Source organism: Oryzias latipes, chromosome 21, assembly GCF_053564925.1.
Source record: "Oryzias latipes strain Hd-rR chromosome 21, Olatipes_Hd-rR_3.1".
Classification (NCBI taxonomy): Eukaryota; Metazoa; Chordata; class Actinopteri; order Beloniformes; family Adrianichthyidae; genus Oryzias; species Oryzias latipes.
In genome coordinates, this window is record NC_136257.1 from 29,832,222 (window position 1) to 29,952,037 (window position 119,816).

At 38.8% G+C, this 119,816-nt stretch overlaps 1 protein-coding gene and 2 long non-coding RNA genes across 3 annotated transcripts; 2 read left to right on the forward strand and 1 right to left on the reverse strand.

The window, feature by feature from the left end:
- The first annotated feature begins 1,931 nt into the window (after positions 1 to 1,931).
- pth2ra (parathyroid hormone 2 receptor a) lies at positions 1,932 to 89,736 on the forward strand. The gene is made up of 13 exons (XM_004082021.5): positions 1,932 to 2,547; positions 5,968 to 6,073; positions 20,431 to 20,541; positions 22,800 to 22,924; positions 31,437 to 31,534; positions 42,935 to 43,118; positions 46,951 to 47,104; positions 57,675 to 57,735; positions 61,451 to 61,517; positions 71,164 to 71,258; positions 76,231 to 76,369; positions 87,730 to 87,771; positions 88,356 to 89,736. The coding sequence occupies exons 1-13, from the start codon at positions 2,443 to 2,445 to the stop codon at positions 88,755 to 88,757; spliced, it is 1,689 nt and encodes a 562-aa protein (XP_004082069.2). The 5' UTR covers positions 1,932 to 2,442; the 3' UTR covers positions 88,758 to 89,736.
- LOC144988778 (uncharacterized) lies at positions 53,973 to 55,340 on the reverse strand. Its single transcript, XR_013652806.1, has 3 exons — positions 55,257 to 55,340; positions 54,817 to 54,878; positions 53,973 to 54,173 (listed from the first exon to the last, which is right to left on the reverse strand). It is a non-coding gene; the product is annotated as an uncharacterized LOC144988778 (long non-coding RNA).
- Positions 54,929 to 55,929, forward strand: LOC144988779 (uncharacterized). The gene is made up of 2 exons (XR_013652807.1): positions 54,929 to 55,033; positions 55,734 to 55,929. It is a non-coding gene; the product is annotated as an uncharacterized LOC144988779 (long non-coding RNA).
- Positions 89,737 to 119,816: the final 30,080 nt, after the last annotated feature.

The window sequence follows — 119,816 nt, forward strand, 5'->3', positions numbered from 1 at the left end:
CAGTTTCTTGACAAAGTTCTCTTAAAAAAGGCCATGACACTGCAACAATGAGACAAAGAAACCCGTTTAATTGAGGTTGGATAAATGCAGGCTCATCAAAACTGTTTTTAACGTGACACACATTGCTTCTCATTGTTTTCCTGACAACGTCATAAACACTTATTAGCGTACTTTCTTAGACCTCTTCTTGTCAGTAATCGCCCTGCAGCTTGATGCCTCCACCGGACCAAAAGAGCGAGTAAAAAGAGTTGATACTGAAGTTCAAAATTTTTGAGCAAAATATAAAGTTTGAAGGAACATTATGCGCTGGCCTTCCATAGTTTCTTCTTCTAGTTGCTTTGCCCCGCCCTCATATTTCCTGACCAATGAGTGAAGAAATTTTTAGTCACATGGTTTTGTTTGCAAGCTTTAGTTCGGAACAGGAAAGTCCCCTTGACAGCAGTCTGAATACAAACAATCTGCAAATCAGCATTTTAACCCTTGTGCTATCTTAGATGACCCCACCCTTACATTGACGTGTTCTCCCTACCATGACAAAGGTGGATAAAGGTGGAAAGATTTCATGTAATCCATGGACACCAGTGAAGATCACAAATCATTGAAGAAAAAAGGTTCAGAGCACTGTCTAGTGGGTCTAGATGACCCAACTACCAATGATAAAGTGCCTAGGATAGCACAAGGGTTAAAGTCATGGCTAAAATAAACTCCACATGTACAGACTTTATAAGGTCAAATGATAACAAGAGGCCTAAAATATCTTTTTCCTTGTTTTCTGGAGTAACTGTAGGGTCACAATGCAACCCAGTCCCACTTAAACTGGTGGAGAGTCTTTCTTATCGGACAGTGAAGATCAAAAACCGATAAATACCACCACTGTCACATTTTATTAAAATTTAACTTTATGACATTTACATCTTAGCTTTTTTTAAAATGTAATAATGTTGAATTGAAACTTAATCTTACAGGGTCGTTTAATAGATTAGAGACCTGCAGCAGATCCAGAGCAGTCTGGAGTGGAAACTGTTTAACAAAACCTGTTTTGCTCAAACTGCACCCTCTGTGAACAACACATTCTGTGTATTCCACAACATTGCACCTTGAAATAGTGTGCATAATATAGGCCAAACACTGTTTTTGCGTGCATAATATGCATTCTGCTTCAATGGTTGCAGGAATACATACACATTTGACAGACTGAGTTGCTGTGAAACGAGTGAGACTCTAGAATTGACTTCCCACTGATTTGAAGTCTGGGACCAGTTAAAAAACAAACCAAAAACCAAATCTTGGTTGTACCAGCAGCATCAGCAAAGTTTACAGTAACAGGTTGATATGGTGTGTGGTTTTTATCATTTTGATGTATCTCTGTTTTTAATTTGTTTAATGCAAATTTTTCCCCACTCATTCTTTGTCACTCATTTTTATTAAAAAAAACAAAAAAACAAACAAAACAAAAGTCCATCCAGGGACAAATTCTGCAAATTAAATTCTGTTAAAAGCATTAAATGGGGATGGGACTGAAGTTTCATGTCGGTCCCTGTTCCATTTCAGTAATACTGAAGATCCAGCACTGGAACTGATTACGTTTTTGTAAAGCATGACAAACATTTCAGACCACCTTTGGGGCTTTGGACAGAAGACAATTAGATGTGGCAGAGGACAAAAGAAAGCCACGACTGCCGTTCAGATGCTTTCCACACCAGAGCCTCCTGCCTCCCCACTTTTCCATCAGCTGATCCTTCTTTTTTTAAATCATGAGACTCTTAATGGAAGTAACTCATCCTTTCAGCCACCTGATTTCCCACGTGGAAATCAAGACGTCCGTCGTGGTGGGTTTAATCTGGCACAGTGGTCTATTAGTGAGAGAAACAAAAGTGGAGAAAGACAAGGCAGAGAGTGGAGAAACCTGCTGTGGGGGCATCAAGGAGACTGCTGCCATCGCCTGGTGGTATGCAGGTGAAATCCTTGGAACAGCGCGCAACTGTGGACGGAAACATTTTCAAATAGTGGATAAGACCATAATAAGGGGGTCAATGTGTGCGTGAAGAGGGCATTTACGCCTCCAGTGGAGGTTGCGCACAGACTGATTGGGCTATTGAAACACAGGCATGTGATGGCACTTGAACGTCACACCTCCCTCGTCGTCTAAAGAGCGGCTCGGCAGCTGTTTGGATCCACTGCTGGTCACGGCAAAGCAGGAGCAGCTGCGGCAGCGCGACAGAGACTCATCCTCCTCCTCTTCCTCTTCTTCCTCCTCCTCCGCAGCAGCGATGGCAAGAAGAACAGAAGCGCGCGTCCACGGAGGCGTCCTAAAGTGGGGATTTGGGATTTGATGAACCGGATTTGGATCGGGGGGTGTTGGAACAAGCTGGGAAGCAAACTTTGTGACAAGTGATGCTCCGCTTTAACAGATGATCCAACTGATGGAACAAACTATCTGACATGAAAACGTGCTCAGCGGTGAGAATGAGAGAGAGCCGCGGAAGTGCGAACTTTCTGACGTGGATCTTAAACTTTTTTCTCTACTGGCAGTGGATTGACGCACAGGTGAGAGATGCTCTTGTTGTGGTGCTGACACGTTAGTGGTTTTTCCCTCCACGCTTCTCGCCTTCAGCGCTCGTTTTATGCGTAAATTACAGATGCTTGGACTGTGTTACAGGCAGACTGGCATCTTCAGAGTAATAGAAACGGTGACACACATAGAACGGATGTCCATCATGTTCCAAAAGCTTTTGCAGAGTCAGCACCCTGGGACTAAATGAGTCATTTACTCCCAATTGTCATGGCCCAGCCTGAAAGACTCCAGTCTGAGTGTATAACATCACTGTCTCCTCTGAGAAATGGATTTTCATGAACATGATGAGAGCACCTCCTTTCTCAGCTTTTTTTTTCTTCTGGATTTAGGGCATTTCCCGCCCTAAAAGCCCTCCTTCCAAGTAGATTTGTGACTTGCACGTTTTTATTATTTTCCCTAGTCAAATGATTAAAACAGTTAAGCTTAGGCTTGTTTGAGGGAGAAATGGATTAAGGAAAGGGTGGAAGCACCTGACGGGCATATTGGATTTGTTGCCTAATCGGTCATTGAGCGGTGAGGGTTCAAGTTGCTTAAAGTTGAGTGTGAGGAGCTCCATGATAAGTTTGTAAGCTAAATAATTTGCCTCCATTGAAAAAACCACAGACTTCAGCAGCATCACCAAAAACGCAGACTGCCAACCATTTTTCCTGTGATAAATTCAAATTTTACATCATTTTAAAATGCATTACCAATATTTTGAGCATATCATTTAAACCAAACAATAGAAATGACCCAAGATACGTTTTCATCGTCTTTATCAAGGTATAATAAACACACAAACTATACCTTTTCTGATTGGATCCACGTGTGGCCGTTTAGAGTGAACAACACATCTCACAACAACACTGTCACTTAAGTCACTGTTAAGGATTAATAAATGTCATCCACACATTCCGGGCATGGACGAATTACAGATTCAAGTTAGGGGTTCCTGTTTTTTTCTCTCCACTTTGCTTTGGAATGGAACCTGCAAATCTAAACTTCTTTAACACCAGAAGAAGCAGTGAAGAGTTCCTCACTCTACCTCTCCAAACCAGCTACGAAAAAGAAATGCAAAGTCGGGGGTTTTAACGTGCTCTTGTAGAATTTTTCTTATGTAGGACATATAAAAAGGAAAACTAAGCTAAAAATTACATTTCTGAGTATTTCTTTATGCAAATCATTGTGACACCAGACCAGACCAAACAATGATCTTAAAAAATGACTTTAGATGTGATGTGGATTCTATAACGGTGAGCCAGGAGCTCCCTTATACGCATCATCCTGATGCATCAAGTTGCAGACGAATAGACCCATTTTTGTTGCACCGGTGAAGTTAGGTTGGGGTTGTGAGGGGCTGTAAGCTAGTGGGGGATTGTGTAAACAAAGTTGTGATGGGAAATGGGGCAGGCTTACTCTGTGCCAACAGTCCTGCCCATAACTCAGGTGAATTTCTGATGAACAACAGCCGCTCTGCATAAACTGTCCCAGAAAACAACAGATTATTGGATTTTGGCTAAAAAAAAAGGCATAATCATTAAACCACCACAGGGAACGCTTTCAGAATTGATCAAAAGATGATCGGAGAGGGACTTTAAATCTTTTGAAACTAAAATGCTGCAGTGATCTGTCCACTTTAAATACTTATTGGTTGTTATAATTTTTTTCAAAGGGTGCCCAACATGTTTATTTTGGAAAAGAAAAATTTTGAAATTAATCTTGAAACCTTGATGCATTATTACATTTCAAGCCTCTTGGTGGTAGAGCACCTATATATTAGAAGCCAATGTGTTGCAATGGCTTGGTCCAGCTTTTTTATTCAAGTCTATACAGGAGTGCCTCAAGGCTCATTTAGGTCCCATTTTATTTTTTATTTAAAATAATAGTTTATGCACCAATTAGTCAAACGTAACGTTTCCCTTGTATGCCGATGATACAATCTTTTTTGCTGTTGCTCCTCTTCAGTCACCCATTCAATCCTTGCAGTCTACCTTCTCAGTAAATTTGATTTGCAAGATAAAGGTGAAGCTTCATTCTATTGCAAAAATAAGTAATGCTTTTCCCCCTTGGAGCTCATAAATTCCTGGTATCTGCAACTTATTTACCCATGCTGGACTGTGGGGATGTTTTACATGTGAATGCCTCTGAGACACACATCCGGCTTTAGTCGTCTCAGGGTAAACTGTACACCAGAGCAGAGAGACTTTAATTTAGCTTTGGAAGGTGTTTTTTACTGAATGAATCTTGTCTACAAAACTCTTCTTGGGGTTTTTTCAACCTAATTAAGCTCTCTTCTATAAAAAGGTCAAGAAGTTATTATGCTGTTCATTCAAGTGACTCATTTGCTTGTTCCCCATGTCAGGATCAATTTTGGAAAACAAGTCTCCTTCTGGGGCTGCTTGTTGGTGTAGTTGCTGGCTCTTTTGGCTTACAGCAAGAAGGTCCTGTTTCCAATTCCATCTGGGTCCTTTCCGTGTGGAGATAGTGTCATGTGTGAGTTTTCTACGGACTCTCCAGTTTCCTCCCAAAGTCCAAAAACATGCCTCGTAGGTTAATTGGGGATTCTAAATTGTCCTTAGTTGTGCATGTGGCCGTGCAACAGACTAGCAACCTGTTCAGGGTGTACCCCACCTTTGCCCAACTGTAGCAGGGATAGGCTCCAGCAACGCCGTGGAACCTTCGGCTGCATCTTCTTTCTGGAACTCAAACTGAGATGGAGATGTCTAATTTCTTTTAGTATTTTTTACTAACTAACAAGAATTCTACTCCTTTATGTATGTTTTATTTTTCTTCTATAATTTTACTTTTAATTGTCTTTTCGTCTATTGTTTCATTGTTTTATGACAGCTTTGTACAGTTTTGTTTTCTTCAGACAGCAAAATTCTTGTTAGCTTTTGTGGTCACAGAAGGATCTGATCTCAATTTTCTTTTGAGATTAAAATCTCTTCTCAGAAATCTTTGGTAGAAGTTGTTGTACTAGAGCCTAAACCTCACTTAGGACTGAATGCTGAGCTCTGGATAATTCTTCCTAATTATCAATGAGGGAGCCGGTACGTACACATTGAAGTTGTAAATCCTCAAGTACTGGAAATCTGTCAAGACATTAGGGCCTCATCTAAATCTAAATTTGCTTTAAAACTAAAGACATACAAATCTTTGGTTATTTAAAAAAAATCCCAAGTATGTATGAACAAAAATAAGTTTTGTTTATAAATTATTCAAGATTTGTGAAATAACTCATTTGTTTTTTTGTTGTTGTTGTTGAATCTTTTCTTGCTTCCTGTTTTCCATCTGTCCAGAGCAGATGGACGACTCCAAGTTGGCCCAAATGTGTTTTGACGTTTGAAGTGATGGGTGATTTATTTCCAAACTGTTAGCGGGGTCACAGATCTGCTTTCTGTTGTCCATCACAGATGGGGTTCGATGGTCCCCTCTCTGCGCAGGAGCAGATGCTCATCCTGTATGAAGTCAAAATCCAGTGTTACCAGAACCTTTCCAGCATGGAACCAACAACCACAGGTACATGGTTCTTCTTTTAAAGTACATTAAATAAAGACAATGACTGAAACATTTAAACACATTTTTTCCTTCTAAATTGAAGAACAAATGAAAGACTCAGATTTCAAGATTTTTTTTTGTTTGGCCAAAAGATTCTTGCTCAGTGGCTGGGATAGGCTCCAGCGTCCCCATTATCACAAGGGGGGATTAGGTGGGTTTGGAAAGTAAACTGATTGATTTAATAACCTCATTATAAAAGACTGGCTATAACAAAAATAAAGTTTGATTTAAATATTCTCTGTGTTACTTGTGGCTTTAACACTTCTCAAAAGCTCTAAATTATAACTAACTTTTATGAAATAAAAATTACAGCTGTGTCACAGAAATGACCTCTGACCACTAAACTGTTCCAGGCGCACATAATGTGGTAAAATTATGTGTGGGCACTTCTGAAAGCAACAAGTGTCTCATCTATTGGCTCCAGAAAATAAAGAAGTCACGCTCATTTTGTATGTGTTTCCAAGGTAATGAGTCCTGTCCCAGAAGCTGAGATATTACGGCTTCTGTGAAAAGGCTGGAGACCCATTTATTAAGAAAAATCAAATTCTGCTTTGATTTCCAGGTAAACAGGCTGTGCAAACCATGTCGGGGGCATCTATTCAGTGTTTTGCCAGACCACTACACCTGAAAAACAGAAAAACAGAATGATCGCTACTAAAAATACAATTTTAAAAAGAGTACATGACTGGAAAATGTAAAAAATACCTTGTGCAAATAATTAAAGCAATGTCTAATTTTTTAAATGTCCCCTTAATATTTGTCCCATAGCAGTCCTGAACTGCAAGGAGAAGATCGTTTTCACAATTCTTCTTTCTTGCTGGACCTTTGAGTGAAAATTTCACCCCTACCACTAACCTAGAAACTTAGTGAGCGAGTGAATGAGTACGCAGTCCACTCTAGCAACTTCTGTGAAGACGACACCAGTGTGGTGGGGCTGATCATTTAGTTGATCGCGATCAAAGGACATCTGGGTAGAACGCGGGTCATCAAAGAAAAAGAACCAAAAAAAAAAAAAGAAAATCCGTCAACGAATCATCTTCTTCACCAAGAAGAACATGACTTGGTGGACATGCAGAACGGTCAATCAAACATCCTCTGAGATATATGTCGCTGCACAATGCATGTTTAAATAGACTGAGCACACATTTCTGCAATCGGAAACCCGCTACTGGCCCCGCGGCGCGCCAAGTCCCCAGAGTCAGAGGAGCACTCTGAGTTGCAGGATGTGTTTGAGGCCCGAGTCGCCCCGCATGCCTCTTTGATCCCCGTCTGACCCAGCAGTCCTGCCACGGCGCCTGCTGCCGGTTCCCGCCTCGGGATCCAAACCCACTCAGGCAGAAGTGTTGTTCTGAAGCACAAGCTTCTCGAGCGTTGTCCACGGAGAAGGGGGCTCCGTTTGCTCAGTTGGGGTTTAGTCAGCTGCACTTTTAAAATTCAGCGGATCTGTCCTGACTCCCAAACATCCAGGCCATCTACAACAACACACATCAGCACTTGTAATTTTTGAGGGGACTTAAAGTAGAACTAAGTAAGTCAGGAGCTTCTGGTGACCGTCTACTGCTGCATTGAGAGGAATCTTTCGTAGTGAATCAGTGTGGTTCTCCCAGTGCACTGAGGCAGAACCGCAGAGGCTGTGTCCCCTGCCCTCCCTGAAGGACTTCTACCTGTCACGCTCCCTGAACACAGGAAAGGCATCGTAAAAGATTGCACCCATTCTGCCTTCTCACTCTTCAACATGCTGCCCTCTGGTCAGAGCTACAGGTCTATCATGACCAGGACCAACAGACTCAGGAACAGTTTCCATCTTCAGGGTGTGGCAATTTAAAAACATACACACACACTCATTCACTCCCCACTACACATTCAGCCATACTTGCCTCTATTCTGCTTTTTTTGTTGCCACTTTGTTGTTTTTGAACTTTGAGTGCCAATCCGATGCGGCTATAATTTCAATGTACTTAAGACGTGCATCTGTGATGTGTCACCCACTCGTGAAAGTCACGCTTGCGTGGTTTTACCTCAAAGTCACCAACATTTCACTCACACATTGTATGTCAAGAACCACAAATACTGAGTCACACGCATGGGAAATGTGTCCTGACTGCACACTTAGACAAAACAGATTTTGAATTTGCATTTTTTAAAAAAGGCCTTCGTTTGAGGGAATAACATCCCCAAATGCAGTGTATTTAGCAACACACACACACATACCTCTAACTAAAGATTATAGAGTTACATGTGTAGAAAAGCACTGGACTCAATATCATGCAACTCTAAAAAAGAGCAGCTGTCACCATCAAATGAAACTGCACAGGTGCCCTGTTATAATGCAGCTTTGGTAAGTCTTGTTTCTGTTGAAGAAAAAGCATCTGGAATATTCTTTTACAACTAGGGAAACACCACGATGAACAATTTTATGAAAATGAAATGAATTTTAACCATAAAATCCACCTTGAAAAAGAAACTCACATAAACCCACTCAAAGGCCACATTTACACTGCGTGGTTCAAGTGACCCAATTCCGATTTTTTTCCTCTCATGTGGCACAGATCGGATACGACCGGTGAACGTGTAAGCAGGAAAAAAGCGCATGCATTCCGATTTTCTCAGATCAGAATCAGGCCTCATTCATATGTGGAAATAAATCAGATACGTGCATTTGCGTGTGCCATGTAAGCAGAAAATCTGATATTCCGCAGTAAATGTGAGTCGTGACATCAACTCAGGACACCACCAACTGAGATCACATGACTTATTATAGGTGTTTTTGTGCGCTGATTTTGCTGTTCGAGGACAGATGGAGCCCCATCAGCGTGTTACCTTTCAGCCTCAGGCTTCAGACCCTAGTCGGAAACCGCTGTTATTTCTGGTCCGGTCCCAGGCGGGACGCAAACGGTAACTAATTAAGCGGGACACCGTTGCTCTGGAACAGGCTAGAAGCCGTTAATTTCTTTGCTTGGATCAGACTGTTAGTACAGCACAACGTCTGCAAACGCTTCCTCACTGACAACGAGAGCACATAAGCCGGCCGAGCAGCCCTCCTTTTTCCTCTCCCGCGCATCCCCTCTCGTTCGCCTGCCTCATCCAGGAGCGCCCAAGGCAACGCCTCCTTCCGTCGCAGCGTTGCCTCCATGACAACCGCAGTCACACAAAAGTCAGAAGGAGGTCCGTGGAAGGCGAAAATGCTGCTACCCAGTCCTCAGAACGTCTATGTTTGATAGTTTCAGCATTGTATAGTGTAAATGCAAAAAATCGGAAGCGGGTCACTTTTAAAAGATGATGTAAGCGGGTCGTCAAAAAAAATCGGATATAGTCAGAAAATCCGATTTGGGCATCAAGACCTGCAGTGTAAATGAAGCCAAAGTTTCCTTCCGGCTTAGCCTCAACAAGAAATGTCAAATGTGTTTTTTAATCCTGAAATGTACTTTTATGTTGTCGTGAGCATGAATAAGTTAAATTTCAGTACATTAACAATTGATAAAATGACCCACAAAAAGACACTGTTGCACTGTAACCCACATTTTAGAAAGAATTTAGTTTTTTACTGGTATTGGGATTACATTTTAAAGTCCCACTCTGATCATCTTGTGATCTATTTTAAAAGTGTTACCAGTGGTCTTTTAGTCACCCTTATGCTGTTTTTTTGGGATTGTCAGCGGTTATTTTAGACTAAACCAAGCAAGCAGTAGAAATCTTTGAGTTGTGTGGGAGGTCAACCTCGTTGCATCAAAGCAAAAAGCTAATCAGGTCTAAGACATTTACACTTAACCCTTGTTTTCTATTACTTTGCATTGGATAAACTGAAAAACCTCCAGGCATGTGGCTTCTGTTTAAATAATCAAAATAAACTAGAAGTCAAACAATTTTTAGGGTGGCACCGATGATTCTAGTTCTTGCCTTCATTTCTATACTGCCTCAGTTCCTGACCCATCCGCACTAAAAAGACCAGTGAGTTCAGACGCCTCCGTTTGTTTCATCTGTAGAGGTTTCATCAGTGAAAATGTGCAGATAGATCTAGGTCTCTATATTTATAACAGCAACTCTTTAAATAACACTGGCAGATCGGTTGGAGATTTATTGAGCTGAAGTTCCTTTATTCTCCAAGATCTAGCATCGTATAGTATCCCCTTTTCTTTGTCTAATAGAGTCACAATGTATTGCACCATGGTTTTTATAACATTGATTAGGGAAATTAGTCTAATTTCTTAAAATATAATTTAAGACTTTCCTTTGATTGGACTTCAGTGCTTTTTTTCATTCAGCTTTTAAAGATTTGAATGGATAACGTTAAATACACAATTGATAGCCATGTTTTATGTCAAGTAAATCATCTTTCAGTTGACATTTTTACTTAAAACAACAGTTGAAGGAATCTGAAAGAGCTTTTTTTAAAAAAAAAAAACTTGCAGAATATTCATTAGAAATTTAAAGAGTTTATGACAAACACAATGATGAAAGACCCAAAAATCCAGAAGAGAGGGCTTATTAATAAATTTAATAGGAACTGAACACTAAAAAATAGACATGAACAAACAATGAGGCAAAACAAGAGGATGACAAAGCAGATGAGCTGACAAAATCCAGATACTTATATCATATATATATATATACATATAACCTTATACCGTTATCGCAATATTTGGTTGAATGCTGTAAAGCATTCAACCCTTTGTTTTCCTGTTTCTCTTTATTTATTATTCTTTACGCCTATCTTCCGCCGTTTTTCGCCGCTTAACTCCTTCTACAATTTTTAACCGATTGTAACCATTCAACTTTTAAAATGTTCAGCTCTTTCTGCTTATTTCTGCTATGACTTTTGGTTTTTCAAATCCTTTTACTTTTTAAGATATTCCAGGTTTTCCGGGAATTTTTGCTCCATTGAAATACATGGAGAATTTTTCGTGCAGAAGTTCACAGTTAAACTCCTTCTACAATTTTTCACCTATTTTAACCGTTCGACTATGAAAATGTTCAGCTCTTTCATCTTATTCTAGCTATGACATTTTGGTCCTTCAAATCTTTGAACTTTTCCAGATATTCCCGGATATTCCCAGATTTTCCAATGTTTTTGCTCCATTGGCCACACCTTTGCTTCTTTAAACAATTGTAACTTTAACATTATTTTGGCTATAGACACCGTTCAAATATTGAAATGTTCACAAGGTTTTGGACTTCAACATAAGGCTCAAAATTATTATGGGATGGCAACACCACCTACAGTTTGGCGGCCATTTTGTGCCAAAATGTGAGGCAATTTTAAACTTCTTCAAACTTTCACCTATTTTTACCATTCTACTATTACAATGTTCAACCCTTTCATCTTATTCCTTTCAGCTATGACTTTTGGTCCTTGAAATCTTTGAACTTTTCCAGATATTCCCGGATATTCCCAGATTTTCCAATGTTTTTGCTCCATTGGCCACACCTTTGCTTCTTTAAACAATTGTAACTTTAACATTCTTTTGGCTAGAGACACCGTTCAAATATTGAAATGTTCACAAGGTTTTGGATTTCAACATAAGGTTCAAAATTATTATGGGATGGCAACACCACCTACAGTTTGGCGGCCATTTTGTGCCAAAATGTGAGGCAATTTTAAACTTCTTCAAACTTTCACGTATTTTAATCCTTCTACTATTACAATGTTCAACCCTTTCAGCTTATTCCTTTCAGCTACGACTTTTAGTCTTTATAATCTTTGAACTTTTCAAGATATTCCAAGATTTTCCAGGATTTTCCAAGATTTTTGCTTCATTTAAATACATGGAGAATCCTTGAAAACCTTTGTTGCTTTCAAGCATTATAACTTTAATAAGCTTTCAGCTAGAGGCACCGTTCAAACATTGAAATGCTCACAAGGCTTTGGACTTCAACATACGTTTTGAAATTATTATGGGATGGCAACACAACCTACTGTTTGGTGGGCATTTTTTGACAAAATCTGAAGCAAATGTTGCAATAAACTTCATCCATGGCTGTACCTGAACATATTGAAATTCACTGGATCTGGACATATAAGGAATGTGGGCGTGGTTAGCAAACAAAGCTCGTTGCTAAGGACGTCCAAAAGTTTACTTTTTCCGATTCATCTGAAACCGACGTTGATTTGTTCCTCATCTCCAGGCGACCCAAACATAAAATGGTTGCTATGGAGATAAAATCAATAGAAAAGCCGCCATTTTGAAAAGAGTGGATTTTCTATCAACTTAGAACATGTAGCTTTTACCAATATAATACTCTCAAACAACGTGTTTTTGGGAGTCAGTTGATGATGCTGATTACAATGCTAGTACTTTTAGCCATTTTAGCAACATCTTCAAATTTTCAACAATTCAGCCATTTTTTCAACAATTTCAGCTTTCATGCTTAAGTCCTACAAATTTTGACCTATTTCAGCCATTCTACTATTACAATGTTCAACTTTTTCAGCTTATTCCTGCTAGGACTTTTGCACATTTAACTTTTCAAGGTTTTCCCAGTACAGTTAAGCCATTTCTTCAGCTAATTCAGCTTTCATTCAGCAGTACAGCATTCAACCCTGCATTTTCTTCTGGAAATGCAGCTCCTTCTAGTAATCTTAAATATCGCATATCGCGAGTTTTCCTCATATCGTGCAGCCCTAATATATATATATATATTAGTGCTTCAAGGTATGAGGAAAACATGCGATATGCGATATTAGACATTAATATTGTGATTACGATATATGTGCGGTATATAAACAAATAGAAAAATAACAAAAAACATCATTCCCATTTCATTGCAACAGTTTAAAAAAATTATACTCCAGATGACCGTCATCAACATAGGTGACAAACATCTAACAAAATAGGCCTCCATCTGATTGGTGAACAATGGGAAGGCGTCCATCTGATTGGTCAAAGCATAAAGGGATTTATTTGCTTAGTTAAATGCTTCAAGCTGCCATAAGATTGTTTTAACACATTTTGGGTTAACAATTTATTGCGATATGCATATTGCAGAGCTGGACATTGTGATCACTATAAATTTGCGGTATGTTGTGCAGGCCTAATATATATATCTATATATATCTATACAGAAATCTATATAGATATATACACTGTATATAAAAATAAACAGTATATATATATATATATATATATATATATATATATATATATATATATATATATATATATATATATATATGACAGATAATATTTAGTTCCTCTCAATAGACCTTTTTCGCAAAAACCGGAACTACGTCATCAACGTGTAAACCTAGTTCCGGTTTATGCTTCGCTGGCGGAGGAATGGCAGAGCCTAGAGTGTTTTCGAAGAGCCTGAGTTGTGTTCCGAAGTTCACCAGCACCGATGTGATGAAGAGTGTGAAGATGCATTCGTCCACTAAAGGAAACAAATTGGATAAGCGATATAAATTCGTCCACAAAGAGTTTATCCACCATTACCAAGGTAAGCTTCAGCTAGCTTTAGCCATAGCCGCATGACCGGTAACTCTGTGTGTTTACGTCAACTGTAAATCCTGGTGTTATTAATTTGTAATATAAGGCATAACACATCGAAGTGAAGGTGTTGTTTGCATGTTTAAGTGAAAAGGCATGAGATTAACATAACACCCAAAAATTTGGTGAATCCATCCTGAACCGGTTAGTGAGCTGGTGGTGCAATGGCCCAAAACAGTTGGCAGGGACGGTCGGAGGTCCACACTGTACAAGGCATATACAGGTGATTAACTTTTTGTTGCTTTGTGAGCAAGTTACGTTTTTTTTTTTTCTAATCTTATGACTAACCTAATTATGGTTACAGCAGATATAATGAATTAAATTTAAATGTAGTTATACACTTATGTCTAACTTTTGTGTGTTGTATTTCTCTTGTGTAGGACCACAGCCAGATTCACATATGATGGCATCTGGAAGCAGATTATGCCAGGTGCAGCCCCAACCTCTCAAGGCTGTGTTAGATGGGGTTTCTGAGATGGAATGAAAGAGAACTTGGAGATATATTATGGCAAATGTATGAATGCATACCTTAAATTACACTTATCTTGTCTTTAACAATCAGTTCAGCCTTCTGTCTTACTGTTGATCTGTAATGTTATTTTTTATTGTAAATGTTTGATGTTATTTGAGTTGTGATTAATCAGTTGTTACGCATACCAAAAAATTAAATGAGGCACAATTTTGACCAAAATTGTTTTATTTGTTCATCTAATTTTTTTGTGTAGTCAAAGACACATTTCAACAGAAAAATATTACGAATATAACAATTATATTTAATTAGATTTTAAGATTATGTGGAAACACTAAATTTTTCCATACTATTTGCACATTATACATTATTTACATACCAAACATTAATTCACTCTTCAAAACAAAAAAGTCCATGACAATTTGCCAAAACACGGCAGTTAAGCCAGATCTGATTCACACCGCCCATCAGTGTGAGTGGCACGGGAGAGTCCCAGATGTGAAAGGACTTTATCCTACTGATCACTCTTTCCTCTATAATTCTGAGGCGGGTGATGGCTGCGGTTTGTTCTGTTTCCTCCTTGCTGAATTGAGCTGAAAGCTTAAAAGGTGGAATGATGATCTTCGATTCAATGTCAGTAAGGAAATCTTGAACGAGGAACTCTTTGTCCGCCATGACATTGTCTCCTGGCTGCAGCAAAGGAACTTGGCTTCTAAGTCATGGATGTAATCCAAAGCCTCATCCAGAGCACCTGTGAAGATAAAGAAATAAAAAATCAGTCTTAATATATTTATGCTACCTTTCAACACAACACAGTTATCATGTTTTGAAAAGTATGTCAAGTATTTAATTACAAATACATTTCATTTGAGAGGGTTGTGTCAGGAAGGGCATCCGGCGTAAAACATTGCCAAGTTTACCATGCGACTCGTTCGCTGTGGCGACCCCTTACGGGAAAAGCCGAAAGAGTAACAACAACATTTCATTTATTTTTGTTAAGGAAAATACAAAATGACAAAATACTCAAAAGTGATTAAATTAAATACATGTAATTAAAATAGGTGAGAGCATGAACAGCTTTTATTATAAATATTAATTTGTTCAGGTAGAAATGCATTTATCCAATAACGGTACACATAGTTGACTAACGTTAACCAAACAGATTATGAACAACCTTACCTGCAGGTGGGTGTGTCACGTAGTCGTGATCCATCTTTACTGCCTTAGCTTAGCCACCGTGTCGCTATCTTCACAGCACAGCTGCATAGCCTGACGTTTGAGGTTCTGTCATATACTGACTCCCTTCTCAAAGGATCAGTAAAGTTGTTCCAAGGGAAAATACTCGGGGCAACACCACTCTTCAGGCGATGAACGACGCAGCCGCACCACAATCCGGAGCGAAGTGCCGGCAGCAGACGGTGCTACCTGTGTTTACATTAAAACTATGCCCTTCATCTCTTCGGATCGCCTATATCCATTTGGGTTTCAGGTTTGGATCCACAGGAAAATAATGAAATGAAAGGTAGGGCTGTTTTTGGTTGGAAGACGAACAGCCTGGAACACAACAGAGACTGCAACTCTTCGACTCTGCCATTCTTCACATCTGCTGCTATGCTAACAGGAAGTTGTTTTACACGTCATTGACGTATTTCCGGTCGAAAAATGCGGAAGTGTGAAAAAGGTCTATATTCCTCTTCCTCTTAGTTAAAGGGCCAATATCATGCAAAACCAACTTTTTGTGCTTTTAACTGTACTATCTTAATTTCTTACAAAAACAATCCCAAAGCGGTATTTTGATTTATCTACTTATTTCTGAGCATTCATTTTAAAAACCTGCTCTCTGAGCACCAGCCCCTCCCAATCCATGAAAACTAGTGGGTTCTCACATTGTGATGTCACAAAGTGAGGAACAGTCTCTTCCAGTAAGAGTCTTCGCTGCCATCAATGCCCCCAGGTTTACAGGTACCCACTTTCTCCACGGAGCTAGTGGTGATCGGCAAACCTTTTGCATTTTATGTGTACACTATGTACATCCATCTTTGGAAAAGTTTGGATGTTGGCAAAAGCCGGTGCCTCACAGATCAAGTCGTCTTACTTCCAGGTAGGACAATGTTTTGCAACAATAACAAACATTTCATTTAAAAAATTGTTCTTTAGTGTACCAAAGTTATCATATATATGGATATAGCTTACTCTGAAAGGTTTAAGAAAAGCATGATAAAGCCAAGTTAGCTCATTCCTGGTCCTTGAGATCTACCACCCTGACTGTTTTTCAGATCTTCAAGCCCTGCAAGCTGCTGATAAGCTCAATCAGATAACTCCAAATTCTGATTGAATGAGCACACCTGGTCCTGGTAATCAGAAGCAAGAAGTGCAGGGAGAGCTGGAACACATGCAGTGTGGTTCATCTCAAGGACCAGGAATGAGCAGCCCCGATATAGACCCTTTAATTACTACACAATAATGTGTACTGCTTTAGTTTCACATCTTTGTAGAATTGGTTTTTATTCACAAATTGACCATGTATGAGCAGTTTTTATCTAACCCAGCAAATAAAAAATAAACATACAAACACAAATGTTTATGAAAATGACATTTAGCATGTTTTCTTATTTTAATGCCACATGAACCTGGTCACTTTTGCTAATGAAAGCATTTCATTACGTAACCTCCGTGTATACCAATATATCCGTCTTGCTTTTTAATGCTACGTACACACCGAGCATGTGATGGACATTCAAGAACGTACTATCTAGTGCACTAATCTGGTGAATCTTTCCCCAGGCTTTTCTTTCACTGCTCTATTCTGATAAATGAAAACCTTGGCTTTATCATTCTGATCAGGCACAACTGAAAACAATTTCTATTTCATGATCAACTTTCAAATGGTTGGTTCTTCCGTGTTTTGAAAAGGACGCTGCCCATACGTCCCTACCAAGTCAGAGACTTTGATTGGTCAAAGTTCAACTGGTTTAACTTTTGACACATGTTCAATAGTCAAAACTTGACTTAAAAACTGGCGTAGTGACCCGAGAATGCGAGAGTTTTGAATGTGGAAGCCCCAAAACGAGCATAAACGTTAGTTTACAAAAACTTTTCATTGGTCACTTGAACACGCATTTCCAAACTTTAAACTGAGTTTTAACTCTGCGTAAAGATCCGGTTTAGCTTTCATGTAAGTTAAAATACTCAAGATTTTAAAAAGTTGACACTGAACTGACACTTCACTTTAAATCTATGCTGTTATGTAAAGCTGAACCAGACGTCATTGGTAAGCAGTGATTGCTCTGAGTCGGTCAGTGTCTCTATGGGAAGCGCTCTCGCAAATCAGGAGTAAGCTTGTTGGAGTTCCACACCTCTTGTTGAAAGTGGGCTACAAGACATCTGTCAGCCAAACGTTTTGAACGTTGGACGTGGGGGCCAGCAGGCTCCATCTATTTTAATCGCATCTGATTGCATCTGATTGGTCAGATTATAACTTGTGTGTTTGCGACCGTAGCATATTGCATAAATGGTCAGTTATGGTAGTTCAAAGAGCTTGTGTTATGTAGGTATTGGCAATGACATATTGACATATTAAAGCGTTAAAGCAAGGTAGAAAAGAGCCACATAAGTATACAACATTTACCATTTCATAAAAATTTTTGTTTGGATAAAAAAATTAGTAAAGAACCCTTCATCTGATAGCTTTATCAGAACAGTATACATAGAGTTTCAGTGTGTGTGTGTTTGTGTGTCTGTGTGCGAATAGGATCCTGACTGGCAATGACTCAATCACACATCCGATGCTCACTGTTATCTTGGTTCAGTATATCAGAACAGAGGAAAGCCGTTGTGGTGGATGTGGCATTGCCAAGCGATGGGAACATCAGGAAGAAGGACTATAGGAACTGGAGAAATACCAGGGACTCAGAGAAGAACTGGATAAATCATGGAAAGTGAAGGTGACAGTGGTGCCTGTGGTAATTGGAGCACTCGGGGCAGTAACCCCCAAGCTGGAGGAGTGGCTACAACAGATACCCGGAAAGACCTCAGACCTCTCAGTCCAGAAAAGCGCAGTGCTAGGAACAGCTAAGATACTTCGCAGTACCCTCAAGCTCCCAGGCCTCTGGTAGAGGACCCGAGCTTGGAGGAGAAACCACCCGCGGAGGGTAAGAGGGGCGCGTTTTTTTTTAGATCTCATTTTATGCTTAGTTCTCCCTCCTGGAAGTTGCCAAACATTCAAAGTTTTTCCTTCACACCTTTTGGATCCTAGCATGATATTTTTGATCACAGTTATAGATGGTGAGCCTGTAGAGTGAAAAGGTTCATGCTCATTTTCTATGGGCATGCTGCAGGTGACAGGTCATACCAAGCACTTATACAGCATGCAATAAATAAGAATTAAATAGGTGAGATGTGAGATGCAGCCACATTGACACGTATGATTTTTTTCTTTTTTCTGCGCCCATAGCCCAGTAGTGCTGTTCATGTAGACCTTCAGTGCACCCTGATCCATTATCCAGTTATTCACGATACACTTTCCACACGCAACACAATGGTACGTTCCATTTTCATGACATCATTAAGGTGGCTGTAGGAGCCTGAAGGGAACTGGAAGACACATCTGCGCACTCCTAAAATTTGGCCACACCTCTTAATGACCCTCCACGAACCGGACCACTGCAACACCCGAACGGGTCATCCCTTCGCATGGGTTCATTTGACTAAGGATTTAGTCATTCCAGCTGTGTTATTTAACCTTGTTAAGGTTAACTTTTCAGGTTTATGTTCTTTTGACCTGCTTTTGCACAAATAGGTACATTTACACTGCCCTCAGCAACAGCCACTTCCAGTGAGAAGCCTATGTAAATGTGTGTGTATGCGTTTTTTTAGCTTTTTTGTTCAAAACTCTTGTGTTCACGGAAGGTTCTTCTACAGTTTTCGTGCTCTATGTATAAAACCTGCTGCCATTGAAAGTTAAACCAGGTTAAACTTTGACCAATGAGGTATTCACATTTGGATGACTTCTCCTTTAATTCAAGAAAAAGGTCATAAAGGAGAAATTAGTAAGTGTGGTTTATTCCTGGCCAGAATTTTATGACACAACATATTTCATATATTGGAATATAGCTGTGAAAGAAAAAGCATGCAGCAAGATTTGCACCGCTTTGACACTTCACACCAAGCCTCTTACAACTGTAGATGGTGAACTGTAGTGCCAGCAAACAGTAGAAAACGACAAAGAAGAAGCCCCTCCCTACTTGTCCAGTGTGAACACTATGGGCTAAATGTGCATTTAAGAAAGATTCTTGAATGCATGTCACATGCCCGTGTCAACTTTAAGCCTCTCCTGCGTGTTGTCTCTTTGACAACATGAATCCGACTGGTCAAGCCGCTCAAACAAACCAGCAAAAGTTAATTTGATTAGTTTCTTTTCTTTAACAGTTTTAACAGTCTTAGACCTTGTCACATCAATTACAGTGTTTATCCTCCCTTTAACAACACAATTGGAAAAAATACGTCACTGCTGTCTGTATTCTTTGAGTTTATCTTTGATTTTCTTTTACTCTTACTTTTTTTGTCTGATGCTTTTGTATGAAATCCTTTTAATATTTAATCCATAACACTGCTGCAGCTGCTATATTTTCTTTGAAAGCAGATATGTTTCACGAATCCTCCACATTTAAAAAGATAAATAACTCAAAGTGAACAAAAAAATCCCATAATCCCACTTACACATTAATACACAAACAATAAAACACAATAAAATAATTAAAAGATTAGGTTTAAGAAAAATGAACTGAATGTCAGAAGGGCTTTGTCCATCGTTAAGGTTTGTTTGCTCATGAGTCATTGCTGTCTTTAAACTCTGCATTGTGGCTTTGCTTTAGTTTTCAGCAGTTCATCCTCCTGCTTTCAAGGTAAAGTCTAAACATTATGATTGAAAGGAAAGGCTACATGATTGTCCATAATGCACCTGTAAATCCAAGGAAGCCAGTTGATGGTTTTAAATCAAAGTGTATCCGAATAAAGTATAAAGTATAAAGTCTGAATCTTTCTTATTTGTCTCGGTTCAGGTACTTAAAAACCTTTTATCAGGAAGAGAATGCGTGTCTAGAATTTTTCTGCCACTAGTTTTTAGACTACTATCAAAACTTTAATTCTTTGTTACATGATGATGGAAATACAGAATTCCACATTATTATCTTACTCTGAATATAATCATTGCAGATATTTGTTTTTTTCTTTTTATGTATCTTTCTTTTAATATATGTAATAATAATAATAATCCAGATTGTTCATCATCAAGGGTTTTTCTTCTGGATACATAAATAAGATCAATCATTTTTCATGAATGTAACTCTATGTTCCTTCTCCTGCAGATGAAGTGTGCCCTCCAGACTGGGATGGTCTTATTTGTTGGCCTCACGGCTCCCCTGGACAGGTGACAGAGGTTCCCTGTCCATCTTACATCTACGACTTCAATCACAAAGGTTAACTACTGCCTTTTTCTTCTGTCAATCCTCCAATGTTAAAATTTCAAGCAAGATTTAAGCTTGCTTGAACTTTAACATTCAAGCTAAATTGATCTGAAGAGTAGGGATAGGGAGTAGGGTTGGGCGATGTCCCCTAAATTGGCCGTTGACGATGTTTGCTGTCAACCATCGGGATGGACGATGACATTGTCGGGGGGGGGGCTATTTTTACATTTTTCGTTCTTATATAATTGCTATTCGTTCTTTTACTTTTTTTATTTTATTTCCCAACTAATGACTAATCCGCGATGATCCAGTATAAACTGAGGGAAGTGACTTTGACAAAAAAAAGTAACAAACAAAATAGAAAAGAAGTAGTCCGCTCCTGCACTTAACTAGTGAAGTGGACCGGCGGAGCGCGGACTTCCAGCTTTGTGTTTGATTGGACGGGAGGGGGGGTGCTTTGTTACATGAGCGGTATGTGTGGGAGATTTAAGACTGCGATCCGTCCCGCAGCTCTAGGGGTACGAGCTACCGAACTCAGAACCGGGTCTAAAAGTGTGTGTCTGAGCACAGCTCGGATCGTCAGCACACACAGCGGTTTGTGCTTCAAAGCAGAAATGTCGCTCAGTCCTTAGAAACAGTTCAAACAATCAGGTGGATTTGTGTTTCCAGTTGTGTCCCGACTAAATAAAGGCTGATGTTATTCCCACATGTTTACGTGCAGCCAGCAAGCAGCGCCACCCAAAGCTAATTTTGTTTGCCCGTGTTAGCATACTGCTAATCCTGGCTTCTGTCCGGCTCCGTTCAGAAAAAGCACTGACCACACGGATTAAAATTCAAATGATGAGCGAACAGGTGTTTCATAATAACCGTAACATTATTAAAAGCACGTTTAGAAGATTGTCTCGTATATTACCGAGCTGACATGTCAATGTATGTAGCCGCTCGGCGCTGTTTAACATCGTTTTGTATTGAATTGTTACATTCAATAAATTTTGAAAAAAAAAAGCAGCTCGGCGGAATTTACATCCCCTTCCGGTTTTCAAACCCTACTGCGCATGTGCGAATGATTTATTCCGACCGAAAGTGTGACCTTAGTGAACGTTTTTATATTCTGAAAACATTTTTCTGGGCCCAGGTACACGGTTGGATTCTAATCCGACCATTGATCCCATCAAGATATTTTGTACATGTAACCGCGGCTTATGGTGTCGACTCGCAGCGTGGCGGGGGCGTGGCATCACGATGGTGTCTTTCCATCGGGATGTCAGTCACCCATCACGATGGACGATGATATCGTCCATCGGCACAACCCTAATAGGGAGAAGACAGGGGAAGAACTTGGACTCACTCGTTCGCTCACTATAACACAACTCAAGATGCTCAAAGATACTAAGAATTTGGGTGGTAATAAATGCGCATTTAACTGACTGAGGTCAAGCAAATCAATCAGGTGTTCCTTTGTAATACCTTCACAGACACATCTAATCATGACTGACAGATTCTACACATTGCATACGTCTCACAGCAAGAGTCCCGGCTGGGGACCTGAAACAGAGCATCATTGGGGGACCTTTCTGTGTGGAGTTTGCATGTTTTCCCTGTTCTTGCGTTTTCTCTCCTGGGACTCCAGCATCCTCTCACCGTCCAAAAACATGCTTTGTAGGTTAACTGGTTACTCTAAATTGCCCATAGGTGTGAATGTGTGTGATTGTGGCCCTGTGACAGACTGGCAACCTGGTCAGGATGCTCCCAGCCTTCGCCCACAAGTGGCCGGGATAGGCTCCAGCAGCCCCGTGACCCGGAAAGGCAGAGTTAGAAGATGAATGAAAATGATAGTTTGCATTGCTGATAATTAGGAGGTTATGGAATTGCGCATTCATGAATATGACTGCAGCGGCAAAAAAAAAGCGATATATATGCTGATCGTCACAAAAGGTTAAATAAAGCATCAGTTCAGAGAGAAAGTTCACCTCTTACTGCTTGTTTTTGTCCAGATGATGAAGCAAAAGTTTGTTTCAAAGAAGCCACTGCAGTGATACAGATCATTTAAGCTATGTGACCAGAACTTCTTTTAATGGTGTGCATTATCACTGCGGATTATCACTTTTTAATTCACACTCAGCAGCCAATCAGAATCGAGTATTCACCCGGCCCATGGTATAGAATGTTATCAGTGAGTTGAACCCTGGAGTGTTCCTTTTTGTTTCTCTGAAACCTTGTTTGTTTATAAAGTTTTGTTCAAAACTCTAAATGAAAGTGTTTGTTTACAGGACACGCTTACAGGAAGTGCGATGTCAACGGGTCCTGGGTTTTTGTGGAACAGTGGAACAAAACATGGACAAACTACTCAGAGTGTCTCAGCTTTCTCCAGCCTTTCAAAGATGAGGAGGCAAGAGTAAGTTTTACTGTTGAAAAGTACTTACAGAAGCAGATACTGTTATAGCTTTACTCAGACTCAGACGCACACACAAGTCTACAAGTGCACTCCTGTTGCTTCATGCAGCTGAGGGTCTTTGACTGGCAAACCAAATGACATGTTTTTGTTATGCAATTTTATATAGAAAGTCTTTTCAAGTCTAACTTTGGAGCATCAAGACATATTTAAGGAAATAAAAAGGAAAAATACAATATACAACACAGCCTGAGATGGAAAAGTTTTTACTTTTGAAAGAAAAAAATCAAGTCAAGAGCTAGAATGTGTAAAACTACCTCTGTTTCCCCTATGATGCCATAAGCCTTTCAAATTAGATCACCAATTTGTCGCAGCTCTGTTAACTTTTTTTTATTAACTTTTAGAAAACACAAAGATATTTTTTTGGTAAATACATCTCAAACTTGCCAACTGTCACCTTCTGTTAACAAACAATTGTCTTGTTTTGTTGAATGATCCAGCTTTCTCCACTTCTTGTGGTTAAAATGCAAGCCCAAACCACTCCCCCTCCACCACCGTGCTTTAAGCTTTGCTAACATGCTGTGTCAGGATTTTGGTTAGAATAGGGTTGTGGAAAATATATCATAAAGAGAAGCAGTGAAACGTTTAAAAGAGATAAAATAAGTCCAGTTGACCTACTATGATCAATCTGGATAAATGAGGATCTGATTGATTAATTAGTTTATCTCAATTATAAAAATATATATATATATCAAATTTACATGATATATTGATGCATAAAATAATTAGAAAATGAAAAAAGGAAAACAATACTATCTTTTTGTCTTGACATGGTAATTGCTCCAAATTATAGACATATCTGCACTTATACATACAGCACAAAGATGACATATTAAGTCTATATAATAAAATAATTGTAATATAGAGTTTGATTTACTCATCAAAGTTTGGCTCATTGCTTGAATTGACCAAACTTGTATGTAATCCTACCCCTAGAATCTACACAGACAGCACTTAAATTATGATGTGAATTAAAAGTTCCATTTAGAATATTATGAAAATGTGGTACTATTGTTAAATGGCAGTATACAATTTTAAAAAGCTTAATCTGGGAGTCTGAGATGTGGAAAAAATGTTTGCAAATCGAAAAACACGGTCCAGCTTACTTTTTTCAGTCACGAAACCATCCTGAATAAATGCACGTCTACACAGATAAATTACTGTTACGACAATTTACTCAAAAAATACTTTTTTACACTGATTTAAGTTAGATTAAAAATAAGCTTCACAGGAACCATCTGTTCAGATATTCTTTTCTGCTCTCAGAAGCTCCCCATCAGCCGCAGAATGAAAGGAGAAAATTGAATGTTATGACCCAATCAAGAATCAACAGATTTAGGATGGAAAAGAAATAAGTATATTCACACTAAGAAACTGTTGTTCCAGGCAGAAAAACAGCCCTCACAGCTTGACCGAGAAACCACTGCGTTAAACGTGCTGAATATCTGAAAATCAAACCATGATATTTTGATCACCTAAGATGAGCCAACACATCCTGTTTTACACCAAGATGTTGGACAGTTTAAAAATTGTATTTTTTTCGCTTTTCCTCCATTTCTTTCTTCTCTGATCCAGTTCATTTCTGTTTAGCTCTTTTTATCTTCTTAATTTGTACATTAAAAAAAGAACCCTTCTCACGTCAGAGGAAGTTTATTCTAGCTAGTGTTAAAATAGTAAAAGTTATTCATAAATTGAGACCCTTAATCAAATAATCATTCAAGACTATTCATTAACTTTTCAAAAACCCAAAGTGCTTCACATACCACAAAAAGGACTATAGGACCAAAATCACATCAATTACACAATAATAAACACAAACACAAAATTCAACACAGACACAAAATATTAAGAAGATTAAAATGAAGACAAGTGGACAGAATATCAATAAAAAAAAATACTAATATAAGGGGAAGACATAAAAAAAAATCACAGGTGAGTGAATTTGTATTAGAATTGACACTTTTGGATTTCCTTGGCAAACGAGGTTTATTTGTTAACCACGCCCACATTCCTAATATGGTCATATTGTGTCGCATCGTTTTGTTCATCTTTAGCCATGCATTAAATTTACACAAGATTCTGGGAAATAAATGCGTGAACAATAGAAAACTCCACTTTTGTGATATTGCCCTTCAAAATCTATAAACTGTAAAGCCAAAATAATTTAATAGTTTCCCAATGAGGCTCCAGTAGTTAGGCTTTGAGGCCAGAACAGTCTCATAATTCAGAATTGCCCACTGTCATTAGGGGACAGTAGGTGGAAATCCCCAGGAGGAGTTAAAATTAGTAGTTGGTGCTACGGGTAACTTTTTTGTTTGTTTATTTATTTATTTATTTTAGATTTTATGCCTCTTTCCAAAGTCAAAGGTCAAAAAAACTTTGGTTGCAATTGTAGATTTTACCAGTTTGTGAAACTTTGTGAACATCGCACGGACAAAAGTTTTCTTTTTTGAAAAATGATTCATACTTTGCCACAAAATGACTGTCAAGCCAGTTGCTGTGGCCATCCCATAATGATTTTAAAACTTCCTTTGGATATCCCTGACATGTGTGTTTTGTTAGCGGATTTAAACCATTATTTTTTTGAGTATCGTAAAAGATTTTGGCCCCATTCATTTTTTTGGGGGGGTTTTGGTCTCTGATGTCGTCATTTTTTGGGAGGGGTTTATTCAATATGCCCAAAATTTATTTTCACCGGGTACTTGATGGGAATCTTTTTGTCAAAGGCACATTATGAAAGAAGAATTGGAGTCTGCTGCGGGTCAAAATAATAATTTAAATTGTGAAGAGGTTTTTTGAGCTTGAGTTGGACCATTTCTTTGGAGGCAGAGGCCTCCAGTTCCTCCGGTGAGAACCAGAAATAGATGGGAAAGACGCAGGGTGCGTTCTAATTTTTTAACACCTGAGAACCTGACAGGTGAGGATCTGTAAGGTAGGAGGAAACGTGATAATGAAGAAAGGCCAAGCTCATTAAGACACTTAGTATTTAACTGTGAGGTTTCTGCGGTCTAGTTTAGTCTTTAAGTGGTGTTTTGGTGGTGCATGGAGTTGTTTCCTGTCAGTCACTCCAGGTCTGTGTTTATCATCCACAGCTGTTTTCATTTCTGGTAATTGTCCTCAGAGTTTATAAGTGTCTGGTTTTCAGTTTTTCATTGCCATTTCATCTCCTTTTTCACTCTTGAGTTGCATTGAATATTTTAGTTTCTGGTCTTCTTCATTTTGGGTCCTTCCTCACCTGTTTCTGACATTAAACTTTAGTTGAAAATAGAAACCCCAAATTAGGTCCATAGCACTTCAATTTTTAAACTATTGCACTGTTTTGATGTTTTTTGTCAAAAGCAGGAATACTACCCATAGAGTTAACAACAGTGAATTACAAAGTGAATGACTGGCAGGTTCTGCATCTAATTTCTGTGTGAAAACACCGGTATTGCTTCAGCTGGTCTCACTTTTTTGTCCTTATGTTGCACATAGGCTACAAAGCATTTGATGAGGGAGTCATTTCACTGTCAAGGACAGCAGATGTCTTTCTTTAGATGCTCTTCATCATTTGAATATTTCTTTTTTTAAACTCTTTTTCACTGTTTGGATGTTCAAAGTGCAGCTTTTGATGTAGTTTTTTTTCAGTTTCACAGTTACTGTTGCCTCACCAGCAGGAGTTTCTGTTCAAAACTTTCCTCCTGTGGGCACCTTTGTGCTTCAATGTGCTTTGAAATCCCTGTGTTAGACTGATTTTAAATGGGCATAGAAGTATAAGTTTGATATGACTTTGGGTTTTTGTGTTGTCCTGTTGTGAATGAGTAGAGTAAAGGCTGTTGCCTGATGTTTGCTTGATGTTTCCAGGCTCAGCAGGCCCAGATTTATCCAGCCCCAGTATGGGGTGCAGGTAGAATATCGATTGACCACTATGGTTTATTTATTTCAGTGTGGGTTTGGGGTTCACGCAGATGTTTAAAGTAAAAAATAATGGAGACTTATCCTAAAATGTAGACATTTTTAAAGTTTTAATAATAATAATATTACAAAGTATTAGAACACTCTACCACACTGTATGGTCACCTCTTTTCAAAATTCACAGTGTTTCCTTACATTGGACTGTAATGTTTTCCGGTTCCGGGGTACTGAGCGGACGAACGTTGCCGTCGGCTGCTCTCACAACAATCTTCGAGCGACTTAAAAGTGACTTAAAAGTTGATTATCTCCAAAAAAAGAGAGCTGACCGAACAAAAAAAAATCAAGTGACAACGATGACATAAAAAAATCCGCCGTGCACATATTTACAATACTTGATCAGTATATGCTCTGAAGATTGCTGAAACAGAGTTATGTCTATTTTTTTCTGATATAGTGTTATTTTTAATCATAGTCATGATTTTTCTTATGAAAAATAATCTGCACATATTATAGATAATGTTAATTTCGGAAAAGTTGCATCTATTTTTACATAATTATTAAGTAATTGTCATGTGATTCTTAATTCTTTCTAATAAAAAGTTATGAAGCGGATAATGATAAATATTGTAATGAAAAAGGTTATGGTAGAAAAGGGATGGGAATATATAAGTTTGCTTCCTCGAACTCCCTTTCAAGCAATCTTTTATTTAATGTCTAATTTTTTCAAATTTGATGACTTCTTTGTATGACTTTATAACCGCTGATGGTTTGGCTTTGTGCATTATTCTTCCTTTGATTGCTTGAAATAAACCATTTCAAATCAAATCAAATCAAATGATAGCTTAATCGGTTTTTACTGCATCACGTGTGTTGTCCGCTGTGATGCACTTGGTCGTTTACACATTATAGTAAAATAAAACTACCATGTTTCAACCCAAATAATATTTTCCTATACAGATTATCCATTTATCACATTTTTATATAATTTAATAGTTTTGGTGGAATCGATAAATATCTTGCCTCCCAAAAATCGATCTGTTGGATCATAGGAATAAAAATCAATTCATCGTCACACCCCTATTCTTTGAAATCTTGAACTGACGTCACACAGGTGATCACACTCATTAATGCTGAATGTCTTGCATGTCCATGATGGAATTTAAACAATCCTTGATTCCTGAAACAGTTCAGAATGCTGCTTTTTCCCTCGTCTGTTTGTATTGTGGATAATCTTGCACTGGATTATGTCTGGTGTTGTTCTTTTGATTTTTTTTTCCTGTTAAACAGCTACGGAGACCTTTTTGATGTTGGACTTCCTTTAGTCCTGAAAGAGGCTGTTTTTCCACTAACTGTAGTTTCTCACATGGCGCCTTTGATCTGTGAATTTCCATTGATTTAGACCTGAAGTGTTCAGTTCCACAAGCTTTTGGGCTTGTCTCTTTTGCTGATTTCCAGTTTTATTTTTAGAGGTGTGCTTCTTTCAAGTTATGTCACATCCAGGCAGGTAAACATGTCAAGAAATGTTTGAGCATTTTAGAGTAGATGAATGAATCAAATACAAACTTGCTGGGATTTTTTAGAAGTGGGTTGCCTGTCATTTTTACATAACTCAACCTTTCGTTTCTTTTTAACACTGCTTGTGTGGTCACCTCCCAAAACATCACAACTCTTTTAGTAAACTTGATCATAGGGTGATCAAGGGCTCTTTTACTTGGCTGCGATGGACTGGGTCCAGGTTGTAGCCCACCTTTTTTTCCTGTTGAAAGTATGAACCAAATTATTGCATATGAAGATCTAATGGATGTTTTTCTGTTTTGCTTGATCGATAACTATTTGGTAATCCATACTGATGTAGATCCTAGAACCATGAAAAAGATATTTGTGCACTGTGTGAAATTGTCTCCACATAGGCTGTAATGTGGCCCATATTAGAAAAATAGTACACTGAATACAATAAAAAATAGCTGTGTTTCCTTTGTTATAAATGACAAAAATCTGCCAAAGAACTAGTTCAATTTGTCTTGGTGAGTTTTAAAAAAAAAAAAGTTGTGATGTTCTGCTCTTTTGGGACTAAATTTGATCTTAAAATAATAGACAATAGACACTCATAGATATGATGCTCTGGTAATTGGAAATATTGTGTCTTGAAACAAATGTGTATAGGTCATTAAAAAAAAAAAAAGGTTCTTATCCCCCCCAAAATTTTCTTTTTTCAAACACAATAGCCAACTATGCTTATTTCTAGACCAATTAAACGAAGGCTAGAAATTACAATTTTAAGATAAAGTCGTCAAGATTAAGTAAAAAAGTTTTATTAATTGTTTTATTTTTTTCATTTTAAAATGTCATGTTTTTAAGATCAAACCACTCAAGATATTCAGGATTTATCGACTTAACCCTTAGTGGTTTGGAGTGTTTTTGAGCATTTTTTATCCTAACTATTTTACAATTTCCACTTATAATTGACTTTAAAACTGTTTTTTTGTGGCAATGCTAAAAGTATAACCCCAGCTTCTGTCTTTACAGACGACTTTTCACTATATTACACAATAATCCCACAATAACTATTGAAAATGTGCAAAAACCTCAATTCAGAGTAACAAGTTATTTTCTTACTGCAAAAATTACAAAAAATAGGATAATACTCTTTTTTTTTTCAAAGCAGAAATGCCGCTCAGTATTTAGAAACCGTTCAAACAATCACGTGGATTTGTGTTTCCAGTCGTGTCCTGACTAAATAAAGGCTGATGTTATTCCCACAGTACGTGCAGCCAAGATGCATATTGCATCTTGGCTGCACGTACTGAAAAGTACGTGCAGTAGTAGTAGTAGTAGTAAAAGTGCAGTAGTAGTAGTAAAAGTACGTGTACTGAAAAGTTTCAAGTAACCTAGTGTAAAAAGATAATATATAATCAAACTAGACAAAAATACTTAGTTTATATTTGTGTTTTTCCTATGTATGGCAGTGGTTTTGAACTCCTTTTTCGCTGATTTGAGTTCCAGTGTAGGTACCAAAACTCTTCAATAAGTGTGTCAAGTGTGTCATCATTAGTGTAAGTGCCTAACACTAATGATGACGTCACACTATTTGATTGGCTGTACTTTGGTCCGATGACATTTAAGCTAGTGATTGGTCCGGACAAATTACTGTACGATCGTAGAAGAAGAAATTATGAGATGCGTTGTAAACAAACAAAGCTCCAACATAGAGATGGTCTTCTAAACAGGCTTTAATTTTTGTTAAGATTATTACTAAGTCCATATACGCTTTTAATTTTTTTATCAGTGCCTTATTATTGCCGGAATGGACCCGGAAGAAGGGTCCATAATAAGCTAACAACATTTAGCCTTGGATGAATTTACACTGGAATAACATCAGCCTTCGTTTTGTCTGGACCTGACTGGAAACACAAATTCACATGATTGTTTGCACAGTTTCTCAGGACTGTTCATTCAAAAGCTACCTCCGCTAGCACACACACACCCTCTCAAAACTCCCGGGAGACACAGTTCTCCTGAGTCCGACAGCTCGCTCACTCAGAGCAGCAGGACGGACTGCGGTCCAAAGCCTCATCCGGACTGCACACTTTAACAAAGCATCCTCCCCTGCCTGCAAACACGAAGCTACGAGTCCGGCTGCACTGATTAGAGACATGTTGGAGAAGCAGGTTTATTCTAACAGCCACAGATCTTTTTATAACGTGGGTTGTGGCAAAATCTCTCTATAAACATTACAAAGAATAATGTCAGACACAACTTATGAACAAAAAGAACTTTAGGTTACAAAAGGAAACGTGAAATGAAAATATGTAGAGCCAGAGAAAAACTTGATGCTATGTAGTTTGTCCAAGTGGGGCTACCGTAATGTGACGTCATCATTAGTTTCAGGCCCCCGAACACGTATTGCGGGCCGAACAATTTTGGTACATACACCGGTCTGCATGTGACAAATACTTTTTCTCCATCAATATTTAAAATGCAGGCTTACAGTTCATGAACAATTTCTGCAAGATTTCTGAGATAGATACTCTGCTTCGAAATAATGTGGTTGGACTCGTGCATGAACACACAGCTGCAAAACATGCCCCCATTATCAGTTGGTAGTTTTATTGTTTTAGTTTGTTTGTGTACTTATTAAAATGAACAGAAAGCAAATTGGGCATATGGCTTTTATGTTACACTAGATGTGCTGATAGTGTAATAAAACGTCACAATGAAATCAACACAAATTGTAATTTTCCTCTTCATTATGTTTAGCAGAACCATAGCACCTATAGGACACAGTTTGATCCATTAGGTGTGTGTGTTTGTGTAGGAAATGAGCTTCACACAAACTCTTTTCTTGAAGCAAACATGCTTTCTCATTCTATCACTAAATCTCCTGAAAGAACTGTCATTTCTTTGGACATTTTTCTTTTGAGTTCAAAAATATGACAGAAACATCTTGTCCTCTGCAGCATCCAGTGCAGACAGGCCATTCTGACTAATGCACGTGTACATTCTGCGTCTGTGTCAGGCAGAGAAAACTCTAAAGCCAATCTATATTTGTGTGTGTTCACAGCAAGACTTCTTTGAGAGGCTGTATGTCATGTACACTACCGGCTACGCTGTGTCCTTCAGCTCTCTGCTAGTGGCCATCATGATCATTGGATACTTCAGGTAAGACTTGCTTTGCTCTGAGTCACAACCCCAGGAGAACATCCTGGAAATCAGCAGAACAAAGACAGACAGGAACTCTTTCCAGCAGAATATCTGCAGAGGCTGCTGACTTACACAAGCTAAACTAAAAACGACTCCTCTGTGGCATCTGCTGTTGTTTCTCTGAGCGACTTTATGCCACCTGCCTTCATTCCCAGAATCCAATCTGAGCAATAAGATTACATTGGTTTTTGTTATTTTTAAGTCTCTTTATGTGGGAAACTTGAGGTTCTTCTTGATAATAAATAAATGTGTATATTAAAAAACAAAACAAACAAAAAAAGAAAATGGAAATCTGAGATTAAGCTGTATTTTTTGGGGGTTTAAATTGTACCAAAGCAAGCTTTAAAGTCATCTGAATTTTTTCAATACTAGTGTGAAATGTGAGTTTTTTTTTATCCATCATCCTCCAACAATCCTCCTGGCCTTTACATCATCTTTTTCTCCGACACAATCAGAAGGACGGCTATTATACTCATTTATTTTTTATTAACTTCAGTAAAATGGAGATTAATCCCTTTTATTACACCAAATTCCCAGGTTAACTAGATTTTTAAACATATTTATATTTATATTTTAAACATATTTATTTCCTAAAAAATACTGAGAAATACTTTAAATGAAGCCAATCTAACTTAAAGTCCCTCTCCAATCATGTTTTGATCTATTGTGAAAGCGTTTCCATTGGTTTAAGTATGATTATGCCAGTTTAAGTCGAAAAATAACTAATTTAGTTTCTCCAGCAGAGCAGCAGGAGTTTATCAGAAATTCACCTCTGAGTTGTGGGGCATTTTTAACAATATAGTTTACTGCACAATTCAAATATTCCAACCAAATTGTCTTAAATTGTCATGTAAATTGTAAATAAGTCATAACACAGGGAGCTTGTGGCCCGCCCAGCTTATTTTCGACGTCACAAATCGTCTCTTTTTCTAACGGCTTTCTTCCCTCTGCTTTTGATTGACAATGGTTTGAATAAAGATTTACTCAGAAATGCAATTTTAAGCTCAATTTGCTTCATGTCCTCTATCAGAAAAATGCAAAAAAATAAAATAAAATAAAAACAAAATTGTCTTTGCAGTAGATCTTATGGCCAACATAAAAATTAATTGACATTCAACATTGGACCAATTCTCCAGTGAAGGAGCATAATTGCCAATTGCCCACAAAAAAAAGAATGGTTCAACATTTTCCTCATTTTCTTCTGTGCAAGCTTCAATTCCCTTTAAAACCTCAAGGCTTTTAATTACCGAAAGCATTATTAAGTAAACATGGGCTGTAATAGTAAGGATTATTTGCTTTGTGTTGGCCAGCATCACAGACTCTTTTTACCAGAACAGAACCACATTCAACTCGTTTGTCCCTCCACTGTGGGTCTCAAGGTTTAAAGAAAAATGCTAACAATTTCAAAGAAAATACTGGTTTTGTGCTTTTGGTAACTTGTTTCAGTTGATAAAGTTTTATCATTATGGTTAGATTTTTAACATGTCAGATTACTGAGCAAAAAACTGGTAAAAAGTTAAATCTGCTCAGAATGGTTTACTTATTAGAGCAAAGTTCTAATGTGTTAGTTGCTGTTCAGACACAAAATAGATATAATTTCCTTTACATGTATAGATTTTTTTTTTTTTGGAACACTGAAGTCAAAATGATGGAAAATGCCGTGTTTGGCTTTCTTGAAGTTAATCTGCTGCAGCAGGAGGATCTTATTTAACACTGGGTGTATTTTGTTTTGAAAGGAACTTGTATTTGCTGCTGTCAAAATGAAAGAAGTTAAAATTAGAAATGGATAACATTATTTTGAAAGCTACATTTAATAATCTAATGGCCATCCCCATACACATAAAATGTATTTTTCTTAAAGACCTCCTTGAATGAATTTGTGTTTTGTAACATGTTCTTGTAGCAATTTTCTCTCTTTTGCCTAAAAACAACACAGTCCTAATTAAAAGACCACTGAGAATCCTTTGAACACAGATAAAAAGATGATTGGACTTTGCAGCTCTTGCTGGGTTTTAGATGGTAAGAAGCAGATCCAAATGGCCCGTTGTATTGGGCAGCAAATTCACATCCTTCACTTCTTTCTAGGCACGCCGTGAATTCACTGTTCAACGCTTATTCAAAAGTGTGTTAATAAACTAGATGCACTTTAGGGAGCCTCTGTCCAGCATTTTCCTCCTCATCGTTATATGGAACCACCGGCGGTACATCTCATATACAGTCGATAGAAGACACTGATGATGTGGAGAGATCATATTTAGTTCTTTTAAAGAGCTCTACAAAACATTGGTAATCACATCTCCATATCTGGGTTGAAGAGGTCATTCAGAGACTCTCCCAGTACGGTCAGGTTCACCCTCTGCTGCAGGAGCTGCGTCTAAATGACGGCCGCTTTTAAGTGGTACCTTTGTATCTCTGTGACCCAGATTGACGACTTGCTGTCCCGCATTAGTACGGGGAAGGAAAAAATAAGAATAAAATTAGAGGACCTTTTAAATATTGTCTCCTTACAAATGAGAAGAATTTTTTAAAGTTTAGGACGAGAACGATTAGATTCTCCTCCATGTTGGTTTTGGACTACACCTTCTGATCATTAACACGTCAAAACAGAGTCCCTGATTGGTTGATGTGATGAAAATTCTTTGCCAAAGTTTAGACATTTGAGTTCATTAGCAAATATTCATCGTTCATCAATATTTTCATCTCGCTGGCCAAAACACGCCGTCGCCAGACCACTGCGCACGATGCTTCATTTGCACCGCCGAACCTCTGATCGCATCTATAAGTCAGCCTAATGTTGATATGGACGCCCCGACTAGCAAATCACGTTCAGTGTGAAGGTAGCTTTAGATGAGCAACTTGTGCCTCAACTCTCATTCCAAAACAGTTTGAAAACTTCAGCTTCAATTGATGTTCAGGAGCTTCTGCTTTCTGAAGACCAACTTCCCTCTTCATTTCTTTCTCTACGTCTCGACAGAATTTTACTTGTATTGTTTTGAACACAAAACTGATAGAACTTCTGCTTTAATAAAGGTCTGCGCACTTGGCGGTGATCAATACTTAAAAGACTGATTATCAGCAGCAGATGCCTTCCCAATATTCTCTCAAAGTAAAAGGTAGGGGGGTAGGACTGCAGAAAAACAATCTCTGAATTGAAAAGGAGGTGATAGATATATTGTGTCAGGTCATTTTAAAGTGTCTGACCGAATCAAGCTGGGCGATGAAGGTGGCAAAAAACTGGATTCGTCATCAAACCAGTGGAGCGCAGAGTATTGGTAAATGTTTGGCATGTTATCTGGGATTGCTAATGCTTAAAAATTCTGCACAAAACTAAATTGGAAATGCAGATACCTGAACTAAATAACAAAAACCAGCAAACTGTATAAAACAGGAATTTTCACGAGATAATTAAAAATTCTTATTTTTCTTCTTAGAAAATCCTGGGTGAATCTCTAAACTGAAGTGGATTTTTAAAAATATTTTGAAGGAAAAAGAAGAGAAACACTTTAAACACAGTGACTCACTGAAGGAGAACTTCCTTTGCTCGGTGGTGGTTTAGATCTTGTCAACAGGGTCATGGTGATCAAATGGGCTCATTCAAAAGAAGCTACAGGGTCTTCATGCCTCCTTGAAGCTTTTACCTTTCAACTAATTGAAAGCTTTATTTAGAATCTTTTGGAACATTTAGGCCCCCCTTCCCCTCGCCTCTTTGGGGTCATCCAGGTTCACTGTATATTTCGCATGTTTATTTTACCATATATTTAGGATTTCTAAAACTGTAATAGACAGCTCCTTTGAGTTTTGCCTTACATGTACACAGTTCCCTTTATACTTTTATTGAACTCTGGGTATCCATGGAAGGTGGAGGACATGACCATCAAAGGAGTCCAGATGCAGCTGGACTAAAGGCCTTTCTCTACTCTGACTAATCTGTCTAGTGTTGTATAACTTCTTTGAAGAACATCTTTTCAACAAGTTATTTGTGGCATTTTTTTTTACAATGATGGAGGACATATGTGAAGAATTTGAGCTTAAACTTAAATTTCTGAGTATTTCTTGATTCAGATTGTTGTGAATCAGCAGCAGATGAAAAGCACTAGAGCAATTGGCAGACCACAAGCTCCCTGCTCCACTCCATTCTGATGCAACCACTTGCAGAAAAATTATCCGCGTATGTCTTCGTTTTTCTCTTTTGAGCTGGTATCTGGCTCAAAACTTTACTGCTGGGTAGCTCTGATATCGCTTGCCATTTTTGTTGCCCTGGTCAAGTTAGGTTGGGGTTGTGAGGGACTGTAAGCTAGCAGGAGAAAGTGTAAACAAAGGGATGAGAGGGAGTCAGGCTGAACTCCTGCCGCTCTGCAGATACTATGTCCTAGAAAACGTTTACTTATTTATTAATTTGTTTTGGCTAAAGGCAGCATAATCCTAATTTAAAAACCACTCTTTAAGGCAAAGCCTGAGTGGGTCTGTTTCTGTTTCATCCAATAACGTTTGAGGTTTTAATATCTCTAATTTTTTTTCAAAGACATAAAACTTAAAAGTATTTTTTTTCTTATCTCATACAGTCCTCCCTGGAATTACTCGTTCCACTTGGAAACTAATCGTCTAACATTGCTTCATATCTACAGTCCCAGTCTTGCAGAATGTGATTCAAGCACTTAAGGTCACTTTTTGACTCCTCTCTTCCTGCAGTCTTTGTCCTGAACTGTCAATTTATACATCTGTGCAGATAAGCTGCACGTCAGGCCTATTTGTGCCTTAGAAAATCTGATCAAATTTGCAATTTATAAGGAATTTTCCATAGATATATATGATTTTGAACAACTATTTAGAAGAGCATTTTATTTTTAATGACCCCGTGAACTCAACATAAATCAAAATAAGTTTGCACAATTATGAGTTGCATTCATATTTTCGCACCTGTTGTAGTCTGTAGAGGCTGTCCCGGTCAAAAATCACAGCGCTCCTAATGTGTGAGTGTTTTATATTGTTGGATGGTGAGATGGGTGGATACAGTCAAGGATACATTAAACTTTTCTTGTCATCATAGTTCATATTTACATGTTTATGGTGCAAAACTAGGATTCTGGTCCTGGATTGAGGCCAAAAGAACCAAAAAAAAGATGGAAAAAACACTCAAGATTGCAATAGCCAGAAGTCAGTATTTTAGAAACTGCACTGTGTTTGAGCTGCAGGGTTTCCCAACACCAGCACAACAGGGAGCTGACCCCCCACAGAGAGATCTGACAGTTTTACAACCTCTTCTGTGCTGCTCGTTCATCATTCAGATTCCAATAGATTCCAAGTTTTGACAATAATCACAATTTTTTTTTCAGTACAAATTTAAGAACCTCTCTTTTTTACATTAGTTCTTTCTCTGCATGATTCAAGCATAAAAATACCTCTCAAAGTATCATGTTCTTCTCATCTTTAAAATAAAATAATGCACTATCAAGGGGAAACTACTCTTTAAGGCACAAAATACAATTTTCCAACATTCTTACAACAGGTAGTAACGTATTTGATCTTTTACATAGTGCATCTGTAGATGCACAAAAACTAACTTTATTTTTACTATCTAAATTTAAAGTTTAATAGTTAAATATTTGTTTTGTATACATTTCCCGAAATAATACTACTATTAATTTTGAATATAGTATGTTAAAGAGTTTTGTACTCATTGTGCTTTCAATTTTTCTCATTTTTAAACAAAGTATAACTTTAGTTCATTTCTTTCAGATTAAAAATGAATTCCCTTTTTCTTTTGTGCTTTTTAAATTTGGGAAAAGGTTGTTTTTACAGATTATCGATCCAACTCTACATTCAGTCTCTGCAGATTTACTGATAATGACAAAGTAATCACAGGGAAACGGTGTGGAGACACAGGAGTGAGGTAGAGGTTCTTGTTGTGGTTTCTGATTGAAACAAACAAATGCATGTGTAATATTGCATTTGTAGTTGCTCCAATACCTCTGCCAATTATTTTTAAGAAATGTGGTGGTTCCATGTGATGTCAAAGGAAAGAAAAAGAGCCTAAATCTTCTCCTCTTCTCCACTTTTTCCTTTTTGTCCAAATTATTTTCTGGTCTATTTCACAGGTAATTAGACTTTTAAATCAGCTATGAGCTGCTTTCTCTGTGTACATAGTGTGTTGCCATGGTGACTCATCATAACAAAAGCAAAAAAAGGCAAAGAAAAGATAATATACTGTATTTGAATCATAGTGAGGCATCTTTTACGATAGAAGCATTTAACTGAAGAAACTCAGGAAAAAAAAATGCAAAAATGTAATAAGGAGCCGCTGCTTTAAAAATAGTTCTGATGCAGAATGTACGAACATCCAGAGGAACAATTTTAACAAAAAAACTAAATGTACTTTAATGTCTCTCCACTAATGTGCCACCATCTAAGCTATGTTTGATGCTGCAAGGCTGAATGAGGGTCCCTTCATCCAAAACTAGCTCTGACAAGGGAATGTTTGATCATAACTACAATAGTTTTAGATTCAAAATAACTTTCAATCTGTGGATCCCCTGGTGTTGTATAATTCGTGTACAGGCTCTCCCCTCACCAACAATGATGATAAACTGCACATTATCACAAGATCTGACCCTGAGATTTTAGCCTTCAAGATATCAAGTTCCATGTTTGGCAAAGAGTAATGGAAACACTTCCATCTGAAATGGAGAAACTAGAAAGATAAACCAAACTATAAAAGTTCCTACAAATGACAGCCTTCAGATCTGAAGGTCTAAAAGTGAGCATTTTCCTCTCTCAGCACTCAGCAGAGGAAGGAAAATATGTGATCTCAGGAAGCTTTGGTCTGTCAAGTTCTCTAAAACCAGTAAAGGCATGATAATGAAGTTGCTGCCATACACAGGTTGCATAGAATTTAAAGACCCACTCTGATCAACTTTTTGATCTACTGTATTCTAAAAGTGTTCCCAGTGATCTTTTAATATTGATTGTTTTGTTTATAGCCAAAATCTAAAAACCTGTGGTTTATAGGACACAGTTTCTGCAGAGCAGAAGGAATTAGAAATTACATCTCTCTCAAAAAAACAAACAACAAAAGTCGAAATGGAATGCAAAAGGAGAGGAAAGGCAAAGGATTTGGTTTTTTTTCCCCCCTCTTTATTGACGCTACTTCATAGGGTTGCTGGTGCAACCCATTGAGGAAGATGTTTCCAAAAGACAATGGCGATGGATTAGCCACAGCCTGACACAGAAAACCTGCATCCAGCACTATAAGGCAAAAGAAAAAGGGGGAGACTTTCACGTGGATCAATAGTATGGGGTAAACGTGGGGACAGCTGGAAGGACTCACCAAAGACTAGTCCACCTAGAGAGCTCTATGTCCCAACCGGGGTAACAGGTGAAAAGAAAAAAAAGACTTAATAGGGTATCGTTTTGTTCCATCCATTGACTGTATATGAAAATTGCACTGAGTGACTCCTCCTCCTGCCGTTCGTAACAGGAAATACCTGCTGGTTCCAAGAAGCCAAAATCCCATAGATGTCTATAGAGAAATAAACAGCTGTGACTCAGTCACTCTATTTATCAGAATACCCATTTTTGCTCTGATACCTTTTCTTTTTAACCCTTGTGCTATCCTATGGGGTCAAGATGACCATTGACGTGTTCTTCCTACCATGACAAAGGTGGATAAAGATGGAAAGATTTCATGTAATCCAAGGACACCAGTGAAGATCACAAATCATTGAAGAACAAAGGTTCACAGCACTTTCTAACATTGGGAGTTGGGTCATGTAGACCCCTGCACTAAAGTGCCTAGGATAGCACAAGGGTTAACATGTTTTGTTCTTCAAAATGTTTACACAATATTTTTTCTATAGTTGAGGTTATTCAAGTTATAAACTGCCCCGAGCTTGTTTCTGACATCTGGTCAGTGTTGGGTAAAAAGCTTAGTTACTGGATCAAAATGGTAATGAAACTACTTTACTCATTATCTATTTGAAAAAGTAATTCACTACTCGTTACTTTACTTGTTTTCCTCTCGTATACAAATTCTCAACGGAAGAACGGCACAAACTAGATCCTCTTGTCTTTCTTTGAACTTTATTTTTAAGGCAAAGGCCTCATGCAAAGTGTGCACCTGGTTCAAGAAATAACCTGGCTTCATTAGAATACAGACAACAGTGTGAAAAATGACACAAAAAAGAGTAATAACACATGTGGTCTGTGCCACTGCTCAAAGTAAGATGAACCTGTTACGTCTATATTCAGATCTATCAAATCTGAAATTAAGCCACTCTTTTGAAAACACAAAGAACTATTTAATTCCTCCATGTTCATTTTCACTGACTTTAGGTTTACCATTACAATTAGTTCCCCCTGTCTCTCTACGTCTGTCATTTGTGCACAGTTCTGCACTGCTGCAAATCTACCCCCACCCCTCTGCGGAGTGCCCTGAGCACCAACTCGTAGAGACCAGAGCCGAAGTCACGTGCAGAGAGAAAAAATAAAGTAGGAAAGGATGAAATGTTGTAGAAAAAAATGACTCCCAGGAAGGAGTCGGCTCTTGTCTTTTACACCAAAGAGCGGCTCTAGAGTTGTTTCACTCGCAACAGACACAACAGTCCACTGGGCGGGTCTCTGCTCTGCTGCTCACCTGCTGCTCCTCGAGGATGAGATGATTTCCTTGCAGCCTCTCTTTTCGTCTCATCTTTGAGCCAGTTTGGAAAGCAACGTGACTGCAGCAACGAAGGCATGTCTGTACCTTGACCAATCCCCAACTGCGACTATGCCACAGTAACTTAGCTTTTTAAAAGATTTTTGATTAACCTCCGTTTTGTTTCATTTTACCAAGCAAAATGTAAAAGCAGGCAAGAACTCAAGTAACAAAGTAACAAGGGTTTCTATAGTCCAGCAACTAAAGCATTGTCCGGGTCAATAAATACTCGATTGTGATTGGCTGCTGGGTCTCGGTTAAAACGATTGAATATTTATTTATTTTGCAAATGACCATGGTTTAAGCGGGTTAATGGCCTCTGAAGTGCACATTATCAGAAATTAACGCACTATGTGGAAGCAACCGCCCGACGTGACGTGGAGGGTTAAATTCTGCTGCTTAACTGTTTCTGTTACTTAATTAACGGAATTTGAACTGTAATCCGCTATGTTCCTCAGTCACTGACAAAAGTGATTAAATAACAATAATCTGTTACTTTGTAATCTATTACCCCCAACACTGCATAGTTCCAGCATGGTGACTTCCGTATGGTGAATTAATGCCGACTAAATTGACTTCATTTGGTTGGAGCTGGAAGTAAACCATTGTCTATGGGTGATGCCTCACTCAGTCCAGTTCTCTTATACAATCAATGGTTCCATAATTCAAGTGTTTATTTTTCTTTAGTAAAAACTGACAAAATAAAGAAGACTGGATACTGCCATTGGTTTCTACTAGGAAGTGAGTGGGTAACAAATTAGCACATTCAATAAATTCAGTGTGTCTTTTTCCAGGTAAAAAGAATGTATAAAAAAACACATTCCTTTAACATTTCAATGTGATTTCAGACTTCAGACGTTTATCAAAACATCTTGATTCTTGACATGGATGCTGTCTAAAGGTGGACAGGTGAAGAGGTTACCCTAGATAAAAAAAAAAAAAAACGATTAAAATGCACAGCGCCCCATTTTATTATTTACATGTGACCCCCAAACCGCTAAGTCTGCCCATTTTTGTAAGGAAAAAAAGGCCCAAAACGTGAAATGTAACAGTTAGTTGGGAGATTATTGAAAAGAACCGAATGGTTTTGTCAATAAGATGTTTTTTAATAGTATTTCCAAAGTGCAGCAAAGAACGGAATAGCAGCTTTTTTGTCTGCTTAAAAGTGAAGAGCTGGGGTTTAGTACCAAACGTCAGCGGGAGCTCCAAAACACTTCCCAGCTCTCACCAAGTGCGAGTTGTACAGTATGTACACATGCTGCCTTCCATTATAGGGTTCTGCGAGGGGAGAGACTGTGTCAGCGACTTGCACACTGCTCATAAGTGTGGCTTGGAATCTCTTGACAGGCTTTTACCGACTTGTTTACTGGGTGCTGTAAAATCTGCGGGGCCACCTCTCGGTGTGCTGGTGCTCATTAAGCCCGAGCTTTTCCGCTGCGGCTTCTGCTGCGTCAACCGTTTCTCTCAGCTGACCACAGAGGTATCATCTCTGTGATTTCCATTCACCGTCTGTGGACCTGCACTTGCACACTACAGCACAGCCTTAACGGCTGCCCAGAATTGTGGAGAAAACATAACCCCCAAAATCAAAAGTTTTACATTTCAGAGAACCACTCTGATGAAAATTGTATTTTTGGTGTTTTCAACATGTTCATGTAGCATTAATGATGATGGAGGACATATATGAAGAAAATTAAGCCTAAAATTGTATTTTTGGTGTTTTCTACATGTTCATGTAGCATTAATGATGATGGAGGACATATATGAAGAAAATTAAGCCTAAAATTGTATTTTTGGTGTTTTCTACATGTTCATGTAGCATTAATGATGATGGAGGACATATATGAAGAAAATTAAGCCTAAAATTGTATTTCTTTGAAAAAACTGTTGTGAAGTTAAAGTTCCATTATCTGTCACGCACTGAGGTCTGCGAAGTTTGCTCTCCGTTTTTGACCCATCTCCTGGGGTAGCAGCGAGCTGCAGAAACAGCAGCGAACCCCCCCAATTAAACCCCTCAATGCTGAGGACCAAGCAGGGAGGCATTGGGTCCCAATTTTAGAGTCTTTGATATGACTTGTTCTGGATTTGAACTCACGCCCTTCCAGTCTCTGGGACGGACACTCTACCACCAATGAGTCGGTGGTATTCCGCTCCCTGCTCCTTTAGTCCAATACATCCACTTATAGACAACTAGATCCATGTATGTCTAGGTTTTCCTCGTCATCTGGCTTAAAACTGTACGGCGACATAGCGCCGATGTTGCTCGCCATTTTTGTTGCACTGGTAATCTGAAGTTGGAGTTGTGATTGGGTGTAAGATAGCAGGAGAATGCGTTAACAGAGGGATGATGGGAAATAGGGACAGGCTAACTCTGCACCAACAGTCCTGCCCACAACTTGGAGGTGAATTTCTAATGAACTCCTGCCGTCCTGCAGATGTCTTAGAAAACAACAGTTTTTTTTTTTTTTTTTTACATTTTGGCAAAAAACGGCATAATCATAATTAAGAGACCACTGGGAACACTTTGGAAAATTACATTATTTTAGGCATTCATTTGGCATTTAATTGCATTTTGATTAATAATTCTATTAAGATGTATCTGTGAAAAACGGAAAGCTTAAGATGACAAAAATGTTTGACGGAGTTGAAACTGAAGGTTTTCTCTGCAGGCGCCTTCACTGCACGAGGAACTACATCCACATGCACCTGTTCGTGTCCTTCATGCTACGGGCGGTCAGCATCTTCGTGAAGGACAAAGTAGTCTATTCCAGCGCTGGATTGCAGGACTTTGACTCTGCGCTGCTGGACAACCTAAAAACAGTCAGCATAGCTTCAGTCGATAAGTCGCATTACGTAAGTATCGTCTTTCTGTTTATAACAGAAGTGAATCCTCAGGAAGGGCCTTGGCTTCTACTTTAAATTTGAGAATAATTTAAAATGTCTCAAGGTTAAGACTGCTTTTGTCAAATCTGCATTGTTTTATTTGAATCTGCTGCTGGACTTTTTTTTCTTTCTAATCCTTCTGTGCCTGACAGGAGATCCCTCTGTGAGGTTGTGGAGTTCAAGAATTGATGCTCTCATTAGCAGCAAAAATCCAAAGAAAAAAGCTAGTGAGCTGCAGCAAAGTAAATTCTTTCATAAATAAGTGTTATCGCTAATAAAGGATCAGTAACAGACCCGCTGAATCTCCTTCAGGGCCATAGGGGTTCCTGGATCTTATCCCAACTTCTGTTGGGAAAGATGGGGGACACCCAGGACAGGTCACCAGTCCGTCACACAGCCACACACTTAAGGACATTCAGCACACTTACAACATTTATGTTTTATACACTAATATTTTGTCCAACTGCATTTCTTGCAGAGCAGTTTTTGTTTTAAATAAATATATAAAATATAAAATCGAATAGGATATTTTCATCTATGCTCTGTGATGATGCGTGTAAATAGAGGATTTACATTTACATGTTAATAGAGTACAAATAGTATTTTATGGAAAAAAAAATCCTTTGTTTTGATGTGGATCAGGGTGAAAAGGTTCACAAACCTTGATAACATTAAATGAATCTTCGGGCTGCAGATACTGCAAGACTGTCCAGGCATTTGTTTGCCAGATACGATTTTAGAATGTTTTGACCTGTTTCATCACATGACAGAGATTTATTATTTGCCTTTCTACCTTCAGAATGCAGATAGAACATGCAACCATGAAAGCTATGAAGAAATCAAGATGGCACAGACTTCAATAAAACTAGTAGAAACGTCCTTACTAATAGAAAGAAATGCTTTGAACATATTTCTTTGTGTTTTTCTTGTGCTGCTTTATTACTGTTGAAATGAATGAGCTGGATTCTGGTCTTGTGGAGAATTTTCCAGAGCATAGTGCTTTTGTGTAAGCAGCTCTCGGGGTCGAAGAGCCGCACAGACTGTCGTGCTTATTATTTTGTTCCTTTTCTTTTATTTACTGGGTCTAATGCTGCTGCTCCAATAGATGACAGAAAAGACAAATGCTCTCCTCTTCATGAATGCCTTCAGGTTTCTCTCTTTCGGCATCTGTTGTGGGAAGTTCAGCATGTGCTGATTGTTGGATAAAAGTTCTTGTTTTGGTAGAACTTTTTCAAAATATCCAAATTTTCGTCAACTCTGGAACAAATGAGAGATAAAACTTTAAATATTCTGATCAAATCTGATTTAAAACCTTGAGTTTTGTCATTTGGCTTGTTGGGTTTTTAAAATTTAATTACTGTAAGCTGTCAGTGAATCACAATAATGTTACTACCTTATTATCATTTATGACGGTCTGCCCATCTGCAATTTAAATGCAATCAGATGGAAATATTACAACTTCAAATGTCCTGCAAGAACAGCTTTGATTGGCTGCACTTTAGAGGTAATCACATTTTAGAAGGCATAAATATAAAATTTCTGAATAAAAAGGAAGTAATTTTTTTTTTTTTTAACAAAGTAACACTCAAAAATGTGCTCTTTTGAGTGTTACATCCCAACTCAAATCGCTTTTATTTGGATTTGGAAAAAATACCTTTTGTGCAGACATCTTTTTCAGAAGCTGATGGGATTGAAATGAGTGGATGACAGATTAAAAAGTAACAGGAATCCACTGTGATTCTCTGATGTTGCTAAAGTGACCTTCATTCATGCATGAAGCTTAACAACTCATTTCATTTTCAAATATTTGATAACATGTGAATCTGTGGTGTCTGATGAGCCCACAGGAGATAAAAGTGCACCATTCAACAAGTTTTATTTGGGGTTTTAAACTTACTAAATAACATCCCTGCCAAAATAAATCCCTCTTTTATTATAAAAAGGAAGTGCTTTGGCCCCTGAAGAGATCTATCCTCGCATAAAAGGCAACAGGATTTTACAGCTTTAAGGTGCATCTAACTTTGACACAAATAACTTCTACCTAAAGCATTCCTTCCATTTTTTTGAATGGATTCTGTTGGTTAAAGCATCTCTTGAACCTTTTTTATTATCATGTGAGAATATCTTTGAGGATGAAACAGAAAAACAAGCTAAAAAAAAAAATCCCACCACACATTCTGGTGTTAAATGTGCTTTCGAAATAAACAATGTGTAAGAAAAATTAAACAAAAATGATAAAGGCAAATTAAAATACAGCGTTACCTCACTAAATCGAGGTTCATGTGTGGTTTTTCTGTTTCGCTTTTATTTTTACAATGCAATCTCCTCTGTGTCTCCTGTACAGACTGCGTTCAGTTTGCCAAATCTGCATACATATTTGATCTCGAGTAGATAAGTATGAAAATGTTTGTCGATCTCAGAAAAGTGTTTGAGGAGTCTTATGTCCATAATCGGCCACATATTTTTACAACGCAACTCCCACGATAACTGAGGGAACACTGTAAATAAAAAAGCAAAAGATTAAAATGGAATGTGCAAGAGAGACAGAGGGTAAAACTGGGTTTGATGGTGGTGTAGTGGTTAGCACTCTCACCTCACAGCAAAAAGGCCCTGGTTCAATACCCAGCTGGGTCCTTTCTGAGTGGAGTTTGCATGTTTGTCCCGTGCAGGCATAGGTTTTCCACCCACAGTCTAAAGGAATGCGTCTTAGGTTAATTGGTGATTCTAAATGAGGTGTTTGTGGCGCTCTGTTGCCCTGCGATGGAGTGGCAAATTATCTAGGGTGTGAGCCGCCTTCGCTTTTCAGAAGCTTGGCGGGTTCCAACAACCTGTGACCCCAAACAGGAGGATTGGAAAATTGATGGATTCGCACCAAAAGCCAATGAATAGTTATGAGTCCTCAGCTAGGATTTAAAGGATTGACTTTCTGTACAGCTCTGATCTGTTGAAGCATTTTATTTCATAGTTTTAGTAACACTTGAATGGTTTGTCACTTTTTAAATTTACAAGGTTTATGTTCAGTAAAACTTCGTCCTTCTATTTTCTTTCACTCATCTGGTACCAGGTCTTGGGAGCAAAGATGCCCAAACTTCTTCCTCTCAGGTCACTACCTCCAGCTCCTCTGGGAGAAACCTGAGGTGTTACCGGGCCAGTTGACAGGCATGGTCTCTCTGGCGTGTCCTGGGTCTTCCCCAGGGTCTACACTCAGTGGGACATGCCTGGCCACCTCCCCAGGGATGTGGGCCGTACAAACTTGTTCAACCTTTTCTTTGAAAAAACAAAATGACCTAAAATAAGACAATGAAAAAGAAATTCTAGTCGAGAAATCATAGAAACCTTTACAATTTCCACTGACATAAATAACAAAACACTAATGTTAGAAAAGAAACGGGGAGGAAAAAAAGTAGAGAGAGCTATACGAAAAAAAACCATCAAGTTCTCAGAGAGGTAATCCACTTTTTTTAGATGCCAAGGGGAAGAAGAGAGTGGATGCAAGCTACTTTGGTTCACCAATCCATCTCAGAGACCAACTATAAAGCACATAAACACTTTTTAAGACAATTTAATGTCAGAGGTCAGTTTCACATTCTCATCCGAAGCTTTGAAGTAAGGATGCATACTGAGCTGAAAACAAGACTCCAGAGGGAACCACTTAAGAAAATGTCAGTTTTTTTTTTTTAGCTTTTATGGTGAAGCGAATGCGTTTCAGTACACATTTAAGATGTTAGTCAATCCAATGTTGAAATGAGCCACTGAATACCACATGCAGCAGAAGGTGATGGTGTAACTTTTCTGTCAACAGATTGGCTGCAAGATGACGGTGGTCCTCTTCATCTATTTTCTTGCCACCAACTATTACTGGATCCTGGTAGAAGGTCTCTACCTGCACAGCCTGATTTTCATGGCCTTTCGGTCGGATTCTAAATACCTCTGGGGCTTCATATTTATTGGATGGGGTAAGTTGATTGCCCTTCATGAAAACGTAGTTAAAAGTGTAGACATCACAAAATTGCATGATTTCAAAAAGTGAAAGTGACAAAAGTGATTCATCTTAACAAAGGGTCTTAAGGTAAAGTTGGACATCCTTACTCCATTTAACTGAGTCACACTCAGTGGTTTTAGAGGTTAATGTTTCCAGGTTCTGACAATAACAAAGGGATGCTTAGTAGAGGATGACATGCAAGTACATTGGCTTTTCTAAAATTGCTCCCATACAGACACAAATCCTCTTGTACTAGAAAGGATTATTATTCTATTAAGGCTTTTCTTTAGATATCCGGGAGAGAAAGCTTTGGCTAAAAGAAGGGATGAATACCGAAACATGGTGCCTTGTTGGTACCACGTATGCAAAATCTACTTTTTGAGTTTTTGGTGTATATTGTTAATTCCTCACAAAAAATGCCCCCCAAATGGTATTTTTATCCATTTACTCAGTATTCTTCTAAAACCATGCTCTTTGAGCACCAGCCTCTTCCAATCCAAGAAAACGAGTGGTTTCTCAAATTGTGACGTCACAAAGTGGGGGGACGGCAGCCACTTCCAGGAAGAGTCTGCGTTGCCATCCTCGGCAATCGTTTTACCCTTTCAGCGATTGTGGGCGGGCTCATAAGAATGAATGAGACTGTTAGGGTGGGCTGAGCTCCAGTCAAAATCCCAAAGGCAAGTTTGACTGTACTTGGAATAGGATTCCAATTCAGGGACCTGATGGATCAGAGTGGCATGTAGGACACTCGGAAAATACCGTTGTCATGGTGACAGAGATGCAGTGTAGACTGTCAAAAAGATGGAAATACAGCATCTTAGGCACAGTTTTTTTTCTCCCTTCTTTAAAAAGAGCTTTTTCATTTTTGAAGCACCATTCTGAGTACCGTCCAGGCGCCCAGTGGTGCCCATCCCTAGGTAAAAGTGGGTTTAGAAGTTCAACTCCACAATATGTGTTCGATTTTCTCCCAGCTAGAAGTAAGAAAAAATATACATAAACGCTATACAAACCAACATGTTAGTAATATATCTTGAAATAACGCCATCACCATCTTGAAGTGCCAAGCTCCTCATGAGCATTGTCCTCCTTGATAGAGAGTGAGGATCTGATCAGTGATCAGATGCCTGGTATCCTTATCAAAGGGTTGGAGGTTGATGGTTTCAGGAGGACTGGATCAATAGTGTAGCCGTAGCCCCTTTCACTGAAGGTGAATCCATTCAATTTTGTTCCAGTTTGTAGATATACTAGAGGACTGTATTTTACCTCCTCTCCACTTCAGGGATTTGTCAAGTCCCTTTTGTAATCTAAAAATCACAGATAGAAAGTGGACAGATGGAGACAAGAAGCTTAAAAGTAAGTTTATTTTTAGGAATGTTTGAAGTGTCTCTTTAAAGATATAAAGAGGCAATCCTCACCATGTAGTTTAGGTTTGACTTCTCTGTCAAAAGTCTTTTACAGCATATCTTAAATACTACACTGAGCCCATTGAGACGGCTATTTCTGTAATATTGGGCTATATAAATACAATTTCATTTGAATTGAATTGCATCGAATTGAATACACTGGACAAAATATTGATTTCATAAAGATGTAAGCCAATCATTGGCTAACCAGTCCGTTCCATCCATTTATTTATGGACCTACAACCAACGGGGGCCCACAAATGGCACGGTTTCGTCCGGCATAATGGGTCCATTTTGTAATGGACATCCAATAGTTGCAAATGTTGCTCACTTGGAAGCAGTATTTCCTGATCAAATAGGAAAAACAAAATGAATTGAAGAACGGACTACTCTGATATCACGTAAAACAAATGACAGGAACTCAAGTGTCAGGCTCAAAAGGCAGGAGACCAGACACACAAATGTAAACATGAAGAAACTGCAGTAGGAAGGAAGAAATCAAGTGTGTGACAAAAGAGATGACCTGACAAGCATAAATTGCAAACAACACACTTAAACACACTGAGGGTAATTACTTAAATTAAGACAGTTGTGAGTAATTTGCAAATGAAACCAGCTGAGACTGACAGGAGGAATTAAAGCCTGGAAACGGAACATGACAAGAAACAAGGAAATATTACTAATAAACCAAATTGAAGTGCCACAATTCCCATAAGTACTGACATATCCTATTATTTATATAGATAGATAGGTAGGTAGGTAGGTAGGTAGGTAGGTAGGTAGGTAGGTAGGTAGGTAGGTAGGTAGGTAGGTAGGTAGGTAGGTAGGTAGATAAAGTTTATAAATATTTGTACATTTAAAATTTGATGACCTTGCCAAAACCTTACGGCAAAGGGTAAACACAAAAAAGCAACATATTGGCATTTCTACTGGGAGCACCAAATTCAACTATCTTCAAATGTAATGTGGATCTGGATTCAGAAGTTTCACCTCCATTTGCATTTTGTCAAAAAAGTCAAATATCAACTCTGTGGAGAAGCCCCTGTGAGTGTTTTGGATCTAACTCACACAAAAATCATTGAGATAAAAGTGTGTTTTTTTGTCAAGCAGTCCAGGTTCTAGCTTGTTTTTGGAGTCAAAGAACGACAAGCTTGTTCTGTATACCATCCAAACTGTTATCAGGCATACATCAAACGCCAGATTCTGTGTGAATCTGTCTGGTTTGGGAGAAGAGGAGGTTTATGATCGTGTCAACTCTCACACTGTGTGGCTTATAATGGTGCGGCGTCAGGACAAAGACTGCGAGTGGATGAGTTGACTCCAAAGTTAACATTCAAATTCATAAAACATAAAAATTTGATTACATTTTTCATTCTTTAATTCAATTTAATAAGTTTCTTTTACATTGTTGGCTTGAAATTGATCTTAAACTGATAAATAATATAAAAATGGGGGGATCCTAATTAGTCTGTCAGCTGTTTGTGCAACCGTGGCGTAACCTTGTACAGATTTTTGTGTCAATGCCACAAAGTTGATCAAAGGAAAAAAATGAAATCTTCCAACACTTTCAAATATTGACTTTCTTTGCAAGCGGTATCCAGATATAACCAACAATGTATACTCTATTCTTTTATCATCCGTATGTTTTTTGGCTTGACAGCATGAAATATACAAGAGACGTGGAGAAATATATCAGACAAAAATCCATTTGGCTGCAGAATCTACAGGTGACGAGTGCACGATTTCAATGTACATTTTAATTGAATTATTTCAACTTTCTTGGGGGAAAAAAAGGACACAAAAATTTATTTTTGAATAGATGAAACACTACAATTCCTTTTTTTTATTAACTCAATAACTTCATCTTTTCGCATCAATGAAATCATAGCTTTAAGAACTGTCAACCTTTTTTTGTGAAGCAGATTAGACAAAACATTGAATTAAATTCGTCTACTTAACAGAATATATTATATCTAGTTAAACATGGAGCAGCACTTATCAGTTTATGAAAATTTCCCTTGATAAATTTGCTAAATGTGATAAAACTGCTTCCCCTGGAGGAACAGTCAACTTCAGCTGCTGAAAGTACCCGACAAACCAGAAGTACTTTCTCTCTCATGAACATCAATGCTAGTAATTTAAGTGTTCTGCTAATTTAATTTTAAAAATCTAGTCAATTATTCTCCTGATGGAAGCCTTGATCTTTTTTTATTCTAACGTAGCGTAGTGGTTTGGACATTATTATTATAAAAAGGTTTCTTTTCTATATTGGTGAAAAGCCTGTTTTTATTTTGAATTGTGCAACATTTGTAAGAAACATACTTTTGAGAGCTGAGTCCATGAAAATCGCCAAATCTCACACCTATCATCTTCGGTTCTTATTTTTCTTGTATGACCTTGTAGTAGCTTCAAGTTGAATCTATTCATAAAGAAATTGAGAGGAAAATCAGTCTCAAAGTCGAGGGCTAAATTGTCCCCCCTGGTGACGATGGTCGTCCTCTCAACCATTCGAACACTTCGTATGGTTCCAGTGTTAAAGCCTCAGTTTTGACGCTCCGGCAGCTCTCCTCACAAATCCAACAAGCCAGAAAAAGAGAAAATCTTTCATTACTTTTCTTTAGATTGAAAAATGGACAATAATCCAAAGTGAGTTTAAATAATGACCGAATTATAAAGAAAATATGCAAATTAACAAGAAGAACTTAGCGAGGTCAAAAAACTGTTGGACTCCATTCCAAAACTGAGCCTGACACGAGTCTGCTGTGTGACTACCTGTGAACAACAGAGAAAACCCCTGGCTCCCCCTACTGCGGGAAAGAAATACTTAAAAAACTGTATGCAAAGTGGTCATCTCTGGCATTAAGGCTTCTACACACTTGTTGGATCAACTTTAACACTGTAGTTTTTGAACTCTTTAACCGTTTATGCAATTAACATAATTCTGATGATTCTGAAGTGGAGAAAACCGTCTTTGTTCCAATAAAAAAAAAACGTAAATTAGCTTTGCCAAATAATGGGTTCTGATGTGGAGAATAGCGGCAAGTTCAAAGATTGTGCGTTATTTTGCTGTTGCTAAAGGGTTAAAGTGATGCCCCTTGCAGGAGGGACCAACAAAACCATGCTGGCTGAACTGTGAAAACTACTGGAGTGAGCTACAGCAGGGTTTGCCCAGCATGGCAGGGTCCTGGCTGTTAGCTGGTCTTCCAGACATAGTAGTAGGTTTGAGGGCTGTCATCTGGACTTAGTGTTTAAAGTTAGAAGATATTTCACCTCTTATCCAAGAGGCTTTGTCAATTCTTCCAGACATGGTCTTCCAGACATTACTCCAGTTTAAACAATCATGTCTAGTTTCTTCAAATGTGCTTGATGGGGTGAGGAGGGATTACAAGAGGATGGGCTTTTCACTCTGGTAGCACTTCCTTGTTCCCCTTATTAAGACCCTCCAAATGCAGGAATGTGAGTGACCCACTTGGAGGATACGTGGGGCTTGAATCCAGTCCCACTCAAACCGATGAAACCCTTTAAAAGCAATAGCTTTAGCTCTGATAGCAGTGGATTCTGAAGAGGGGAAAAGCAGCTTTGTGCTGATATGCAACACTTTTTAGAAATGAAATTCTTACGCAACCCAAGTAAATAAGCTGATCTTATCATATGGAAAAGCGGCTTTGCTCCGTTATACAACACTTTAAATCCCTAATGTGTTGCATATTGGAGCAAAGCCGCTTTTCCAAGACAGGATCAGCTGATTCGTCTTAATCACGTGAATGGTTAAAGATTTACAAAATGTCAAAGACCATTGTCGGGCTCCCTAATTGGTCCCCACATGTACCACCGTTACATCATATCCTCTTTGATACCAACATTGCGACAGTTAAGTACATTTAATGAAATTTGCTCCCCTATTTTGTACATTTTTTGTATGTTTGTTGTTCAGAGATTGTAAAACTTGTAATTTATTAATAGAAAATTATAATTTAAAACTTCTGGTAACTTTCCCAAAAGTTCTGCCTCCTTTACGATTGCCCGAACCATTGAAACAACGGATAACTCTGTGTTCACACAATTTTTTTTTTTCATCAACAACAAAGAATTACAGCTCCGTAAAATACAAGGCCTCCTAAATGCAACACCATGATTGTATATTGTTGTTACAATGAAAATCTCAACAATATGTGATAGAATGAAAACCACACAGCTTGAAGTCTTTCTCTCTGCTTGATCCTTTTCTATTTTTCATATGTTGGCAATGGGAGAAGGGGAGAACTGAGGGCATTTTACTCTGAGGAGATGCCCTCGGGCTACTGCAGCTGCTTTTGCAGCCAAATTAACTGTTAATAACGTGTTTGTGTAAACTGAGTCAATATAGTATAGGTAAGTATCCTTGTACACTGGGGGTGCCGGTAAACTGCCATTGAATGATAGAGAACAAGAAATAATTTGCACATTTACGGCACAGATCGGGTCCAGATGCACCAACACCAAGCAAGAGTCAATGAGACAAAAAAGGGTTGGTAACGCTTTCTTTTACAGTACAGTACTTACAGTGTACTTAAGTGGTATTTACATGGTACTTATAGTGTAACTACTGGGTACTTTCAGGGTACTTACATGGTACTTTTTATGGAATTTACTGGGTACTTACAGTGTGTTTACATGGTACTTTCTATGGGACTTTACTGGGTACTTACATGGTACTTTTTGTGTCTACTCTGTACTTACATGGTACTTACTGTATATTTATATGGTCCTATTTGGTACCTATGTGGTACATACTGGGTATTTATAATATTCTTACTGGGTATTTACATGTTGTGCAAAGGTGTCTTTTATGGTACTTACCACATGTAAGAACAAGGTAAGTACAAATAAAGTACCTTGACCTTTAGGTCTGCACTCGCTGCACGTTTCATGGTATTTACCATCAATTTACCACAGAAACTACCCCTTAAGTACGCTGAAACTGTAACTGTAAAAGAAAGTCAGCCCTATTTCCACTCAACTACATGGTACTTTCATTACTAAATACCGGGTATGTTCACTTGAATAGTACTTGGTACTTACCCCTTAAGTACACTGAAACTGTAACTGTAAAAGAAAATCAGCCCTATTTCCACTCAACTACATGGTACTTTCATTACTAAATACCGGGTATGTTCACTTGAATAGTACTTGGTACTTACCCGTTAAGTACAATGAAACTGTAACTGTAAAAGAAAGTCAGCCCTATTTCCACTCTATTACATGGTACTTTCAATAGTAAATGCTGGGTATGTACACGTATTACCATCCCGTACAGTGTACATACACACTTGGTCTTCTGACCTCACCACATGAGACAATGCTAACCTGTTGGTAAGGGTAAAGTAACTACATTGTAAAAAAAATATACTGGCCTGATTACTTCTTGTAACATGAGGCAAGTTTAAAGAGAAACAAGACAGCAGTGAAAACAACAATCTTTAATATGATACATGTCTGCAGCATACAAAGTGTCATCACCATGAAATATGTTTTAAGTACAAAACAGTACAAAGGAGCATTCCAAAAAACACATTATTGGCCTGAGGGTCGTGCTTTTTGTCCATCAAAATTCCTTCAGCAGAGTTTGGTAACGGTGCAGGACTTCTTCAGGGTTTGTAACTGCAAGAAAATTCACAATATGAGCTCAAGTGAACATAAAAAGCATAACGACTTTGATGAAGTACAAAATATATTTTATTTATTTAATCGTTTCTGTAATGAGTTTGATAAATTTCTGTGAATTCTTTATCGCTTTGACTGTAATGCTTGAAATTAATCAATTATCCTCATTTATGAACATGACAATAAATTATTCACAACTTTATATTTTAGTTACATAAACAAGAACAACAAAAAAGAAATCAAAGAAAAAAAATCAAAATTGCCATAAAAAAATCTAATTTGTTTAGACAAAGAATGGCAAAAGCAATGTTTTAATTGGCAATTGCTGTGTGTATTTCTTCTTTATAAATATTATTTGCACCTACAATTTGCATTAGCATGAAAAACATTGCAGTGTAAAAGAAAAGGAAAAAAGAAATAAATAGGCAATTTCAAATTCAACACAGTTATTCACAAAAATATGTTTTAATTTTCAAACAGTTACATTCACTGTTGGGTGGTATTGTTGTCTCTATCATATTTGAAAATAAATAAATAAATAAAAATAAAATAAAAACGGCGAAAGAAAAGAAAATGGGGAAAAGGCAGTTAAACTCTTCATTAATGTAAATAATATGTCCACTTGGAGGATTTAACTTACTTTAGCTTACTCTCCTGTGACTTCACGGATTCGTCTGGAATGTCTTCTTCACCATTAGTGATCTAAAGCGGTAAAAAGACGGAAGTACTTCATCATTATTTTAAATAAACGCCTTTCTTTGATTTTCCCAGAAAGACGTGCGCTCAGTCAAACGAGCACAGAACAACAGACTTTATCATTTAGGCTACGTGCTTGTTTTACAGGTGCCACTCTCCTGGTAAGTAAAAACAATGTTTGTAGATTTTCATTACAAACTTTGAAAATGTATACATGAAATAACTGAAATTATTGCAGTAAGGTAGACATGCTCTTACGTCACGTTTCAAACACAGAGATAGTGGCTTGAAATCACGAGGTTAGCTTCTTTATAAAGTTTGATCAATTTAAATATTTGCATGTAATTTATCCAATATTTAAAAAAAACAAAAACACTGGCTTACCTGCCAGATGAAGAGAAATTCAAACTGTTGCGCGCGCCTCGAGGCTCTCCGGATTAATCTGCACGTTCACTTTGGGGGTAGTTGTGCTGCATTCAAGTGCGCTGGGAATTTGCAACTTTACTTGCCCCGACCTACTTAACAAAAACACACACTCGGGGGGTTTTTAGTATTAAAAGTAAATATTTAGCCTTGTTGTTTTACATATTTTCCTGACATTATATAATATATATTAAAACAAGTTCATTTTTAGAACAATATTTTTAAAAAGTTAAGTTTTGAATAATTTATTATCATGTTTTTAAATGAGGATAGTACTTGATTAATTTCAAGCATTACAGTCAAAGCGATAAAACAATTCATAGAGATTTATCAAACTCATTACAGAAATGATTAAATAAATAAAATATATTTTGTACTTCATCAAAGTCGTTATGCTTTTTATGTTCACTTGAGCTCATATTGTGAATTTTCTTGCAGTTACAAACCCTGAAGAAGTCCTGCACCGTTACCAAACTCTGCTGAAAGAATTTTGATGGACAAAAAGCACGACCCTCAGGCCAATAATGTGTTTTTTGGAATGCTCCTTTGTACTGTTTTGTACTTAAAACCTATTTCATGGTGATGACACTTTGTATGCTGCAGACATGTATCATATTAAAGATTGTTGTTTTCACTGCTGTCTTGTTTCTCTTTAAACTTGCCTCATGTTACAAGAAGTAATCAGGCCAGTATATTTTTTTTACAATGTAGTTACTTTACCCTTACCAACAGGTTAGCATTGTCTCATGTGGTGAGGTCAGAAGACCAAGTGTGTTCATGTACACTGTACGGGAAGGTAATACGTGTACATACCCAGCATTTACTACTGAAAGTACCATGTAATAGAGTGGAAATAGGGCTGACTTTCTTTTACAGTTACAGTTTCATTGTACTTAACGGGTAAGTACCAAGTACTATTCAAGTGAACATACCCGGTATTTAGTAATGAAAGTACCATGTAGTTGAGTGGAAATAGGGCTGATTTTCTTTTACAGTTACAGTTTCAGTGTACTTAAGGGGTAAGTACCAAGTACTATTCAAGTGAACATACCCGGTATTTAGTAATGAAAGTACCATGTAGTTGAGTGGAAATAGGGCTGACTTTCTTTTACAGTTACAGTTTCAGCGTACTTAAGGGGTAGTTTCTGTGGTAAATTGATGGTAAATACCATGAAACATGCAGCGAGTGCAGACCTAAAGGTCAAGGTACTTTATTTGTACTTACCTTGTTCTTACATGTGGTAAGTACCATAAAAGACACCTTTGCACAACATGTAAATACCCAGTAAGAATATTATAAATACCCAGTATGTACCACATAGGTATGAACCAAATAGGACCATATAAATATACAGTAAGTACCATGTAAGTACAGAGTAGACACAAAAAGTACCATGTAAGTACCCAGTAAAGTCCCGTAGAAAGTACCATGTAAACACACTGTAAGTACCCGGTAAATTCCATAAAAAGTACCATGTAAGTACCCTGAAAGTACCCAGTAGTTACACTATAAATACCATGTAAATACCACTTAAGTACACTGTAAGTACTGTACTGTAAAAGAAAGCGTTACCAAAGGGTTTTGACATTCTACCTTCTACTGCTTATTCCCTACGCAGCGCATAAATGTGGCACCAATAACGGGTAACAAAAAGGCCTTCCATCTTTAAGATACTTTACTGAGAACAAACACAAATATCTGTGCTTTTCATGCTTCTTTCAAAATCATCCATAAACACCAATTGTAGATTATTATTGGACCTTTGAGGGGAAAAAATCCATATGAAGCAATTCATTCAGAAATGATCCATAACTTGGATAACTGTCATCTCGTATTACGCTCTGCATGGATAACCACTTCTACGGAGGTTTCAGTACTTAAAAAAGCAGGATTTCACACTGATGTAATAGTTACCACAGTAGCCCTTCAGAACAAATAGCTTAACTTGTTAAGAAAGTGTCAGATTGGATATGTGTTTGCTGGCTACACATTACCACTGTGAAATATATATAAAAAAAGGTTTTTCAGGTTTTTTTTGTTTCAAAGAAGTGCAAAAAGCTCTGTGTGGATTCTTTTATCTGAGTTTCAGTGAAAAGGTGACCCTGCCTTGTAGTTTTTTTGATGATTTATGACAATGTAACGCGAACGCAGCCCTTATTAGGCGGGCAGTGCCTTCGATGGGCTGCTCAGTGAAGTAAAAGGGACTTTTTTTTTGCAAACGAAGCAAATTCTACAGCCAGTTTTTTTCTGTCTAGGCTATTTTCTTGAGATGCAATAGGATTTGTGCTTCCATATTGCAATATTTAGAAAGCAAAATGTTAAAAAGGTTAACTAAAATACCTTCAACATGACAGTTGTGTGTTGTGTGCAATTTTTAGGCGTTCCGGCAGTGTTTGTGGCCATCTGGGCGATTGTTAGGGCTACTCTAGCAGACGCAAGGTAAGAAAGCAATTCACATTTATACAATATTTAAAAAGTCATAATCTTAACTCATCATAAAAGACTGTAAAAATCAAATCAGACTCCTAACAGAAAAACGTCCCAAGGTTAACTTACAATTTTTGAAAAAAATGAAAGTTAAAGTGATAAAAACAAAGAGATGCCAAAATGTGGTTTTATTGTGCGGACATTTGTGTCATCACTGACATGCAATTACACTATTAAATATTTACTGTGCAACACAATTACACATAAAAGGAGGAAACAGTCCAACTGCTGGAAGCTTCGGATTCACGCTCTGCGCAAGGAATAAAAACTAAAAAGACACAATCAGTGAACTTTAAGTGCAAAGGAAGAGAAGCATCTGATGAAAATTGCATCCTTTCTGCTGTTCAGTAAAAAGGAGGAAACCTTCTGCTTTGCTGCTGCGGTTTGCAGCTTTTATTGATTAACAGATAAATGCACAGCAGAAGCAGCCAGTATTGGGGATTGTTTTTTCTTTGTTTATAACAGTTACCTTATTAGAAAGCAGAGCAGTCACAGAAATATTTCAGATCGGGCTCAGCAGGAGTTTTAACATGGCACAAGTGTAAGATCTCAGACTGTGCCATCTTGAGCAATCTTGCCACATAAATAAAAAGAAAATAATATAAAACTGCCTCTCTATTTGTGCAACACTTTCTAATGCTTCTGGTTATGTTTCTGTAATCCTTGTGCTATCCTAGGCACTTTAACATTGGGAGTTGGGTCATCATGACCCACTAGACAGTGCTCTGAACCTTTTATCTTCAATGATTTGTGATCTTCACTGGTGTCCATGGATTACATGAAATCTTTCCACCTTTATCCACCTTTGTCATGGTAGGCAGAACACGTCAATGTAAGGGTGGTCATCTAAGATAGCACAAGGGTTAAAGTATTGGTCAACTGGCAGTTAACCGGGCTGTAGAAAAAAAAACACAACCCACATCTTTTTTGTTTCTCCTATGATCTTATTGTGAAGGAAGTTTTAGTTTGGAAAACTGTTGGATTCTCCCCACCACATCCAACTCTTTCTTGATGCATGTCAAGTCGCTCAGTCACGTGTCAAAAATTCATCCGTTATTTTCTTTAAGCGGCCGAGCCAACCAACTAAATTCAAACCCTCAAGCTAGCAAAGTCAAGTTGGATTTACGTTTATGCTTATTTTTAGAAGACACCAGTTTTACTGACCATTTTTTTTCTGTATGGAAATATGACCATTTGTTAAGGACATGGAGAGCAACACAAAATACGGCTGCTGCAGATTAACCGCAGGGAACTTTAGATAATACAAAAAAATCCTGACACTGCAATTTAGAATGATTAAAAATTGATGCAGCATTAATGGAAATGATCAAAAGTAAATATGGAATTATAGAACAAACATCTCATCTGCCAATAGTCTACAAAGAGAGGCAAAATCTGATGAAGCCTGAAAATTTAAAGATCCACTCCAAGAAAAAGTGTTTTTGGGTAATTTAACATGGTATTGTGAAAATTTTCTGATGATAAAAATTGCATTTCTTAGTATTAAATGCTGCTTGTGACATAGCTGCTGGTGCTGGGAGGCCACAAGCTTCCTGCTCGGCTCTGTTCCGACAGATACAGTCTATTTCCAAAGGCATTCGCTCACCCAACTATATGATTAGAATCAGGTGTCCTACTCACTTGGCCTGGCCACAGGTGTATAAAATCAAGCACTCAGGCATGCAGACTGAATGCTACCTGTGCAACAATTCCAGTGGTGAAATTTCCTCGCTCCTCAATATTCCACAGTCAACTTTCAGCTCTATCAGAGCAGAATGCAAGAGTCTGGGAACAACAGCAACTCAGCCATGAAGTGGTAGACCACGTAAACTGACGGAAAGGGGTCAGCGGATGCTAAAGCGCATTGTGCAAAGAGGTCACCGTCTTTGTGCACACTCAATGGCTACAGAGCTCCAAACTTTATGTGACCTTCAGATTAGCCCAAGTCCAGCACGCAGAGAGCTTCATGGAATGGGTTTCTATGGCCGAGCAGCTGCATCCAAGCCACACATCACCAAGTGCAATGCAAAGCGTCGGATGCAGTGGAGTAAAGGACGCCGCCACTGGAATCTAGAGCAGGGGAGACGCCTTCTCTGGAGTGATGAATTACGCTTTTCCATCTTGTGATCTGATGGAAGAGTCTGGGTTTGAAGGTTGCCAGGAGACCGGTACATTTTGGACTGAATTGTGCTGAGAGTCACATTTGGTGGAGAAGAAATGATGGTGTGGGGTTGTTTTTCATCATATTTCCCCTTAGATCCAGTGACAGGAACTCTATATGCTTCAGGATACCAAAACATTCTGGACAATTCCATGCTCCAACCCTGTGGAAACAGTTTGGAGCGGCCCCTTTCCTCCTCCAACATGACTGTGCACCAGAGCACAAAGCGAGGTCCATGAAGACCTGGACACAGAGTCTGGTGTGGATGAACTGGAGTGGACTGCACAAAGTCCTGACCCTGATAAAACACCTTTGGGATGAATTAGAGCGGAGACGGAGAGCCAGGCATTCTCCACCAATAAAACAAATTCTTAAAAAACACACTCCTCAACCTTGTGGACAGCCTTCCCTGAAAATTTTAAGCTCTAATAGAAGGTGGACCGACGTCATATTGGACTCTATAGATTAGGAATGGGATGGCACTTAAGTTTATATGTGAGTCAAGACAGGTTAGCGAATACATTTGGTAATATAGTAATATAGTGTACGTCTTTGTTTTCCTCATCTGAGGTGGAATCTTGTTCAAAACTGTACGGTTGGATAGCTCTGATATTGCGATATAGAGAGTGCGATATAGAGAGTGTAAACAAAGGCATGATTGGAAGTCAGGACAGGCTTACTCCGTCCCACAACTCAGTCGAATTTCGGATTAACTCCTGCCGCTCTGCTAAAACTATGTGCTAGAAAACGACAGCTTCTTTAATTTGGCCTTAAAATGGCATCATCTAAACTAAAAGACTACTGGGATTGCTTTTACAATAGAATAAAAGATGATTGGAGTGGGACTTTAAGAATTTCTTCAAAAAAGTAACATGTATGAAAACAACATGTGTGACTTCTGCTTTCTTTTGTGAGCCACACAGCCCACAAAATTGCTCTTTTTGATCAAAGGGAATATAAAGCATCTCCATGCGAGAAATAAGTGTCTCCATAGTCTGGCATGGCAGCAGAGGGGTTTTCAGCTCAAAAGAATACAAGCACAAAGTACAAAGCATGCAGATTTACAACCACAGGAACCAAACAAAGGGTTACTATGAAGGGAGAAGTGGACCATGATATCAAACGATGAAAGAATCCGGGAGCTGAGATCCCTCCACGAAGCACCAACCCAACACCAGGAACAGCTGTTTCTAACCAGAAAATGAACAAAACTGAGAGAAAAAAACAGCACGACAAATATTTTTCACCTGAAACTAAAGCTTACACTCACTGAAGCAATTTGTGTCACATGTTGGCCTTAAAAACGATCCTCCACTGCTGCCCCACATTTCCACTTATAGCTGAGTGAATGCCTCACACCACCACTGCCAGCTTTCATCCTGACCCACATTTCCTGACTGGACAGGGGTTTTAGGCACACTTTTGCATTCTAAACCATGTGAAAAGAATTGCGTAGAGGGCTTCCATTTACAACCTACTTATGTTTTGTATTTGCATCTTCTGCAGGTGCTGGGAGTTGAGCGCCGGTAATGTTAAGTGGATCTACCAGGTTCCCATCTTGACAGCAATTGGGGTGAGTGTATAACATAATGATTTTTTTTTTGTGTGCAAAAAAACACCAAAAAAGCTATCAACTGAATTTAGGTTTTTATTGATTATTGATTGATTGTTGATGGAAAGAAAAACAAAGACAGAAGGTAAATTTCTGTTTGTCTCGTTTTATGAAGAAGTAACCCTTTGGAAGAAAACTCTGGCTTTATAGTGTGAGAACTAAAAAAAAACTATCTTATTTATCAACTACTTTATTTATAGAAATCCAAATTTAAATAAAAAACAAAGAAAAATAAAGAAAACCAGAGGGAATCCTCTCGCATTTTTCTGTCTGTGGACATAAAAGCAACACTCTTTCCGCTGTGCTCAACTCCTGCACCTTTAATCATACCTAATATTTTCTCAATAGATCCAAAGTAAACAGATTTCCAACACAGCTTACCAAAGGAGATGTCTTTAATTTCAGAGTTCTGTGTGTCACGGCAGCTTTCATTGTTGTAATAACAAATGATTCCCTCACAATAAATGGAGTTAACAAGATAACAAGATATGCTTTTCTAAAGCGGTTCCTCCTGCTGAAATCCTGAGGGAAACAATTCTGACAGAGACTGATAAACACGCAGCTCAGAATGCAAACACAGCAAAGCAGAAAACCCAATATTTGTTCAATAGAAAAACGCTTCTCTCATTCATTTATAAATGTGCCAACAATACAAATAGTGTGGTCATTGTTTAAGAAAGAAAAGCTATTAAAAACCTTTTTGTTTTTGAAGTGCTGCAGTTTAAAAAAATACTTTTCAGTTTTCATGTTATTTACGCACCAAGGTTAAAGTGATCCTGTCTTTGTTAGGTTAACAATAAGGATTTACATACTGACTTTCCTCGGGTCATTAACCCTTTAACACTGGAGCCTATGAGCTCCAGTGTTAAAGGGTTCTTTGGACTACTTTAACCTTTCAAATGTTTACTCAATTACTGTAATTCCAACGGATGCTGGAGCAAAGAAAAACAACTTTTGGGGGATTTGCAACACAAAGTGTGTGATTGTGTCACAGAGAAAAGTGACTTTGAGGCGTTATGGATAACTTCTTGAAGTGTTCCATAACACTAACAGGAATGCTGCACATGCATTCTTGAATGCGCATTAAGCCTATGGTGTTCAAACTGGACAAATAGGGAGGGTCTTCTTCATCTTATACTGTTTACTAACACATGTCCGCCACCCACAGCTGAAAGATGCTTGCAGCAAAATGTTGAAGCGGTCCAAACCTCAAGAATCCATGGATAAATGTATAAAATGTATTAAAAAAACTTGCTGGTACATATGTCCAGACGGGCACACACCACAACTAACATTTATCATCCATGATCAATTTTCAAACAGTTGACCCATTACTGAATTAAAAGAAACGGCATCCATCTGTCACTACCAAATCCAAGTCCCTTATTGGTTAAGTTAAACTTTTAACGTACATTCAATGGCCACACGTTTTGTATGTAGAGCTCAAAAATGTCTTAAAAGTGTGCGCAGATAGGCTTAAACGCGAGAGTTTTGACCGCCGACGAAGGAAAAATGCATTTGGAAGGGGTTAGCTTGAAAGCGTGTTGCTGAGGGCGATGTGAATGTAGCTTGATGGTAGCTCAAAGAATTCGCATCATTTTACTTTGGCAGAGACAGCTCCGCTGTTTGTGGTTTAAACATTGGCAGTAGTAAAAATATTGACTAGAAGAAAAAAAGACAAAAAAACTGCCTAATGAATTTAAGTTAATAAAAAAAACACGGTTAAGGGTAATAAAGCTAATAGGTGGACTAGTTAGACAGAACATTATGTCTACTAGTTCTGGTCAGTCAGAATCTGTAGTAAAAGCATCAGAGGACTGTCTGCTGTCGGCTCTGGCAGATTGATTTGACAGTAAAAAGGGAAGAATTCAGGCAGAGTTTAGTTTCCTCCCTCAGCCCTTCCCTTTCCCTTTGGGTTTGTGTTCTTCAGCAAATAGTGTGTATACAAAAACAAACCTATTTCACATTACGTTATAGATAGGCAAACCCCTTCCAGGATCTGACTTTGAGTTTTGAGCCTAGAGTCAAAACATGATGAAGAGTTGTGCTAACTCGCATCCATCCATCATCCTCCAGCAGACTTCCAGCCCACCTGGATCCCCTTGATATGATAGTAGTGGCTGCTTTAGGCTGTGCCTCAAACCTTCCCAGCTAGAGAGACCCCAGATAATCTGCAACAAAACAAAAAGTCATACTTCTGCTGTCTACAGCCTTGGGTTTTTACCCAATTATTTAAAACAGTTTTGGGCCTCAGGTGAAGTTGTGTTGTTTAAGTGTGTTTAGCTGTGGATTTCGATTCATTTTTTCTTTTCTGCAGACGCTTTGCTAAACTGTCAGTCATTACTGACACTCCTTTACTTGTTTGTAAGCAGAATGCATAGCTCCACTTTGGGAAGTGAGTCTGTCCTAACCTTAGAGCAGTATCTTTTTCCACCTTTGTGGGAAACAGTTTTAAACTGGAATTGTTTTGAAAACACACATTTTCTATTTTTTGAGGCCAATAAGCCACTCATTCATAAATACTAAAAAAAATGTGAATAATTATTAAGCAGTTATACCTATATAAATATTTTTTAATATTTTATAGATTTAACTTACTTTAAAAATAAAATACACCCTGTGTCAAATCAGATTTTCCGAAATTATTGTAATAACACATGCAAAAAAAGTGAAGTGAAACATGACGCCTTCATCACTTTATTCATTTTTTTATATATTTTAGAAAATCTATACATTTAATTGCAGTCTTATTTACTTTACCTCATAACAGCAATAGGACCAATCAGAAGGTAAGAATATGGGCTTAAAACTTATTTTAATAATAAACCATTCTGACAGTAAATTAAACCTTTAAAAATCTGTACAGCCATGGCAACACTGCTATTGTTTATTTAAATCATTAGCATTTTTCTTCAAAGCCAAAGAGCCACAATGGAGGGATAAAGGAGCCTCATGTGGCTCCGGAGCCACAGGTTGCAGACCCCTGGTCTGGGTGGTTGTATTTCATTGGTACAACAAAATAAAAAACATGGCAAATGTTTTGCTACCATTCACTAACACTGAATGGCTCCCAGAGTGCAGCTCCTTTTGAACTAAGAGGCTGCCTTATCTTTAAACCAATCCACTGTGAGCACACATAGCCAGAGCCTGCGGCGGATTCTAGTTTTAAAGAAAATGTGGAATTTAGCAGACATGGGGTGTTTTTGCAGTTATTCCGTTTACTTGTTCGGAGCGTTCGGTGATGTAACAACACAGAATGTGTTTCATTGAGGCATCAGAGCAGATCTGAAAAATGTTAAACAATTTTGAAGTACGTCTGTTAAAAAACAAGTTCTGCAAGAGGCCAAAATGAAAGTTTAGATTCAAAATGCATTAGTCAATATGAAGCTAAAACACAGTTAAATGCTACATGTAGTTGATCAATAACGTGTTTTAATTGTAAGATGAAAGAATGAACTCAATTCTTCAGTTGGATTTATTACGGTAAGATAATTAACCTGCAGTTTTGTGGATTAATGTTGGGAAAATCACATTTCAAGTCTATGACAAAAACCATCCAAAATCACAAAGACCAGTCTAAAAGAAAATTAGGAAGCTGGCATGTGGCTCAAAATGGAACAACTGGATGGCTCCAATATTGCTCGTCATTTTTGTTTTCACCAGTAATGTTTGGTTGGGGTTGTGAGGGGCTGTAAACTAGAGGGAGAGCATGTAAACAGATGACCACTGGGAATCCTCTGAAAATCGGTCACAAGATGATCAGAGTGGGATCACAGTGCCGAAGTAATCCTAAGGTCCTTTAAAATCCAAACATCCATGCAGGCTGCTCACTCATAAGTCTGTTGTATTTCAAAGAGGCAGGAAAAGATTCAGCATTAATACCAATTTTTGATAAAGTTCTGTTCTTTAAATCACAAATCCGTCTTCCAGAGTCTTGTTTACCAAGAATTTTGGGACTTGTTGAGATGGGACGCTGAGGATTTTTTGGCTAGATGAGTGGAGTCAGGCCCCCACTGAGGGATACTGTTCCTTCAGTGGTATCAGAGAAAACCTAAAACTCTTGTGATTAGGAGAGGAATTATTTCAGGAAACAGAGCAGCTGACATCCCACAGAAGGTTTTTCCTCTCCACTGTCGCCTTTTGCTTGCTCAGTATTGGTATTTATTGTTCTTATGTTTAAGCTGTTATCACCCAATTAAGAGAATATGGCTTTATTTAAAGATCTGGACTTAATTGGATAATAGCAATCATCAGAATCAAAGCTGTTTTTTGTTTTTCTTTTGCTTTTTGTGCGTTGAGACAATCTCAGTTGTTAGCTGGCACTTTAATAAATCAAGTCTTTTCTTTCAATTCAGTTTATTTATAAAGTCCCACTCCTATCATCTTTTGAGCTATACTTTAAAAGTGTTCCCAATGGTCTTTCAATTATGATTATGCCGTTTCAGCCAAACTAAAAATAAAACCTGCTGATTTTTAGAACATAGTTTTTAGGACATAAAAATGCAGGAGTTCATTTAAAATTCAGCTCTAAAATGTGGGCGGGACCCTTTCCCGTGACTGAGAGTTGTCTGTTTACACACTGTCCCACTAGCTTACAGCCCCTCACACCCCCAACCTAACATTACCAGTGCAACAAAAATGGTGAGCAGTGTGAGGCCGTACCAGATTCCAGCTCAGACGAGGAAAACAAAGACGTCCATGGGTCTATTTGTCTGCCAGTGGACACATTGGAATGGAGAGGAGCGGGGAGCTTGTGGTCCACCCAGCATGTTTTGGTGTGCTCCTGATTCACAACAAAATGAGAAAGGAAATACTTAAAATTGCTATTTTAAACGTAATTTTATTTATATGAATCACTTTATTTCAGACTCAGATGACAGACACAACGTACAAACAAAACAAAAAAATGTCCTCCATCATAAATACACCAAAAACACCATTTTCCTCTTAGTGAGGATTTAAGCCGATGGTGCTAAGTAACAGTAACTAAATTAGCCTAAACTGTTTGTAAAATCTGTGAAACCAGAATATGGTTATAAATGCTTATTTTATTTTGAAGGGAAAGCTGTTAATGATTTTAGTAGACTACTTTAATCACTGTAAATTTATTGCATCTAATCCTCTAAGAGGAGGAGGAAAACAAGACAGCCAGGAATCAATAACCCAAAGCTTAAACCATTCCATCTGAAATCCAATTAGAGCACATTCTAGTTTAAACTGTTGTAATCTTATCAAAAGATAGATAGAGTTTCAGCAACGTTTTTGGGAGTGCTTTCAGTGGGGAACTAAAAAAAAAACTTTTCGGAAAACAGAAACAAAATGGAGCTGCCAAGAGCTCAGATCCTGCAGAATAAAACAGACATGACATTAAGACCACGGTGAAAAGTCAGTGTTTGTCTAATACGGAGGGCAGACTGTTAAACCTACTCATGGTGACCTTTCCTTACATTGGACATTTGAAGACAAAAACAGTTTGGTTTATTGCAGCATGAATTCGTTTGTGGGATAAAATGAAGACACGCCATAGGTGGTTGAGTAAAATGACAAACAGGTCCTACAGAGCACTCACCGAGTCTGGCAGCACACTCTAAAAGACTTTGCATCATCCACCCAGACTGCCACACCGATCTTAAAGCAACAGGGAAAGGTGTCACCAAAGCACTGAAGGTGCAATTAAATGCAGAGCATGACACAAGCAGCCAGACAGCTGTCACTGGGGACAGCGTGGCTCTCTCCAGGGGTGACAGCCCCCTTCCTGCTGTGTGCGGACTGGTTGTGTAAGTCACAGTCAATTTGTTCATTCAGAAAATAATATTCATAAGTAGTTTTTGAATAAAACAGAGTCAGGTGTTGTTTTAAGTGTAAAGAATATATTATGGAGTGAAAGAAAGAACACAACTTTAGTGACTCTTTTACATTATGTAACCTTTATTGAATGCATATTTTAAATGGCCTATATCAAGCTATTCTTAAGCCTTTCAGAGTAAACTATATACATGTATATGATAAGATATTACCTTTGGGACACTAAGGAATTCATTTTATGCAGGTCATTTTCCTACCAGGAATTAAGATGCTTCTTTCTCTGAGGCTCCGCCTTTTGCTCCTTGTGGGTGCCGCCCATTTTATGATGTCAACCTAGAGTCGGTGTCCAAGAGAACAAGTGGGCGCTGAAAACTCTTTCCATGTTTTGATAAGATTACAACAAGTGGGTGTGTGTGTTAGCCTTGGGGCGGTGCTGGCAGCGAAGAGACCACAAGCTCCCTGCTCTGCTCCATTCTGATGCATCCACTTGTATGTACGTCTTTGATTTTCTCGTCTGAGCCGGCTCGAAACTGCACGGCTGGATAGCTCAACATTTTTGTTACACCACCGATGTTAGATTGGGGGTCTGAGGGGCTGTAAGCTAGTGGGAGAGCGTATTCACCGATGTGGGGAAGCAGGGCATAATCCTAATTGAAAGACCACTGGGAATTATTTTGAAATGGATCCAAAGATGATCGGAGTGGGACTTTAAGCTAAAATTATTTTAAAGTCGCAGTCTACAGGCACTGCTGCATGTGTTATATTAAATGGATGTGAAGCTGCGCCCAAATAAACCCATTCTTATAACATTTCTGCCACCTGAAAAGGCCTAATCTACAGTCCAGGCTTCTTGTCTTATTGATTAGCTCATTAAAGCCTAAACAAGCCTAAACAACTCTCGCATAAACAAGTCTAGTGAGGCCTCCACTTCTTAAAGTCAGGACTGTCCTTACGGGTGGATATGGGATGTCTGCGGCTGAAAAATGGGCAAACCCGTAAGGGGAATGCAGGTGATCCACAGGAAATATCAGCCCGTATAGAGCAAAAAGCCTGTAGAGCTTTCAGAATGAAAGCTTATAGATAACCTTCAATGAAAATAGTGGTTTTGATATTTTTAGCATGTTCTTTTAGCATTCTTCTTATGATGGTGGACATTTATATAGAGAGAAAATTGAGCTTTAAATTGCATTTTTAGGTATTTATTCATTAAAATAGTTGGGAATCAGGAGCAGACCATAAATGCCATTGGAAAAAGCTTGTAAATGTGACAAAGGTGCTACAATCTGCTTCATTCCAATGCAATGTGGCTCAAAATGGTACAACTGGATAGATCCGATATTGCTCGCCATTTTTGTTGCTTCTCTAATGATAGGTTAGGGTTTGTGAGGGGCTGCAAGCTAGCTGGAGAGAGTGTAAATAAATGGATCATGGGAAATGCCAACATTCCCGCCCACAACTTAGAGGGAAATTTCTGATGAACTGCTACCGCTCTGCAGAAACTATGTCCTAGCAAACCACATAATCATAACTAACATATTCGATTACCTGCTGGATGAGTTCTTGGATTCAGTTCAGATTCTGCCCTTGTGAAGTGTGACACTCACAGTGGTTACCACTTCACTCTTACTACACCATGAACTGTCTTTACTTCCTACTTGTACCTGATTTTTTTTCTGTACCCTAGTGTGTTTATTTTGAAATTTTTCATCTTTCTTCCCTCCTTTGACAGCTTGTAATAAAACGTTTCTTTTCTCTGACATATCTGGCAGTATAATTAGCTAAATGTGACAATGATCCTGAACTTCCCTTTTTTTAATCCTCCTTTCATTCAGTTAGGTTCAGGGGGTTGATTGTCTACCTCAAATGAAATAACTGGTTTTCTTTAAAGCATTTAAAGTCCCTTCTGGATGTTACCAGTTCCCGTTATTTATTTTAATCTCCTTGCCTAAATTGAGAGGTAAATCTCTGTCTCTTTCCATCGTCGTCTTCTGCTCATTGAACTCCTCAGTGGATAGAGGCAGCCAACTGCTGATGCATATCTGCAGATGCAACAGTGGTTTGTTCCTATCCGCTTTTTAAAACTCACTTATCTCAGATTGCTAAATAACATTTCAGCTCACGCTAGCATCTGAGAATCCTAACTCCCAGGTGGAAAAACAGTCTTTTTAGTGTTTTGCGATGCATCGATTTACTGTTTTCTGACACTTTCACTCTGGGACTGTACTGACAGTGTTGCATCCAAAAATCCTTGAATCCTGAGTGAAGAGCTGTAATACTGTTGATTCATCCAAAGGCTTTAGGCTGGTAATGTTCCTGAACACCTTTTGTTTAAGATCCTTCAAAGGGGTCCTGAAGCCAGCTGTTCATTTGTTCTTAAGCACGGCAGATAATGTGATTATGTGATAACGTAATGGCACTTTAAGCATAGGAAAGCTGTTTGGATTTTCTGCTTCTGCTTTTGCAGAAATCGTTTTCTATGACAAATCATGAGAATTAAGACCAACATTTTGATGCGATTATCACTAAGATTTCTCTATGGAATTGCTTTGTTAGAAAAATGTAACAAGTTGTCAGCTGGCTATTAAAAGTAAGTTAATCAAGAGCAGATTCTAAGTTGTCATTGAACTTCACATTTTCTATGCTTTTTATAATAAATAAGGACATTTTTATAGACTCTGCAGACAAATGCTAAAAAATCTCTGTACTTTTTAATTGTCAGCTGAAACTTGCATTTTTAGTACCACAGATGCTTTTAAAAGTGACCAATAGTTGAAATAGCACAATAATGCTTTTTTTTTAATCTATGTAGCTCCTATAGAAAAAAATAAATTAAAAAAAACAAAGTTTTTACATGTTTTTTTACAGTTGATCACATGTTTTGCAGTTGACCAGGTTTATACACTTTTGCAGCTGTATTTGTTTATTTATTATTTAATATTTATTTCTTTATTTTATACGAATCTCATTTTTGATGATAATTTTTAATGATAATTTTCACAATAGTTTTTAATAATTTATTATGAATGTAATTTTTGATGTCCTTTTTTGATGTTCAAATATATAGATTATTTCTGAATGTCGTTTTTGCTGTCACAGATAAATGAAATTTCCCCATTGTGGGATTAATAAAGTCGTCTGTCTGTCTCTCTGTCTGTCTTTCTGTCTGTTTTGTTTTCTGATTCTTTAGTTACGAGGTGTACATAAAAGAAAAGAAAAAACGTTAAGGTTTCAAATCAATGGTGACAAAAGGTTCTCAGTTTTTATCTGTATAGTCAGTCTAACCTAAATATCTCCAAAGCACTGCATACTACTGAGTTACCTTCTTTTTGTATCTACAGGTGACATTTGGGGCTTTTAAAGATACCTAATGTAAAGGAGTGGGGCTCTGGGAATTGTACTTATTTGTGGGTTAATTATTATCATTTATTTTTACTTGTCCGGTCCAACAGCTGAGCAAACTGATCTTGTGTTGGACAAATTTTACTTTTACAACATGGGGTTATGAATCTTCTGACACACAAGGTGTGTATTTTAATAAACCCCTTCTGTATATTAGACTAAACTTTATTACATTTTTACTATATTTGTAACCGTCTTTTGTTGGACCGGACAGAAAAAATGAGGAGTGAAGAAGAGAGAGGGATGTTAGAGGGTTAGGGGGAGGGAGGAACAATTTTTTTTGACGAGATACAGTTTCTTTTTCTTTGGATGTCAGAAGTTTAAGACAGAAAAAGTGAAAGTGATTAATAAAAAGACAAAGTCTATCTAAAATAACATCAATCTTTTCCTTCTTTTGTTTCAGTTAAACTTCATTTTGTTTGTGAACATCGTGCGAGTGCTGGCCACTAAGATTCGAGAGACAAACGCTGGGAGGTACGACACCCGGAAACAGTACAGGTTTGTATTAACCCTACTGCACTGATTAAAAAAAATTTAAAGAAAAAACATTTTCAAGTTTGCTACTAGCTTCTGTTTTTAGTATTTTTTAAAACCAAAGATATCTGATAGTCTGTCTTCTCAACTTTCTCATAATTAGTATTGTGTGAAAAGAAAAAAATCCATTGAATTAATCTGAGTAAAGCTGCTGCTGATATTTATTCCTTTCAGAAACATACTTCATGTTGTATTTTTCCCCCAACATCTAATTTCTAAATGCATACAAGCAAAAATGTTTGAGCTCAATGTTATGGAGGATCCCAAGAGACAAATTGAAATAAATACGTACACCATTAAATTATTAAATAAATGTGTCATTATTATTTAGAATTGTCATTAAATAAATTCAATTGGAAATCAATAAAGAAATGTTTAAATATTTGTGACAATAAAACATTAAAATAGCCATTAAAAAGCACATTTATATTAGTATATAATATATAGCATATTAATGTGGACTAAAGGGACATTGATATATAAAAAAACTCAAAGAAAAAAAAATTCTAACTGCTGCTCACTTACTGACTGAGTTGTTATTATTTATTTAATGACAGTTTTAGATAATTACATACGCATGTATTTAATAATTCCAAAATAAATATATTTATTTTAATTATTCCCTTCCTGCCCACACTGGACCATGAAATATTTAAATATGCCTTGAAATATACAAATGTGCTTTTTAATGACTACTTGCATATTTTAATACCACATGCATTTAAACATTAATTTATTGATGTCCAATGTTCTTTTTTGATTTCTAATTTCATTTATTTAATGACAATTTTAAATAATGAAACATTTATTTAATAATTTAATGGCATACATATTTATTTAAATTTGTCTCTTATGGTCCTCCATACAATGTTTTGAATCAGAGAGATTTGTATAAAACCTTTTGCCATTTATTGCTCTTAAATCTTCGACACATACACTCATTGGCCACTTTATTAGGAACACCTAACATTTCTAATCAATCACATGGTAATTCATTTAGGCCTGTGGACTTGGTCCAGACGGTCTGCAGCTATGCAAAGCGAGCACCAGGATGAGGAATAAAGGTGATTAAAAGGACTTTGAAGGTGGCATGGTTGTTGGTGCCAGGCAGGCTGGTCTGAGGATTTTAGAAACTGCCTATCTACTGGGATTTTCACCCACAACCATCTCTAGGGTTTACAGAGAATGGTTTCAAAAAGAAAAAATATCCAGTGAGCAGTAGTTCTGTGGGTGGAAATGTGGTTCATAGAACGATTCAATGACTTAAATCGATCCAGAACAAACTTTAACCAGTGTGACTCCGAGATAAATACCAGAGTACTGAACAGTGCAGGTGAAGTTTTACCGATTGCTCCGATTTCTTACAAGATAATTAGATGTAAATAAAATGTGTGTACAAACAAACAAGTAAACAAGAATCAGTGTTGGGGAAATCATTTTTAAAGAGTAATTGATTACTTCACTTTAGTTACTGAATGAAATAGAACTTAACTTACTTTACTCATCCCCAATTTAAAAAGTAAGTCACTACTCAGTACTTTTTAAAAAGTGGTGACAAATCTTCAGCAACTGTTTGATGCTATCATGTTAATATGGAACAAGCTCTCTAAGGAAGGTTTCCAGTACTTTGTTGAATCCATGCCAAGGCAGTTCTGAAGAGAAAGTGGGGTCCAACCCGGTACAAGCAAGGCGGACCTCATAACCCTTGTGCTATCCTAGGCACATTAACATTGGGAGTTGGGTCATCTAGACCCACTAGACAGTGCGCTGAACCTTTTTTCTTCAATGATTTGTGATCTTCACTGGTGTCCATGGATTACATGAAATCTTTCCAACTTTATCCACCTTTGTCATGGTAGGGAGAACACGTCAATGTAAGGGTGGGGTCACCTAAGATAGGACAAGGGTTAAAGAGAAGTGGCTAGTGTGTATTCTAATAGCAGCTTAGATGCTAAGAAAACAGTTATTATTGAACTTTAAACTGGAAATTATTGCGCATTTTCCTTTTCAGGTATTTATAAATCACTCTCCTATAATCAAAAATAGTTTTGAGACTTCAACAAATTTGTTGGTAAATGGCGTCTACTTACATAGCGCTTTTTTACCTACAAGGCTCAAAGTGTTTTACAGTCACATTCACCGAGTCACACACACATTCACACACTGGTGTCTTGCCCAAGGGGCAAGATGGGGTTCAGTGTCTTGGCCAAGGACACTTCGACACATGGGTGTGCAAGGCGGGAATCGAACCTGTAATCTGACGATCATGGGTCGACCGCCCTATCGCTGCACCACGGCCGCCCGAACAAATTTGTTCACAGTGTTCCACGCTTCCGCAGTTGTCTGGAAATGGAAAATAATTTCTTTCCGGTCTCGAATCCTAACTTCACCAGGACCCCAGAGATGACATTAGGGCTAATTACTCTTAGGTTCCCATGAGGACAAGGGATCCACTCAAGGTGGAGGTCAGCATTAAAAGACACAAACAGATGCAGCTCCACATCTGCAATTATCTGTGGTTTACTCCCCTGCTGCTGCTGGCTTCAGTTTGTCAGATAAAAACATTATCATTTCAATGTCTCCTGAAAGGGGAGTCCAATTTGGCAATGCAGCAGGAGAGGATGCTTTGTTTAGACGAGCCGCAGATTCGTCACAGATGATGATAGTAATTTGATGAACTGAACTGTGAGCCATAGATTTACGCCAAATGCAGCAGGTGTCCTATCCCTCCACCCCCAGCCCTGCACCCCAAACCCTGAGTGAGGTTAGGTAAGACAGGGGTGACGTACAGAGGCAGAAAACAGTTCAACTAAAATAGCCCACACTGCTTTAAAAGTCTGGAAACAGGAAAATGAACGTTTGTGTGTGTGGAGAGAAGCACAGAAGATGTTCCTCATATTCGGCCCCTTCTTGTTTACTTTTAAGTTTAGAAAATAAGCCTCAACAGACAAAAAAATCTGGATTCAGTAAGAATTAGTTGAGTGACTTGACCATGAGACTGGAAGACTGTAGGATCTTGGATGTTTCAATACAAAAACTCTAATAATGGGAGCCAGTGCCTCCCCGCTGGACTCTTTGTGTAAAGAGTTGAATTGGTGGGGATTAAATCAACATATAGTTCACTCTGTCAGAGATTGGTTTAAATGCAATTAACTGTATTTACTTAAGTATGTGAGAACGAATGAGAATAATCCTTTAACCCCAGAGCTTTGATTTACTGTAATTTATTGACCGTTTATGCATTTAGCACAAAATTCAACAGATTATAAAAAGGAGAAAAGCAGCTTTGCTCTGACTTGCAACACTTTACAGAAGTGAAGTGTTGCAAAGCTGCTTCTTCTCAAGTTCAGAATCCGCTGGAATCATGGTAATTACAATAATGTTCAAAGATTCACAGTACTCTACGGTAAGAGCATCTGTTGTTTTTGTGTCTTCTGTGACGACGCCGGTATCAAAGAGTTAAACTGAGCTTGTTTCAAAGCTCTACACATAGAAAAGATCAAGCAGCATCAAATCAAGCAATTGATGTACAGTGGCCCCTTGCCAAATCTCGTTTGTCTTCTCATGGTCTCTCTGTTTGCAGATTTTGTTCAGTGCAATTTCCATGTTTTTTTTCTTTTCAGGGCACATTGTGCTCTGCCATCTGATTGGCTGTAGACCACTGTCAATCAATCTTCTGTACAGAATTCCGTTTGTCAAATGTACATACATTTTCAATTGCAAGCAGATTTATAGTTTCATTCTAGCGCTCTGGTTCACTGGGTGAACATGCATACCTTCTCACTGTGAAGCAAGAGGACCAACCATTGCAGCGTCCCAAAACATGATTAATAATCTTCTTGATTATTGTTATCAGTTAATGGGGACACCTTAGTCAAAACCTCAGGAAGCTTAAAAGGTAAATAATCTGTTGGAAAAAACAATGTTTTGTTTTAAAACAGAATCAACACTTTGGTTTGGAGGAGATAAAAGTTTGCTCTCCGATGATTTCCTTGTTATGGATTTATTTTGTGTTTGAAAAAAAAAACAGTTTCTCACCTTCTAAGAAATATTCTCACAAGCAGTTATGCAATCAAGCTTGGGTTTTCAAAGGAAGCGTTATTGCACTCTGACTTGTTAATCATGAAAGTTGTTCTCCCTTTCGGCAATAATCTTTTTAGAAAGAAACTTTTTTGTATTAGTAATAAAAGAGTCAATAAAGGGCTTTCACAAAAAGGATGTTTTACTTAAGTGAAAGTAGATTTCAAGCAACGTTTTTATAAAAAGGAAAGAGTGATCCAATAAAATAAAGTTTTTTATTTTTTTATTTACTGATATAAAAAGAAAAAAATAATAATTTGGGATTCTAAATAAAAGCAGCAATTTTTAACATGAACTTTATAAAGTAACTAGTAGAACCTTTACCATACAAAAACTTTAAGGAGTTTTTAGTGCAAAATATCTTAAACGTCCGAATTCATCCATCACACAGCGGAAATATGTGCTTTGGAAAACAACAAAAAATTGTGTTCAAGACCACTTTTCTTGTTCACCTTTTTGGCAAATTTCCTTCAAGGGTTGCCACAGTGAATCACTGATTCACACAGGCGGTTTATCAAAGATTTTTACGCCCGATGCCCTTCCAGAGACGGGCCTTTATTTCATCCGGGCTGGTGTTGAAGACCACTGAATCATGAATATTTAAACACTGAAATTCAGGGTGAGAGGTGAAATAAATAATTAGTTGATGCTGCAAACAAAATACTGCAAGCTGCATATTGTTGCTCAAAGACATTTTAAATTTGCAATCTGCCACATTACTAAAATATGCATGGGAAAAATAAGACCAATGCCAGAATGCCCTTCTCGCAACACTGGACTCAGTCTGATTTGATAAACTAATTGCTGATTGTATGTTTTTCTTTTCTGAACTGAAATATTGCATTTCTATTCACAGAAAACTGGCAAAATCCACCCTTGTGCTGGTGTTGGTGTTTGGAATCCACTACATCATCTTTGTCGGGATGCCTCACACGTTTCAGGGTCCAAGCTGGGAGATGCGCATGTACTTTGAACTGTTCTTCAACTCATTTCAGGTACTTGATCAGTTCTATATTGAACCATGTTCGTGGAGTTTCCAAAAGATTGTTAAAAAAAAATAATTTCCTGGCTGCTTAACCATTTGTTTCAGCAGGTGAATGTTTTTCTGCAACTGTGCCTCTATAACTAGTATGGGAATTGCAAACGGTTTAAAGATTTAGCCTGATTTCCACACTGTTTAATTCCCCAAACTCCTAAAATGACCTAAATTGACTGAAAATAAAAGCATAAATGTAAATCAGATTTCTAAATGCTGCAGGGAAAAGGGAAATGGAAATGAGAAGGGTACTTGCAAACACTTAATTCAATTTGTTTTATCTAATTAATCTATGAATGAAATTATAATTCTTAACAAAAGTAAATGACCTCATTTACTTTTTATTTTGGTAATCATTTTATATTTTCTCATTACTTATTTGAAAGAATGATGCCACGCATAGACAGTTTGTTACGTGAAACCAAGGGGGTTAACCCAGATGCAGGAAGAATCAGGAGACTAATGAACTCTTAAGGCTATTTAATGCCAAAGCGCTAAACCAAACAGAGAACATCCAAACAAAACGCTGCGACAAACATATGCAGGGACAGAGACCTTAAAAAGGAACCAAATCAAAGTAAAATGAGAACCAGCTGTGGGGAGAAGCAACAGACAGAGAAGAAGAGCGACCTCCAGAGGGAGTACGGCTGAGCAGCAGGAGGGTGAACGTATCATAACCCCCTCCCCGAAGTCCGGCTACCAGACGGACCCCGACGGGGCTGATCCGGGTGGAGGCGATGGAAACGGGTGATCAGCCCGGGGTCACAGATGTGGCGCTCTGGAACCCACTGCCGATCCGCAGGGCCGTAACCCTCCCAGTCCACCAAGTATTGGACGCCCCGTCCCACTCTCCTAGAGGCGAGAAGCTCCCGAATGGTGTAAACAGGTCCTCCGTCCACCATCCGAGGAGCAGGAGGAGGAGCTGGAGCAGGCTGGAGACTAGAGACCTTAGCAGGCTTCAACTTGCACACGTGGAACACTGGGTGGATCCTCAGAGAGGAAGGCAGCTCCAGTCGTACAGCCACCGGGTTGATGATTCGGGTGATGGAGAATGGGCCGATGTACCAGGGCTGCAGCTTCCTGGAACCACCCTTCAAGGGAACATCTGTAGCAGACAACCACACCTTGTCTCCCACCTTGTACTCCGGGGCAGGGGTCCTCCGACGGTTAGCCACCACAGTGAGCCGCTCCTGGTTCCGCAGGAGTTCTTGGCGGAACCTGCTCCAGGTACGGCGACACCTCCTCACGAAAGCCGCCGGACCCGAAGAGGAGGCCAATTGTTCTTGGTGCGGGAACAAGGGGGGCTGGAATCCGTACGCGGCCTGGAATGGTGAGTATCCTGTGGAGTTAACTAGAGAATTGTGGGAGTACTCTACCCAGGGAAGTTGTGCAACCCAGGTCTTAGGATTCTTACTGCACATTGCCCGCAGGGAAGTCTCCAGATCTTGATTGTACCTCTCTACCTGGCCGTTGGTCTGAGGATGGAATCCAGAACTCAGACTGACCTTGATCCCGAGGAGGTTGCAGAACTCCTTCCAGAAAGCCGCGATGAATTGGGGGCCCCGATCCGAGACGATGTTGAGGGGAAGTCCATGAAGACGAAACAGATGCTGTGAAATCAATGTTGCTAGTTCCTTGGCCGAAGGAAGTTTCTGCAGGGGAATAGCATGGGCTAACTTGGAAAAACGGTCGATGATAGTGAGAATGACGGTTTTACCCCTTGAGTTTGGCAGTCCAGTGATGAAGTCCATAGCAACGTGGGACCAAGGTCTGGACGGCACAGGTAGAGGGTGAAGTAGGCCGGCGGGAAGGGTCCTGGGGGTCTTCACACTGGCACAAACGGGACAGGCAGACACAAAGGCCCTTATGTCGGAGGACATAGTAGGCCACCAAAAGCGCTGGGCTATAAGAAACCCCGTCCTCGTTACTCCGGGATGGCAAGCTAGCCGAGAGGAGTGCCCCCACTTTAAAACCATGGTGCGTAGGTCAGATGGTACAAACAACCGGCACTCTGGACAGCCTGAGGGAATGGAGGCCGGATCAGGAACAGAAGCCTGTACCCTCCGTTCCAGGAACCAACGGGTGGTTCCAAGCACCAGGTGGCCAGGGATGATGGGTGTGGCCTCTGTGGGGTTCTCCTCCACCTCCTCCTGTTGGAATTGGCGAGAAAGGGCGTCGGGCTTGATGTTCTTGCTCCCTGGCCGATAGGACAGGGAGAAGTTAAACCGGTCAAAAAAAAGAGTCCACCTCGCTTGGCGAGGATTGAGGCGCTTGGCTGAACGAATGTACTCGAGATTTTTGTGATCGGTCCAAACTAGAAATGCCCGCTCAGCCCCCTCCAACCAGTGGCGCCACTCCTCCAAAGCCACCTTCACCGCCAGCAGCTCTCTGTTCCCTATATCGTAGTTCCTCTCCGCAGGAGTGAGCTTGCGGGAGAAATACGCGCAGGGATGGATTTTATTATCAGACGCTCTCTGTGACAACACAGCCCCTACCCCAGACTCAGACGCGTCCACCTCCACAATGAATTGTTTGGAGGGATCAGGCTGATTCAGAATAGGAGCTGTAGAGAAACGTCTCTTCAGCTCGCAAAATGCCCTCTCCGCCTCCTTATCCCAAACAAAGCGCACCTTAGCTGAAGTGATCCTATGAAGGGGTGCAGCAACGCCACTGAAACCTCTGATGAAACGCCTGTAGAAATTGGCGAATCCCAGGAAGCGCTGTAGTTGCTTCCGACCAGAGGGAACCGGCCACTCCAACACAGCCTTAACCTTGGAGTTATCCATCTGGATCCTCCCAGGAGAAACCACATACCCCAAGAACCGAGTCTGCGTAGAGTGGAATTCGCACTTCTCGGCCTTGCAGTAAAGGTGGTTCTCCAGGAGGCGCTGGAGTACGGCTCTGACGTGCTGCACGTGGGACTCTGGGTCAGGAGAGAAAATCAAAATGTCATCCAGATAGACAAACACAAATTGGTTAAGCATATCCTTCAGTACATCATTGATCAGTCTCTGGAACACTGCTGGGGCATTAGTTAGACCAAAAGGCATTACTAGGTATTCAACGTGCCCGCTAGGCGTGTTAAACGCAGTCTTCAACTCGTCACCCTCTCTCACTCGAACCAGGTGATAAGCATTCCTGAGGTCCAACTTAGTAAAGATACGAGCCCCGCTTAGCAGGTCAAAAGCGGAGTGCAGCAGAGGCAAGGGGTAAGTGTTACGGACAGTAATAGTGTTCAAAGCCCTGTAATCAATGCAAGGGCGCAGACCCCCATCTTTTTTCCCCACAAAAAAGAAACCTGCTCCTGCCGGAGAGGAGGACGGACGAATGAGCCCCGCCTGTAAGCTCTCCTGCAGATACGAGTCCATAGCCTCTCGTTCAGGTGGCGACAGGGGGTAAATGCGACCCCTCGGTGGTTGAGTCCCTGGCAGGAGGTCGATGGCACAGTCGTAAGGGCGATGGGGAGGAAGAGAACTAGCACGTACTTTACAAAACACAGAGCCCAAATCATGATAGACAGACGGAACTTTACAGAGATCTGGAGGCTCCGGAGACTTTTGGACCTCCACAACCTTACGAACAGAGGCAGAAGCAAGACAATTAAGCAGACAAAAAGGACTCCATGACAGAAACCGCCCCGAGGCCCAGTCGATGTGAGGTTTGTGTCTGCTCAACCAGGGAAACCCTAAAATAACAGGAGGTTTAAGGGATTCAACAACATAAAACGACATGGTCTCAGAGTGGTTTCCAGAGATCAACACAGAAATTTTAACAGTACGAGTAGAAACCTTGTGTATGAGGGTCCCATTAATGGCATGAATGTCCAATGCTGGAGACAGAGGTTCAGTGGGGATTTTCAGTCTGTCCACCACCTCCTGGGAGATCAGATCCCCATCAGACCCCGAGTCAATAAGAGTGTCAAATTCCACCTGGGCTCCAGCATATGCCACCAAAACCTTGGTGGAGGGACGAGAAGGCGAGGAAAAAGAATGAATGCGGCTCACCAGTTTCCTCACTGCTGGGGAGCCCTGGCGTTTCCCGGACAGTTGCGCACAACGTGTCCCGAACGTCCACAATAAAGGCAAAGTCCCTCCCGCATGCGGCGCTGCCGTTCAGTTGGAGAGAGACGGCCCGCTCCGAGCTGCATGGGCTCCGGGGAGGAGTTTGAAAGAGGCGGGGGAACCTCCGCGGGACGCGGTGGGCGGTAACCAGGAAGGCTGCGTTGCTCGTTACCCCGTTCCCTCATCCTACGGTCGATACGAACCGCCAGATCGATAAGCTCCTCGAGGTTGTCTGGAAGTTCTCTCGCTGCCAGCTCGTCCTTGAGAGCGTCAGACAGGCCCTGCAGGAAGACGTCGAGCAGTGCTTCATCTGGCCAGCGGGTGCTGGCAGCCAAGGTCCGGAACTCCACCGCGTAGTCCGAGACACAGCGGGATCCCTGCTGAAGACGAAGAAGCTCCGACGCAGCAGCACGATGAGGCGTGGTGGGTCGGTGAGAAGCCGAGCGGAGAAGGACCGAAAGGAGCGACACAGCTCCGATCCGCGCTCCCACTCTGCCAGTCCCCATCGTTTGGCTCTTCCGGTTAGGTAGCTCAGAGCAAACGCCACCTTGCACTGCTCGGAGGGGAAATCGTCAGGATTAAAGTCAAACTGCAACCGACAGGAAGTAAGAAACGCCCGGCAGTCTGCAGCAGTCCCATCAAACGGTTCAGGATGGCCCAGTCTGGTCTGCCGAGGAGAAGACGAGGGCGCACGTTCCAGGTGGGAGAGGCGTTCGTGGAGCTGCTGCATACCTGACATGAATCCTTGCAACTCCTGAGCCAGGTCTGCCCGCTCCGTCCCGGTGACGGAACCATCACCGGCGGAGGATCCGGGTAAGTCTCGTCGAGATGAATCTCCTGCTGGGTTGGACATGGTCGCAGCGTAATGTTACGTGAAACCAAGGGGGTTAACCCAGATGCAGGAAGAATCAGGAGACTAATGAACTCTTAAGGCTATTTAATGCCAAAGCGCTAAACCAAACAGAGAACATCCAAACAAAACGCTGCGACAAACATATGCAGGGACAGAGACCTTAAAAAGGAACCAAATCAAAGTAAAATGAGAACCAGCTGTGGGGAGAAGCAACAGACAGAGAAGAAGAGCGACCTCCAGAGGGAGTACGGCTGAGCAGCAGGAGGGTGAACGTATCACAGTTTATATATGCAAGGATTTACAAACTAATAATCCCTTTGAATAAATACTTTTAGAATGTTTTACAGATTAATAAAATTAGGAATAGCACTCAAAACATGAAGGAAATTGGCAATTATATGCAAAAAAAAAAATCCCCTCTATCCATCCATCAATTTCTCTGTATAAGATGTAGTTATAAAAAATTGTCAAAAATAAAAGAATACAACCCATTTCTCTGCAGTCCCTACCATCTTCCTGTTCCGCCTTTTACGTCCCTTCATAGAAAATCCCATTTGTCTTTAATGAATCAAAAGGAATTCAATAGGAAAATACTAAATAGAACTAACAAACTGACTAAACCAAACTGGACATCCCTGCCCTTAGAAAAACTCCTAAAAAAAACAGGATTCCGGAAAAAACCTCAGGGGTGCCCACATGGAGGAGGGAACCTCCCCCAGGACGGACAGGCGATAACCAGAACTCATAGAGAAGAATTAACTTATCAAATTCTACAACTACATATTTAACGTCCGGCAGACGAGAACCATTCAGATGGAGTTGGGGGGACGACCGGGGGCGCGAGTCGAACCAGAGGCAGGATCCACAGCCAGGTGTAGAAGCAGCAGTAGAGGCGAGCCAGAGACGAGGTACACGGTCAGGTACAGGAGTTCGGATGAGCCAACTGGAATCTGGAAGCACTCCCACTCCCCAGGAGGAGAGAGGGAAAGAGGGAGAGAACATGAATCACACTACACCAAACAGAGGGAACTAAATGATGAATAATGATCAAGAATAGAGGAGAGAAGGAGGGTAGAAGTAGATGAGAAAAGAGGACAGAACCCCAGAGCACCATAGTTACCCCAGCTTCAAAATTACTAGCAGCCTACTATCAACTGATTGTTATTGTTATTAAGTTTAAGAAAAGGCTGCAACAAGGAGGAAGTACATGCAGGCTTTAGTGAACGGTGAAACGTGAAAAAAAAAAAAAAAACTCCTCCAGTGGGGTTGGAGAGTGATGATAAAGCTGAGGGTCTTTTGATAGCGTGAATCCACCATAATCTTCAAACACTGCAACTGTCCATTAGTGGAAGATAAACGACAGATCCTACATTTTTCGATAGACACTCTGGCAGAAAAGTGTCAGAAACATCCTCTTTTTTTGGGTCTCTTGTCTTAAAGAAAAGCATGAAGAATAATTCTGTTGAGACGTGACAACAACGAAGAAGCGGTGAGTCATGGCTTCACAAACAGGATGCATGACTCACTCGCTTTCAGCTTGTTCTGCAGGTAATTACAAACAAACTGGGTGGAATTACTGTAAAAGTGCAGTCCGTCTGCATCGGACATGCATCATCCATGACTAAATTACACCACAGATGAAGGTTATTCATGATCAGCAATTATTCTTGTTTTTGGCAATCATTTGTCATGATTATGTTTGTAAAAATCCTCATTTTCATTCCCCTGCTGTGGGAACGTCCACCAGTTGAAGTCAGAGTTGACAGACTCTTGAAATTGGGGATGAAATTAAGGAAATGGTTAATAATTAAGCTAAAATTTCCAAACCACATCAGTCCAAACTAGACATAAAAAGAAATGATAGTCCTATGATTGAAACCATTAGTGGGCTTTTCTATTCAGAGTAAGTCATTAAGGACAGGTTGTACCTTGGCAGCATAATACACTGAAAATAGAGCAATCTATCACAATTAAATGATCCACTTTCACAGTTGTCTGCAAACTGATCCAATAACTTAAATACGATTAGGTGGCTGTGCTCGTGGTAATACCACATTTTTGACCTTTAACTTTTGAACCAATTACCGTACAAAGTCGTGATCAGTTTTCCAAAAGCCTTATTCATCTTTAGAGTTAGGAGGAAAACTAAGTGATCCATAATGAAGAAAGGAAAAATAAAAGGTTTTCCTTAACCTTTCTGTTGGGCGAGGAACTACTCTGTTGTTTTACTTTGTTATGTCACAATGTGCGGAGCCCACACGTTTTTGTAGGGTCTGTGGGGGGAAGCTGGTGCTCTGAGGGTATTTTTGGAGAAATACTCAGAACAGATCAAAATACTGCTTTGGGAGATGACTATTATAATACACCTAAAGGCTCAAAAAGTTTTCATAATATATAGGACTGTGTTCACATTGACAACTCACTTTGGTCTACGCCAGTGTTTTTCAACCTGTGTGCCGCGGCACAATAGTGTGCCATGGGAGATGGTCAGGTGTGCCGTAGGAAATTACCCGATCTAAAAACATTTACCATCTCCAGGATATCAGCTCTTTGTTCATCCAAACATGAAACACTGAGTATTTAGGAACATGAAAGATCATAAAATACTTTTTTCTGTGTGTTTATTTGATTCTATTAAAGACATTTTGATAAGAATGACGGTACCGCGATTTAGCCGCAGCTTCAGCTGTTTTCTGAAAAGCCCCGCCCCTTTAACTGTCTCCACCAATCATTCTTGGAGGCTTAATCACATGTCATCAGTCTGACCAATCAGAAGTGGTTAAAGTCTTCACTTCCTTGTTCCGATTCTGCTCAAAAAGTCGCTCAGTTCTAACAAAAATACCAGCTAAAGCTCGTCTATAGCGGTGTAACTTTCCACAGAATCCGGTGTCAGACCGTGGAACAAGTAAACAAAAGTCACGCGTCCCTGAGCTTCATTGTTGTCTGCGTTGGGTGGCTGTTTGCACTACATCTCCTATGATGCATTGGGTTAAAGTGACAGCATCTCTGCGTTACAATGAGTCTTTCGTGTTAAACGTCTTGAAAACTCAACAAACACACATCAAACAGTTTTTAAATCTTCTTGATGACATCAGAGGTCAACAGTTTAGTTCTCCTTCAAGGTTTTTGTTTATTAACAGCCAAACATCCCAGAGTTCGGTCAAAGTCATCTTTCTAACTAAAACACTTTTCTAATAACGCCTGGATTATTTTACATGTTAAACTTAAGAAGAAGTAATATCAACATTTAAGAAACAGGATGAAGGTGAAGTTGCCAACAGGCGCAATTAAACTAAATTGAAACAGTTTTTTTAAAGTTGTCAAAGACTTCACATTTGATGAAGACAAAAGAAAAACTAAATAAACCTTCAACATGTTCACTTTTTGTGAAGCTACAGAAGATATAAATATAATGTTAGTCCTTTTGTGTAAAATTTACCAAACATATTGTGATCATATTGTTAAAAAATTACAGTGTCCTTTGCACCAACAATTAAAAAATAAATCACAATTTAGGAAGAATATATTTGTGTTTTTTTTGTGAGGTTACATAAAATTGCATGTTAAAAAACAACTATAAAATTTCAAATAATTTAGTTAAAAATTATAACTGAAAACTAACTTAACTTTTATTGCATCTTTTAGAAAAAACAGCTGCAACTTCCAGCTTTTTCTGCCATAAAAATCACAAAAATGCATGTGAGATTGTGGAGGGACTGGTCATCAATACAGACTATGAGTTTCTCCTTTATTTAAATTTTCGGATGCTGGTGTGCCGCAGGATTTTTGTCAAGGTTAAGGCGCGCCTTGGCTCGAAAAGGTTGAAAAACACTGGTCTACAAAACACTAATACTTTCCTAAAGCTGAAACAAGCACAAATCCACAAGTTCCATTTCCGATTTTGCTTTGAATTTAAGGCATTAAAGGAGCGTAGATACAACCGTATAAATGAAAAATGTTGAGTAACAACTTCTCATTTTAATACTATTTTAATGTAGTTTCATTTTATTAAAGCAGCCGGCAAGAGCACATTTCTTAAGCTCAAGATGTCAAGTGCCTGAATGGACAAACGCAGTGTCAACAGAACTTTAATTGGGATTCAGAAGTCACTTTTCAAGGGGATGTTTTTGCTAAATCCTGCAGCCAAATCAAACAGGCGTTATTTATCAGATTAAAGCAACAAATTCATCCAATTAAAAGAGCTTAGTAAACATAACTTTGAGCGCATAAAGTCACATAGAAAAAAAAAAAATGGAGATGTGAAAGTAGAAGCAGTAGGTAATTTTCTGTCAAAATATCACACATCATGAACAGTAATGCTGAAAAGGGATTTATTTTTAAAGTTTAGGACCCTAGAAAGAGCTGCCTTTACAATCCTGTGCAACCTTGTGCTGGGATGCCTGTGCAGGGATATTAGTATACAGACTTTCCCACATGTAATTTTTGTTCATGACTTCAGAGGATTTCAAACCTTTAATCTTTTGTGATATTTACCCCCCCCCAAAAAAGATCCCTGTTCAGGATGTAACCACACAAACTGCACTGAAGTGAGGTGGACAAAATTGTTGGTACCCCTCAGTTAAAGAATGAAAGTCCACAATGCTCACTGAAATGACTTGAAATGTTCAAAAGTAACAATAAATTAAAATTTATTGAAATTAAATAATCAAAATCAGCCATTACTTTTGAGTTTGTTGATTTACAGTATTGTTAAAGAAAAAAAAAAAAAACTAATGAAATAGGGCTGGACAAAAATGATGGTACCTCCATAAAAGACTGAGAACTAATTGCCCAGGGGGTCATGATGAACTCAGGTATGTCCTTTAATTGACATCACAGCTGTTTTCAAACCCATAATCAGTCAGTCTGCCTATTTAAAGGGAGATAAAATAGTCAGGTTGCTGTTTGGTGAAAAGGTGTGTACCACACTGACCATGGACAACAGAAAGCAAAGGAGAGAATTGTTCCAGGACATTAGAAACAAAACTATAGACAAACATTGTAAAGGTAAAGACTGTAAAACCATCTCTAAGCAGCTTGAAGTTCCTGTGACAACAGTGGCACATATTATTCAGAAGTTTAAGATCCACGGGACAGTAGCCAACCTCCCTGGACGAAGAGGAAGAGGAACATTGATGACAAATTGAGTAGACGGATAGTTGGAACTGTTGGAAGAGCCCAGAACAACCTCCAAAGACTTTAAAGGAGAACTCCTAGATCAAGGTACATCAGTGTCAGATCGCACCATTTGTCCTTGTTTGAGCCAGAGTGGACTTCATGGGAGACGACCAAGGAGGACACCACTGTTGAAAGGAAATCCTAAAAAAGCCAGGCTGGAATTTGCAAACATGCATGTTGACAAGCCACAAAGCTTCTGGGAAAATGTCCTTTGGACAGATGAGACAAAACTGGAGCTTTGTGGTAAGGCACATCAGCTCCATGTTGGTAGACTCAAAAATGAAGCAAAAGAACACTGTCCCTACTGTGAAACATGGAGGAGGCTCAGTTCTGTTTTGGGACCGCTTTGCTGCATCTGCCACAGGGTGTCTTAAAGTTGTGCAAGGTCAAATGAAATCTCCAGATCATCAAGGCATTCTGGGTAGAAATGTGCTGCCTAGTGTCAGAAAGCTTGCTCTCAGTTGCAGGTCATGGGTCTTCCAACAGGACAACGATCCAAAACACACAGCCAGAAACCCCCAAGAATGGCTAAGAGAAAAGCGTTGGACTATTCTGAAGTGGCTTTCTATGAGCCCAGATCTGAATCCCATTGAACATCAGTGGAAGGAGCAGAAACATGCCATTTGGAGAAGACACCGTCAAACCTGAGACAACTGGAGCAGTTTGCTCATGAGGAGTGGGCCAAAATACCTGTGGACAGGTGCAGCCAAAGGCTCATTGACAAATACAGAAACCGTTTCATTGTTGTGATTGCCTCAAAAGGTTGTGCAAGAAAATATTAAGTTATGGGTACCATCATTTTTGTCCAGGCCTATTTCATTAGATTTTTTTTAAATAATTCTGTTAATCAACAACTCAAAAGTAATGGCTGATTTGGATTATTTGATTTTCAATAAATTCTAATTTATTGTTACTTTTAAAGTCATTTCAGTGAGCATTGTGGACTTTCTTTAACTGAGGGTAAATACTTGAACTGACAGAGTCTTCGTTTTCATGTAATCGGCTTAAAAATACATTTTGCTGAAGTTTTTCTTGTAATTATGCAAAGCAGGGACAAAGCTGAGAAACTTAGAATCAAAGGAACCCTGGGATTCTGTTTTCTTTGTTCAGTAATCACCATTTGTTGTTGAATTTTTCATTTGTATTGAAAACACTTTGAGACATTTGTGATCACATTGTCTAACCGATTTCGTAGTTGGACTGAGATGATTTCATCTTTTCTTTCAGGGTTTCTTTGTGTCTATTATCTATTGCTACTGCAATGGAGAGGTGAGTTTCTATAAAATTCCCCCAAACTCCTGATTTCACCTTCTTTCTATAAAATTTCCACATACTAATGACATTTTTACCCCTTTAAAATGAATTTTTTTTCAAAAATATTAAACAGGCAGCTTACAATTTCTGCATTGCATTTTCTTTTAATGCCAAAGCTTTTCCTTCAGTGATGACGTTCTTTCAACTACCGTAACTAAAAAGGGGCCAGATATCACAACACATTCAACAGTAGTATCTGTGTATATATGGCTGTTGTTTAAAAAATAATGACAAATTAAACAAACGGTGGTAAAAAAGAAAATTAGAAATAATTTATGAGGAAATTTGATTTGAAAATGATTTATTGTGTGTCTTAATGGAGACCTAGATTAAAACTGACATGTACAGAGGAGATGCTGGTAATAAACCAAGCAATCGAGACTTAAGTTGCTTTCTACCATCTAGAATAAAATAAGGATTAATGCATGATAAAATAAAACCTGTTTACTTATGACTAAATCATAGCCCCACACCTAATCAATTTGATGTATTTTAAGTAAAAAATGAAAGTTTATTGAAATATTTTCATATCCCTATAGGTCCAGACAGAAATAAAGAAAACATGGACACGCTGGAACCTGGCCTTTGAATGGGAGGGTCCAATGGTTTGCGGCCGCTACCGTTACGGCTCTGTGGTGGTGGGTCTTAATAACAATAGCACCAGCAGCCAGTCCCACCTGGCCGGTGGGGGACCTTCAACACGCTCCACAACGGTCGCCTCGAGCCGCACTTCTCGCAGCACAGCTCCCATAGTGGCCAATATATATTCCAATCTCCCAGGTTATGTAATAACCAACTCAGACCCATCCATCCCTGAAGAAGCTGAGGACAGTGGCGCTGAGGACAGTGGCGCCAAGCAAGTGGACGACATCTCCCTAAAGGAAAATGTGCCGGCCCATAACACAAGCGCAACAGCTGAGGAAGAGGAAGAAACGCTGTAGCAGTCAACACCAGTCAAGGGTGTAAAAAGAAAAAATATACTATGAAACTGTGAAGATGGAAGCAAACAAAAACCAAAAATGTGACTACATCAACAAGAAAAGTCTATTAACTCTCTAAAAGAAAGTTTCTAAATAGACAGAGAGGATGTTGTGATGATGAAAGTAAATCTTCCCATCACTTTTGTTTGTCTGACACTGCAAACGGCCAAGAGGAGTTACGAAAACCTTTTTTTAACAAACTGAAACTACAGGAACGAAGCGTTGTGATGCAATCTGTGAACTGCGGACCTGAAAGTGAATCTAACCCAAGAGAGCACAAACTCAACGTTTTGTAAAGGCTTATTAAGTCAAAGGATGATGATAATCTTAAATCTACCTAAAGAGTGTTGAAAAGTGGGTTTTTGTTGACATAAGTGCCCTTTTCTGTCATGGAGATCATTTTCAGGATTTCCTAGTAATCCAGAGACAGTTTCCCAGCTGCTCACTACAAAAGAAATGGGAAAACAAAAAACAAAAAACATGCTGTTGCATGCAATGCAAGCTCTGTTTTTTAAAATGTGTTTTGTTACTTTTGTAACCCTCTGTTCCCTTCCAGCTTGATTATGTTTTCTGATCCTGACAATGACAAAGAGTGAAGAAGCAAACAGCAGAAAGTAGCATGACCAAATGTAAAAACAAGAAGAAAAAGTAATGCATTTTTGTCCTGAAAGTGTTTATATTTGTGATTTAAAAGTGACAGAATGTATTGATTTTGGATTTATCTGATGTTTTGCTGCTTTTATTTTTTTGCAATGAAAATAACTGTTTTCAATTCATCTCCAGGAGTTGGTTGTGTGTCTTCACAGCTTTTAGAGGATAAAAAAACAACAAGGGACAAGTAAAAAAAAACTTCAATGAGCTTTGCCTAGTGAGAGTGCATTTTTTTTCTTCTGTGAACTGCTTTAGCTGATCCTGCTTTACAATAAGAGCCTTAAATCAGCTCAGTGACTCAGTGTTGTTCATCAATTGGCAGAAAGAATTGGTTTGTCCAAACATTTCTCAAGCAAAAGATGTTTAGGTTAACTGGTAATTCCAATTAAATTATTTTCCTTTTATTGGGTAGAAAAAAAAAATATTGAATGAAATTCTTAGGTCAAAATTTAAATATAAAACACGACGTTATAGGTTTTTTTTTCATTTGAAGGGGGTTAAGGGAGCGGAGGTGTGCCCTACAGTTTCCTTGAGGCTCGTCTGGCTACCTTCAGAGAAGTCATAAATATGAAACGTATGATTGTTGTGCATGTCGTGAGTGTACTGTGAAGTATTCGTTGGACTAATATAAGTTTTATACACTCAGGATGAACGGGCAATGATGTACTATATGGTGACCTTATGCCACACTTTCAACCAATCAGAATGTTTCATATCAGCTCTGTCACGTCTCTGTCTGACGACTGTCCCTCCCCAACACAAGCTTTACACAGGAGTTCTATCTCCAGTCAGTTGACGCATCAACTTCACAGCAAATATCCAAGAGAAATAGAAAACTGTTTGCAGTTTCAAAGTAGAAACTTGTCTCTTAACAATAAAATGCATTGATATAAAAAAAATATATATTTAAGGTGTCTTGTCCACGTGACAACACACATTAATACCATGGATAACATTGGTGTCCATCTTCGCTATGGAGAATGAACAACATCATTTATGACATAACATGGATTTCATAAGGGCTCTGTGAGGTCAGAGAGGGCATGCAGTTCACATGCATGCCCGGTACAGGTTTGCCCATTTTTCTCCAGCAGACAGCCCCTATTCACCCGCAAGGGCAATTGTGACCAACATTTAGTTGTATATCACCTTCCTGTTAGGCAGTAGTACTTGGAAAAGGTCAAAAGAGGACAAAAAGGTTTTTTTTTTGTTAGGAAAGATATCACCTTTTAACCCACTTAACCCACTTTTTTATTGTGTGGCATTCATAATCAGATAAAATGTCTTCAAATCTTTCTCTATAACTGAGCCAGTATTGTGCTTACTGCTAAGACTTTCCCAGCAAATTTCATCAAAACCTGGATATCAGAGAAGCTCAGAAAAAATAACTTTATCACTGTTTCTCACAATCTATTTTCACATTTACACATTTTATGTGTCCACTAGTCACGCCGATAGTGCAGCTAAACGTTGTAATATTCTCAGACTTGTCAAAAGACAGTTAAAAAAATGCATTAAAGGAACATTACCCAAAATGCAGCACATATTTCAGGACATTTCAGAGATGCTGTTGCAGATGAGCAAATCGCTGTTCAGGGCTTGGAGAAATTCTAATGTAGCTAATGAGGCCGTTCTCATACTCGCCAATTAAATATATTCAGTTTCATTCTGCAAACTTTTTATCTGCTTAACCTTTAAAGAGGAAATTCTGAAAATGAGAGATGCTCCATCACTAATGTTTTGCCAGGATGAAATTTGGGCCCTATGAATTACAAATAAAACATAAAAACCATCTTCAACAAAAACAAGAATATTTAGTAAAAAGTGAAAAATAAGGTATACTAATTATTAAAAATTACTAATAATTACATTCTAAAGATGAGTTATGTTGTGCTAAGGTTTAATTAGAAAGGACATTTGCCAAATTCTCAAATGCATCTGCCCCAAAGTAACAAACCATAATCTAAGCAGCTTTAAAATGCTTTAGTTCTTTAATTTTATTCCTACTATCAGTTTAGTGACTGACTGTGAAGCTGCTGCCTGCCTGTTGTCAGTGCCTCTCCTCCCATCGGAAGCTGAAAAGAGCCTTAATTTGAAAGGAGTCTCCCTAATTTTGTGTGTTTGTGTAAAGCGCTTTCTGCTGTCTTTGTCAGTGATACCTGTTTATAACTCCTTTTTTTTTATTTTTATTATTCCTCCAATGATTTTTTTTTTCTCACAGTAAATTTCTCTGCTAATAAATGTTTCATATTTTTGGCAGCTTCCTGCTGAGCTGTGCTTTGATTCGATAAATGTAAAAAGCACTGGAGTTTCAAAAATTAATACATACATTTAACATGCATATTTCTTATCTTTTTGACCTCAAAGGGCTTCTTTGCACTAAGATGACAAGGTTTGAAAGAGATCAAGACAGAGGGGAGAAGTTGTATCTCTCAGACATGCAAAACTAAATATTCATCCACATCCAAATACATCAAGAACTTCTTGAAACCACTAGAGTGTCAAGTTGGTATGGAACCTCCACTGTGACATCTGACTTTTTATCTAGGCCGTGGAACAAACAGAACAAAGAATTCAAACCGCAAATATGTAAAAATACCGACCGCTACAAAAAAACCCATAAGGAAATACACACTGACCCACACTGAACAACACCCTTATAAATGCCAATTATAATTGTTGCCATTACACAAAGGAGCAGTTTGTGAAAACATAAATAAAGAGGAAGCGTTTGTCTAATTATTCATATCAGTGTCAACAGCCTGTAAACACAAACTTTATGAATATCAAGGACGACTTCATTATTTCACTGGAAGGGTTTTTGCTAGACCTGAAACATGGATGAACCCAGATAATTTGGCAGACTTTGACCTTGATGGACATGAATTTCTAAATATAGACAGGTAAGGCCGAAGTGTCTTAGAGGGTGTTGGAAAAAATAGTGTCTTAAAGACCCATTTCGATAAAAAGGGTCTTTTTAGTGTTATTAATGTGCCCGTGTAGCATTTTTTTAAAGCTCATAAATTGAGCTTAAAATTGGATTTCTGAATGTTTTTTTATTCACGTCATTGAATAAAGCTAACGAAAATATGCAATTGGAAAAAGATCGTATTTGTGACGTGGAAAATAGAGGGGGCAAGGTCACAAACTCCCTGCTCCGCCCCATTCAGATGCATCCACTTGCAGTCAAATAGATCCATGAATGTCTTTGTCTTCCTCACTGAAGCTGGCATCTGGGTCAAAACTGTACAGCTGGATAGTTCAATTTTTGCTGCACCAGTAATGTTAAGTTCGGGGCGTGAGGGGGTGTAAGCTAGCTAAACAAAGAGCTCTCAGCAACAGGGAGGCAAAGGGGGGTTGCGGGGTGGCTATGCACCAGTGTTCCCGCCCACGATTTGGAGACGAATTTGACCTAGAAAATGAAAGACAACAAACCAATCCCTTTGCCAACTCCAAGCAAATAAATGGAAAAGTCTTGAACAATAGGACAATTGACATATGAACTTCATTATTTCAGATGCACTTTCACCACATCTGTTTATTTAGGGAGATCTACTTTTAACAACAAGTTCTTTTTGGTGTTTTTTTTTTTACAGAAAACGACTTCTTTTTTAACACTTTTGCCTGGTGAGGTTTTTTATTCTTCATTTCTGAGGTTCTTCATTGTTTTCCACGTAAAGTGAAGAAGAGAAATCTTAAAAAGGCGAAGGAGGCGAGTGAACTTTCACTGGGAAATGTGGGAGAAAAGACTTGCTTGCATGAAGCAGAACCCCCTGAGTCAAAACATTTTCATTCATACCAGCAACTCATCTTTTTTTATAAAACAGTGATTTTTTTAAATCTTCACTTTCACAGAGTTTCACAAGATCTGGACTACAACTAAGAATTGTAACTAAAACAGTTTTTTGTCAAAAACAATTCGATAAATAGATTAATAACTTAGTTGTGCCGTCATGTCCTTCCACATCAATCATCACAATTTCATTGATTTTGAATTATGAATCATAACTTTTAAATGAACTTAAATCTAACAGAAGATGTACATTTTTTATGGTAATTTAAAATGCATGTACACCCTTTTGGCTTCAAGTGTGCACATATGACTTTATGACGTTATACAGAACTTTCTGAACCGGACCACGTCTGTAAGCCTGTGATGATTACGTCCTGTTTGACCTGACAGACATCGCAGACGCAGAGACGGAGAGTCTCCCTCACCGTCAGCAGGGGTAGAAATGACACTGCAGAGTTGGCAATGGAACAAACAGGAAGTGTGAAAGATGCTGATTATCTCAGCCTGTGAGCAAGATGGAGCACAGTCTGTACTAGCTGTGCTGTGGTGGGATGGATCAGTCCAACAAAGAAGATCAACTAGTCGGTGGTGACTGTGAGCACGAGCACACAGTTATCAGAATCTTTCCTTTTCTTGAACATCTTTACTCAAATACATGCTTCTTCTGGGCAAAATTCAATCACAGTTCCAGAAACACAGCAGAACACAGAAATCTTTTCCAAAGCCACAAAAGATTTTTAAAGTTTTTGTGGTGAATGTGAGATGGACAGCCCAGTGAGTCTAGGACTCAGGAGTGCTCAACTCTGAAGTTTTTATCATAAGCTTTGTTTAAGACAGATCAGGACACAGCAACAGATGGAGAACCACACAACCAAATCCCCCCTTGGCTGAGGATAAGGTGAGCTTTTCTGATGGGTGCACGGAGGGTAAACCAGAGAGAAACCTACTTAAAATTTTGTGGACAAACTTAGGCAAATATGAGTATGGATCACCGCTGCTGGCAGTTGGCATCCTTGTGAGACCAGAAGGCAGCGAGTGTAGCAACAAAGCCAGTGGGGGAAAATAGTGAGATTTCTAAATGGATGTGGGGTGTTTTTTTCCCCAAGTAAAGGCTGTCGTGTCTTTGTTGTAATTGTGATTACTCTAGGGGAGGGGGGGGGGTCCAATAATGTTTACTGAGTAAGAGGCTCGGATAGAAGCAGAAACTTTGCATATCAACCCTTGTGCTATCCCAGGCACTTTAACATTGGGAGTTGGGTCATCTAGACCCACTAGACAGTGCGCTGAACCTTTTTTCTTCAATGATTTGTGATCTTCACTGGTGTCCATGGATTACATGAAATCTTTCCACCTTTATGCACCTTTGTCATGGTAGGGAGAACACGTCAATGTAAGGGTGGGGTCATCTAAGAAAGCACAAGGGTTAAAGAGAAGCTGGCAAATGCCAGTTTAGTTTAGTCTGTTTAAAGTTTAGAATTATCTTATTAAATTCTATGCATTTATGATCCTTTTTGATTGTTTACCTTACAATTACCGGTACAAAGCCCATTGAAACGACTGCCGTTGTGAATTTGGGCATTACAAATAAAATTGAATTGAACTTGATGGACTAGATCAGGTTTGAACTACAGTTGGAGTTCATTCTGGAATGTTAGATGCGTTCTGCTGATCAAACACCGTTTTCATCACAACAGCTTTGTCCATTGTTATAAGTGAAACAAATATGTATTTCTTTTCAGACGATCCAAAACTTGAGAGGTCATTGTACTTAGCTTGGTGGTAATCGTCAAAAGCCATTTCCCCCCTGAACCAACGCTCCCTCAAAACTACAGATTGCACCTGTATTTAACATGTCCGGTACCCATGATAGCCACACCTACAGCACAAACAGTACATGAACAGATTGACTCCTAGACTGCACCATGCAGTAGAGCCACCAACCCACAGTGTGAAAGATTGAAACAATCAAAAATCCCACACCGTCACAGCTCTATTCCAAACAGAGCTGTGACTCGACAGTAACACGGCAGCAATATGGTAGTAACAGCACTAACAGGGCTGGTTAAAAAATCGTACTGGTAAAAGTTACTGAGAGCAGCAGCGCCACACCACTTAACACATAGTCTGCGTTGCGCCGCACCACTGCTGCAGTCAAGATTCGGCAATATAAAGCGATATATATATATATATGTTGATCCCTCCACGGACATCTGTGCACATCGACAAATGAATGGCCTTCAGGTGGATGGCAAGCATTGAACCAGCTGTTGGGAAGCTGCTAGGATCAAGAAGTGGTGAGGAGCCAAACTCCAAACAGCTTTCAAATTATTTTTATATTACAATTACTATTATTTTTGTACCCATTTAAACATTAGATTTTTTAATTACAACTTTGTTTTTCAGTGCTACATTATACCTCTGGTAATTTCTTGAAGTGAATTAAAGTGCATGATGAATAAGAATGATTTTGCACAGAGCTGTTTATAACAGTTTAACAAATCTATTGAAAATGAGCCGTGATGAGTCAGAAGTCACAGGAGGTTTGGATGGATTGTTTCTGACAGGGAGCAGGTTACTCAGAGCCCTTCTGTTCCTCACATTTTCACAATTATAACTCAAAATGATAGTTCCAGCCAGATTGATTAATTGGTTAAGGCAGCATGGATGTCACACTACTTACCCTGCAGACCACAGCAACAAAAAAAGAAAGTGGTGTCTGCAATCTTCAATGTTTTCTTTCTTGTGTGATTCACCTTCCCGATATGTTCTTTTTTGTACAATTATGATAAAAAAACGACAATTTATTTTTTATTTTTTTCTTTGTTTGATGAAATACCTGTGTAATATTGCATGGCCCTGGTAACTCCGATTAGATCAAAAGGATTTCTGTGGTTAAGTGCAAATTGAGTGAAACAGGAAACAGGCCTGCTTGATGCATTGACTTCAACCAAGGAGGGGGTGCAGAAACAGGAAGCTGCTCCTCACCTGCAACTCCCTAATACAGCCCACGCCAAATATTTAACCAGACAGGAAGAATTTTAGGATTAATGCCTACTTGGACATTTCCTGTGTCAGATCATCTGACGATAGAGTATGAAATAAGCCGAAGGGGTACACATAGACTTTAGTATGTATTGGGTTTAATCGATTCCTACGATCCAACCAGATCAATCTGTCTGTGGCGAGTTGTTAATTGATTTAAGCCAAGTCGTTTCAAACTGAGATAAATCGCTAATCGAAAAAAGGGGAAATATTATTTGGTTTGAAATGTGGTAGATTTGTTTTACTATATCGTAAAAGGATAATAGAATTAGTGGCAGCAAGTCAAGTGCAGCCGCCCAGTTATTCTTTAATGTTGTTTTGCAGGATTTTCTAAATGGAGGATTACTTGTCTTAACTCGGGAATTTTTAGAGACACGTCTTTAGCAATGATTTCCATTGAGACAGAGAGACTTTTAAAACTCAAGAAAGAAAAGGAACACTTCTACAAACAGGTTATCCATGCATTTCTTCAGAAGGAGCAGCACATGGATTTCATTTATAAGTATAAGTAAGTCAAAAAAACAAATATGTTCATTTTATTTCAATGCTACAGTGTGTAAACTGAAGAAAAATGTTGAAATGAAAATTTAAACATCACACTTTCAAATTGTGAATAAGCTACTCTTGTCACGATATGTATGACGTAGCAGACCCAGATGCTGGAACCCAGAAGTAAACTCAAACGATGAATAGATAATAACGTTTTTATTTTATATAAACTTGGCATCAGCAACTCACGGGGTAGATTGTTCCAGGTGGACACTCGTGGAAACAGACCTAAGAGCGAGACGATAAGGCAAAGTAAGTTGCATGGAGACATGAGAACGAGACTAGACTTGGTGACCAGACTAAGCACCGTGAAGGGCAACGAACTGGCGATGAATGCTGGGCTGGATCTCCTTAAGGCGGAGAGCAGATGAGGTGAGTGTCCACAGCTGGTTCCAATCATCAGAGCAGAGGGGAGGGGGAGGAAATCCTGCCAGAGGCACCATGACAACTCTGTAGCGTTCAGAATGATTGATGACATACGTGCCTCACCAGCCGTGAACCTCACCGCATGACACTGCGTATCAGCGACCACAAATTAAGAAATTAATTGAATTGTTAAAATGAATTGTTACACCCCTATCCAATTCTGTAAGTTAGCTGGGGAAAAAACCTGCTTAACCAATAGAGGTAGTTGTAAAACAAAAAAAGCCTGTTCCTGTTCGCTTTGTTCCAAGACGGCAAACTTTTCAATAGAAAGCAACAGTCAAACACTTTCTCCCTTATTGTTTGTAGTTAGGATTTTTATTTTATATTTGTTTGAGGTTGATTATTTTTCTTCCAAGCATTTTGAAAGTATTTTATGATTAGGATCAGTTTGAGATGAGGCTGCTTCAGTTTGTATATTCCAACAAGTGAATATGTATATGAATAGGTGTGTTGGCAGGCAAATTTGCTTATTTTTGTGGTTACAAAGCTGGCTTTAAATGACCCCAATATGAACGCAACGTCCCTCCATGTCCAGATTTTATACTATCTATGACCACTTCTCCATTTCATACAGAGACCAACACATAGCAAATTTTGCAGACAAACCCAGATTGGGTTTTAAAAAGTCTCAAAACGTTTTCATCTTTTCTGAATTTTAGCTCATGTTGCTGTACCTTCATAGAGTGTATTAAATGTAAAAAACAAAAAAGTAAAACAATAAAATAAAACTGAATTTCTCACTGAAAAAGTTCAACTTATTTGAAGGCATGTAGCTGTGCTCTGAAGCATCTTAAAGCACCTTGTAGCGTATCTCCCTGAGGTACATTATTTATAAAACCCTGGGAAAAGTTGGGAATCTTTAAATAAAAGTATGAGAGACTGGAGACCAAACGAGAAAGTCACATCCAGCTGCTCAATCTAAAGTAGGTATACAGATACTAGGTATCATCTAAACCTTGCTGTTTGTTATTGAACAGATGCATCTACTGATGTTACGACAAAGATGTCAATCACTGTGAGCATCAAGCTGACGTTTGTCATTCACTGTTCAAAGTGGGAAAGCTGAAGAGAACTCAAAGGAGCTTTTTAGGAAAAGGAGGTGCTGTCTGAAGGCTGAATACAGAGATGGAGATGGTGAGAATATACCTCACAGGAGTGCTCCATACTTTACCAAATGACAAAATGAACACAAAGACCTCTTTATAAGAAATATAAACACGTTTGGCTCTACTTTGGAAACAATGAAAAGCTTGATTAAAAAGACACATACCAACAGACAAATATTCTGTGTTGTTATAGAAAAATAAAGAGTATTGTGACAAAACAATACCCTTGGAGACCACCTCTACTTTTAACAAGTCTGGCAGATTTTTGAGGAGAAAAAAAAGAATAACACAATGAGAGTGGCAATTTTATCTCCTGTATGAGGACAAGTAAAGAAAAATATTAGCTTATTTTTAATATTCAAATAAAACATAAATTCTGAAAATGATCCTATTTTTAACTGACAGTATATGGAAATAATATAAGCACCAAGCATATGAAGAGGAAACTAAGAAAAAGAAGAAGTAAAGGCTGTGTCACAAAGCCACAACGCACATATTGCACTTTGTCCACATATGAAATTTTGGCCATGTTTGCATGCGTGACATTCAAGTGTGAGATGTGCGCAGATGTCCGTCAAAGGTTTTGACTGATGGGTCTTCACGTGAATTCAGTTTTGAGCTGTTCACATTTTGAGGGAATTAGGCAGTTTATTTGTATTTAATGCACAATTATTACATAAAAAAGACGCATATACAGAACGACAACTGTGTTGTCAGTCCTACACAGTTGTGCAGGATTTTTGCAAGATGCATACTCAAATTTGTGGTTTTCCACGACCATTCCACGGATCCACGTATCCATGTGCGTCTAACGGACCTTTCATGCACGTACCACCGATGTATAACTTTTATATCACATCCACGGCACACATATCACATTCAAATTGCATATTTGACACAATTTTGGGCCAGATTTGATTTTAGGTTGATTTACATGTTCTGTGTTCGTCTTCCATAATTTCAATAAGGTTCATTCGTGATACATTGGGGCAAAGTTCTCACTTTTTCCATATACATTCACATATGACCAAATTTCATCCATGCAAAATGCACAAAATGTACGTAGTGGCTGTGTGACTCAGCTTTTAACCCTTGTGCTATCCTATGGGGTCCAGATGACCCCACCCTTAAATTGACGTGTTCTCCCTATCATGACAAAGGTGGATAAAGGTGAAGAGGATTTCATGTAATCCATTGACACCAGTGAAGATCACAAATCATTGAAGAAAAAAGGTTCATCGCACCGTCTTGTGGGGTCTAGATGACCCAACTCCCAATGTTAAAGTGCCTAGGATACCACAAGGGTTATGAATGGATTACAAGCCTCTCTCTTAACAGAGAAGGAAAACAAACTTTGGGTCAAACAACAATTTGTGTAGTTAAAAACAAAAAGATGGATCTTATCCAGTCATAGAAGCACAAGAGCCCCAGCTAGAAGATGCTGTGACATTGAGAAGAGGACAGGATGGATTGCGGATATTAAACAGAAGGGGTTCTCTTTGGGAGTGACAAGGATGGATAGAATCTGGACTGACTACATCAGAGCGTATTTCAGATGTTTTGGTGATTGAGAGTAAATATTCACACAAAAGAGAAACAATTACAGCTACTGGACAGAGATTTATGCCAGAAGCTATAACGTCCTACTGATTGGGTATGTAAGCTAAAATCAAATCAAAGTCAAAACATTCTGAGTCAGAAGCAAAAGAAAATTTGCCACTAGCTGTGTATGTGTGGTGCATGCTGGCCCCCATGTAGAAGATTCGAAATGATTGACAGATTTCATGTAAACCGTTTTAAGCTGTTAGGGGTGTTGCCTTACAACAAGCTATCTCCTATTTGGCGAGAGTGGTTGCCATAGTAACTCAGACCAACTACTGCTTACTGACAACATCTGGCTCCAACATGGCAGCATCTGTATCGTAAAAAAATGGCAACTGGGTTGGAAATAAGCCATTATCTATGGATGACATCACACTCACCTGGTCCAATTCAAGTCAACGTTGCTGACACATCGGAAGGGCAACTACAGCTAGCCGGAGCAGAAATCACAAGACTGGGAAAAAGCACTTCAGTTTCTTGCATCTTGAATTTGAAACAGTTTTCTGATGATGCTTTCACTCTGAAGGAATGACTGCATAGAATAAAAGCTATTCCATTAAGTTCTGTAGAGTAAATGATATAATTTAAGGGTCTCATCTGCACTGTTGAAACTGTTTTTTTGACTGGTTAAAACAAAATATGATTTTGCAGTTTAAACCCTGTAAAGCCCACCACAAAGAATTGATAGAAGTTCTATTTTTTCTGGAATTAAGATGCTTTTCTTTTAAAAAAAAATTGATAAAATTCACACAAAAAAATTGTGATATAATTTTTTTTCTGTAGTATCAATTATGACACACCGAGTAATTTGTTAGGTTTGTGCTTACAACAATCTTAGTTTAAAATGCAAAATAAATTGAAGAAAAATATGCAACATATTTTCCCACTGTCTCAAATTTGATTTATACATTTTTAACATTGTGTAACTGTGTCTTAAAAAATTAATTACCAAAACTAAATTGCATTCTTTCACTACAGAAAGTAGTCATTAAAAAGTAAGCAATAGATGAGTTCTTCTCACCATTTAGTTTGGAAAATTAGTAAAACATTTCCTGGTAATTGTTAACGAGACTTCATGGAAGCAGGCATTCTGATAAAGCCCTTCTACTGCCTCTAGTGGAATGTTAATGAACTACAGAAAGGGCAGAAAACATGGACCAAGTTATACACAAAGGGGTTTTTCAGGAAGGTTTGGATCACACTGATGACAGGAGTCACAGAAATTAGTGTATTAAATAGAATACAAACAATTACATAAGGTTAAAAGCATTTTTTGGCTCAATGTTTTGTCATTGTTAATTACTTTGGATTGCTTTTGATTGAATTTTGCTTTACAAATAAAGCATTATTCACTATAAGATGTAGCGTCGCTTTTTAGGTAGATTAATATTAGGATGTGCAGCAGCTTTTTCATTTTTTTAAGAGTTTTGACTCTGCAGGCTGATAGTTTGGATGTGAAGAGATGACTGATCCACTTTGTTGCATTCATGGTGTTAAAAAGATAATTACAGCTTTAAAGTAATCTGAAGTTTGGCACTTTGTTCAGTCCAAAATGGACGTTTATTATGTAACATTTGCAAGTGCTTTAGTCTGAGGGGACTTTTAATGGACGATTGACTGAACAATGAAAAGTTACAGGTTAGCATTTTCCACTCTCACGATGCGACATTTACTATTGCGACTTTTTAAGATAAATTTTGTAGAAAGGTAAGGGAATGTTTGATAGGTGTCACGCACGGTCAGGTAACCCACCTCCTTTTAAAGTGCAGAACAGAATATTTTTTTCTTTTTTCTTGTTGTGCATTTAAAGAACAGACCTTTTTAGAACATGCAGAACAAAAAACATTGCATCTTCTTGGTAATGACAGTTTGTTCAAGACAATTAAAAGTGGGACAGAACAAAACAATCGTTAGTTTTTGTTCTTTTATTATGGCCTTGCAGAAAATATACTTTTGCAGCTTCTGTCTGTTATGGATTTTTTAAGCTCTTTTTAAAATAAAATTTCAAACTATAAAAGAGTCATTACACATAAATACAAGAACGTGTTGCTTGTCCTCCAATTAATTGTGTTTTTCTCTTCTCCCCATCTTTAGTTAGGGCTTTGGACACTGTTGTGTGTGAAATTCTGCTCATCTGTAATTTACTTTTGTTTGACATCCACTAAACCACCCTTCATTTTTCTGTCCATTTAATTTTCATGGTCCTTATCTGCATTTTGTCATACAGTTTCACTCTACCACAAGTCAGTGGCCTTGTGTTAGAGTGTCCACCCTGACACTGGAAGGTCGTGAGTTTAAATCCAGGCCGACTCATACCAAAGACTACAAAAAAACAAGATTTTTGTCTCAATGAAGCAGAAGATTCAGGGCTGTGGAGTGCATATGGTTAGAATTGGGGCCCACCTTGTCAGTGTTAGGCCAGGGATGGGAAACCCCAAGGCTGCATTCTTCCATGTTTTCCAGCATACCCTGCTCTGGCATGTTCTAATGAGCTGGACACACCTGAACCAGGTAATCAGTCACGAGTAGGGCTTGGATATCTGGAAGTCATGCAGACTTACCAACCCTCAATGCCTGAAGTAGATCCAGATTTTGCAGCATTTGTGTCTACAAGATCAATTAAGTTTGGGTTTGCTTGTTCCATTGACTCCATGAGAATTGACAGTGACCCCTTCTCCTGGAGTTCCAAACAGAAAGTAATTCTAAAGACTCTTTAGACTTCTTTTGAGAAATAAATAGCTATTAACAGTCATTTTATTTGTCAGAAGGATCATTTGTGATCTGCTACTTTTTTGAACATGTCTTGCTAATCCTCATTTATTTTCAAAATGTTTTTAATTTATTGCAAGTTATGCAAATTCAAATTAAAAGAACACCGACAAATTCAATATTTTTGCAAACCATTTTATAATTTTAATGCTTACTTTAACAAATTTGTAATGGAGCCAAAAGCCCATTCTTCATTTTTTGTAACTCTGGTTATTTTGAGCAGAAATCCAAAGAAAAAAACCTTTATTCTAACTTTGCATTCACAACCACTTTTGGGATTTGGCCTGGGTTTATTTTCAAGGACCCTGTCTATTGGAATTAATTTGCATCGAAGGCTTTGCTGAATTTCTCAAACTCAAGAGTCAATCTATTTTAAACCATGAACAATATTTAATGAAAAGGCTTTTTGAGAGTTCGCAAACATAGAACTGAAGGTTGCACTTCAATCTTCACAGCACAAAGCAGAATAGCTAAAGGGTTATAGAGCCACCGACAAGCAAAAGTCTCCATCTAGTGCAAGCTGGTAATTAAGTCTTTAGGATTTTTCAGATTAATAGACAACCTTGAATCATTTAAATTCTTGAGAGTCGGATGCACAGCAGAGGAGATCAAATGCACTTTAAAAAAGCAACTGTTGAGCCTAACCAGTGTTTCTCCACATAGACACTTGTGTCGGCAAGGCTAAACATATGCCGCAGATGCAACGAAGCGGAAGAAAACATCTGTGGACTGCAGACAACACAAGCTTTCAGCAAACATTGTGGTCCAGTGAGGCAGCGGCGAAGTCACGCTTTGTTCTAAAGCAGCAGCCAGCCATCTGGCCTGGCGTCTGCTTTTCCAAGGGAACGTCTCAACACTGCATGTGAAATACATCTTCACTTTGGAATATTTGTTAGTTTTTTATTAAGGGTGTAAAGATACATTTTAACAACAATTTGATTCATAACTTAATTTGTGCATGATGATACCTTTCACAGTTGATATTGGTTCATTTTGAAAGATCTGATTCACTCCTTTAGCCAAAACCTGAACCAGTGTGACTCAAAAATAAACACCTGGGACTGAATGGTGCAGGTGAGTTTTTCCAGATTCCATGTATTTCTTGCAAGATAACCGAGTGTAAATGAAATATGTGTACAAACAAGTAAACAAGAATTACTGGCAAATCCATTCTGATTTGAGTTTCCTAAAGTTCGGCTCACTGTTGTTTTTCCACATCAAAATAATACTAATTCTTAAAAAATTCCATCATGCTTTCATGTTTCCACAGATTGGACTGTAATGATGGACTAAGCATTCTTGCAGTCCTCACGTGTGTGTTGTCTGCTGTAATGCACTTTGTCATTTTTGTGTCATAATAAAATAAGCCTACTGTACCTCTATCCAAATGGTATTTTCCAATATTTATTATAATCAATTTACTTCATTTGAAATTATTTTATAATACCATGGGTTGATTTGATTAACAGCTTGCCTCAGACAGATCGATTTGGTTGGATCCATTAAGTCAATTAATTTTTATCTCCCTACTTTTAATGCATTTGTGTACAACTTTATTTAAAGACCCACTCTGAGGTTATTGGGGTTTTGTTGTTTTTAACATCTTCTTTTAGAATTTTTCTCATGATGGAGGACAGATATTGCGTTTTGTTTTGTTCAAATCATTGTGAATCAGGAGCATACAAAAAAATGCCATTTAAAAACGATCTTGTGACATAGAAGCTGCAAACAGCAGGCTTATTGTACTCCAGCTGCACTCCATTCTGATGCATCCACTTGTAGACGAATAGGTGCATGTGCGTCTTGGGTTTCCTTGTCTGAGCTGGCGTCTAGCTCAAAACTGTGAGGCTGGATAGCTCCAATATTGTTTGCACCACTAATGTCGGCTCTGGAGAAACTATAACTAAAACGAACCAGTTTTTTAAATTTTGTCACGAAACAACAAATACCCCTGGGCATGCTTTTAAAATAAATCAAATAGATGATCAGAGCAGAACTTTAATGTAGAATATTCGTTGAAAGGAACGACCTACATCATATCTGAAAATAACTACATGGACAATGCAAATATAAACATGTAATCTATGTGTATTTCTGGATAAAACACATGAAGGTAAATTGCCGTCTGTCATACCATGTGGTCTGTTCACTGCTCCTCTTCATCAGCTGGTTCTGGTTGACATAATTACTGTCATCAGACACACCTGGGAGATGCCCTTTATGTTCAGTCTATGGTAGATCCTCTCTGTTCCTTCCTGGTTTAAGTCAAGCCTGTTACCCTCTGTTCCCAGTCACCCGTCTGGTTTCAAAACTATCTATTTAAACCCTTGTTGTGATTGCAAAAATTAAACATTTGAGAGATTGAGTCATTTGAAACAATTGTTCCAAAACAGAATTGATCTTGTGGTGTGTTTGTAACACCAGACCACAGATATATCTATTGGCTAAAAATGTTTTTTAAAATGCTTAACTTTATAAGTTAGAGCATTTCAAGTGTTTGGCATCTTTTATTACCTAGTAGGTTGGTTTATATGGGACATTTTGTTGTAATTCGGGATGTGCAAGAGAACATTCATGACATTTTTTTTATAGATGTAGTTAAGGACAGCAGTAGAAAAGAACATAGAACCATTGTTTGCATAAAGAACATATGAAAAGACATCACCATGGAATGTTATAAAAGCCAGTGAAGGATGTTGATGGAATGCCACAAATAAGCAAATGATTTTTGTGTTTGGATGTAGTATAATTTGATGCTATCCAGGTTATTTCCTTAACTGTGAAGGGTTTTTCTTTTCCATCCGATAAGAAGGTTAAACAATTTACTTCGTTTTACATCAATTAGCACAAATTCATAAAACAAATTATGTTCCTTTAGCACAGCAGAAAAAAAAATAAGGTTAGTTAAATACAAAGTTATCAGGTAAATATAAAGATTTAACAATTAATTGACTTAATCAATGAATCGATGTATATTCCTATAATTTAACCAATTTAAAGGGCCTATATTGGGCTTTTCTTAACCCTTTCAAAGTAGACTATATCCACGTACATTAAAATATTACCTTTGGCGCACTAAAAATGACATTTTTAATGAAATATTAGTTAATTTTCAAATTCCTACCTAGAAGCACGACGACCTCGACCAATAGCTGGCCTCTGCCTGCACGAAAACCAACATCCGAACTTTTGCAAAGGTGGATGTGCATATAGTGCATATAAAATGAAAGTGTTCTGCAAATCCTACCAGCTCCACTGAGAGAGTGTGTATTAGCCTGGGGGCGGTGCTGGCAGCACAGACCCTTCCTGGAAGGGGCTGTTGCCCACTTTGTCACCTGACGATGAGAGAACTCACTCGTTTTTGTGGACTGGGAGGGGCTGGGGCAAAGACAGCAGGTTTTTAGAAAAATGCTCAGAAATGCATAAGTGCATCAATAGTTTTCATGAGGAATTAATGTTGTATTACACCTAAAAGCTAAAAAAAAGTGGATTTTTGCATGACATAAATCCTTTATTTTCACTTGATTATCTTGCAAAAAATGCTAGGAATCTAGAAAACTTCCTCTTCACTGTTTAGTACCCAGGTACCTGCATTTATGGGAGTCACACCAATGGAAGTTTTGGCTGAAGATGTCCTGGATTGATCTTTCTAGGTCCGTGAATCCGATCCAATCAGATTGTTCAAAATAAAGCAGTATCGACAACCAAGTTATGAAACGAATCGCTAAAATGAACCCTTATGGTAAAAGTGATGTGCAGATGTTGTTCCATTCAGAAACAGTATTGTTGACTTCAAAAACACTTTATAAGATCCACTTTAGCTTTAACACATCTAGATTCATTGAATGTCTCTAAGGGAGTATGGAAAGTAGACGCCTTCATCAAACGGAACACAAAACCCTCCACGACATCATAACTTTTCAAATGCAGCGATTAATTATTTAATGTTCAAAGAAAACCTTGACCTCAAAGTAATGCCTTTTATGTCCTCTGCCTTTCTATTCTAAAGGTGCACACTGTCAGATGAATGAGATGATCACAGCTTCCAACTACAATAAATGGAAATTGTCTATGCTAACATGTAGAAGCAGCGCTCCATCAACATCAAAGACTTTGGTCTATAATTACTCTTTATTGAACGATTGGAATTTCAAATCTTTGCTGTAAAATTTCACTTCAACTCCTTTGTGTTTCCCACGGAGCTTCAGCATACATCTCCAATCCCTGGTGAGACACTGTAACTATGGTTACATGAGGCTAAGAGGCGAAGAATAGGCTTGGAAAAATCTTTATAGTTTCCTCTAATTCTGTGACATTTTTTGGCATCACACCTTGCAAGCAGCAACAATGACATCCTTTGAACAGAGTTATGCAGTACTCAAAAATAAAATGGAAAAAAGTATTTTATTACTGAATAAAATCTTTTTTTACTTGAATTGCATGTGGAATAATGACACCAAAAGAAACTGTTATCATAAAAATGTTGTTCTGTGTGTAATTTTTATCTCTTTACAGATAACGTCAATAAATATTTTAAAAAAATCTCTGTAAATTTATACAAAAAGAGATTCATCAGCAGCTGTTTTTATAAAATTTGATATCCCTTGGAAGCATTTGATATAGAAATTATAGCATTTAGCTTAACAAAAGAAAAAATGTAATTTGGCAGAAAACGGATTAGTCATTTTGTTGTGTCCTGTTGTTGCATCACTCTCTTGGTCTTTTGAGGCTTCTGAAGATGTTTAGCTGCCTCAGGTTAATGAAATATGATTGCAACCCACTGTCAGCCTTTGGCAGGAGTCTCCTAGGGAAAAAAAAACCCACATGCGGAGCAGAAATCTACGCAGCAAATTGACACACAGCTTTAAATCAGAAAAAAGGAAGAACATAGCAGGTGGAAAATAAACACGTGAGGTAAGCAGAACAGAGAGAAGATCCTCAGGACGAAAAAAGAGAGAGGGATAGTAAATTAGTACCTATTCTTGTTTGATGTCACTCACCTATGCTTAAACAACAAATGGCGATGGTGACAATTTAATGAATTGTCAAACACGCTTAGAATCCAAGGTGAGTGTCAGTTATCTGATGCCCTGAAGTACAAAACCATTAGTTCAGATTCTCCTCAGGTGTCATGCAGTTGCATATGTGCCTCCATAAAAATAATTGCTGGAAAATAAAAAGCAACGTGTGACTTTTTTTGATTTGTGTCTCTCACATATGCAGCAGTCTGCTATATCTGCCCTGCTTTTTATCTCTGACAAATGAGACGTACTCCAGCAGAGCCATGTGACCCCCAAACAGAGATTATGCCGGAGGAGAAAATGACATGTTTATTATCATTATGACTATTACTGCCTGCCTTATCATAATGCAGGGAAATATTTCCGTTTTCTATGGTATAGTGCAAAGCGGACGATGAGATCTGAGGATTTCTGTTTCTGTCTTTTTTTCCTCCTTCCTGTCGCTTTTTTGAACTTTTAAATACTTGATGAAAATGATGTCACACTATTGAAAGCTGCACTGCAGCTGAAGGCAACAGATGCAAATGGTGGCGTTTGAAATCGGCTTTAGGTTTTACATCAATATGCTTTTCTGACCACTCTGGTATTACTCTGCGACTAAAGCTTTTTAGATACAGAAAAAAACTGTGAAGCTAAAACTGTATTTTTTTTCAAACTAACACACGTATTCTGGGAAATTTGTCAGCATTTCAAACTAGCTGTCTCAGACTATCCTTTCCCATTTGTGTGTTGTGATGGGGTGCAGATGACATTGTCCATAAAATTCATGCAAGGTCTGCTCCATTGTGTGGGGACATGGCACATCCCTCTGTGCATAGTCTTAGTGCTGCAGGTTTTTGGGTTGTTAGGGCTTGTTCAGGGTCCAGGCACATCTGATGCTGCGTTCACGCATTCAATTGACCACTTACAATGAAAAGTGGATGAAAAGCCCACATTTCAGGCTTCCGCGTACAAAGTTCTCACATTCAAGTGTCACTACGCCTGTTTTTATTTCTGTTTACAGGCTCTACGTACAAAATGCTTGGTCAGTGAATGCGAGAATTAAATCAGTTTAGCTTTGACCGATCTGGGACCCTGATTTAGTAGTGATGTATGGATGGCATCCTTTTTAATTCATGTGGGTGCCAATCGCTTAAATTGATCATGTAGGACAAATTGATAATTGCAGTGTATGCCCTGGCAGAATTGTAGGACACCAAATCTTTCAAATATCAGAGTAGAGCTGTGAAAGAAGTCTCCTCCAAGTCGAGGTGGGGGATATGCGCTAGTATCGAGTAGAGCTAGTCCAGTGTGAACACAGTATGCTAAAACTGTGTTCAAGAACCTGTGTTCAGCATGTAACGTAGCATTAGAAGGAGCACAAGTGGAATGTACTGCTGTCCTGATTGTGATGAGTGTACAGTGAAGTATTAATAAGGCTATTGTAAGTGGGTCTTACACAACACTGTAGAACTTGGTAAAGCTCTAGTCAAAACTTCCCTTATGGCTAGATAAGAGCAAACCTGTACGGGGCATGCACTAAGCCATAAGCTGAGGTCAACACACCTACTGTGGTTTTCCTTATTGGAGTTTCTAGGTGTTGAGAATGTCTGTGGGAATCCTAATCAATATTGCAACACAACCCCCCAGCTACATATTTATGAAGATCAATCACAAACTCCCTTCACTGCTCCATCTTTAGATCAAGGATTCCAACCAGGTCTCCTTGTTCTCCTTAGGGAACTTGGGCTCATAGCAGGATGTGTGTGGAATACTCGCCTACATTACAGTATGGGAAAATGTAGCTGTCTAGCTGGGGAGGCCATGGTGCAGAGGTAAAGCAGTCAACCTCTGACTAAAAGATTGCAGGTTTCCAGCCCAGCCTGTCCTTGGGCAAGACACTGAACCCCACATTGCTCCTGGTGGTTTTAGAACGGTGCAAGTGTTCAGCAGAGGAGTGTCAGTGTGTGGATGTATGTGTTAATTGATGAACAGGGCTGTGACTGTAAAACACTTTGGGCATTCTAAGAAGTTGGTAAAATGCTATATACAGTGTACGTCATTTACAATTTGTATTTTACCTAATAACCTTGGCTTGTGCGAGTTTTCAAAGGACTGTGTAACACAGACGTCAGCTCCTGAGCTTTTTCTTCCCTTAGAAGATTGGTTCATGTGACCATTCCACATAACCCAATTACATGGTCCACAAGACTGGAACCTATTATAAATAGTTTTGCCCGGCTTCCAGCACAAATATGCAGATAGAGGGATCCAGTGTCACAAACTGCAGGTTTTTTATATATCAATATTCTTGTTGTAAATCATTGGATTACAGACAAGCATTCAATCAAGGATGGTTGTTTTCTTTAAAGTCCATACGCACCAGGAATTGGTGGTTACAGGAGCAATGCTAACTAACACTAGTGGGCTAGCGTATACTTCATCATGGCAATATTGTATTTGAACACAAGAATGCTTTTATGTAAGTGTTTTGCTATTTATGGTCATATTGCGATGCAGGCCAGGTGTACCAAAACCAATGGTGAGCTTCGGAATTTGAGTTGAAACAGAGAAAGTCAACTTTCTCCTTTCAACAATGGGAACAAAACAATTCTGCTCTCTCCTCTTTAATAAGCCTGTGGAGCACACCTCCCATACCCTCACACAAAAACGTTTAGGAACTGAACCCAACTTTGCTTGAACAAGTTTGCTCCAATTTTTCCCTTTTTGCACAGAAAAAAGTACAAACAAATATTTGGTACCACAAAAATGCCGTCAGCTCCAGCAGATCATTCCTTGATTCTTCTGCAAATCTCTATAGTCCTGTATTTTTTTTCTTCTTAAATTTTGATGTTGGTTTAATCTAATTTAATAATAAGTAATTGTCATTAATTGCTACAATTGGGTGACATACTAAAACTAATTAGCAAGACCGCAGCAGCAATTCCAAAATGGCTAAAACCCACAGATACCAAAGACAGAAAAATGCTGGAACTAGGGGTGTCAAATTATCGCGCTGATTGCAATTACTTTATTAGAGACAAAGTAGCGCATTATGATTTTGTTTTATCAGGTTAATCTTATTTTCCTTCCATAGATATTGTTGTGTTCTGAGATGTAAAAAACAAGAGTCAAACAGTATACTTGCTTGAATGTTTTACTTGAACTCTCCAGAACATGCGTCTTACATCGCTCTCGGCATCTTGATCGTTGTACGAGGAACGTGCCGCATCGCTGCTGTCACGTCAATATGGGACCTTGTGGTTCCTAACAGAACTAACTCAAAACAAAGCCACGTCGCCACAAGTATTATCTATCATGTAAGACATAAAGTGTTAGTTAGAGAGGTCAGTGGAGGGCTGATCTCATCGTGTGATAAACTGTGGCATAAGGCAGCTTGAGATCAATATTTTTTTAACTGCTCGGAAAATTGTTCCTACTTTATGTGTTCAATTAGAAACTCTTGACCTAATTCTTTTTTTTTCTTCCCTAATTGTTCGATATTGAAAAATGACCCTTGGTGTAAAAGTAAATGTCGGAAGTCTGATAAACATCATAAAGCCACTTTTTTTTTTGTTGTAATTCGATCTTCAACTGCGCCACAATGAAAATATCTCAAAAAGAGGCTTTTTACAGAATTATAAGATTAGATTAAAATAGATTGTTTTAATTGATTACAGGTCATGATTAATTTATTTCCCCAAAAAATGATCGCACAACAGCACTAGCTTAAACATCAGACTGTTGTCATTCTACAACCTGCGGATGAAACCGCTCAAAAAACAAGAATTTCAGATGCAAAATAGCCTAACATACTGGATTGTTAAAGCTGGCGTTTAACCCTTGTGCCATCTTAGGTGACCCCACCCTTACAATGACGTGTTCTCCCTACCATGACAAAGGTGGATAAAGGTGGAAAGATTTCATGTAATCCATGGAAACCAGTGAAGATCACAAATCATTGAAGAAAAAAGGTTCAGCGCACTGTCTAGTGGGTCATGATGACCCAAGTCCCGATGTTAAAGTGCCCAGGATAGCACAAGGGTTAATAAACGATTAAACTCAGACAAAAACACAAATGTCTTGTTACAATTGTTCATTCCCTAAAATTAAGCAAAATTGACAAAGCTGGATGTCCTTGTGCCTCCAGCAGCCTCCTGCGATCAAGCTGCTTGGTCAAGGCATGACCTATAGAACTCGTGGGACTACAAAAGCCTTTGATTTCCAATAGAATCTGTCCCATTTTGCAGCTCTGTCATTCAGCATACAGGTCTTAACAGACAATAGTGTCCTTTATGATGGTTGGAGCACATCCCAGACATAGCAGTTTGATTTGACATTTTTCAAAAAATGCCATCTCTGCTGGATGCAGTTAAAGGAGGGTTATTATAACGCTTAGACCGCCAAGACTTGACAGCGGATCTGTGAACGAAAACGTGTCAAACAAAGAAATTGGATAAAAGCACACAATCGCGGGAACCGATGCGACATACACAGAAAAGATTGAGTTAGTTTGGGTATAAAGCTTAATTATAACCTTTAGTAGTTCCCCAAAATTGTTTGAACAATTTTAAATCATAAAAGGCTAAAACACCTAGAGGAATATGATCTTTACTCCGCCACTGGAGCTGCACTTACACCTCAGGAAAAGATCACCTTTGAGTTTCATTTTTAGGTCACATTGGAATTCTTGCACTAACAAAACATATGTTCTTTCTGTGTCCATCTTCTCTCTAAATGGCTTTTTGTCACTCCTTATTTAATCAAGCTCCTTCTGTTTTATTCAGTAAGAATATGTGGAGGAGCATTGCTGCGCTTTACAAAATAATCTAAAACTCCTTACTGTTGTGCGACTAAATTCCATTTTGTCTTTTGATCTTTGTTGTTTCAGTTTTACTTAAATAATAATACCAACAACTGTGCAGTCCATGTCAAAACTTGTGTTTTAATGGTAAAGCATTCTAGATCCATGCAGAGTCCTGTCTGAATTTGATGCAGATCCATGCATATCAAGAACTGAAGATACCTTTGTGAGGGTCAAAATATAAATTGCAAGTTGTTTTTTTTCCAACAACCTGCAGGTCTTTTATCTCTTCGTTGAGGCTCTTTGGATTTAAAAACAATGCACACAATTTAGGATAAACAATATGGATTTTTAGTTTATAGGTTAATTTCTTTCAGTTAATTGAGTTTTGTTCATTATGTTAAGGTTTTTAACATGTTGGATAGCAGCAAAATGATGGTAAAAGGTTTAATCTACAGTCCATTCGTACATGCCATAATTATAGAAAATGCCATGTTTGACTTTTAATCAATTTAATGCATTTTTAATTCAAATAAATCTGCTGCAGCTGTAGGATTTTTTGATACAGGGTGTATTTTATTTTGAAAGGAACTGGGTTGTGATGCTGGCAAAAGTAAAAGTCAAAGATGTTGTTTGTAGAAAAATATAGTCATGTTATAATTCAATAATTCTAACTATTAAAAAGCTACAATAAATGGCTTTTACAGTAATGGTCACAGCAAGAAGTGTAAAGTGCACTTTTCTGGAACTTTGCGGCTCTCGGTTGGTTTTGGTTATATGTTGCACTCGATAGCACTGTTAGCGTTAAAGGTTGATCTAGACCCATACATTTTGCTTCATGTAAATGCTAAATTTATTGTATATTTAAACTCCTTCAAATTTTTCTTTTGGATAAAGTGGGTCAAGCAAATATAGAGCATGCAGACTTTTTGCAGATGGAGAGAAAAGCTGCAGAATTGATGCTGTGATTGAAAAGTAGACTGAGCCGTCCATGAACTTATGCATCAAGGACTCAATCAAGAATTTTGTCCAACCCCTTCCCCATGACCCAACTGCCGCTGATCTCCTTTATCCAGAATTTATGTTTTATTTTTTTGGTTCCGTTGTTTTTTTTACATTTACAGCAGCTTTTTTAAAATAATCCTTTTGTGTGCGGTGCCATAGTAATAGTCAAAATTATTTAATTAAGTCCGCTACTCATTATATTCCCTTAACAACAGCAAAATAGCAGAGTCTCAAAGTGAACCTGGAAAGTGACAAGTTGTCAGCTTTCAAACTGATGCTTCTCTTGAGCTCTGTAGACAAGCTAGATACACAAGTACTTTAAATGAACATGTAAGTTATCTTTTTTTCATCCTGTCCAGGGTTTACTTTTCCTAACAATTAAATTCCGGGCAGCAACATCCTAACCAGGACAGGAGTGAACATAGACTATAAATGTTTACATGGATGAATTCAATGATCTTTTGCAACCCTTGTGCTATCCTAGGCACTTTAACATAGGGAGTTGGGTCATCTAGACCAGTGTTTTTCAACCTTTTTTGAGCCACGGCACACTTTAACCTTGACAAAAATCCCGCGGCACACCAGCATCCAAAAAAAAAAAAAAAAAAAGCAGAAATTCATGGTCTCTATTGATCGACAGCCCCCCCCCCCCCCCCCCCCCGCAATCTCACATCTCACGTGCATTTTGTGATAATTGTGGCCAAAAAAGCAGGAAGTTGCGGCTGTTTTTTCTAAGAGATGAAATACAAGTTAAATTAGAAAATTTAGAAACTGTTTGTTTGTCCGTTGAGGTTTCTAGACATTTCACGCGCACTCATTGTGCGCTGGGACACTGGCCCTTTAAGCCAATGCATCATGGGAGATGTAGTGTGAAAACTGCCGAAAAAGGGCAGAAAGACTCGCGTCTGTGAGCTTCATTGTTTTGTTCACGGTCTGACACCGGACTCTGTGGAAAGCTACACCGCTAAAAACGAGCTTTAGCTGGTATCTTTGTTGGAACTGAGAGAATTTATGAGCAGAATTAAGAACAAGGAAGTAAGGACTTTTACCACTTCTGATTGGTCAGACTGCTGACATGTGATTAAGCCTTCAACAATGATTGGCGGAGACAGGTAAAGGGGCGGGACTTTCCCGCAAACCGCTATAGCTGCAGGTAAATACCGTCATTCTTATCAAAATGTCTTTAATAGAATCAAATAAACACAAAGAAAAAGTAATTTTAAGATCTTTTATATTCCTCACTACTCAGTGTTTTATCAGGGCCTGTTTGAATGAACAAAGAGCTGATTTCCTGGAGATGGAAAATGTTTTTAGATCAGTGAATGATTAATGAGGGTAATTTCCCACGGCACACTTGACCATCTCCCACGGCACGCTAGTGTGCCGCGGCACACTGGTTGAAAAACACTGATCTAAACCCACTAGATAGTGCTCTGAACCTTTTTTCTTCAATGATTTGTGATCTTCACTGGTGTCCATGGATTACATGGAATCCTCTCCACCTTTATCCACCTTTGTCATGGTAGGGAGAACACGTCAATGTAAGGGGGGGGGTCATCTAAGATAGCACAAGGGTTAAAGACTCAAAACATTGTGTTTTAAAAGTGAAACATCTGCACAGCTTTGGGAAATTTAGTATAAAATAGGTCCTCTAATTTTTTCTTCTTTTTATTTGAACCACCATCATATTAATGCGGGACAGCTAGTTGTCAAACTGAGTCACAAAGAGATGGAAGTGCCGCTAGAAGCGGCCATCATTCGGATGAAGGTCTGAATAATCTTATGAACCCAAACACGGAGGTGTGATTACCGATGTTTTCTGTAGAACTAAAATAATCAAATCGCATCTCTCATCATTCGTGTCTTCCATACATTGTAAATCAGATATAGAGTAGAGTCAATGCTTCCATGTAGTGATGAGGCTAAAAAAACAGTTGACTTTTGACAGTAGCTCCTCCCACACTTGTCTGGAGCATCACGTTTATAAACACATGTTTGCACACATGACAAGCAGTGAATTTATGCTTTGAATGAGAGAAAGTGGACGCAAATTTGACATATGAACCGTGATTTGGTGTCAACACAGCATTAAACTTAGCCAAAAACAATTTGGAACATATCTGTATGGCTGCAGCCTACTGCAGAGGAACTATAGACAACAACAAGTTAAAGAATAAATACATTTCCTTTAATAGCCAATCAGCTAAGCCATGAAAATTTGTTTTGGATGTCTTTAACTGAAAGAGAATCTGCCCTAATTTCACTGCAAAAATGCTGCTTTTTATTTGTCAAAGAAACTTTGTATCCCCAAAACACACTTCTGGGTATTTTTTTTACAATAGTGTTTTTCTGCAAGCAATCTAGCCACAGGGGTTGCAAGCCAGTTGCCTCTGTGCCGGTCCCAAGCCCGGATAAATAGAGAGGGTTGCGTCAGGAAGGGCATCCGGCGTAAAAATTGCCAAAATAACCATGCGAATCATCCACAACACTTTAGACATACCGGATCGGTCGAGGCCCGGGTTAACAACGACCGCCACCGATGCTGTTAACCTACAGGGTGTCGGTGGAAATTTGACTACTGTTGGTCGAAGAAAGAGGGGAGGCAGAAGGGCCCGTGGCCAGAGAGAGAAGGGAAAAGGCAGGAACATAGGTTTGAGAATAGGGACTCTTAACGTTGGCACAATGACAGGGAAAGGCAGAGAGCTGGCAGACATGATGGAGAGAAGGAAGGTAGATGTACTGTGTGTGCAGGAGACAAGGTGGAAGGGCAGCAAGGCACGTAGTATTGGAGGAGGATACAAACTGTTCTATCATGGTGTTGATAGGAAGAGAAACGGGGTAGGAGTGATTCTGAAGGGGGAGTTTGTAAACAGTGTTCTAGAGGTGAAAAGAGTCTCAGACAGGATGATGAGCTTAAAGTTAGAAATCGAAGGGGTGATGGTGAATGTAGTCAGTGGGTATGCGCCACAGGTTGGCTGTGAGTTAGAAGTGAAGGAGAGATTCTGGAGTGAGTTGGATGAGGTCATACAGAGTTTCCCCAGAGGAGAGAGAGTTGTTATTGGAGCAGACTTTAATGGGCATGTTGGTGAGGGCAATAGAGGTGATGAGGAGGTGATGGGCAGGTTTGGTGTGAAGGAAAGGAATCTGGAGGGACAGATGGTGGTGGACTTTGCGAAGAGGATGGAAATGGCTGTAGTCAACACTTACTTCCAGAAGAGAGAGGAACATAGAGTGACATACAGAAGTGGAGGTAGGAGTACCCAGGTGGACTACATCCTATGTAGACGAGGTCATTTGAGAGAGGTTATTGACTGCAAAGTGGTGGTAGGAGAGAGTGTAGCCAGACAGCACCGCATGGTGGTGTGTAAGATGACTCTGGAGGTCAGGAAGAAGAAGAGAGGGAAAACAGAAAAGAAGACCAAGTGGTGGAAGCTACAGAATGAAGAAACTTGTGAGGAATTTAGGCAGAAGTTGAGGCAGGTCCTGGGTGGTCAGGATGAGCTTCCAGAGGACTGGGAAACTACAGCAGAAATTATCAGGGAAACAGGTAGGAAGGTGCTAGGTGTGTCATCTGGAAAGAGGAAAGACGGTAAAGAGACTTGGTGGTGGAATGAAGAAGTACAGGAATGCGTCCAGAGGAAGAGGTTGGCTAAAAAGAAGTGGGATGTAGAAAGGACTGAGGAAGGTAGACAGGAGTACAAGGAAGCGCAGCGTAGAGTGAAGAGAGAGGTGGCAAAGGCCAAACAGAAGGCTTACGATGAGCTATATGACAGGTTAGACACAAAGGAAGGAGAGAAGGACTTGTACAGGCTAGCCAGACAGAGAGACAGAGATGGGAAGGACGTGCAACAGATAAGGGTGATTAAGGACAGAGATGGAAAGGTGCTAACAACCCAGGAGAGTGTACAGAAAAGATGGAAGGAGTATTTTGAGGAGCTGATGAACGTGGAAAATGACAGGGAAAGAAGGGAGGAAGATGTGGTTGTTGTGGAGCAGGAAGTAGCAGAGATTGGAAAGGATGAGGTTAGGAAGGCTCTGAAAAGGATGAAGAGCGGTAAGGCCGTTGGTCCTGATGACGTTCCTGTGGAGGTATGGAAGTGCTTAGGAGAGGCAGCAGTGGAATTTCTAACAAGGTTGTTCAATAGGATTTTAGAGAGTGAGAAGATGCCTGAGGAATGGAGGAGAAGCGTTCTGGTTCCGATCTTTAAGAACAAGGGTGACACGCAGAACTGCAGCAACTATAGAGGAATAAAGTTGATGAGCCACACAATGAAGCTGTGGGAAAGAGTAGTGGAAGCCAGGCTTAGGAAGAAGGTGGAGATTTGTGAGCAGCAGTATGGTTTCATGCCCCGTAAGAGCACCACTGATGCCATTTTGCTTTGAGAATGTTGATGGAAAAGTACAGAGAAGGTCAGAAGGAGCTGCATTGTGTGTTCGTAGATTTAGAGAAGGCGTATGACAGGGTGCTGAGGGAGGAGCTGTGGTACTGTATGAGGTCGTCTGGAGTGGCAGAGAAGTATGTCAGAGTAGTTCAGGACATGTATGAGAGAAGTATGACGGTGGTGAGATGTGCTGTAGGTCAGACAGAGGAGTTCAAGGTGGAGGTGGGACTACACCAAGGATCAGCTTTGAGTCCTTTTTTGTTTGCTATGCTGATGGACAGGCTGACAGATGAGGTAAGACAGGAATCTCCCTGGACAATGATGTTTGCGGATGACATTGTAATTTGCAGTGAGAGTAGAGAGCAGGTGGAGGAACAGCTAGAGAGGTGGAGGTTTGCTCTGGAAAGAAGAGGCATGAAGGTCAGTCGTAGTAAGACAGAATACATGTGTCTGAACGAGAGGGATCAAGGTAGAAGCGTTAGGTTACAGGGGGCTGAGGTGAAGAAGGTGCAGGAGTTTAAGTACTTGGGGTCAACAGTTCAGTGTGATGGGGAGTGTGGAAAAGAGGTGAAGAGGCGAGTGCAGGCAGGTTGGAGCGGTTGGAGGAAAGTGTCAGGAGTGTTGTGTGACAGAAGAGTGCCAGCAAGACTCAAAGGAAAGGTGTACAAGACAGTGGTGAGACCAGCTCTGCTCTATGGGTTAGAGACGGTAGCAGTGAGACAGAGACAAGAGGCTGAGATGGAGGTAGCGGAGATGAAGATGTTGAGGTTCTCCTTAGGAGTGACCAGGTTAGACAGGATAAGGAACGAGTACATCAGAGGGACGGCTCATGTTGCCTGTGTTAGCGACAAAGTCAGAGAAGCCAGACTGAGATGGTTTGGACATGTTCAGAGGAGGGATAGTGGATATATTGGTAGAAGGATGTTGGAGATGGAGCTGCCTGGCAGGAGGGCAAGAGGACGGCCAAAGAGGAGATACATGGATGTCTTAACAGAGGACATGAAGTTGGCTAATGTTAGGGTAGAAGATGTTCATGATAGAGTGAGGTGGAAAAGGATGATTCGCTGTGGCGACCCCTGATGGGAAAAGCCGAAAGAGAAAGAAGTGTTTGCATGATTGAATGAATGAAAGATTTCACACTAGTTGGTTTAAAGGCATAGGTATGCGTTCGTGAACACTATCTGTTTTGTGTGCATGTTGACATGTGGACATTTTTGCGGCTAGCAGGTGTGTTGATAATATTTGAGTGTGTGTGAACAGGCCCCGCCCTTTTTGTACTACATTTGAACCGTACCGTAACGATAAACAACCAGTAAACCTGTCTGCTCTATGCTGCTTCATGGTCTTACCCCCCTTCCCCTCCTATTATCACCCTCCTACCCCCCCCTCTCTCTAACGTCCCTCTCTCTTCTTCCCCTCTTTCCTTTTCCGTCCGGTCCAACACCAAAGATTTTCAAACATGATTGAAATTAATAAAGTTTGGCCTCAATTACAAAAGGGGTTTATTCAGACATACCTTTGGTTTGTCTGAAGATGAATAACCCCTCTTGTTAAAATAAAATATGTCCAACACAAGAGGCCCTCAGCTCTCATCTGTTTGCCTAGCTGTTGGACAGGACAAGTTAAAAAAAAAAAAAAAAAAAAAAAAAAAAAGAAAGAAGTGTTTTTCTGCAAGCAGTAAAAAAAAATTGTAATAACATAGAAGACAGTAAGTCTCAACAGAGATCATAGTTGGACTGATTCACCGGTAAGCAACTTCAGATTGATTTTTAATTAAACTAGAAAATAGTGCAATTTGGTTACGATGGAACAGTTAGTTAAAAAAGATCCATTGGAGACGTGTGCCAACTTAGACAATGAGCTTTAGTTATCTAAAAAGGTTTAATGATTC

Coding starts and splice junctions, on each gene's coding strand:
- pth2ra (XM_004082021.5), top strand. CDS start 2,443: ATGAAAACGTGCTCAGCGGTGAGAATGAGAGAGAGCCGCGGAAGTGCG. Junction 6,074..20,430: donor CATGGAACCAACAACCACAG/GTACATGGTTCT, acceptor CTTCTCCTGCAG/ATGAAGTGTGCCCTCCAGAC. Junction 43,119..46,950: donor CAGTCGATAAGTCGCATTAC/GTAAGTATCGTC, acceptor TTCTGTCAACAG/ATTGGCTGCAAGATGACGGT.